This window comes from Hirundo rustica, chromosome 6 (assembly GCF_015227805.2).
Source record: "Hirundo rustica isolate bHirRus1 chromosome 6, bHirRus1.pri.v3, whole genome shotgun sequence".
Classification (NCBI taxonomy): Eukaryota; Metazoa; Chordata; class Aves; order Passeriformes; family Hirundinidae; genus Hirundo; species Hirundo rustica.
Window position 1 is genome coordinate 6,053,388 of NC_053455.1, and position 142,275 is coordinate 6,195,662.

The 142,275-nt window shown below is 45.1% G+C and overlaps 2 protein-coding genes and 1 long non-coding RNA gene across 11 annotated transcripts; all 3 read left to right on the plus strand.

Moving 5' to 3' along the window:
• The first annotated feature begins 3,228 nt into the window (after positions 1-3,228).
• Positions 3,229-11,782, plus strand: SNAPC1 (small nuclear RNA activating complex polypeptide 1). The gene is made up of 10 exons (XM_040068753.2): positions 3,229-3,390; positions 4,104-4,263; positions 5,287-5,427; positions 5,881-5,985; positions 6,725-6,883; positions 7,298-7,372; positions 8,013-8,075; positions 9,050-9,191; positions 9,842-9,922; positions 11,395-11,782. Exons 1-10 carry the CDS (start codon positions 3,263-3,265, stop codon positions 11,424-11,426), a joined length of 1,086 nt encoding a protein of 361 aa, XP_039924687.1. The 5' UTR covers positions 3,229-3,262; the 3' UTR covers positions 11,427-11,782.
• Positions 11,783-15,927: 4,145 nt separating this feature from the next.
• Positions 15,928-114,904, plus strand: SYT16 (synaptotagmin 16). Of its 9 annotated transcripts, none has more exons than XM_040068567.2 (9): positions 15,928-16,051; positions 45,861-45,927; positions 63,853-63,904; positions 64,816-64,995; positions 75,768-76,382; positions 95,590-95,846; positions 99,592-100,035; positions 101,077-101,266; positions 111,700-114,904. In XM_040068567.2, exons 5-9 carry the CDS (start codon positions 75,839-75,841, stop codon positions 112,011-112,013), a joined length of 1,749 nt encoding a protein of 582 aa, XP_039924501.1. In that variant the 5' UTR covers positions 15,928-16,051; positions 45,861-45,927; positions 63,853-63,904; positions 64,816-64,995; positions 75,768-75,838; the 3' UTR covers positions 112,014-114,904. The 9 variants fall into 9 exon arrangements, with proteins under 9 accessions (XP_039924501.1, XP_039924499.1, XP_039924498.1 ...); XM_040068568.2 differs by lacking the exon at positions 15,928-16,051 and adding an exon at positions 39,106-39,149 and having other exon boundaries at positions 45,857-45,927; XM_040068565.2 differs by lacking the exon at positions 63,853-63,904.
• Positions 114,905-127,858: 12,954 nt separating this feature from the next.
• Positions 127,859-140,316, plus strand: LOC120754778 (uncharacterized). Its single transcript, XR_005701548.2, has 4 exons — positions 127,859-128,006; positions 129,189-129,311; positions 134,898-135,014; positions 135,096-140,316. It is a non-coding gene; the product is annotated as an uncharacterized LOC120754778 (long non-coding RNA).
• Positions 140,317-142,275: the final 1,959 nt, after the last annotated feature.

Genomic DNA, 142,275 nt, shown 5'->3' on the forward strand with positions numbered 1-142,275 from the left:
AACACACAATTTCACAAGTCACATAGGGGGACGGCGTAGGTTTTCCTGGAGGAAGCCAAAGAGAGCAACAGCTACAGAGCCAGAGGGACAGAGGACATTTATGAAGCCTCTTTGATTAATCACACCAGAAATGCCCTTAGTAAAAAACACAAACTCGTTTGAATCCATGGTTATGTCTCCAGGTGATTTCAGTTGTTGTCAGTACACACAAGTGACTCGAAAAGAATTTGAGACTAGTGCTGTCCTGTTAAATCAATGCCATTTCCTACTGCACAGATTAAAAAGCTTTTGCAATGTTTGTGCTTGTTGGGGAGTCTGAAAGCAGGAGGCATGTGCCAGTAGAGTATGATCCTGAAGGTAGAATAGGCTATTTAATAAAATATATTTCTGATTTACTTTCATGCAAATTGATTAAAACATGATTTATTTTCATGTTTTCAACTTGAAAATGTGTTCTAATGCAATCATGTAAGGTATTAAAAAAATACTTGTTTTGTGCCACATGCACCTGGAAAATCACATTATTTATATCAGTGCAGGATAAATGAATTTTAAATTGCAACTCATAAACTAGGAATTAATAGAGCAAATAGGATTCCACCCTTTTGTTTAGCATTTGAATGTGAAGAAGATACACTAACCAGCACACTCTTCTTTACATTATCTAATTATTTTTTAATTTGAAGGCATTAATTGTATTAAAATGTAATAATCTGAAGGAGCACTGAAAACATAGTTGATGAAGAAGAGCAGAGTATTAATTAGTCTAAAAATTGATACTGTATTTAATTTTATGTATCACACCAGGGGAATTGTACAAAGACACTCTGTTACTTGGTTTTATTCTTCTGCATTTTCATTCTTTATATTGTACCCAAATTTCCTGCAAGGGAAGACTTAGGGCACATTCACATGGCCACAACAGCCTCATCCTCACTACATCTTGCATCATGCAGCCCCATCTGCCCTAGGGGGAAAAAAAAAATCATCCATCTAGTGTTCCTTGAAACATCATCTCTGAGAATCACCCCGCTCACTGCACACTTAAAATATAAAAATCAGAAAACATGCTCTGAGCTTTACAAATTCAGCATCACTCCAGAGCCAGGCTCCTCTGCTCCTATTAAATTAAGGGATGACTCCTATAACTAAACAGAGCTTGGCTTGAGCTGTATGTAATGGTGAACTCCATGATGTGTCAGTTTTAACTTACTTGTGCTTTGAATCCTTAAATCCATTGGGGGTGGGGGAGTACATTATATCTGCTTTCCTGACAGTGTTGGCATTCTGTTCCAAAATCAGTACAATCTGTTGAAGTCAGGGTCACGTACTGGATGAATGGGGTCACTGCCCTACATGTCTGAACAGGAAGCCAAGTGATAGATGAAAGTGTTTTTTCAGAAAAAGGTAAAAAAAATGCAAACCAAACCCTGGCAGGTGCAGCTCTCCTGCTAAACCCTGTACAGTCCATATGCAACAGCTCTGCAAATATCTGTTTCTATAGTCAATGACATTGGCAGCCAATGGTGCCCACAGATAACTGCTGCTCACCCGATGTCAAATCACCTCCTAATAAAGGCTGCTATAGGTTGCATTCCAGAAACCTTTTGGGAGATACAATAAATATGGAAAGATGCTTGCATGCCTGGAGCACTGTGGGAGCCCCTGACATTGTAGGAGCTGACAGCTGGATGCGCCTCGCTGTAAGTAGCGACCTTTGGATCAACTAGTTGATGCTAATGGTGAACTGGAGAACATCACGGTACCGTAGCCAGCAGAATTCAACACTCATGCAGCAGCGCATGATTATTTGAGAAAGAAAAATGTCAATATTTTCCCGGTGGCTGGGAAAACCCCTGCAGATTTAAACGTCCCAAAGGCACCACACAAGGCTCCATCCCAAGCCCATACTTTCCTTACACGCTGTCTGTCACCCGCTAAGGGGGATCTCGCACCTGCCGAGCTCGCACCCCGTGGGAGCGCAGGCACCCGGCCGCTCTCCTGCCAGCCCGGGACCGCTCCCGGCGCAGGTGCCGCTGTCCAGCGGCGCTCCCACAATCCGCAGCCAAGCCCCGACCGCAGCGGCGATCACCGCAACACCGCCTTGAAACCCGAACTCCGTCCCTAAACCCTCTGGGGACGCGCCCGAGGGACCGCAGAACCTCCCGGGCACCAGAACCGGCTCCCCAGGACAGCGCCCGCCCCCGCCCCGAGCGGTGCCCGCCGCCGGTGCCGCGGGTCCGTACTCACCGCGGCGCGGGGCTCTCCGACGCCGGCGCTGGTGCCGGCAGCCGCCTCGGTGGCCGCTCGCCCCTCTCCGTACGTGCGCTGGGGAGCGCGGGCAGGGGAGCCCCTGCCGCCCGCTCCGCGCCGCCGGCGAGGCCGCACCCACCCACCCTACGTGCGGCTCGGCAGCCGCGGCCCCCTCCCCGCCCGCCCCGCTGTCCCGGCCGCCTACGTGTGGCCGTGCATGCGGGGAGCGGGCGGCACGGCACGATAGGACACGGCAGGGCAGGGAAGGGCAGCGCACGGCATCCCGCCGCTCGGGGGCGGGGGTGGCGGGGGGCGGCCGCAGGTTTATCCCTGACTGTCGCGCTCGCCCAGGCGGAAACGGGGCTCCCGCAGCCGCCGGGGGTTTGGGACGAGCCGGGGGAAGCAGCGGGGCTCGGCTTCACCGGAGCGTGGCGGCGCGTCACGTCCCCACTGCCGCGCGGTGCGAGCGCTCCGAGGGGCCGCCGGGCGCTCTTCCCTCGGGGGAACCGCCGCTCCCGAGCCCGTCGGGTCACGGCCCCCGAGCTGGCTGCCGGGGGCGCCTACGGGGACTGGGGCGGGGAGTGTGAAGCTCCGCGCCTCGAGAGCGTTCCCGCGGTCTCTGGGGCTCTGGTACAGCGGCGCCAGCCCGAGGGGACCCGCCGCTGCTCATCCCACCCGCACCCGCTCATCCCTGAGGGCTGAGCCCCGGGACCACCCAGGGGCGCACTGCTCGGAGAGGCATTTTGACCGTGGATCGGGCTCGCCCTCCACGGCGAGGGCGAGCGGGACAGGGCCCGGGGCGGGCAGGGCGAGCACCCGTCCCTGACAGGGTCTGGCCACACGCAAAGGTAGCGGGTCCAGGCAGCGGCAGGAGCGCAGGGAGCGGGGCCAGCCCCGCTCCCTCACGGGCAGTGCGCAGGCGCGGGGGGGACGCGCAGGCGCCGCGGGGCTGTTGTGGTGCCGGAGCGCATGCGCGGAGCGGCCGCGGGGAGAGCGCGGAGCCGGCGGGATGAGCGCCGTGCCGGGGCTGAAGGAGGACTGCGAGGAGCTGCTCGGCGCCTTCCTGCAGGCAGACACCGTCCGCTTCGAGCGCTTCGCCGAGCTGTGGCGGGAGCGCCGCTTCCACACAGTCTTCTAGTGAGTGAGGGAGGGAGGGAGGCAGGCAGGGAATGGCTCCCGGCCGCCCCTCGGGCCAAGCCGCGCCTGCCCCTCGCCTTCCCTTCTCCTGCCCCTCGCCAGCCCCGCAGCCCCCTCTGCTCAGCTTCTCCCCGGGGTTCTGCCAGCCTTGAAGGGGGTGCGGGTGAGCCGTGTGCCCCGCTCAGGCCTGCCTCAGGGAGAGGGTTGCCTGGCTGGGCTCTGAAAAAAGTGGAGCATCGGTCCCTCTGCAATAGTTTTGAATTCGGTGTATTTCGTGCATTAGGAATGTGTGATTTGGGCGCTGACTCCGCAGGGAGCTTGGTGCAGTCCCTTTGAGATTTAGAAATGCGATCGCAGGACATTTCATGTTTCATCGAATCATGAAATATCCTGAGTTGGAAGGAACCCACAGGGATCGTGGAGTCCAACTCCTGGCCCTGCACAGGATGCTCCAAGGGTCATACCCTGTGCTTGAGGACCTTGTCCAAACTCTTCTTGAGCTCTGTCAGGTTGTGATTCTTGGGGTTGTCCTCTGCAGGGCCAGGAGTTGGACTCAGTGATCTGCGTGGGTCCCTTCTACCTGAGGACATTCAATAATGCTATATTTTTAAAGCATCTAAAGCTTGTTTCTGCATTATGGATTTTTCCAAAGCCTGGAGTTTGATAGTTACCTGCTTTAACGTGCTGCTTTTTTGTTTATTTGTTTGTTTTAGTGGTAGAATGAGAGCTTTGCAGAGGAATAAGGTCACAAAGAAGACTCTAGATCTGGCCCAGCAATACTTCTTGCCCCCCTACTCCTTCCAGATCCGAGTTGGTGGTCTGTACCTTCTGTATGGGCTCTATAATGCACAGCTTTGTCAGCCAAAACAAAAGGTAATTGTTCCTGAGGGTTTATTCTCAGGATATACTAGGCATAAGATATGTGGTACACTCTGTGTGTGGTACAGCACATGTCTGCTTTGTCATTGTAAATGGTTAGGGCATTTCCTCTTGCTTTCTTAAAATAAACATACTTAAAGCCAGAGTGGAAGCTATTGGAAAAGGCAGGGACAGAGAATGTGTTCATCAGCCGTAGAGTGAGCCCCATTACAGCCTGAGTTACTCTTTAGAATTACAACAGAATGGAGACTGAATTATTTCCACTTCGTCTTAAGCAGAAAAGGAATTTAATAAATAGGTTGAGAGCATGAGTGCCTGAATGACACCCTCCTTGCTGCTTTTAGGATAGGAGACCAATATCTAGAGGAATTACAAATTCAGTGCAAGGAAAAGAGGTTTGCTTAGGAAGTTTGTGATATATGTTGTGTGCACATGCAAAATTGAGTCCAAATTCTTTAAATAATAACCCAAATTTGGAGCAGTCTACAATGATGCCATGATGTCTCACATTTTAACCTCAGAGAAATCAGTAACTTTTTATGAAGATGAATTTAGGCAATTTTAAAGTCACTGCTGGATAGCAGCTGTAAGAGGGTACATGAGTTATCAAGAAAGTTAAGCAGAGAGAAAATTAAGTGGGCAGAGTGGATATGACAGGAGAGAAAGGAAGAAATAAGGGAAGGAGAACATTTATGAGGATTTCAGCGGCATACACAGTGGTATGAGTATTTTTTCCTAGTCATTAGTGAAGGAGAATGTCCTAGGTGCAGACTATTTTTCACACACTTTAGAATGTCATGAATGTTTTCAAATGTCAGAAAGGACTTGTGTTCCACATTACTGCCAAAGAAAGTATGATAATCTTGTGTGCATAAAATGGTGATGGTAGTAACAAATGGGTTCCTTTCTGCAGCTCTGGACATCCAGGTATTGTCTATAGTCAGATCACAGTAATCAGCTCAGTTAATTTTTGTGGTTGAAATACTGGTTTAATAGTATGTAACTCATTTGTTGCAGATTAGAATTGCACTCAAGGATTGGCCTGAAATCCAGAAATTTCAGCAGGATCTGCTTGACTCCCAGCATTATGATGCAGCCTATATCCTTAGGAGACTGCGACTTGCCAGAGCCTTCCATTTCACTGCAATGCCAAAGCTAGTGAGTTATTACATTACTGACTTACACTTTTAGATAAAATGCTCTCATCTTTCAATGCCTGACAGTTCAACAGCACTCGTGGTTAGCTCAGCCTTGAGTCTGTGTTAAAATACAATATGTGTGGCTTTGCACAGATGGGTGATGAGGAGCTTAGAGAATGTTTGAATACTTCTCACCTGAAAATACTTTTTCAGTATCTAATATTCCTAATAGATTTGAGATGTCATAGCAGTTGGGGAAATTAGTGTGGGGTGATGGATTAAATTCTTAGCTAGAGAATAATTTGTGAAAAGTCCTGGCTCTGAGATGTGACAGCAAAGCTATGTTGGTGAGATGGTTTTATGCCTTTCAGTATTTTCCATCTCCTGATTGATGGATATGCAGTAGGAATTCTCAAGAAGAGGTGCCATTTGAAGCTTTCTTTTAGGTTACAAACATTGCCTCTTGTTTTAGCTGACCTACAGAACTAAGAAGAAGATTGGGGAAAAATATTTTAAAGAAGAATTTAAAGACCCGTGTAATAGAGTGAGCAACCTCATCACTAATGATGTATTGGAGGTACAGTAACCTTTAAACTACAGATTAATCAATGGGGTTTGTTTTGTTTTAATTTTTCTGTTGTCCAAGAGCTGTAACTTTTCTAATCAGCGAGTCTTGTCCTTTGTCAGTCTCTTGTGGAATGCAGACTTATGAAATTTTACCACCAGAAATGTGGCATTTACTTTGGAAGAACTGTGGTACCTTTTTCAATACTGAAATATGCTCTAACATTTTGTGGTTTTGCCTCAGTAAGATGTGAAAGGGTGTAAATGATTAATTGTCACTTAGAGAAAAATGGAAAATGGGGGGAAGCATGTTTGTTTTGATATGTCTGCAGGGTGCAGCTGGAGGATTGATACTTGTGGTAATATGAATTTAGTTATCTGCAAGTTTATAGCCATCTCACATTTATTTCTCCTTTCAAACCTGTTTTTTTTTTGTTTTTTTTTTTTTTAAGTTATCTGATGCATTTTATAAAAATCTGAGTAATTGAAGCCGGGTAAAGACTCTTGTATCACTCAGTGATAGAACTTTCTTTGCAGGTTTTTTCATTTATTGCCGGCAAATATATATCAGGAAGGATTTCTTGGCTCTAAAACTCAAATAATCTAACCAGAATCAGTTTCTAACATTCCTCCTGGTCCAATGGTCTCCTTAGAATGGTTTCTGTAACCCTGGGTTTGTACATTGAGGACTAATATTGCTTTACTGCTGGAATCTGGTTTTTTTTCCTTTAAGACACTTCTGATAATTTCAGGAACTGATGAATATTCACGACCACTATCAGAAAATGAAGTGTGTCATTTCAGCTGACAAATCCCAGCCAGACAAGGCCCTGAGCTTGATAAAAGATGACTTTGTGTTTAATCTCAAAGACATAGCCTTGCAACATCAGGAGTGGCAGCAGAACAGAGGGGTAGGTACTGCCAAACACTATGCTTTGATGACTCAGGAGGCTGGGTGGACATGTAAGAACGGGATTTCTTAGTGTGATTACCTCTGAGCTGATAAATCTCAGACTGAAGGAGAAGGAACTGTGACACTGAAGGCATGGAATGTGAGAAACCTGAGGCAGGGATCCAGAAGAAAGGACTTGTGGGTGGTCTTGCCCCTGGGATAACACAACTGACTGCTGAGAGGGAAGCCCTGAAGGTCTGACCTCATGAAATAGCTCTGTAACACATTCCTGGATCAAAGAAAGGCCACGGTGCAAGGTGGATGTAGAAAATGGGCACGTGTGTAAATACTTGTCTTGTTTTTTACAGTTCTTGGATTTCAGCTCTCGTGTATATGGCAGATGTTTAAAGAAAAGCGCTTTTCTTCCCCACAGAAATTACTCCGAAGTGTTAAAGGAACTGATGAAACAGAAAACAAAAAGACAGAAGAGGCTTTGCTAAAATCAGAGGTAAGGAAACTGAACTGTTTTGCTGTGTTGCAGAGGTCAGATCTGTTAATTTTTTGGCTTCAGATCTCAGGCTAAGCAGTGTAGGTCAAAGTTTGATAGTGTCAAAATAAATTCCAGGGGCAACTGGTAGGTTTGGTTGCTCGATTTTGCTTTTAACTCACATTGTTTTCTATCGAGCTGTGAGCATTTACTACTGTGACAGCTCTTAGGTGATCACAATAAAAAGCCTCTCTCTCAGGTGAGGAGGGAAAAGAGCTGTATTTTCTCAGCCAAACTCCTATACACTTCCTCCTGGAGTGTCAACTTTAAGGCAATATTAATTTTTTGTGCTACGAAATTGTCTCATGTTGTACTTGTCTGCTTATTTCAACTTTGAATTCGTGCAAGATGTGAAGTTTCAAATTGATATTTCTCCTCCTGGGCTTTGTAACAGTGAAGGCAACCAAAATTATGCTCTGTCTTTTTAATGAAATTTGAACTTCTTTTTTCCTTGGAGTACCATTTTAGTGGCATTGAAATTATGTAGAACTAATTACAGAATTACAGCTGTAGTGAGATATTGCTCAAGTTTAATATCTCATTTCAATACTGCTATAATAAAATAAGAATCTTTTCTGACTGGACTCTTGTTTCTTTACAGGGTTCTGAAAGAGCAAGTGCCCTGGCCAGAATCAAGTACAGGTCTTATTCTGCAGCTGTTGAGGTGAGTATGAAAATTGATCACGGGGATGTGTTTAGTTTTCAAGTTTTTAAGTACCAGTTTAATGTAAATGTTGGGTCAAAAACGAATGAGTTAAAACTGCACTCTGTAATTCAGCTTTTAAATGTTCTGGTTTTCATAACACAGCAGGGAAACCCAAAGCTTTTATTTTTGTTAGATGTAAGGAACAATGCAGATAAGGCCTGTGTTTGGGGGATTTTCGTTTACAGGGCATCTTTTAATGTCTATGCTTTGTTTAAGAAGATTTTAGGAAGAATGTATAAATTAAGAGGAAATTTAAGAAGATGTATAAAAATACCTGAGAGTTTAATTGCTCAGATTCCTTGGATCTTAGATACTGGAATCTTGGAAGTTGTCTGTGAAAATGGGACTTGGAAATTTAAAGTCAGTTGCGAGTTCTTGGAAACTTTGTTTCAGTAGCTTCTCCCTTGAAAGAATATTGTTGGTTTGTCTTTTTCTTAGCAGACCTAGGAGAAACATCTCAACTTTCTCCATTTATTAAAATCTCACGTTGAAAAACATGTCATTAAATGGACCAGAGCTCTGGATTTTATAACAGTCCAGACTTGTGAATGTGCAGTGATGTTTTGTAGGCACTTAAGCGAAATATGATGGTAAGGAGGCTTTACAGAGCAGCAGTTCTTGGAAGTGTTTCTTTTGTGTAGGAGGATGCAATGTGGTGTGGGTTGGTAGTAAGAGAGATTGGATTGAGAATTAATGAATGTTTCATTATCTGCATTTTAAGTCATACACCCATTAAATCACAGAAGGGCATTGTCCTGTTTTGGACAATGGAAAACTGAAGAACAGCAACTAGTGGGAGTCCTCCCTCCCTCTTTCCCCTTCTTTCCCTTTTCCACCCTGACATCAAGCTGATGCTTTGGTCCCTGCTGATTTGTCAAGTGACCCACAACAAGATGTGGCTGTAGAAGTTCAGCTTTTTTTGTGTCGTTCAGGTTTCCAAGTCCAGGAGACATCGTCCAGTGCAGTTAGAGTCCTCTGAATCGGGATCCAGTTGTGGGAAGTCTCCAAGCCGACGTAAAAAAACCAGCAGTCGACCACAGCCAGTAAGGAGAAGTGGTTCTTCAGAAGTCAGAGGTACTTCTCCATTGCATCCATGAACCTGGGGAGATTGCAAAGCTTTATCCATTGCTTTGCTAGCTGGGTTAAAGTTTGCTGTTGATCAGTGGGAACTTACTTTTCCTAAGGAAATTCTCTTTCTGATATCCAACTTTTCTACTTGATAGAAGCTGCTCCGCTGTCTAAATTTTTTGTTTATTCCTTATTTGTTATAGGTTAAATGAAACTAAAAATCAAAATGGTTTTGAATTGTCTTTATTTTTTGAATTATCTTTATTTTGAAGGTGGGGATTTAATTTCAAAGTTCCAAACTCTGTTTTCAGACTTACTTAGCCTCTGCTAGGAAAAAAATGTTACTGAGGAAATTAATCCCTCTTCAGAGCATTAGACAGTGTTGCCTTTGCTTGACTTTAAAAGAGTAGATGAAGTCTTTTGGAGTATTTTGAATTACTGAACTGAGTGGATGATAAATTTGGTTTAAATTGGTTGTGTTAATTACTTGTTATTGAAGGTTTCTTAGTGAGCCGTATCGAAGGTACTGTGAAAAGTAGGTTTGCAGCATTTGACAGCATCTCAGGAGAGCAGCAGTGAACAATGTTTTAACTGCTGGATGAGGGATATAGAAACAAAAAGAAAGCTGACAGTTTTTCCTCAAAATCTGTGTGCAGGTGAAATGCAAGTGGCAATGGAAACAGTAACTCGGCGTATCGGGATGCCAATAATCATAGAAGAGGACTCAGGTGAAGGAGGTACAATGATTGGAATTCCATCAAACCAGCTACTTGTTTTTAAATATTCCTCTGCTGTGTTTTTCTGAAACTGAAGATGATATTTTGGATCATGTCTTGCTGCCTTGCAGAAGCTAGATTTGGGTTTAGCCTGAAAATTGAAAACTTTGAAAAGCCATGGCAAAATCTCAAGAGTAATTTTTTTCTACATGGATTTCATCATAGTGCGTTCAGAGTTAAATAAATTTGGTCCAGTTTAAAGGAGTTTCCTCCTGTAATACAAGTTTGTCTTGAAGAGTTTGATTGTGCAGGGAAAAGTGATTTTTTTTGGTCAGTCACCCACTCCCAGAAGATGCCTGTTCTGGTAACTCTGGGAACTTAGGAAAGAATAGCCCTTGCTGCCCTCACCTTTGCTGAGGGGAGAGAAGGTTCCTCTCTAGTTTTACTTTCAGCTGGGCAGTGTTTCATGGATTGAGCTCCAGTACAGCAATAGCATCCTCTGCTGTGCTGGAAGGTATCTGACATTGTTGGGAGAGGACTCTGGGAGCTGCAGCAGGGGGGTGAATGGCTTTGCTGCCACTCAGGTTACTGGAAATAATGTTATTTTAATTGGGAAGCGATGGTAAAGCAGATTGCTCAAAGCTTACAGTGGAGTTGCTCTGCAGAAGCATCAGTGTTGGATGATGCTGAGCTGTTCTGCAACTCAGAAGCTTCAGGATCTGCTTGAGAAGAACATGGCACAGTATGAAGAGTTTTTTGCAGTTAATTTACTGTCCAAAATTGTATGTAATGGAAGGATATTTAATACAAAGGGTATGTAATACAATTTAATACATTTAAATGTATTAAAATACAGTTTTAGTGACATATATTTATATTTGCTCTTTTTAGAAGTGAAGGAGCATCTCGTAGTACTGAAATGAGATTACATTCTCTGGTCACTTTTGTTTGTAGACAGTGGGAATTCATTCAATTTTAAATGGTCAGCTTGAAGGTGCCATGGAACATTTAATAGTGTACTTTGTTTACTTTCCTTTCACTTGCCCATTTGTTGTGGACAAAAAAGTTTCTTTCTAAATCAGGAACATTCTCCATTTCTCAGAATTTTCCAGTAAATCTGAAGCCTTAAACACACCCACCCATAAGCAGTCTCTTCAGATATTTTGTCAGTATTCCATTTGTCAAATTCACAGCAAAATCTGGAAGATGTTGGTGAGGAGCAGAAAGCTTTCAAGATGGAATAAGTTTTTAAGTACGATATTCATCAGTGGAATTTCAGTTGATACTTTGAATGATAGTGTGCTGTAGGATCTAGAAAGATTTTATTTTTTTCATATTTAAAAAACATGGGGAGAGGGACTGGAAGGGGATCTCCAGAGCTCATCTAGTTCATTTCCTGTGCTGGATAGAATTAATTCTACTTGAACAATTGCCATGGGGGAAGATGGATTTAAAAGCTTGTAAAAAAACCCCTTCTCTTTATTTTCTTTCAGAAATATCTCTCCCCAAGAGAAGACTATGTTAGAGGATCCACTTGGAGAAGCACTAATGTTAATTTTAATGACAAAATGAAAATGTCAGAGGTAACACCAAGTGCTTGTTTTGGATACCTTTGAACATGAAAGAAGTGTGTGGGACCAGAAGCACAGGTGATGCTGGAATACTGGTAGTGACTGGGACACTTCAGCTGTCCCGTGGTGCCTTTATTCACCTGGTGAATTCTTCCTGTGGGAGACCAAAGTTGCTGTGTCCTGGCTGAGATGGAACGAGAAGGCTCAGAAAATATTTGCCTATGTAAGGACATGTCTGTAATCCTTCATGTCCGAACATCAGGTTATTGACTGTTGAAAATTAGTACAATAAATTCTTTTTTATGGTTGACTTGCTCCATTTTATGGTGTGTAAACTTCACGTTTTATCATGGTTTATCATTGTTTATCGTGGTTCATTTCATGTGGAAATGAACTTGCTGATAAGCTTTTTGTTGTGCCCTGTCTCCAGCAGATCTGCAGTTACTGTGTATTCAAAGGAGGGATGGAAAGGGTGCAGTTTATTAATTCTGCAGATAACCCTAAGCTGTACCAGGGCAGGACTGGAATTCAAAATGATCTTTACAAATTGGAGGGCAGTGAAAAAAGTGGGTGCAGAAATAAACATGGATCTCGGTACTGAGAACAGGCACAGCAAGGGGAAATGTTTGCTTTGCAACAGTGCGGCAGAAAAAGCAAATGGACTGAAAATTATCAGCTGGAGTGTTTTCTGTAAACACCAAAACCAGTAGAATTTGTGTCACTCAGCCTTGCAAGGCTGTGGCCTTAAATACCCCCATCTGACCACAACAGTTTAAGAAGAATGTAGAGTTACTCTCCTTGGAATTTCTCCATTTGATCACAACAGTTCTTTCAAGAAAGGCCAAAGGGGTTGTGTCCTTTTCTACAAGAGGAAATTTAAATTAGAAATTTAAAAGATTTTGAATACAAAAGGAACCTAAATGGAATGAATCTGTTTGGTAGTATGACTCCCAAAGGCCAGAGGAATTGAAGTGCTCTTACCTAGAGGAAAAACATTTAAATGGAGATACAAATGGTTCTACTATAAAAGGTTTCCATATTAAATGTGTAGGTTGGCAAGGAGGAATGGACCAAAATGACAAAGAGGTCGACACTGGAAAAGCTGATGATGAAGTGCCAGTGTTGCACTTGACCTTGTTAATGAGAAAAGAGGAAACACTTTGTAATAAAGCCAAAACTTACTGCACTGTAAACTGAACAGTCAGATACTCAGCTGAGTAACCAAAGTCTTGATAGTCTATTCCAAGTCATTATTAGCCCAGATCTAATTCTTACAAAGAACGCTTCTACACAGATTAAAAATCCCTGTAGCGGCAACAACACAGTTAATGTCATCATACATGCATTTAGTTTCCACTCTCTTTTTCTGGTTCATTGCTCACTCTTTGTCCTGAGGTTTGACTTAGGCTGTGGATGGAACATTCCTCAGATGTGGTGTTCCTAAAAGGACTCATCTATGGCTATAAACATTTTTGGGGTACCATTTCTGTAGAGTTTGAGCAATTTGGTTTTATTTGGGTTTTCTGGCAGTCATGGTGCCTGTGCTTTTCTGTTACCTGCACAAACCCTGCCTCTGTGCATTTCTTCTACTCTTTGGTCTGCAGGTACAAAAAAAACCCGAAGAGACCTCAAAGGGAAATTTAATCAGATAATTTTTGCTCAGTAACATGTTTAATAGTATTCCCTGCAGTGGCACTTCTTCAGAACATGAGCATCTAATTTGCTTCTCCTCATACCTTTGAGCAATCCCAAGAGCTGAGTAAGGGGTGGAATTTGTCACAATTTTTGATGCTCAGTGACATCAGTCCTCCCTGCACTGCTCTGCAAGTGATTTGTGAAGCGTGCAGCAGCTTGGCTGGGCACAAGGATGGGTGCATTCAACTAGCAGTTATTTTCATATTGTAATCATGAAAACAAATGTTCTGTAGCTTATCAAATGGCATAGATGTAAAATGGAAGTCATGATTAAGAATAAATTCAGAACTGCTGACTATATGCATGGTGATGTTTCGAAACAGTAATTGTGAGAATTTAGAGGCAGCTGTAAGCAGAGTTTCACAATGCTGGTGTAATCTTTAAAAGACAAAAAAATCCCTTGCTGCAGTCTGATGGGCAATTACAGGCTTTGAAAAACAGGAGAGGGACTTCCTAAAATACTTCATTGAAGCAAGCAGCTGTCATTAAAAAAACCCCATCAACAATAATTCTGGACTTTCAAATAGTAATAGTAGTAGTAGACTTTCAGGGATCTAAATTCTCTCCTGGTTGTAGCTTCAGCTACTGCAGTAGTTAAAGTCTGCAAGGAAATTTAATCTCTATAATGCCAGCCTAACTTCCAGCTGTGCTGGTGGATAGGAGTGAGGCCGTGTGACAGTGTGTATCTGGATGTTGTTACAGTTTTCAGAGATAAATTAAATACATAGGTTTTGGCTGAAGCTTCTCTGAGGTAGATGCACAACTGTCTGCTCATCCAAAAGTAATCACCATTTCTTTGGCAAAGCTGAAAGATCCTCGTAGTGGAGGCTTGAGCCAGTGCTCAGTGTTTGCGAAGATAACGTGGGTGATGAAAAGCAAAATAAACCTAGAACACCTAGAGGTGACATCAGTTTACAGAATCACAGAATCAATTATCTTGGAAAAGACCTCTGGCATCATCAAGTCCAACTTTTGAATGACTACCACCTTGTCAGGAATCACCTTGGAATCTGTTTAAGTGAAAGTATACAATATATTTTTTATTCTCATTATTAAAGCAACCAACAAGGTCTAATTAAGTCAAAGTAAGTGCAAAAGACTGGACAAATTAAGCTCAAATACCAGCTCGGGAATGCTCCTCTGAGCAGCTGTGCTCAGTCTGGAGGTTTCAGCCTCCAAACTGAAACAGCAATATGGGAGTGATGTGAAAAAAATTCCAAATGCCGTGGGTGACAGTGGAGATCCGTGTGTGTATAGCTGAGTGTCAATGTGGGTATCACCTCTAGAATAACTGGAGAATCCTACAGTAAAAGGGATTTTGCTGTTTGTTATAAGGCCAAATTGTTAACTGTGAATTTCTCCTATTAAGTGAATTCGTGTTGCAATTGCGCATCTCTACTGTAGTGAACACTTAATTAATCACCATCTGCATAAAGACACACTACAAAGCTGGAGAGACACTTCCATTCATTCTAAAACCTTTCTTTTTCAGACTAAAATTAAAGGCGGTGTGGTTGCTTTTTTTTTTTTTTTTTTTTTTTTTTCTTTTTTTTTTTTTTTTTCTTTTTTTTTCTTTTTTTAAAAGATTCTCTGGTAGACCGGATCCCCAAAGGACTAAGAGATACTTTGAGGTTTATTCTAGTGTTGTATTTAGGAGTCTTATGTAACAGGACCCTATGCAGAGTGTTTGTATTCTCTCATCACATGAGACATGCGTAGCAGGTTTCTTAAATGACGCTGATATTTTATCCCTTCTTTTCTGGAATGTTTCATTTTGCAGTTCATTCCACATCTGGAGTTGCCTATTTAGATTTTACCAAGCTTGCTATGTGGCATCCTCAGCCCACTTTCGTCTTGGTCCTCAAATCTGGGCACCCAGTTAAGCCAGATAATGGAATATTTCCCTCCTCCATGTGCAGCCCAACATTTGGAAATGGGACTCCAGGAACTTCATCAGCTACAAGAAATTGAAAAATGTGCTAAGCTCTGTCTTGCTCCTAGCACTTAGGACTTAGAATCATAGAAGATCCTGAGATGGATGGGACCTAGAGCAATCACTGAAGTCCAACTCCTGGCCCAGCACAGGACCCCTCAAGAGTCACATCCTGTGCCTGAAAGCCTTGTCCAGATACTTACTGAGCTCTGCCAGGTTTGGTGCTGTGCCCACTGCCCTGGGGAGCCTGTTCAGTGCCCAACCACCCTCTGGGTGAAGAACCTTTTCCTGTTATCCAACCTAAACCTCCCCTGACAAAACTTCAGGCTGTTCCCTTCTGGTTACCAGAGAAGAAATCAGTGCCTGCCCCTCTCCTCCCCTCAAGAGGAAGTTGTAGACTGTGATAAGGTCTCCCCACAGTCTTCTCCAAGCTGAACAGACCAAGTGACCTCAGCTGCTCTTGTAAGGCTTCTCCTCTGAGCCCTTCACCATCTTCATAGCCCTTGGGTCAATCTCTGCGCTGTGACATGGTTTGGCTGTAATAGAATCCACCAAAGCAACATTATCTTTCTGTAGCAGACACCAAACTTCTTCCACTTTAGTCACAGCAATGTAAACCCTGGTATGGGGAATTAGGCGGGACATTAGAGCCAGCCAGCCCCCAGCTGCTAAGGGTTATTGGAGACGGGGAGTAACTTGGTTTATTTCCTATAAGAGAGTTTTGTGTGCGTTTTGAAAAGTGAGGTGGCAATTAAATCCGAGAGACGGGCTCGCTGCACGCTGCTGAGCAGGTGATCCTGACCCAGCTGCGAGTTGTCCCCGTCCGTCCCGGCGGGGGTGGGGGCTGCCTATTGTATTTCACAGGTGCTACCAACTGAGCACTACCAGGTGCTCAGCCCGGCCCTGAGCACCCGAGAAAAGACGCGGGCGCAACATTTTGGAAGACGCAGCGTAAGCCCTCACCCTCCCCAAGCCGCGTTTTGGGGTAAAATGCGGCAGAGCCCCGGCTGCCCGGTGCCGCCCCGGCAGCGCCGCTCCCTCCCGCGGGACCCCGCGGCCGCGCCCGGCTCCCCCCGCTGCCCGCGCCGGGCGGGGACCAACCGAGCGGGGCCAGCGCGCACCCTCCGCGCTGCCGGCCGCGTCCCCGCGGGGCTCCGCTCCGCTCCCCGCCGGCAGCGAGCGCGGCGGGCCGGGCCGAGGCCATGGCCACGGACGGTGAGTGCGGGGAGGGGGCGGCGGCCGCGCCCCGCCGTGGCCCGGGCTGCGGGGAGAGGGATGCTGCGGGATGCTGATGGGAGCGGGGCACTCAGGGATGCTGGTGGCCCCGGGGATGGGCATGGAAGAGGAAACCGGGCCCAGCTCCAGTGGCCCTGCCCCTGGGGCGGTGGGCGATCTCCGCCGCGGGGCTCGGCGGGGGGGGAGCAGGAGGCTCGGGGGTCGCTGCGCCCCTCCCCGGGCCGGCTGCGGGAGGTGCCCGTCGGCCACTGCCCCCGGGTCTCACGGGGTGTGCTCCTCACGGAAAGGGTTCGTGTGCACAGAGACGAATTTTAGGGAGAAAAAAGGAATAGGAAAGCCGGTTTTCGAGATACTGACGAAGAACAGGTGGTGTTGTAATCATGGGGGACTTCTCTGTGTCTGGGAGCTGTTGGGTTTTCTTACCACAGTATAATAGAAATTATTTGAGGGATGATTGCCTCCAGATTTTTGATTGATGAAGGTGTTGTTTTGATTGATGGTGTTGCTGACCCACCCTGGCTCAGCTCGTGGTCGTGGCAGCGGTGCTGCTGCCAGGTATCTCCCTTAATGTTTCAGCTCACAGCACCGGCGAGCTGCTGGAGCTGAACTGCTGCTGTTAGACACAGTCCTGGCAGTCTCCTCCTGATCTACTATAAAAATGACAACATTAATGCTTCTTGAAGATTGCTGGGTTGATTTTGCTGCATCTTTTGCCAGTTTTGGGGAAAATAATCACGAGAGCCTTTAAGAGATGCCAGGATGGCATAGAGCAGTGTATTAGACCTCAGGAAAAAAAATCCTAGGCTTGAGCTTTTTATTAAAAAGGTTTGACTTAATCAGGAGTCTAATTTCTCTCCCCCTTTTGTCATTTGGTGATGTTCCTTTGTGTTTGCTGTTCCTCATTTTCTTTCAAGGCTGTGTCCCTAAGGAAGGGTCATCTCAGGCAAGGCCCAGGCTGCTGGGTGGAGTTGTGGATTTTCCACAACATGGAGTCTTTTGGCGCTTCAGCGAGGCCTTAGCAGAATTAGGAACTAACCTGGTTTGTTTAGAGTAATAATAGTACACTTTTACCTGGCAGAATCTGTCCTTCCAGGAGTTAGATTTTAAAACAGGGATCCGCATCTGACAGTCGATTCCTCATCTGTTTTAAAATTGCTAAATGTCTTGGTTGAGAAATAATAACCTGAAATGAAAAAGATTGGAGGGAAGCCTGAAGTTAAAATAAATAAATTGACATTCCTTGGACTTGGTGTAGTTGTATTAAATTCCATTTAGATATAAACAATGAATTTTGTTGAAATGGGGAAATCTGGATGGTTCTGTTTGGCTTTATAGCCAACCTCAGCAGAGGCCAGCCTTTCCTGTACTTGTGTGGAGCAGTGGCACCATCAGCAGGACTGGGGGTTTGTCTTGTCTGGGGAGCTTTGGGAGGAGCAGGGGCATCCTGAGAGTTCTGGTAGTATCTACTTCTGTCCTTGTGTCAGAGCTGTTCCTCTGACAAAGGCAGAAGAGCCACAAAGTCTCTCTTCTTCTGTGATTCTGGGCTGCCAGGAGAGGTGGCAGTGATGACTTGAGGTAATCAGGGACACATTTTACAGCTGTCTGCTCTGGTTTAATTGCTGAATAATTCATTGTTCCTGCTGGCTGAAGGATCGGAAGTGAGGCAAGTTTGGTTTCCAGTAACTATGGCTTCAGCTCAATTGGAAATGGGTTTAGCTTGGACACAGTTCAGGCCAGTGCCAAACAGAACTGTGGATCATTTGACTACATTTCTAATGGTTTTAATTACAGGTGCAGGAGCCTGTGCTGTTTAGCCCTTTATTAATGATCTGGAAGAGGAGATTGAGTGTGTTGGTGACAGCTGCAAGCTGGGTGGGAGTGTTGATCTGCTGGAGGGATGCAGAAAGCTGGCTTGATGGTCCAAGCCCAATTTTATGAGGCCACGGGGTGAAGTGCCAGGTCCTACACCTGGATCACAACAACCCATGTGCCACCAGAGCTGGAAAGCTGCCTGGAGGAGAAGGACCTGGGGGTGCTGATAGCAGTGAACATGAGCCAGGTGAGCAAGTAGGACAAAGACAGCCTGGTCTGTCTCTGCAATAGTGTGGCCAGCCAGACTAGAGCAGTGATTGTCCCTCTGTGCTCTCACTGGTGAGGCTGCACCTCAAATCCTGAGCTCAGTTTTGGGCCTCTCATGTCGAGAAAGACACTGAGAGGGTGGAGAGTGTGCAGAGAAAGGAAAGGAGCTGGGAAAGGGTCTGGAGAACAAGTCTGATCAGGAGCAGCTGAGAGAACTGGAGGGGCTCAGCCTGCAGAAGAGGAGGCTCAGGAGGGAACTTCTCAGTCTCTACAACTCCCTGACAGGAGGGGGCAGCCAGGTGAGGGTCAGGCTCTGTGGGGGACAAGCAATAGGACAAGAGGAAATGGCCTCAAACAGTGCTAGAAGAAGTTTAGATTGGATATTAGAAAAAAAAAATAAAATGGAAAAAAGTTGTAAAGCATCAGAACAGGCTGCTCAGGGCGGTGGTGGAGTCATCATCCCTGGAAGGATTTAAAGGAGGTGTAGATGTGACACTTGGGGACATGGTTTAGTGGTGGGCTTGGCAGTGCTGGTTGGGCTTGGTGATCTTAGAGGTGTTTTCCAGCCTGAATGATTTCATGATTTGTTGGTATCCTCATAATACTAAGATCATTGTGTGTATTTTAAAATCAAAGACCTCTCAAGAGAATATATTTAAAAGAGGAAACATACATGTGACTCTTCAGAGTAGCTTTTAAATACTGGAAGAATATTGACTTCCATTTGAAAGTTCATGCAGTTGCATCTTGGTTTTGGTTTTCCTTTCTTGTTTCCTTTTGATGCAACATTGCCTAAATTCTTGCTAATAATAGAACTGCATCACATCTGTCTGTGTTGAAAGCAAATTTCAAAAATTGTCTGCTTTGTGGAAAATATTGATCACACTTGTGTATTCTTTTTAAATATGTGAAACACAGATACTTGCACAAAGAGCCTGCATTTGTGCATATGCACCTGGCCCTGTGAGAAAATGTTTAGGAACATAGTTGGACTTCAGAGTAAATTGGAGAATATTTAAAATCTGTTTCCTTCCTGTTTTGATTCAAGGGATGGGAGGGATATTCTCCAGGGTTGCTGCCTCTGAGGAGAGTTTGTTTTTCACAAAGATAGGCACCTTTTCATGTCTTGGAGGAGAGGATGGAGAGGGTTTCACTGGAGGACTGGGCTGCAGTTACAAAGGTGTAGAGAGCATTCAAAAGCTAAAGGGCTGCTGGGCTTGTGAATCCTACAGCCAGGCTTATAATAGCATTTTTAGAGGTTTGAAGACAAAAGTGAACTACCGAACCAAATATTTTTGAGGCTGCAGGGCACCTTAAACTGAATGTATCCCTGTAGCCTTGCTGCTGGTGGCTGTAGCACTGATTTAATATGCTTGGGTCACCATGAAATGGGTTCTGTTCAGTGCAGAGGGGTAATTTTGGGAAGTGTTGTGGGTGTGGTGTGGCTGAGGATGCACTGGAAGCACTGAATGTGTCAGCTTTTGGGAAGTGCAGCACTGTGCCTTGCCTTTGCTCCAAGTGATGATGCCAACGCTTCCTGAGGGACCCATCTGCAGGACTCTGGGGTGTTTATTTGCCTTTTTGAAGCATTCTTTTTCTTCCTGTGTGTGTGGGAAACAAGTGAGTTCCACCTGGGCACATCCTTCCGTGGTGCTGCCCAGCTGTAGAGACATCTCTTAAGTAGACAGGAGCAGTCATAATTGTCAGGGGACGTTTCCAAAAACATCAGGCAGCTTTGTTTTGAGCAGCACCCTCTGTTGTGCCTTAGGTAGGTTGATGCCATGACTGGTGGGGTTGAGTAATCATCAAGGGGACTTTGTGTTCATGCCCCATTGGTGTGATCCGCTGTTGGTGGCTCTGGTTCTGCACAGAGAAAGTTTGATCAATTATTCAGCAAGAGCTTGAGTCTAAGCTGTCTCAGAGCTGGCAAGCCGCTGCCTCTGCAGATTGGTGTGGTTGGTTGTTATTTAGGCACTCTGACTTTGCACACACTGTTCTTTGTGTAGTTTTGGGAGATGAATTCCCAATCAGAGGAGAACATGCTTATCAACCAGATACATACACACCCAGCCTATGACAGTGGCTGTAATCAAATCCAATTAGGCATGTTTTAATCAATCAGGGATGCTAAGTTATCTGTGCTGTTTGGAATGATCTTCCTGGATACCTTGCTTTTTATGTTCCAGATGGATTGGCTTTGTTTTGCAGGGTTAAAAGGGTGGGCAAACAGTCAGTTAAAATTGTCGATATTATCCATCAGCAGCTGCAGGATTTGGTTAAAACAATGAAAAGTGACCCTGTGGCAGCCTTCTCAGTGGGTATGACCGAGACAAGATGCAATTTGTGGGGTTCTGAGAAGAGCAGCACCAAGAGGAGGTACGATCTGAAAAACAAAGTCTCTGATTGCATCAGGAGCAGCTGAGAGCTTGAGGAGGACAGAGACAGTGTCAGCCAAAGAAGGGGTTCTGGGAGGGTATCAAAGAGCCCACCCTGCATACAAACCCTCAAAATTACCCTTGTTCCTCCCTCTGCTTGTGGGATCACAGCTGCACTGCATGTCTGTGTGGAGCAGCTGGGTGGCATCTCTGCATCAGCGCAGTCCCCAGTTCTTGGAATCCCCGGTGTGGAGCTCCCTGGTGAGAGGAGCGCAGGGTCCCTGGGGAAGGGCAGGCATGGAGTGGGGCTGGTTGATTTTCACTCTTAGGGTACCTCAGATCATTCTGACCCCTCTGTTCCACAAGTGCCTTTTGAGTCTCTCTGCCCCTTGCAGGAGGCACAGCTGGGATTTGTGCTTTGGGTTGGAAGAGGCCTCGAAGATCATTTAATTGCAGCCCCTCTGCCATGGGCAGGGAAACCTTCCACTAGACCAGACCTTGTTCTGATGCTGACTTTGAGACTGGAGGGGTTTTGTTTCCCCTCCCTGTTTGCCTGTGCTCTTTCTATAGTGCTCTGTAATTAATAATCATCATTGTTATTATTAGTAGTAGTATCATTATTGTTTAGGGACTCAAATGCACAAGACACCGGGTGCCTCTAAGGAGTGGGGACTCAGTCCTAATCAGCCTTCATTGGCTTTGATAGGGTTTGGAAGCATCTGGAAACCTGCAGATAGTGCTTACTCCTACAGCTGGCAGGCATGTTTTTAAGATTGCTGTTAATCTGAAAAAAAAAAAAAAAAAGAAAAAATACAGGTTTGCAGATGCCAGAACTACTTATTTTGGGTCAAAACCAGAGTTTTCAAACACTTAAGCACTTATAAAAATGTGGAAAATCAAAATGCGGTCTACATCTCAGAAGGGTTTAGGGAGCATATTCAGATAATGCACATAAATTAAAAAAAAAAAAAAAAATCCCCTAATGTTTCCCATCACATTATCCTGACAACTGTGTGCTTGCGCAGTTGGAACAAAAGTGTTTAGCATCTGAACAAAACCCCAATAATTTTAACAAAGATGTACTCAGGCCCTTTTGGCGTCTCACTGCAATTGAGGGAAGAGAGCTTTCTAAAATAATTTATTGCTCTTTGGTGTTGTACTTTCTCTTTTCTTAAGCATTATTTCTTCCAGTGTCTAGAGAGGGATTCCACAAATAGAAGGCACCTACACAATGCTGATTCTTGCTGGTGATGTGAATTTGCTCTCAAGATAAGAATTTGGGCCACTGCTTAAAGGCAATAATTGGGATCTTGAGGTTGCTGTCTGCAGAAAATCATTTGTTATGTATTTATCAGACAATGGCAGGGGGGCCTGAAGCACTGTTCTAGACTGGGTATTTCTTCTCTCATGTTTCCTAGTTGCTCTTTGGAACCAACATTTTCCATCAATAGCTTTTGTTGAAAATACTTAAGAAGGTTTGTTTTCTGAAACCCATTTTGCATAACATGCCTTGGTTATGCTTAAAAACTTTGAGTCAACCCTGAAGAACCACACAATCACCATAGAAATTACACAAAATACTTCATGTGTGGGTGGGTTTTGTCCTCTTTCTTGTTTTGCAGAAGGTTTTTTTCATTGCCACAAGGACTAGAATGTTATTTGTTATAGCAGTCGTTATTTTTTGCCTCATGATTTACTTCAGATCTACACATTTAGGTAAAATACCCATTATTATTTGAAGGCGTAGATTTTAGTTGGTGAAGTTGTGATACCTGTCTTTAAAGCCTTTAAAAATGTGCATGCTCCGTGAAACATGCATAGAGTTACAAATTATTTTATTTTCTGGGTGCAAAAATGACTTTAGAATTTCTATAACATCAACTCTGCAATTATATTCATTGGTCATTGTAATAAATACGATAGACCAAATTCAGTAAATCAAAATTTAGAATTAAATTTTGAGACAAAATAACAGTCTCCGATAGCCACAATTAAAAGGACAGCGTCGAACCCTGGGGTTTTGGCGCTGGGTGAACACGGTAACACACTCTGTCAGTCTGTCACCCCCCAAGTTCACATTTTGGTCTGGGGCTGCCAATTTTTATACACTGATTCGCTGAGAGAAAATCGGAACCCCAAGACTCCCCCTTCTGAGGCAGCTTCATTAGATATTCATGTTCGGGTTCTGGTTGAATGGATTTGCACTGGAGAACAATGTCATGATTGCTGTGTCTGGGTACGGTGTAGAGATGTTAATGTCGGGCGGGGACGGATAAGATATCGATCTGATGTAATCACTCGGTCCTCCGGGTTCTCCATTTTGGCTTCATCCTTCCCAACACTCCATCTCCCTTTTCCATCCTTTTGTGTTCTCCTCTAACGATTCCCGGCAGAAGTTTTCTCGTGTCCCTTTTTGTGTAATTCCTGGCATATCTTCCTTGTGTCCCTCCGTGTAATCTTCAACAGAGAATTCCCTGTGTCCCCCACCCCGTGCTGTTTTAGTCACAGTTAACCCGTTGTATACTCGATTAGAAATAAAACTTGCTCCTTATGGTTATCATTACACTTACAGAGAATGAATTACATATTACAACATTTAACACGAATTAACTTTAGGACATATATCACAGTCATCATGTGGGGGATACAACTGTGCTGGGAGCCCTGTTGAAAAATTAGTCCAGGAGTTTCTGTTGCTGTACTTCAGAGTAAATGCTTGTTGAGTTTTCACTGAAGCTGTCAGAGATGAGATGTACAACTGCTCACAGCAGTAGTGCTTTGGGTTTTGTTCTGCAGTTTGAATGACTTGATTTGCTCCCTGCACTTCAGTAGAACATTAATAATTTTTTCCCTGACTTAACTTGGATTTTATATGATCGTTGTATCACAGACTTTTCAGTGGAAGCAGAATGCATTTCATGCTGAAGTCAGAAGACAGCCTGTAAACAAATGAGGGTGTATTTCTGCTGCCGTAATTTGCATTGGGAAGTTCTGCTGTGTTTTTTGAGGCAGCTCACGGTGAGGGATCTGACAATCTGCAGGTTTTTCTGTCTGTGCTATTCATGCTGTGTCTCAGAGTGGTCATCCTGCCTGGCTCCAGGAGCCACATACTGATGTTGTCATGGACTGAACCACATGATGGGCGCCTCATTGTGCATTAATTGCATATTTATGCACACTCATTACATAAGACCCATGTGTAAGGGGCACTCCATGGGTGGAAAATAGTGATCCCACCATCCAGTTAGAGTCTTGACTGCATTTGATGATATTTTAGCTCAAATACTGGCAACCTGACCTTTGCATTACTCAGGAGCCCAGGCACATGATCTGATCTGTCCAAAATGACAAAATGACCCGGGAGCTGTAATTTAGTAAAGACAAATGGGAAGCTGTACCTGAAGGAGGAGCCCTCAAACTGCACAGACTGTGCTGGTACAGCTCAATGTGTCCTGGTTTGGTGCTGCTCGTGGATTTCCTCTTTACCACTGGGGCGTGTGCTGTGAAGGTCAAGTGGGGCAGGGGATGTGCTGTTCCCTGCCACTCAGAAAATTGGTTTAGATATGTCTGAGTCACAGAAGGGTTTGGCTTGGAAGGGATCTTAAAAATCATCTTGTTCCAACTCCCCTGCCATCCCCTTCCACCAGATCAGGTTGTTTGAGGCACCATCCAACCTGGCCTGGAGCATTTCCATGGGTAGGGCAACCACAGCTTCTGTGGACAGCCTGTGCCAGGGCCTCAGCATCCTCAGAGCCAAGAATTTCTTCTTAGTATCTAATCTAAACCGACTCTCTTTCAGTTTGAAGCCATTACTCCTTGTCCTGTTAAGACTCAGGTCTTTCAGGCTCCGTGAAGATGTTGAGCTGACAGTGGTGTCACTTGCTCCTGGGCCCAGACCTCCCAACCATGTAAGATAATGCTGGAAATTCAGTAGTTTTAAGTCTCAAAAAGCACACACACCGTGGCTGACTCTGACTTTTACTCTGCTTACCCCTGGTTTCCAAATACTTCTGCAAACACATGAGCTAGAAACAGAAGTATAAAACCAAGCTGGCCTTCTCATTTGGGCTGACTTGGGTCCAAGTGTTCCAGAGTCAAGAAAAACACAAAATAAGTTACACGTGCTAGCAACTCTGGGAACAGAACTGCAGTTCCCCCCTTTTAGAGGAAAAGGAATGGATTAAAGATTTCCCAACAGGCAAGGAGGGGAAGGAATGATTCTAGTGGGCACATTTGTTTTCAGCACCTCCACAGCAATGACTATGCAGAGTATGTAGTCATTTATTTGCCCTCCTGAAGGTACAAGAACAGATCCCCTGAGCCGCTCTTCTCCCCATTTGCCTTCCCATTGCTTCCTTGCTTTTTTTGGTCCAGTTCATTACTCTCTTCACTTCCCCTATCTCCCTCCAGGGCAGTGGAAAACTGGGAGTTGGTCTTGGCTTTTCTCACTCAGGAGTTGGAGACCTTTTTCCTTCCCAGACACTGCAGCGAGATCCACGAGGAGCTTTTGTCAGGCCTTAAACAGAACAGTCCCACGGATCCAGGAACCTGCCAGGTGCCTCCATGGGAAGCCCTGCAGCCTGTGTGGATTGCTCTAAGTCAGTCAATGTCAGATGCAGAGCAGCATGAAGGGAGAACGTGTCCCTTTCTTGGGCTGGAAAGAGGAGCCTGCAGATTCTGAGCAGATTCTCTGTGCTTGGCAGCAGCAATTGCTGAAACATGAGCAAAAAGTCAAGATTGCCTTGGGTCAGGAAACTTTCTCACAATGGAGTTCACAGTAGGCTTGTGCTCCTCTGGCCTTTCTCTGAGGTCCACTGAACATTTAAAAGGAGCAGCTTCAGGAGGGTGTGCTGAGAGATGATTCTTCAGCAGGTCCCCACAGACCAGGGCAGTGAGGATGGTGGGGTTCAGATCCTTCTGGGCAAAGCCAGGACTTCCACTCCAGGCTGGCCCACCTTGTAACCGTGCTGGAAAGGAAAAGTGCTGCCCACATGATCTCACATGCTGCTTCATCTCTTTAGTAACAGATGATCTCACCAGGAAACGTAGGCACAAGTTTCTGTGCCATGGGTTATGGGGAGGATTAGGTATGAAAGAGTTCTGCTGTTTTGGTTCATGCTGTCATGTTTCTGTGAGCAGGTGGGTGCCCAGGGAATTTTAATGCAAAAAAATGTCAGATCCCCTAGGATTAGGTGTCAGCTGACTGATGATTTTGAGGAATGAAGCCTTGAATTTGGCGCATAAAAATAGCAGTTGCGTGGGACCGTGTCACCGATTTCCTTTGAGAATCAACCCTTTTCTGAGAATTTTAACTTCGGGATTCTGCTGGTGTTCTGTTCTAGTATGTAAATATTCATTCACCAAATCTCACTCTTCTGCACTCTGCCCCCAGTGCCTCCCTGTGACATGTGCTGTGCTAATGGGATGACAATGGGTTACGTGTTGTGTAACAGGGTGAGGAGCGTAAGGCCTGGACTTCACATGGCTGAAAGTGTGTTAGTACCATGATAATCACAAGGTAGCAGCTGTCTTACCCTCTCTTTTTATTTTTCTTTTTGAAACCCACTCCACTTGTTTTATAATTACTTGGGCTCATTATGAACGCAAAAATAGCTCCTCTATTTAAGGAGAACAGATGGTTTTTCTAATTATTTTTCCCTTAAGATTGAATGAATTGTGGTTGAGTCAGAAACTGCCAGCCCAGAAACGTATGTTTTGATTAGAGAAATACTTGATTAGGTTAATTGAGCGTGACTCAGTGTGATGTACATTTGGCCAACTCTAAAAGTTTCCAACTTTTTCATGGACAGAGATTGCAGTACATCTCTGATGAGAGCGTAGCAGGGAAGGGAGTGCAGGTGAGGATGGATCAGCCAAAGGAACATAACACTTTCAGGAGGACTATTTAAAACACAAGGATGCATTTGTCTGTATGCATCTTGTGTGTAGGCATCTTGGCCAAAGAGTGAGGTCTTGAGCAAACTCCTTCCAGTTTCCACCTGAGAGGCCTCCGAAGGAGCCAAGCTCTTACCCAACCTAAGAGGCAGCTGAGGGGGGTCCTGGGACCCAGTCTGGAGGAGAGAGGCAGAGAGAGTAAGCTGTAGAGTAAGTTTGCCCTTGGGAAGTCTCTGTGTCCTGAGATTTGGTTGCACTGAGCCTTGCTAAGCTAATGACTTCAGAGCTGCGTTTGTGACATCCAGGAGAGTGTGGCTTTTGAGATACAGGTAATCTTTTCTGACTTTAATAGAAAAGGAGATAGAAGATCTCCTGAGCAGGCTCAGTGCCACTCAAGGTGCTTTAGGTAGGCCGTGGAGTGAGTTTAATGTGCTGTAATTTCTGTGCAAGCTCAAGCTTTGTGGGACAGGGTACAGCAGGGATGATGTGCAGCTCAGCAAAACAGGTAAACTTCAGAGAATAACCGTGAAACTCCAACTTCTTGACTATTTTATGATGTTTGCTAAAGACCAACGGCTTGTGATGCCTCTCTGAGACTCAGTCCTCTTCCAGATGCTGGCATGTAGCCAGAAAAGCTCTTAAGAGTCATGTGCTATGCTCCTTTCCTCTGTGACTAGAAATGGCACGCACAAATTGCAGTCTTTGATGTTCCCACTGTAATCCAGCAGTGTCCAGGATCACCATATAGAGACACTTCATCTCCTGTGGCTGTGGAAATCTGGATGTGAACTCAAACCTCCTTGAAGAGGGTCCCAGCAGTCCTGGTTTTGCAATTCCCAGCTTGCCTTTTAGCAACTGGGCAGCCATTCTTTTCTCTGTTTTGCTTTTTTCCCCAGCACTCCTTGTTCTTGCTCCTTTTTCCCTAGGTGGCTCAGGAAGCAGAGATCTCCTTTTTCCAGACCTGATCTCAGTGCTGCTGCTGTGGTGCTGCCAAGGTCAGCAGGCAGCTGCTGATGGGCAGCAGGAGGGAGGCTCAGCCACGTCTCTGTGCCCTCTGAAGGGTGCTTGGTGTGTCTGTGTCCCCTCAGGCACACGTCCTGGTACATGCTTGAAATGAATCATCTCCCACAGCGTTTGAGCAGTTTGATGTGGGCAGTGACAAACCAAACCAAACAGGTCCTGTCCTCGTTTCCTCCCCTTTTTGTGGGCAAAGTTGTGTGTTTGGGGACATCAAGGCAGAGGCACCTGTTGGGACAGTATGTGGGGGTGGAGCAGGAGGTCTGGAATGATGTGTAGGACACTCTGCCAATCCCAGAGGAGAAGGATGAGATGTACCAGCCCACCCCTGTTACAGAGAGGATGCAAATGTGTCCATGTGGCTGTTAGGATGTGATATTGGTGGAGATATTTGCTGTAGTTTGATATGTCAGGGTTAAAGTGTGTTTTATCCTTTCTTTTCTGGATTATGAATGGGAAAAATTATTACAGTTAGCTGCTTGAAGGTGGGTATGGTAGTGAGCTGTGCTGGAGGATCTTTCATTATGAACCTGAGAGAAAGCTGAAACTAACTTAAAATCAAAGCAGAGCACTCACAGGAGCAACATCCATCTTTCTCTAGGACTGCACAGAATTTGGATGCAGCAGGTCTGAGTGCAGCAATTTTCCATCCCGAAAGGACCAGGTAGATTCTTTGTCCTGTGATCCAAGTTACAGGAATAGTTGTGCCTTTGGTGAAAGGAGCAAGTTATTAAAAATATAATGTTTATTTCTTTCTTTGTTAGCATCTTAATCTCTGTTTGAGATAGAGATGCTTGGAAGTCCTTCCTAAAAGGCAATACGTTATTTTATAAATGTGCCTTCCTAAATAGAGGCAGGGACACGTGAACTATTGTCCAAAACACACTGACAACCACCTGAAGAGTTTGAATGTGAATTATTGTCTTAATTATTGGCCGTGCCTCATAGCTGGTAGACAACGCTCCCCTCTGTGGTGACTTTAGAGTCAATTTTGTAAGAATTTTTGCCTAGGTGCTAGAAAGAGAAAGTGAGGGAGGCTCTAGAGGGCAGTGCAGCATCCCTGTGATGAGAGCGCCTCCAGGATTTGTTCATAGGAATCTTACTCTGCAGGATGACTGCTTAAAATAGATAAAATTAAGCAATAGTTTTTGTTATTTCAAAGGGAGCTTTGATTGATGAGAATTTTTGGTACCAAGAAGACTTAGCCCTCTTTTTAGGGGAGCTTTGAACATTAGACTGGCTGTACTAATTTTCAAAGGTTTTAATTTCTTAGAAACAAAAGAGTACGATATTTGTGTACAATTTAGGGAAACAAACAAACCAAAGCTCATCCCTCCTACTCACCTAGTAGAGTCCACATAAGAACTATTTGTTTTCACACTGTTTTCCCCCTTCTCCAGCACAGCATTATAATGCAACACATCCTTTGACTGGATGTGCTCCTGTTTCTCTTGCGGAGAGATAAATCAATAAATCATTGTGTCAGCAGAGCACAGCTTGAAGCAGAATTTCCACGTGCTGGAAGGTTTTGAATTCACTTCAGGTGGGAGCTCAGAGGTGCCACACACACCTGCCTGCTGATGATATTCCCGGGATGCATCCAGGATGTCAGGGAGGTGATTGAGGGTTCAGCCTGCTCTTCAGGATGTCGAGCCACAGCCTGGAGCCTGCTCCTGCAGTCAGAAGGGGTCAGTAGCTCCTTGCTACCCTATAAAGAGCTTATATATGGCTGGTTGATTGTTTAATGAGATTTGGTGTAGATTTTTTGCTCTGTGAGAGAGTTCAGGTCCCCAGACTGTGTGGACTGTGCTGCTCATATTGACACCTTAAGTTTTAGCGTTCATGTGTTTCAGGTTCGGAAAAACATAAACACTGAAACAGGGGTGCAGTTCTGAGCCCCACATTCACTGTCAGTCAGCTCTCTGCACAGAGTAGGGAGACAAAACAAATCCTTTTCCTGCTGCGCACCAAGGACAACTTTCAAGCCCAAAAGCACAAGCAGTAACTGAAGGGAGGAACAAGAAGGATGGGACCTCACAACCTGAAGCTATAATTGGACAATTAAACCCCAATATGCAAATGGGCCAAAACTTATCAAAGTGTGAGACCTCGTGACTGTTTGTCCATTTTGGGTCCACCTTGGGTGTAGCCCTGGTCAGGCTCTTGTCCTGCCCAAGGTGGATCCTAAATACCTTTCAATAAATATCTGCTTTATTTGCCAGCTCGGTCCAGTCTCTGTTCCAGGTCAGCCTTCCCACGGCATCAGTGTGGACAGGGTTCAGTGCTGGGCATGGAGGAGCCAGTGCTGAAATCCAGCAGGGAGTGTCTGAGCCAGGACTGTGCCCCTCTGTAAGGCAGCACATCAGGGATTTCTATCAACTTTCAAGGTAGCAATACTTCTTCCAAATTAAAATTGACTGTTTTTCACAGCAGGAGAGAGAAGGTTATCCCCAGAAGTTGATCTGGGTGAATGCAAAGGATCTGTATGTGGGCTCGGTATTAGATAACTGATACTTTTGAAATACGTATTTGTTTGTTTTCTAAGTAGAGTGCATCTTGTTCAGCTGTGCAAATTAGAGACGATGAAAGGAAAGGAGGGGCTGTGGATAACAGAGAGGACTTTACATAACTGAGGTGAAAAATAAGATGCTCCCATTTCAGCCAGAGGGAAGGAAAATTGCTTATACATACTGCCAGAAGAATACTTTTTTTTTTTTTTTTAAAAAAGCAATGTTTCCTCTGCCCATTCTATCTACTTTCTTTGTCTTCTTCAGTCCTGCCTTTAAAGAGAAGATACATGAGACCTACAAATGTCACAGTTCCAGGGTGACTCATTTCTCTTTCTGCAGCAGTACCCATCCACCTTTTCTATGGTTTCTGGAAGAGCTGCTGCTGGTGGTATTTATCCAGGTGAATTGAACAAGCTGCCTGCCAGACTAGCACGGTTTCCAGACACCAAAGCGTAGAATTTTTGAGTAGGAGACCTGTTGGTACCAGACTTTGTGAATCAGACTGTCTGCTGCCTAATGAATGCTGCACAGGTATTACTGTAGTACAGATTACTGCTAATTTATGTTTGTAGCAATTAATTTCCCTATGTGTTTCCTAATTAAATAAGGTATGACTGTAAAGCAGATTAACAGAATGATGCCAAATTCCTGTCTACACAATCTTCTTCTGAATGAAGCTTGTTATTTCCTCTATGGTTTAAAACTGAGCCGTGCGTGCCGTCTTCTTTTAGATTAAAGAGCATGAAATCAGCTTAATTTCATACTGTTATTATTTAAGACTGCTTTGATTTTTGGAGAAGGGAGATAGCCAAGGGGCTTAATGCCATTGAATTAATGTGCTGCAAGTTCTTGTTATTAATTTTTCTTTTGTGTGCACACTCCTTTAAGATAAGGGACATCTTTTCTGCTTGGTGTTCTCACACCATTCCTTTGCCTGCCTGATGCTCCAGGTGTTCAGAAGTGTATGGATAGTAGGGAGGAGGGGTTTTATGTTTCCTAAATTTGAGAGTCAAAATATGGTTGGTGGCTTTTAAATAGAGTGGTGCTTTTTATTGCCCTTTTTCCCCTGAGTGATTTGGCCTCCTGTTAATGGGGGTGATCTGCAGTGAACTTGGCTCAATTCTGCCTGTTTTAACAATGAGAGATAAAGCCCTCAACACCTTCTAAGGAAAAGTTCAGAAACTTAAAATAGATTCAGTGTAAGCAGTGTCTGGGCACAGAGAAAGTTAATTGTTCTACTAATGAGAGATAGTTCTGTCTCACTTAGCTGGGTCACTTGGGAACTTAGACAAGCAAACATGATGACTCTGGGCCCTAAAGCTTCTGCTGGTGTCACTGCATTTGTAATTCTTGCCCTTGCAAGGAGAGAGAACGATCTGGAGTTTAATATTCCCTCTCTTCATATACTCTCATTAAAGCTGTGCTCATGGCTTTCAGGCTGGATCTGATGTAACCATCACAGCTCCCCGACTTCACTGGCATTGCTTTCTACACTGGAAGATCTTACCAAGGTTTTAAAAATCAAAATTCAGTTCATTTGAGCAAGTTGTGAGGGCTGTTCCTCACCTGCTACAGGGCTACAGGCGTGTGCCAACTTCAGAGAAAAACCTGAGCAAGCACCTGAAAAGGAAAGGCAAAGTTGGCAGCAGTGCTGGGGAGAGTACAGCACTCTCCTGCATGATCTTGTTCAACACACTCATCCCTCAGATAATGCTGGCTGCTTTAGCACTGAGAGAAACACTTTTTTTGTCCAACTTGTGAGAAGGCAGGCGCCAAGTTGTGTGGCAGCAGGGCACATCCACCGTCAGTCAGAGCGTGGCAGGAAAGCTCCTTTGCACTGCTGAGCAGGTGATGTGAGACAGAGAGAATCTCATGCTGGGGAGGGGAAGGCAGCACCTCCTGGGAGGCCCTTTGGTGCTGGGTCCTTTTCCATGGAGCACAGGCTCGGCAGTGCTCTGCTGGGATGGTGTGAAGCACTGCTGCTGCTTTGGAAAGTGCAAGACAGGAACTGGTGGGCGTCACGAACACGAACCGCTCTGAGGCTCGACAAGTTTGTTGCAGTTTTGCCAAGATGAAAGGGCTGGCTCCAGGCTCATCTCCTGAACCTTTCTGCCAGTGCTGAGGAGTATGGGAGCCACAAGGGATCTTGGGGTGGTCGAGACAATTTGCAGGTGCTGTAGTGTGTGCTTGCCCCGGAGTTTGATGCAGTCATTGCTAGCCCAAGGTGTGGGAGTGGGAAGAGACAGAAGGAGCTGCCTAGCCTAGCCTCCATCTGGCAGAAGGTGGATGTAGGAGCCATCCTGGAAGCACTGGCAAACACAGAGAGATAATGAAGTTTTCCAGTCTGTCCCTGGGGCTGTGGAGGGAAGGGTGACTGCAGCCAGGAGTAAATCCGGTGAGCATCTCATCTCTGACAGCAAGCAGTGCCTGGTAGGAGCACAGGAGCAGGGCTGACATGAGAGCCGCTCCTCCTTTCACCATGTCACCCAGCTTTCAGTCTGATTTCAGAGACTCCCCCAGCCAGGGATGGGCACCTCTGCTTCCAGCTCCTGCCACGCTGCTCTGCCAGGATGCAGGGATGCAAACTGCAGGCAGGCAAGGTCACACTGCTTTCCTGTAAATGGCAGGCGTGTGCAAAGTGTAATGGACAATTCCGTGATGTCAACGACCAGAAGCAAATGTCTGGCAGGGTGTAATTGGTTTCTCTACAGTGTCAAGTGCTTTTATGTGTTCAGCATAAATATCTTTGCATTGATTGGGAGAAGAAGATAAAAAATCGATGATTTACAACACTGAAGTGCTTAAAACATGACATTAAAATTACTTGGGGAGACTTAGCTCATAGGGGACATAGTAAATACTCAAGAGGTACAGGAAATGAAGGGACTCTTCCCAAGTCCTGAAACCAAGCAATAAATTTGATAGATGCCGTGTTTCTCTGCTGAATGGATTTTAATACTGACTTTCTTTTTGTAGAATTACTCTCTTTTTTGTTGTTTAGTTGTGGTTATTTTTTACTCTTATTTGCTTGGATGTTTAGGACCCCAGGCCAAACTGAGATGTTATTATTTTCATGAGGAAACTCTACAGCTTGAGCAAAATGGGAAACAAGTCCTTTTTTTGGCTGGCTTTGTACACTGAGCACCAGGAGCGTGTCATGAATTATGAGCGTTGAGGAGCACAGATAATCACAGAAAACAAAGCTGGACAGGACCCCAGATCAATCCCTTTGCCCCACATCCAGATGAATTGTATCTAACTCACTCCTGACAGATTTTCTTGCTGCAATTTATCACTGGATCTAATAGATACAGAGATCAGATAATCTCTCTTCTATCCAGAGCAATTTTTTCTTTCCCCTTTCTTTGTATCTCCTTGTGTCTCATGTTTTCTACAAACTTTTTTTTTTTTATTTTTGTATTTTTTACTGGACATTTAAATTGTCACTTTTTTACCCTCAGTAAGCCACCAGACCTGAGATGCAGTCACAGTACTTTGATTCCTCGTCATCTAGAAAATGAGACACAGTGGTTTTTGATGGGAGTATTTGTATGCTACTTTTGTATTAGTCGGGAGAATCCTAACTGCCTTTCATTGCTGGCAGCAGCTCGTGTGATGAGCTGTTCCCTGGAGAGGATAAATGCTCTGAGCTTCCTAAGGACTTGCAGCCTCTTGTCTGGGCATCTCAACTTGACTCTGGGCTTTAAAGTAGAAGGAAAATAAGGGGCAAATTAAGGCTGAAGGATTCCAGATCTGCCTGGTGGCCATGTGATGGAAGTGTGCAAATGGATTGCTGGTGTGTTTAGCTGAAAGTCAGACTCTGTGTGCTTGCACTTATGTGAGGGGTACAAAGCAGGGTGTCCCTGGGGTGCTCTGCTGGCACTGTGCATCAATATCAACACAAGTCAGCACAGAGCTTCACTCTGTTCTTGAAATATCTGTATGCAACAAGGGCAGGAAGCCACGTGAAGGGAATTGACAATGATATTTTCAAGAATTTTCACTAAGATTGCATGCAGCTACCTGCAGACACAAGGTAAAGCATCAGCTAGATCCAGTGTCACTTTCTTCCTCAAACCTAAAATGAGGAAGGAAAAACTGTTTGCTCAGGACTCTCTGCCTCTTCAGTGCACAGGTCTGACTTGACTTTGGCTGCCTGCTCTAATTGCTGTTTAATGAAATAGCTGTAAAACCCTGTGGAACAGCCAATAGATTGGAAATGTGAAAAGCGTGTGCATTCCCAAAGTGACGTGAGAGCAACAGGAGATGTGATAACCTGAGATCTTCTGACCTTTTTACCCCCAAATCTCAGTGGGGACTCATGTTTTTTCCACCTGGCTGTTGGCAGAATTGATGATTTCTGTCTCACCATCTCCTCAGCCGTGCACCGCCTTTGAATCCGGTCCAGCCCAGCTCTGCTCCTCTGCCAGGCAGGCTGCTGTGGGTAGTGCTGACTGTACACTCTATCCAGCACTGCCAGGAAATCGCTGCCCTAGGGTGAGGCCAGGAATACTATTATTGTTAGGTTTTTAAGGAACAAGTCAGGGCTGTTGCTGAACTGAGGGTAGAAACATGCTGTGAGCCGAAATAATTAACACTGCTTTGATCGAAGAAGTAGGGATGGCTTTGTCCATGGCTTTATGCAAAGTTAATGGAAAAAGTGAAAGGTGTTAATGGTACCTCTTCATTAACCTAATCCTTCAGACTGGCAAATTACCTCCTGTTTTCTGTTGGTGTGTAACTTCTTCCTGTGCCTTTCCCACTGCTCTTTCTACCTTTTACTTTGGTAAAGAGTGACGTTGGATCACCGGGTGGAACAAATTCATGGCAGGTCAAAGCACAGCTCAAGGTGGTCCAACCACGTGGTTGCCACTGGTAAGGAAAAATCCAGCAGCAGTGACCTTGTGCTGGGTGAGCATCCGGCATGGCGCGTGTCGCCCCGGCCTTCTTTGTCCAGCCACGGCTCGTTTTACTCCTGCACTGCCAAACACCAGCCCAGATGGTGAATATCTGCTGAGAACACGTGTTAATTAGCATGCCAAGGGATGATCCTACAGGACGTGGCAGTGGTGGGCTGCGGGTGTCACCTGAAGGCAGCCAGACCCCGCGTTGCGCCTGCTGCCATCCCAGCCTGGGAAGGTGATGGCTGTGCGTGCAGCTGGAGGGTCACGCTGCATCTCAGGGGTTTGTGGGTGTGTGCTGCTGCTGAGGGATGAACAGAGACCTTCTGCCACTGCCCAGGCACAGACCCTGGCCAGCAGCAGTGGCGTGGGCTCTGCAGGGCTCCAGGCTGCAGCAGGCTGCCCAGGGAAGGTGCAGGGCCTGCTGATGTTCTCGGGGTTGCTGTAGGTGCCGCCGATCCCCTTGGCAAACCTCCCCCCTCCTCGAGTTGTGCCCCCCTGGCCTGCAGAGCAATTCCTGCCTGATGTGACCAGTCATCTGGCCCGTCACTGCGGCAGCAGCTCCCGGGGAATTGTGCTTTTGGCTCTCTGGAGGGCAGCAAGAGGGGTCATACTGCTTCTGCCCTGTCAAGGGAGCTGCAAGACCCATTCCTGGTGGGTGTCTTGGCCATTTTAAAGAGCCAGGTGTGCAATGGGTCGGCTTAAGTGTATTTGATTTAATGATAAGAGTGGAAGAAATTCTTCTTTATTTGATACTGCTTTTATTCTCACCTGTCTGTCATCATCTGCTGCTCATTCCCTGTGTCTTTCACAAGCTGTGGGTGGCCAGGCTGGGACCACAAGCCCCACAGTGCTTTCCTTTCTCCCTCTCCTGTGTGCCCTTGTAAGAGCCCTAGAGAGGGAGAATCACTGTGCAAGCACACAGCCCTGACTGGGGACATCTGCCCAAGCAGGAGAGTAAGGTGAAGTAGTAGTAATTTTTGTGAAGATGCTGGGGGTTCAGGAGAATGGGAGCGGCAGATGAGGATTTTGCCCTCCTTGTCCCATCAGTGGCTGTGTGAGGTGCTCTGGGGTGTCACAGCCCCAGGCAGAATAGCAGGCAGGGCAGGCAGTGTTCCCTGTGGGCACAGCTCTCCTGGCTGTCCCTGCAGACCTGTCAGGAAAGCAGAGGAGAAAAGCAGAACCAGCCTCTGTCCGGGTTTCCTGCCAGCACCTGCCAAGGGCAGAGGCAGCACAGATGCTGTTGGTGGAGGGCATCTGCTTTGGAAGGGCACAGAGATCCTGTGCAGGGAGTCAGCATCCTCTGAGCCTGTCTGGAAGGCTTGGCTGGAGGAAATGAGGTTAGCAGAAGCTTCTACAGCTTGCCTACTAAGCGTCGGCCCAAGTTGGCCCAGGATGCTGGAAACCACTTTTTTAGCCTGGGCACTCCTCCATCTCCATCCAATCTGTGCAGCAGCATGCCACGCTAAAGAGCAGGAATGTGACTTTCCCTGGACCTGTCTTGTAGAAGGTAAAGCACCATATGGGAGCTGAAGGCTCAACCTGCCTGCAAAAGGTATCTGAAGAGAGAGAGGAAACACAAGGCCCACATCTCTAAAGAAGAGTGTGTGGGTGCCATTTCCTCAGCAACTGAAGCTGTGTCTGTAGTGTCTGATCTGTCTGAGGTTTCAGTCTCTCCAACAGCATTTCTGCTAAGGGAACAACTTTCGTTCTGTAATAAATTTTCAAGGGAGATCAGATATGAGATCAGATCTGAACGAAACAAGAAACAAATACATTTTCTTGTTTAGTTCGTATTTTGTCACCACTTGCTGATTTTTTTCAGATTAGGTGCTTTTGGTTTTGTCCATGAGATTTCTGCTTTGAACTCTGGAAACACATTCCTGATACAGCCTTAGGGTTTTTTGCTGTTGGTTTGTTGTTGTTGTTTTGGTTTTTTTTTTTTTTTAAATTTTCATCACTCTCTCTCTTTTCCTGATTAATGTTTTATTGTAATCCCCTCTCCTGTTTTGCAGTACCTTAATTTGAGGCTCTTTAAACTCAGCTATCTAAGGCAGAAAGCTTTCTGTAGGCAGAAATCCATGGGAAGTGTGGGCAGTTAGAACTTAAGAAACTTTGAGTCTCGAGGTGGGCAGACAGAAATTAAAGTACTTTTAAGTCTGGAGAACTTCTGGAAAATGTTATCTCCCTCCCTAGCTGTCTCTCTGTGATTTGCAAGATTGTGGAAATTCAATTACGGGAGCTAGCTGTGAACACAGCGACTATAGGTGGTCACTTTTTGTTCCCTTGCAATTCAGGAGGACAATCCACACCATTAAAACTCAGTGCATGTGCACTTGATATTAAACAAATTAGATAGCTTTGAGATTGCTTGTTTCTTCCAGGGATACAAGGATGAATTGAGCCAAAGCAGTTTGCAGCCTGGCGTGTCTCAGCTCAAGGCTGCTAATGACGCATCCTAGGAACACAGAGCATCAGCAAGTCCTTTGTACTTTGCTAATATTTTTCCTGCAGTAACATGAGCACAATTACAGCCTGGAAGGATGGGAGTTGGAAGGCTGGAGGAGATGGAAAAAATTCAAAGGGAAAAAACCCCAGGATTTCATGAAGTGGAGGCAGGGAGTGTGTGTGGGTGGGCGAGGGAGCAAGCATCTGTAAATAGTTGACAGCTGCCTTTAAAAAATCTGTGGGAATCTGGAAAGAGAGAAGTGGAACAGCTGCAAGTGTGTGTATGGTTTATGGAAAGAGGAGAGCAATGTGCAGCCTGACAGGGAAGGAGCAAAAGAGCAGAGCTAAGCAGGAATCCGTGGAAGGGGTGAGAGAAAGTGGGGCAAAACCAGAGTGAAGTTGGGGAAGAAGGAGATTAATGCCAAGAGATTTTCAGGAATGGGTATAAAGTGTAGTGCAGCTGATGTAAGAGTCACTGTCGTGCCTGTGACTCCCGAGGGGGAGTGGGGTGGAAATTGCCACTGTCGCCTGCCTGTGGTCCCAGCCTGTCCTCCCTCCCCCAGCTTTATGCTTAGATTTATCGTAATAAGAGATCAGCCTTCCAAAGAGCGGGTCATGGGGCTGGGCTGAGGGATTAGAGCCAGCTCTCCGACCTCTGCACATATTGTAATGCTTGTGAGCCATTGACTCATCCTCTTTATTGGCAGGTTGATGGATTCCTAACTAGGTTGTTAGTGACATCTCAGCGTTGCTGCCTGAGATGTGCCTTTTGTGTTTAAACTCTGACTTAGAGAAACAAGTTCATTTCAGGCTCTTTGTGTTTCTCTCCTCCTCCTTTTCACAGCTTTTACTTCTTTAAATGTAGACTTCTTTTGACAGATCATCTCCATGGTAACTAACAGGACCGGGCTGCCTACAGAGATTGTAGTAATAAAGTGGTTGGTTTTTACACATGATGAAAAGATGATGAAGCACAATGATAGGTGATAAAGACACAGGTAATTGCTCTAGAATAATATTGCTGCCAAGAAGATGACTGAACTCCCACACAGAAGATGAACAGATGGTGTATTTATTGAAATTCATAGGCTGAGGGGAGAAGATGTAATTGATGGCTGTGTAGGGTTTTTTTTGGTTTACTATGTTCTGAGCAGAGCCGGGAGAGCGGCGTGCCGGCAGATGGAGCCCGTATGCAGAGCCACCGTGTTTTCTCACTGGAGACCAGAATTCCAATCAGAGCCATTAAGGCAGCAGAACCACTAGTTGCTCCAATGCATTTTGCTGGTTTAGATCTGTCACATAGCCCCGGTTTATGTTAGAAAGGGTGTAAATCTTTTGTAAGAGCAGTGATGGTAAATTGCATTAGAATACCGGGAATGTGGAAGTAGAGCCTGGAAAAATGAGCGTTTGCAAAACGTGCTCAGTAAAAGTTCTCCGAGATCAGGTGTGTGTCTGTTTTAGTGAGGGGCAGCTGTTGCACGTTTGCTATCCTGATTGCTGGTCTCCTGGTGTGGCAGGTCTGTTGTGCAGAATCCATGGGAAGGAAAAGCCAGGGAGTTTTCTTCTGCTGCTCGCTGTGTGTTTTCAGGTATGACTTAAAACTTAAAGGTAATGCTGAGGCTTCAGTGAAAATGTTGTCTGCCTGTGCATCCCAACACAAGAAAGATGTTGACCTGTTGGAAGAAGGCCAGAGGAAGCCACAGAGTTGATCACAGGGCTGAAGGACACCTATCAAGACAGGCTGTTCAGTTTGGAGTAGAGAAGGCTCAAGGGAGATCTTTGAGACTCTTTCAGTACCTAAAGGGACTCCAAGAGAGCTGGAGAGGGAATTTTCATAAAGGCATGGGTGACAAGACAAGGGGAAATGGATTTTAAGAGAAGGAGGGTAGGTTTAGAATAGATGCAATTATGAAATTTTTACTCTATATATGGTGAGGCACTGACACAGGTTTCCCAGAGCAGTGGTGGGCTCTCCATCCCTGGAAATGTTCAAGACCAGGCTGGGTGGGGCTCTGAGTAACCTGATCTAGTGAAAGATTCCTTGCCCATGGCAGGGGGGTTTGAACAAGATGATCTCTAAGTTCCCTTTCAATTTAACCTAATCTCTGATGGTTTGACCACATTGCTGCTTTGCGGTGTGGTGCAGCAGTACCAAATGTGGAGTGCTGTGGTATCCCTTGCCACAGGGCTTGGTGCCTTCAAGTTCTCCAACAGATTACTTCAGTGCTGCAGAAGATTATAAACGTCCATGGGATCAGGCTCTGGAAAGTCTTCTCTCTGAAAAGTACAAATAACCACACTTAGAGCAAGGAGTGGCAGCTCTGGAGCGTAAAGATTTTTCTGTATGGGTAACAAACTCTACCCGTTGGGGGAGAAACTCCCTTGGGAGGAGCTGGTCCAGCTGAAGCGCTTGTGGCTATCTTTTCTGCAGCTCCTCTGTCTTCAGCATCTTCGGCACCCCTGTTGTGCTCCTGCTAACCCCCACGGTTTTGTGATTTATTGCTGAAAATTCCTGGATGCTGTTCAGTACAGCGTATGATTCTCTCTTCCTCTGCAGTCTGGTGCTCCTTTATTGATTGTATAACTCATTTTCTCATCAAGTTCTGCAATGAAACCACTTCCCACTTGGGTTTACCTCCAGTTGCACCTACTCTCATGTTGACTATGTTTGTAGCTCATGCATGCAAGGAGCTTTGAGGGGGTGCATAAACACAAGAAACAGGTTTTTCTTCTTACAGTGGTAGTGCCAATGAGAATGAAAACAAATATATAGGCAGTATGGAAGAAACTCTCTCTCCAGAACACTTTGCCCCAGTGAGGAAGCTTAGTTTCAGGTTCATCACTTGACAGTGTGACAGAATTTGTGTCAAATTCTCCCTTCCTTTTATTCCTTCCCTTCAGCTTGTCAGGGCACCCACATCTTTTGTGGCACCTGAAAAAACTGATTTGCATGCAAATTGCTCCCGTTTAGGTTGAAACATTTCTGTCATTCTTCTTTCCAACTTCATCCCTTTTTCCTGCAGAAAATGAGGGGTGGAAAAAAGTTACTTAAGCGATACACCTTCTTCATACAAGATTAAACAGAATTGCTCTGGAAGTGGAAAGATGTGCTTTTTTGAGACCTGTCAGGCAGCCAACAAATGGAGTATTGAGTTAGAGATGCCTGAAAGATGCACTGTGTAATAAAAGAGAATTAGAAAAAGGAAGAGGGTGAATCTGAGGACTGAAAAGAGACTGACCTACTGCTATATCTGAGCTGTTACTTGAGTGTGTGGAGCGTGGTTGGAGCCATATTAAGCCAGCCTGGTGACTGTCATTGTGATGACTGGTTCCTAAGGAGCCTCCTGATTTATTTTCAGCGCTGTCCATCCCTGTTGCTAAATCCAGGTCCTGCAGACCTCACCGGGACACCCAGCAGGGTCTGAGAGACCTTGGCACATTGGGGGAGTTCCCTGGAGAAGATGGTACAGGATATCCTTCAAAGCATAAACCTTGCTTGGGATGAAGAGCTGGATTTTTTAGCTTGAACACAGATTTGTCAGGTGCCTGGTTGGCCGGCGTGCTGCCAGCTTCTCTGCCAGCTTGGCTTTGTTTGCAGCTGGCCTCTTTTCTTTCCCCCCCAATTCCTGCTCTGCCCTTCACCACTAATTGAATGTTTCAGGCAAAGCTGGTCAAAACATTTTTATTCAAAACTTATTTTGCTGGCAGCTAAGCTTGGCAGCATCAAAGAAAAAGAAAAATAAAAAATACTGTCATTTCTCTGGGAGAAATTCTCATTTAAAAGCTGCAAGCTGAACTGTTGTCACCCAGTTGAGGGGGAATATATTGCCAATTGCTTTTTCCTTTTCTGGTTTACCTTCTCACCCTTTTTCCTTCCATCCCCATTCCTCCTCCTCAACTCTTTTTTCCTACTAGGCTGTGTTTCCCTACTTGTGCCAGAAAGGTGAAGGGAATCCAGGCTGACATGAGGACTTTCTCTCCAAGCTGAGTGTTTTTCATTCAAAAAGTAATCAGATGTTTTCCAGCTTCCCTTGCCCCCAAGTGTAATGGTTATTCTTGGGCTGGTTTCTGCCTCAGATAGAGCCACAGAATGACACGAGAAGGAAGAGACCCACAAGGATCAGCGAAGATGGACTGAGGGTTCTGTGGTTTCCATGCCCATCAGGGCAAGTAACAGCCAGTGGGGCAGGGCTGGGCTGGTGCTGAGTGCACTGGTTCCCAGAGCTCTCCATCAGGCAGCAAAGCCCATCCATGGAACTCTCCGTGTCACCTGAGTGTCCCACTGCTTACATGCACGTGGTGGGGGCTGAAAGAAGGAAGTTGTTTTGCCAATGCTGGAGTGACATTACCTGGCCAGGAGAACAACACCTTTAAGTGTTTGTCCTTGGAATGGAGGAGACTCCAGGCTGGAGGAGAGGATTCAGGATTGTATCCAGATGGGTCTGGAATATCTCCAGTGAGGGAGACCTCACAGCCTCCCTGGGCAACCTGTTCCAGTGCCCAGTGCCTGTGTAGGAGAGAAGTTCTTACTCATGTCCAGTGCATCAGTTTCTGCCTGTTGCCTCTGTCCTGTTGCTCGACACTGTGGAGAGCCTGGCCCATGCTCTTGACACGTGCCCTAAAGATATTTGAATACAATGATGAGGTCCCCTCTCAGTCATTTCTTCTTGAGGCTGAACAAGCCCAGCTCCCTCAGCCTTTCCTCACAAGAGAGAAGCTCCAGACCCCTGATCATCCTTGCAGCCCCTGCCTGAACCACCCCAGGAGCTCCTTGTCTCCCTTGTTCTGAGGAGCCTGGAACTGGCTCTGCCCTCCTGGACCCATTGCCAGAGTGGTGACCTGTCCCTGTGCTGCCTTCCATAAGCTGGGAGCACCTCAGGAAAACCAGCATGAATAAAGATAATGTTCCAGATTAATGCCTCACCCTAGTTCAGGGGTGATCTGGCACTATGGAATATCTGTGATAATCTCACAAAGGTGAGCTGCAGGACCAGGGCACTGCCTGCTGTGTGTACATAGCACACCAGTTGGGTGCTGTGGTCCTTTGGTAGTTGCTGGGTGATTAGCAGTGGAAATTAGCTTTCAGATACCATTCCTGCTGGGACTGCTGCCTCTGAACTTAAAGCAAAGGATCAGAAAGGTTTATTGGTCAGGTAAAGCTACTGAAGAAAGTTATTTTCTTTGATTTACTGAGTGAAAGCTGCAAACCAAGCAGTTAATTTTTTACAGTTTGCTAACAGCTTACAATCCTATGGGTTCAGATTATTTTTAAATTTAAAAATAATTTTAAAAGTTGAGCAGGAGAGCATTCTGTGGTGCAGTGCCAGGAGAGTGGTTGTGCCGTGTCAAAGCAAAGTCCCCTGATGCTGGCTGGTAGCAAGTACCTGGGGAGAATATTTAGGAGCAGAGTCTGGCTTTGTGTTCCCAGTTTCTGCCAATCAGCAGCTTGGGACTTTCCAACGCAGAGGTTATGTTTGATGGCCTGTGATGAACCCATTTATCTGCTTGGTTTTTGAATTACTTACGCTTCCAGGCCCTGCAACGTCTGCAGCAGTGAGTTCCATAGCCTCGTGTAGCGTGAAACATTGTGATTTGTACCTAACACCTGCTCATTTTGTATCGTGCCCTCTCATTGTTTCCTAGAAAGGTGTAGTTACAATTAATTCCTTATTTGCACCTCCATTAACACTTATTACCCCCATTTTATTACCTCTCCATCTCCTCTGATCCCATAATTACCTCTTTATTTTATAAAGTTTTAAGTTTTTTCCTTGAGCAGAAGCTCTTGCAGACCCCTCATTACCCAAGTTGCCTGTATCAGTGTGGTGCTATTATGTGGTGTGTCTACTAAATCTTTTAAGAAGTCTTTTAAGAAATCTTTTAAGACTTCTACACTCTAGTGAAGAAAGGGGAGCAGTATGAATTCATAATGGCAATGCTTTTTGTGGTCTTGCTAGCTCTCATAATGTTTCCTTATTTGCCTTTTTTCCTGAGCACTGAGCTATTTTAAAGGAACTCTATTTGTGCAGTCACCAAGATCCCTTTTCTGGGTGAAAATAGTCCTGAATTACATCCTTCAGCTTCTCTGCAGGTAACACTGGTGCAAGATTTGTCTTTCGTACTCTAGGCCTCTTGTCATGAGTGTTCCTTGTACACCATCACTGGTGACCCCACCAGCCTTCAGAAAGGCGTCCTATTTCTGCAACATTTGAAAAGGAGCTGCAATTAAATTTTTATGCCTTTAGAAAGTTGCTGACCACAGTTGTTTTTTGGTCTGCAGTCCTGTGATTCCACATTGAACTTGTCAGAAATTCACCATCTGTTTTTCTTTTCCTCCTCTGAATATGATGTTCACATTCTGAAGGACAGGTTTTTTCCTGGTTTTGGCTTTACTACGAGTAACTGACTTAAATTACCATTCAACCCCAATTAAGAAACTGATTTTTTTTGGTCCTTTTAAAATATTTTGAATTAATAAGTGTCTTTATGCTTTCCTATAGTACATGTACGTGGTCTCCTGGAGTATTTCTGCCTTTCCACCTATTTCTTCGTAATGCTACACTGATTTTTATGTAGTTCTCGTTTTTCAGATCCAGGTTAATTACTTAGATTTCTGTGGGCTTCTTTTTTCTTCCTATAGGGTGTTGAAGAATAGCCATTCTCATGTGTTTCTGGGGACAAGTTGCTCTTCTATTACAGGTTTTCAACTAGTTATTTATAATGTCTAAAAATACAGAGTTTTCAGCACCCTGTCAAGACAGTTTCCCAGTCTCTGTGGTATAACTGTAGTTTCAAATCATTCCTTATTTCTTTCTCCATACCCAGTCACCCTGTGGACAGTGTCACAATCTGGTGGGTTTTAAACTAATCTTAATCTGTGTTTTTTTTAACACATTGCACCGTTTCCCCTGACGTTCTCCTGCTTCTCATATTCAGGGATTTACAGCTTCCCACTGGGTTTTGTCTTCCTCTGAGACTCTTCTTGCTGTGTCTTCCCTTTGTGTCTCCTACCCCACAGCAGCTCCAGCCTCTCCTGTCTGGAGGTGGCACCGCAGCGGGTGCAGCCTTGGATGTAGTGACAGGACAGGGGGGAATGGCTTCAAACTGATGGAGAGCAGGCTTAGGTTAGAGGTTAGGAAGAAGTTCTTGACTGTGAGGGTGGTGAGGCCCTGGGACAGGTTGCTGAGAGGAGATGTGGGTGCCCCCATCCCTGGAAGTGTTAAAGGCTGGATAGATCTTTGAGCAGCCTGGTCTAGTGGAAGGTGTCCCTGCCCATGGAAGGGGTTGGAATGGGATGACCTTTAATGTCCCTTCCAACCCTAGCCAGTCTGGGATTCCACGATCCACAGCTGTGGTTGGAGAGCCAGCTGCCTGGGGGACACAGGTCCTTGCAGGAAAGAAAAGCTGCTGGAATGTTCTCCTCTTGTGATGAAGCCTTTGCTGCAGGTTTTGATTTACATCTCTGATCTCCAGCAGACATTCACCTAATTGAGTAGATTGACCCTGGCTCTAATGTAGCAGGCAATTAATCAAAGGCTGACTAATCAGCTCTCTCCATGGCTGGCACCTTGCAGAGTCTGGGAATCGCTTACATGCTACTCTGCAAACCAGTTTTATGCTCTGAGATTTACAGCCAGTTAATTCTATCGAACTCTGTGGATTTATTGTAAACTTCAATTACTATAATCTCTGAAACATATAAAAATTCCTTTACTTAGCTACCTTAAGTGGTAATTTAAAAACTAAGTTTTGTTACTGCTTTAACTAATTACACTCAGGAGTTTGACCATAATATGAAAATTTAGCTGAAATCTGTCATTTTCCCTTGACTTAAATACTTTGAAAACTGATTGGCTAAGCAATAGAGTTCAAACTTATTTTTCAGAGCTTAAAAGTATTTTCTTTTTGAAGTTCTTAATTTTGATCCAGATAACTTCTGAAGTTTGACACTGCTGAAACGCAGAACCTGATTTTTGAATTGAGGGTCTCATTTGCCAAGCTGCAGCAGTTAACAGCCATTCAGTGATGTTGACTGACATCTATAAAGAGCTTTAAATTGAAGATGCACTGTGAAATAAGACAAAATTAAAGCGGAATAAACATCTGCAAACACTTACTGCTCCTGCATAGCCAAACTCATTTGAGTAAGTGTGTTTTGTGCTGAGGTGTTTTGAAGCAAAGGGCAGTGCAGGGATGCGGCTGGAGGCTGTGGTACTGTCCCAAGGGCAATTCTGCCACTGCTGACATCCTCATCAAGATGGACATGAGGCTGATTTTTGTTTTCTTTTTCTCCAGCCAGGTCTATTTATGAGCTCCCTGCTGGTCCTCTGAGCCCCATTCTGACTTCATTTTTCTGCAGGAAGGGGGTAAGCAAATTGCACTTTCCTTGTTTGCTTGATGCTGAGTTTTTCTGATGCTCCAAAAAATCACATCTGTTCCATTTCTTGTAACAAATGTTAAAGTCTCTTACTTACCAGTGTTAACACAATTAAATAAACTAAATTGCCGTGGGCAATGCTGACTGTCTCTTAAAGAACTTTCTTTTACTTCCCTTCTCACTACCCTGGATATCATCTGCTGATTTTTTCCATTGCTTCCCTATTGGTTGGTGTATGAAGCCCAGACCCATTCACCTCTGCTGTGTTTGTTGTTTATGATCCTTTGTGTCTGTATTGTTGAAGCTGCCTGTTTTGCTTGGCTTTCTCTTGAAGTCTTTTTTGTCTCCTGTCACTTCAATGACCTAAAGCATGTTGCTAACACTGCAAACACCACCTTTCTTTGCCCTCCAGTCAAATCCTGAACTGAACTACCTGTACAACTGGTGGTGAATCCCCTCTGTACTGTTTTCTCCACTGTTAGTCTTGTGGCTGTCTTTTCACTGTTTTATTTTCTGCTGTTAGATAATTATGTTGCACCAGCTCAATCTAAGAGGATTTGCTCCAGCTCTGGAAGCGTAATTGGTCTCTTTAAAGAGAGACTTTTCTGGGGCATGAGCATTCCCCAATGCATCTGAGTTTCTCTTCAGCATTCCTGAAAGTTTTCTAGGATCATTCTTCTAAAATCCATTGTTAAGGTATTTATTTCCCTGCCCTCCTCCTGTCTCGTTTCAGAGCAGGCTGGAGCTGGGCTGGGTTGGCATCCTCCTTCCCCCAGCACCCGAGGTTGTGCTCCAGGCAGGTCCCTGGCTGCCACACGAGTGCTGAGCAGGGACAGATGACAGTGCTTGTGCCATGGCAAGGTTTTGCAGTAACAGTCCTGGTGCTTGGAGCTCCTTCTTGGCCACCTGTGCTTGCCCATGCACCTCCAAATGATTTCACTGTGTCTGGTGAGCTGCTGCTCCTTTTCCTCCAGTCTGTTACAGCTGCTTATCAGAGTGGCTGGGATTAGGCTGTAGTGTTTGTACATGGCAAGGGTTCTAATTAGCTAAAGTCACTCTGGAGGCATTTTCCTCTTATTTGGTAGTGTTCCCAATCGGTGCATGTGCTGCTGTTTGCTTTTCAAATTGTTTTTCGGTTCCTGGGGTATGTGGTTCTGTCTCCCTCATCTCTGTCAGGAGAGCTGTCAGGTGCGTATTTCCCTCTCTGCCTCTCATGTCACTTTCCACGGTGGAGTGGTGGCTTTTGCCTGTATTCCAGGTCTCTTTGTCGCATCTATCGAGCTACATTGCTTTAACCCATGTGCTGTCTCAGTTTTTGTTGGGTTCCTTCCTTAAACACAGCCATTGCCTCTGACTTTGCTTGTATTTTTTGAGATTTAGATCTGCTCTTGTCCATACTCTTGCTTGCAACCTGGTCCTGTGTAACCACAATGTTTCTATTTAGCTTGATGTTGACAAAGCAGTTTGTGGACTCATTTGCAAGGTGAAGAACACTGATCATTTCTTTCTTGATTTCTGACCAAAACCTACCATTTTCTTGGTGAATTCCAGCTCTCCTTCATCTCCCTTGCAAAGTTATGGTTTTGGTTGCATTTCTGTCAACAATCTCTTTCAATGCTGGATTTTTCTTTTATATATATAAAAAATAATCAGCACTGATTTTCAAGTCCCTAAGTAGACTTGGACCACCCTTGTGTACATAGACATTTTTGGAGATCCACCTCATGTGGAGTCTGAATTGGCCTGTCTGCTTGCTTTGTTTTTAGGGGTTGATTTGCCTGCTCAGTTGTTATTCCTGGGCATCCCACTAAACTGAGTGCTGCTCCAGGCTTTCCTTCTTCCAACCAGCAGAATAAATTGAGGTTGAAAGAAACATCTGGGGGTTCTCCTGAAACTTCTGCAAATTCCTGTGAGCTGGACCTCTCAGATCCACTTCAGAGGTTGTTAAATTAGTGGGAAATTGTTTGACTGGAATAAGTGAGTTGTGAGGTCCAAGCCTGGCGTGAAAGTCAGGATTGGATCCAAAACCCCATTTGTGAAGTGCACAGGAACACTGGACTGTGACTGCCTGGCCATCAGGCAGCACCTACTGGAACAGCCACAGGGGAATGATTTGATCAAATTACTGCTTGATAATTTACAACTTCTTTATTTGAGTACTTCAGCAAGCCAGGTCAGATTTCTCTACTACAGGCTTAGTGGCCACATGGATTTTATTGATATTTTGGACTCTAGGTGAAGCTAACCTTTTTGTTTGTGGCTAGTGGCTCACAGCCTCATTTCAGCTGGCTTTCAAGTGTGGTTTCAGGCACTTGATCTGTGCTGCTTCACGGAAATTTTAGTGAGGAAATGCCATGGTGTCCATACATGTGTTTAATTGAAACACTACTTCTGTTAAGACAGTTTCCTCCTCCTCTGGAGCTCAGGACCTTGTCATCTGTACCTGTCAGAAGACAGCAGGTGAATATGGCTTGGGCAGGAATGTGTTGTGCAAATATTTCTGCCTTCACGCCTATCCAGCACAGGCACATTCCTTCCAGTTGGCACAGAGCAGTGCAGTACTGGGAGACACTGTCTGACCTCAGCAAGCTGTGCCAGAGATGTTTTACTCAGATATTCATGCCTTGGCAAGAGGAGTACACTGCCCTGAGCTCTGTTTCATGAACTTTCCTAGTTTTGGGGCTCCTGACTCAGAGACCTGACTCTGTCGCACAGAGTTTGCTCTTTAGTCTTATATTTCTTTTGAATAAGACCTGGGGCAGAGAAGGGACAATAACTGGACTTTAAGTTCAAGCACTGGGAGATGTATTTTTTTTTTTTTTTTTGCAAGCCTAGAGAATGTTGAGGAAGGCTTATTGTGTTGAACAAAGTGCAAGTGTGAGTTGTTGCTGCTTGTGTGCAGTTTTATTGTCATCCTGCCTTCCCTGCACGTTCATGCTTTGTTCAGCCAAGTTTACCTCCAGCAAATGCTGCAGCAATAATTGTTTTGCAAAGAACTACAATGAGAGTGGTGCCTGCTAAATATCAGATAGATGGCAGGTATCCCATGGCTGCTACTCTGTGAGGGAATTTTTTAAATTAAATCAGCCACAGCAGCACGAAGCCTCTTTTTCTTGGCAGAACTGGGGGTTGATCTCTCATTCAGGCCCAGGGCAGGAGATGCCTGAAGGGGATCACAGTGCTTGGCCAAGCTGGAAGCACATCCTGTTGCTGGTGGAGCAGCCATTCCAGTGGCTCCCAGGTGAAAGGATGCTTGATCTTTGGAATAATGGTGTAAAGGTTTATGTGAAACACATTGTCTGGGTTTTAAAAATACCAGCTTGACATTTAGTGGGACATAAAGGGAAAATATCTGCAGTTTAGCTGGTAGTTGACAAATAATAATAAAAACTGACTACATCTGAAAATGCATTTGAATTCCTGCCAGTTATGCTCTAGCTCTTTTAGCACAATAGTTCTGGTAAAAACAGCTACAGAAAGAAAGGGCAGTTTTGAGTTGACAAGGATGAGAGTTTATTCTTTTAACATCATTGCGCTTATATTTCTGGATTACTTTTTTCCCCCCATTGCAACTTTGCAAATGAAGGTTTCAGGAATAAAGTAGAGTAAGAACTTCATGTGGGAGATAACGAAAGGTAGCTGAGCGCATGGGAATCAGAGTGGGAGACTTGTATGGTCTCCCATTTCCTTCCATAGGCGTGACAGTCCTGATGAATTCTGGAGAAATGTCAATGGAAGTGGATAAGCATCCTGTTTCCACAGAAAACCTGTTAGGAGATACAGAGAAAGTTGCAAAGGGAAGAGTCCAAAAGTAAGGGAATACCAGAATAATCATTGGGAAGAAGTTTGGAGTAAGAAACTTCTCTGGTGCAGCAAGCCTGGGTAAACCTTATTGAACCTGAGACATTTTCTCTTTGAAAACTCGTTTCACAGCCTCCCTCCTGGAGCTGCCACTTGGACATTTATTTTCAATCATGTAGTACTGGAAACACAGGGAACGTTCAGGGAATGAGGCACCCACAGACCTGCGTGCCCAACCACGCAGGCAGCCTGGCTCTGCAAATCTTCATTCTAAATTAGCAGGGGAATTTCCCCTTGACTTATCAGACAGCAGAACAGCCTCCTGGGTGATGGAAGTGGCTCACTCAGCTGGCTCCAGTGACCAGTCTGACATAACCAGACCTGGTGTTTCCCTCGTGGCTCCGCTGCGCTCCAGAGTATTTTCCACCACAACTCCATGGCTGCCGCCTCCTGCTCTGGCTCACCAGCACAGCCACTCAGCCGTGCCTGATGTGGGCACCACGGGGACAGGCTGGAAGGCACATGGCTCTTCAGCAGGGCTCTGCCCAGGGAGCCAGCCAGCCTCTCCAGCTGGGATCCATTGGGATTCTGCCGTGGCCAGACTCATCTAAGTCCAGGGGATGGAGGTCTGCCCAATAAGGACATTTCTTCTTCTTGAGCTCTTTCTGAGTAGCTTTTATTTTGAAGATGCCACTCTGAACTGTTCTTGGGGGATCTGCCAGGCAGTAGCTTTTAGGGTCAAGATCATCAGGACTTTTTTTTTGGGGGGGGGGGGGGGGGGAGTGGGAAAGAGACTTGCATTAGGAACACCTGCAGAAAATTGCCTCCAGGAGCAGTTTGCCTTGGCAAGATACTGCTGAGAGCAGATTAGAGCCAGTTTACAAATTGCTGCAGGCAGTGGGGCCTGAAGCCCTTTTGGTTGTGAGCAGCCACATCTGTGTACTCCCTTCCTTCCCCTCATTTTCTGTCCACCTTCCCCATCCCCTCTCATGTTTGTGAGTAGCTGGATTCAGATGTGTGGCTTTATTTTACAGCTTTTCTGTGCTGGTTTTTGGAGGATGATCAGGTATTCCAGAAGCTGGAAGCAATTATTTTACATCAATAAATGAACTGCTGGGAAGAACTTCAGTTTTACTACAGAGAGACCTTTTGCAGGCAGAGACTGAGGAAGGATTTGCCCTGAATGTTGGGGGAAAATGACCTTTCTCATACTGGGATTCAAAACTACATCCAAAATGCGCATTCAAAGTAGCAGTTGCCTGGAGAGTGAAGAGAGAATGTGCCCTCACAGTACATGAAGCTTACATAGAGCCTTCCTTAAAATTGAGATTAATATGGGATGCTGTTGGATTTGGTTTCCAAATAACAGGACGGGAGTGCTGGGCAATGTTCCTCAAGCTTTATTGCAATATCAGACTTATTACAGGGTGAGACATGAAAGATGGCAACAGCTCACATCTTGCCAACAACAGCCAGAATTCTCAACAAGGCCTTTTAAAAGTTTTCTAACCGAGGGCAAATTGTTAAGAGCTTACAGACTTCTGCAAAAACCAGTAATTAAAAATACACGTACATCTTATATCTAACAGTAGGTGCTTGTTTCATATTTCTTATTACTCAGGAACTTTTTATACTCTTCTATAAACAAAGCACAGAGCCTCATTATTAAACTTTTCTATTATCTTGCTTAACATATTTTTCTGTTTGCTAAGCCCTAACTCTACACAGCACGAAAACACAATCTTATTGTTCCATGTCCTCGTTCTTGTATCTTTTTTAACTTTAGGCCTACAGCCGCCCTGATATGAGGGTATTCTGCTTTTTCTATTTCCCACAGGATGCACTGGGATCAGTGCTGTGCTTACACCTTTTGCTCTAAAACCAGCTCTTAGGCCTGTGTAAAAACTCATTGGGAAGCACAGAGCTGCTGGCAGAGCTTTGCCCTTCCAGCCTGGGATCCCCCAGAGACAGAGCAGAGCCTGGCCCCAGGGTGGGTGAGTTCAGGGGAGCAATGACTGCCTGAGCATGGCAAGTGCAAGGGGCAGACTGCTCCCTTTGTTTTAGACTGAATTATCCTTACTTTACCCTTTTACTGCAAATCTGTGGGAATCCAGGATGGGAAAGGTACATTTCCAAAGTGGATCCAAAATACTGATTACCAGACTATGAATTTAAGCCAAGTAATAAGTGATATCTTCGTACAGGAGGGAAAATCACTCACAATTTCCAATTTCCTCATGATACATGAATTACATTTTTTTTTTTTTCAGGCAAATTTGTCAGCAAGATAATTGTTTGAATAAAGAGCTAGCACTCATAAGGTGAGAGCAGTAGGAAAGGTGAGGCAGTAGTATTTAAAATAACCTCTTTAGGAAGTGTCATAGGCTGCTTTATCTCGTTTCCTTGGCTCGCATTCCTTTGGTGGCTGTCACATGTTTACCAACCAGCAGCGTTCCTTCTTCCTTGGGATGTTAAATCAACAAGCAGATGCAGAGAAAAGGGCAAGAACACCAGCACCACTCCTGTTTCTCAAACTCAGGACTGTGCCTCTCTTCAGCTTTGCCCATCTCATGTGAGTATTACAGATTCTAAGGATTTAGCAGATTTCTCCCAGGAAGAAAAATTTTCTCATAGACAACACATTTCAAAGCTTCCTTGGGAAATTCCATTTCTGGTTTGACTCATCTTGCTGCTTTATGTAAGTGTGTTTAGGTAAGTCTCATGTTTGGAATGCTTTGGGGCTATTTCTTGGTGAGAAGATAGCTTTCCTAGTTTGTTGCTTTGGAGACAATTAGCTTGAAAAGAAAATCCCATGTTACCCTCACATCTAACTTTGGATTTTCATGCTGCTTTGGTTTTCTCAAAATACAAAGATCTTGGAAACTGCAAGGAGTGAAATAGGAGTAAGCCTTTTCTTCTGTTTTCTGCTTTGACATTGTTCTGTTTCCTGCTGTCATTCCAGATTTTAAGGCAGTAGTAGACTGTAATTCTAGATCCATAGTGAGTAAGAAATGTGCAAAGCATTTTCATTCCTGTGGAGCAGAGGGCACATCTGGTTACTGTACAAGGGAAGCCATGGGTGCTTGCAGGTGTTTGTTACTGAGACAGGTTCAAAGAAAAAAAGGAACTAAATGTAGCACAAGGGCTGTGGGAGAAAACAGCTGAAGGGATCCCAATAGAATAGTAATTAAATTCCATAGCTTGGGTCAGTATGTCTGAAAATATCCCAGGAACAGGCTGCACTTTATTCTTGTGGTCGTTTATGTCAAGGGTTTTGCAGGGGGTGTGTGTGGATGTTTGCTCACATGGGCTGGGCTGGAGCATTGGTTCTGCAGAAGCCCTTGAAGTGCACGGATTCTATTTCAGTCCATCTCCACTGCATCTGTTCTGGCTAACAGACCCCTCTGTCTGCCTCCCCCCTTCCCTTCTCCTGGCGCTGAAGTGGCACAGCTCTCCATTTATCCCTGAGAACAGTTGGACATCACAGCTTTTGCTTGGAAGAAACTCTGGGTAGATGCTTTGAAATGTGTTAATGCAAATGAATCCTCTGAAAAAACTTTTTGGCTGCCTGCATCTGGAGAAGGCCCTTCCATCTGGAGAAGGCACTTCTCCCAGGTTTTGAAGTGCTGGGGTCCTGCCCTGAGTGTTGTTTTTACAAGGGAATTATGGAGGGTGACTTACAACAGCTGTTTTGTCTGACATCATTCCTGCTCCCCATTAAATCAGTGACCACTCTTCTTTTGATTTTCCATGGCCTGTAGAGACAGATATTTCAGGCATATGTACCAGGGTTCATCTTTCATTCAGTTTGGCTGGGCTTTTCAGTTTTTTGCTGAACTCGGGTTCAGTAAAACTGAGGAGTGCCTGGACTAGAAGACGCGATATAGGAAGGAATAAACTGGGAAGTCACACACGGAAAATGAGCCCTTCTCCTGGCCATTTAAAATGAGCTCAGCTTCCCTCTTCCTCGTGCCTGCAGGATTTCATTGCCCCGCCTTTGTCACAGAACCCTGGTTAGCTGAGCAATGACTTCAGCTCCTCCCTTTCTCCACACAGCCCTAGTTAACAGGTTAACTGGTTTATACCTGCATGGAGAGAGAAATGTTCCCAGGGCCATGGTAGAAGGTGGCAGTAATTGCTCAGCTCCTCACTCAGTTAAATATGTGACTCTAGAAACTGCTGGCATTTTTTTTCCCCCCACAAACATTTGTTTAAATGGCTTTTATTATTGTTAGAACATATTTTCTCAGGGCGTAGGTCACTCGGTCAATACCAGAGGCCTAGAAGTCTTCCACAATACTCTCTCTCTTTGAAACCACACCCTGCTTTCTGAGCAGCAGCCTCCTGCTTCAGGCCTCCCTGCTGAGTGCCGACAATTCCTCCATCCTGTTCCTCAAGAGCGGGAGCCTGAGGCTGGTGGCTCGCCCATGTCCCAGGAAGCTGTGGTGGGGCAGCTTCTCCTGTGCAGACACCCTCTGCACCAGGTCAAACCCCACCTGAGGATCCCTCGTGCCGACTGTAGCAGTGCCAGAAGTTCATCTGGCAGCAGACAACCAGTGTGGAAGGAAACTCCATGCTTTTGGAGTTTCTGTGAGAGAGTTTTGGAGAATCTGTGGCTTTTGGGTTTGGAGAGTTGTGGATTAGTGTCCTCTGAGATGCTGTAATGAATGATCCAGGAAGGAAAGGAGAACCTGAATGCCAAAGCTAAGTCTGCTGCTCAAACACCCTGATTTCTTTTGACAATTGCATGGAAAGGTCACAGGCAGGGCCCCCTTTGGTGATGTAGCTCTGGTGGTTGTTAGATGGAAACTGGTGGTTGCTCACAGGTGTGGATCTCATCACCACCACACAGAATTTCTTGTCTCAGCAGCAGCAGGACTGTAGAACACTCCTCTCTCCCTCCTGCTGCCCATGCGTCTTTTTGTGTCCCCTTGGCTTGCTAAATGCCAGACTGATCGTCTGGATTTGTGGCTGGGCTTAAATGCAGGGGCCAGAAGCCTTTAGTGGAACTTTATAAAGGTTGGTCTGGCTCCTCCTTAAAAAGAAAAAAAAAAAAGAAAAAAAAAATCAATGACTGGTCATGCTTTCAAGACAAAATTAGCCACCAAAGCTGCCCCTTTAGTACTGCCAATTAGAAATTTTAGAAAAAAGTAGGTGTTCTGTGCTGCAGCTTGATGGCAGCCCCTGATCAAGGAAGGTCGAGAGGCACATGCTTGTCTCACTTTTTCTTTTTGGTCAGCAGTTTGCCACTGCTGGTGCCTGGATGTATTTAATGGGAGCCGAAAAAGGGACCAAGCAGCTTCAGAAGGCTCAAAGCAAGCAGCACCAAGGGGATGTGCGATGCCAGTATTGGAAACTTTATTTTAAAACCAAAGGTCAGGGGTTAAGGCGTGGATATTGTGAAGGTCCTGCATCCTGCCAGGATGTGCTGAGTGCAGATGTGAGGTTGTGGTCCCTTGCCACCATTCTTCTCCCTTGGTACCCGCCAGGAGACGTGTGTGGCCTACAAGGATCCAACAAAGAACAGGTCAAGGAGGAGCCAGGGCTGTGCTCAGAGGGTGCCCTGCTTTCATTGGCACGGGGCCTGCTCTCCACAGATGGGAGATCGTCTAAATATTAAGAGATTTGGTTTGATTAGCTAAAATCTCCTGTTGGCAGCACATTCCCAGCCCCTGGAGCAATGGAGATCAGACAGGTTGCCAAGGCAACGCACAGCCTTCAGTGAGAGGTTTACTGTGGCGTCGTCCTTGGTCAATTGATGGAGTAGGGTTTATTTAGGTCTTTGAAAAAAACCCAAAGCTGCAGCCCAGCCTTTTGCTGTGATGAGTCATTGTGCCTTGGGTCAAATTGGCGAAACTAAGAGCAAGGTTCTGTGGTGGAGAAAAAATAAGTACATGAGAGCATAAAGGTCCCAATTGGATTCCTCTTTGAAGAGGTGAGAGCACTTCAGTTCTGAGTGGGGACAACTTATTCTTTTTTATTCCCCCAAATAAGTGAAACAGCAAGTGAAATCCTCCTTTCTCCCCCCTCTTATACCATTTCCTCTCTCTCGAATGTAAAATACTTATTTTTATTCTCTAGAGGACTCTGTGCTCACTGTTTAATTCTTGACTCATATCATATCCTTCCAGTTTGACCTTTTGTCACTGCTTTGCTTGTTGCTCTCTGTTCCCTTCTCTGTTACAGAAGCCTTGGTAAATTCAGCTTAGAAAAGTTTCCATTTCGTTACATTATCCCTCCTTTTGTATCACCCGGGAGATGAAAATCTCATCGTGTCACCACTGTGGCTGTGGCATGGACGGAAAATCACCGCGTCTCTCGTTGCCTGTCAATTGATCTGGATCCCAAATCAGGGAGTGTGTGGGGACAGGAGCATCTCTCACTGTGCCCGTTCCCTGGATTTACTGACACAGCAGAATTGTGCCAGTGGTGGGCACAGCCACCTCTGAAATTTTGGAAGGGATTTGATTCAATGTTCTCACAAGCCAAGGAGGGAAATGCCTCTGTGTTGAGTGTCAGGCCTTAATTTGCTAAGTTAGTAAAGGTTTCTGTTTTAAAATAATTCTGGCAGCGATAGGAAAGGCTACAAGGATAACAGGATCGCAGTGGGCTGAAGGTGGCTATTATGTAGGAGACACCATCAGAGTGCCCCTTTTGTTTCTCTTGCTGTTGAGATGAATGTGAGCTGTTCTCAGCAGTGGATACCCTGTTAGTTCAGGGAGAAATCACTGTACAAGCAAGACTTGCAAAGAGTCACTGCATGATTTAACCTGGGGAGCCAGGCTGGCATTTTCTGAACATGCAGGTGCGGCTCTCTTTTGAGAGTGGACCTCAGCTGGTGTCATGCACCACAGGGAGAAGAGAAGAAATTGAAAAATAACTCTAGACACTGCTCACTGTGAGAGAAACTCTGACCTCCTCTATAATAAAACTGAGGCGTGAACTTTATAGATTGTGACTTGCATGTGAGAAGGAAAAATTTTAAAGGGTGGAGGAGCCTTTCGGAGTCTGCTTTGGCATCCTTATTTATTTATCCTTTTTGAGAGCATGGCAGCTGATAGATGTGTCACTATGATGCTGCACAGTTATCTTCTTTCCCTGTCTCAAAATACTGCATTAGTGATACCATGGCAACAAAGAAGTCGTCTTTAAGTAAAAGGCAAAAAAAAATAAAGCGTGACTTCAGTGTTCAAGGAAGGTGGCAGACTGACAGCCCTAGTCTTCCCTTTCTACCAATAAGGCAGTGTTGGTGTCAGCTGTGACAAAAGGTATCAGATTATGATCTCTGTGTTGTGCCATGACTGAAAACAAACATGGGACATGATCAAAGACAAACCTACTACAGGGAGAGCAGGCTGAGAACCTTCTGAGAAAAGGTGCTCTTGTTGGACAATTAAATTTTGTTTAAATTATACATTTTTCTAAGAAGTGCATCATCTTGAAAAAACTTTCCTAGACCCAAGTTGTGTTCTCTTTCAAGACAGAATTCTTCTCTGAGCAGTCTGTGAGAAAAAACAGCTGTTTCTTGCTACTGTGATAGTTTTTCCAGAGGCTGGAAAGTTAAAGGATATCTGGAAGGGGCAAGTTGAGATCTCTGTCCTGTTTGATTTGCTAGTATTTGAGTACAGTTCTCATTTCTAACTTGAGAGTCCTAAGCGGTAGGAGATTGGCTTTTAGGGACTAGATTCTTTAATTTTCTCTAAATCAGGTTGTATTTGTCATTAATGCTGCAGCAATTTTCTTGCTTTTTTATTTCTTAGGTGAAAGGTTAGACCTCAAAGGTTTCTCACTGCTTTGTGTGATAGCTGGTTTTACAATGGAAAACAGTTCCAGAGTGGAAACCTGAGAATTATGACATAGCTCAGAGATTAGAGCAAATATTGAGATGGAGGAGAAGTGGCAGAGCAAACTCTTGAGTGCGAGGGTACCTCATAGATTGTGGGCTGGGAAAGTAGTTTTCTACCTGGTACTAATTTTTCTTCACTGGTCTGGAGAAGAACTGAGATGAGCAGTTTTGAGGCTGCAGGATTCACTTTGATTACCTCAGCTGTGGACCCAGCCCTGGGAACAATCCTGGCAGGGACCAAGGCCAGGATGGGTGTGAGGCTCCTCGTGCTGTCCCCATGGAATCTGTCCAGCCCTGACATGGAAGGGAGCAGCTTTCAGCTCATGAATGACAATTCAGGTTCTGTGCTGCTCAAATTCTCAGTCTCCCTGGCCCTGTTAACTTCGAAGAATTTTGAATACTGTGCTGAACTGGAGCCATTTTTATGGTTATTACCCAAAACTGATGATGAACCTCTGGATCACCCTTGTGAGTGACCTCCACCAGACAGTGTGAATTCTCCTTGTCCATCAGGACACATTTCTGTTCCCTGCTTCCACCTGCGTTTTTGGTGTGTTTGCTTACAGATGGAGGGATGAGGAGAGAGCCAGGACTCTTCTGGATGCAGAATTTTAGGTGTCATTGTTTGCAGAGGCTGTGTACTCGCTGTGGACTTGAACTAGTGCTCCACACTCGTTGGAAACACATCCAGCAAAACTAATTCTTCATTGTTTCTAGCTGAAAAGTGCCTTTTGTTGAAGGCAGAATATTTCACAGAGCGGTGTGTGCTCAGACACAAATGTCATCAAGAGCACTGCTCAAGGCCAGGATGGGTTTTTTGCTGCTGGGAAAAGAGTGCTGCCACAGAGTCATGCATAGCAAAATACAGAGCAGCCTTTGTAAGGTGGAAAATCTGGCCTCAGGGAAAGCCTTTTTGAAACTGGGCCTGTGGCTCTCCCAGGTTGGCTGCTGAGTGCTTTGAGGTTTGCCCTCCCAGTGTCTATGCCTTAGTCATTTATCTATAGCAGGTTCTAAGTGAAATCCAGACTGCATCCTGAGAATTCATGCCTGAGTCTGACTTTTATGAGCAGGCTGAGAAAAATCAAATCTGCTGCTACTTCTGGCCCCAATACAGGCTGCACAGTGAGCCAAGCTGAGGCCAAAGGGTAGAGACCTCCCTCCTCTAGTCCTGCACCCTAGACACGGTACTGGGAAAAGGAAAATGTGGGTTTAAGTGAGAATTTATCTCAGGCCTCCCTTTTCTAAGGGAGAGCACTTGTTAAATACCACTGCCTCTGTGTCTCCTGTTATGCCTGATGTGGCTTCAATTGTGGCCTGAAGGTTTTGAGCACCTCTACTGGATTGCATCCCCTAGAGAATCAGAGGATGCAGCTCCCCACTTTTTGGGGGAAAAAAGCGCCAATTCTGCGGCTTTTGTGTGTCCCAATGTGACTGAGGAGAGATGCCTGAAGTCCTGTGACTGTCCCCATGATGTCATCCCTAGACAAGCCCTGAGCTTTTGGGTGAAATGTGAAGTAATTCTAAGCACTGAAATGCCTTTGTAGATGGATGTAACTTTTCCTGATTGTTTTTTGGGTCTAACTTCCACCCTTTTGGAATTGTGCCAGTGCCATGGCTCCCATTCTGTGGGGCAGTTGTGTTAGTGTTTCCCTGCTTCAGGGACCTGCTGGGGGGGATAAATGCATTGAAACCTGCAAGGTGTTTGGGCGGCTCTGTGGTTGGTAGAAGAGAGGGAAATGAAGTTGATTTACCGTCTTTGAGAACTCTGAAATTTCGTGCCTATGTCAGAGGCCATAAGGGCAGCTTAAATCTTTGAAGATGCCCTGCAAATACATCAGCAGCAGCTACAAGTGGGCCAATTCCTCCACTCATTGATCAGAAAAAAATGGCAGCCAAAGTAAATAGAGGTATAGTCAGGTCATAAATGCATTTCAGTTCCTCATATTCCTTATATAAAAGGACTGGAGGACCTCCTCATTCTTGCTATCTGTAAATCAGCACATAAAAATAAAGTGTGTGAAACCCAGCCTCTATGCAGGGCAAGTCCTCCTGCCTTGGATGGGAATTTCACTCCTGCTACAGCACCGAATGTGGTCTGATTGCATTTCTGATAATGTATTTGTGGATCACCTTGAGGAGAAGAGGGGGAGTTATGCAACTGTTCCCTCACAGTGCTGTTGGAAAGGGTCTCCTTTGAAATAGATATCAGGCGAGAGCTGCAATCCTGTGAAAACACACATTTATTTCTGAAGTGTTTTTGTATTATGTGTGTGGTGCACATGAATAGAATTGCCACCTGTCCAAGGCTGATAAGGATGAGCAGTGGTCATGTTCTTGCAGTTTGCTGCGTGAAGAATTGGCACCTACATTTTCCCTCAGTCTGAGTTTACGAAATGCTGCATGCAAGGAGTTGCTTCACCATTTGTGGCACTTTCTGAGTTTACATAGACGAGGATTTGTTGGAGATGTTTCTGTAATGGATACAGTGTTAGCCGTGGCTTCTGAAAACCCTTTGCCTTTTTCCTCTGTCCTGCTGTCTCAGAAGGATCCCATTAGTTATCCTATTCCTTTGGGAATCCGCATATGGCACTGCTTTCCTTGGTAACCTTGGCCTCAGCTTGTGAGTGGGCAAAGTGACAGGATTCTGATACCCACGTGCTTTGGGCACCGAGTAGAGGAAGTGACTGAGAAAGCTGCTTGGTATTTCCACTGCACCCAGCGGGGAGTTTGTCCTTGCTGCCACCATCCCATCCCACACAACTTCCCTTCGGCATTCACTGAGCCTTACCAAGCACAAGGGTGGACCCCACGGCTTTGCTGCGCTGTGACACTGCTGATGGGGATGAGGATATGTAGATATGCAAGTAGGTGGAAACCCTCTAATACATCACAATAGTAATAATAATGTACACTTGTACTGCCTTGCAGCTTTCGCTGGGACTTCTGCCCACGCGCCAGCCTACTTGGTTCACAATGCAGTGTGCATGCTAGACAATTAGTGGCTGATAATGAAAAATGTCATGGGAACCAGCAGGAAAATCATAGCTTACTCCAAATATATAATGAAATGTAATTAGCACAGACAGCAAAACAGACAATTTATGGTTTCTTTGCCTTTTTTTTTTTTTTTTTCCCCCCATAATTAAGAAGTACCAGTAAACACTCCTTTTTCAGGAAGTTTGGTATCAAATGAAATTAAAGAACTATTGTCTGGAATAGTATTTTATGCAGAATTTAACCCTTGCATAGCAGAATGGATTAAGATCTTGCTAGCTGCCGACTCTCCAAGTGAATCTACTGTGGAGCTTCTTGTGTTCATTCCCCTGGTCCTGGTCTACCAGGAGAGGCCACAGGTCTGGTAGCAGGATTGCTGTGAAACCAGCTACAAGCCCCAAATCCAGCTGGTTTCAATGCACATAACACTGTGGCCAACACTTTTCCCTTCTTCTTCTGGACAGACTCTCCCTGAAGTCATCTTGTAGTGCGGATGAGGCTTTGAGGAGAGGTTGGAGCAGGAGTAGCATTATAACCCCTTGTGCTCCCTACGTCCTCCCTCAGGTTTCTTCTGTTGACCTCACCTCCATTTCTGATCTTTTTTCATGCTACACCTCTGGTTTGTTCTTGAGCAGAGGCCAAGTAGTGTGTGCAGCCGTGTGGCCTCAACCTGCCAGGAGCAGGAGCACAAACACCATTTCTTGCCTTGTGCTCTCAACCAGAGCAGCAGAATGAGCTGTGGCACAAAGGGGTCTATGGCATTAATTTCTTGGCTTAAAAATGGGTAAATGGGGGAGGATCCTGGCTGAATGTTCATGTCCCAAAGCATGTGGTGGTCAGCACCTCCCAGGGTTTGGACCAAGAGCTGAATGCCTTACTATGGGACATTTTCTCTCTCCAGGCACAGTCTGTCCTGTCCTCTATTGGTGTGAGGATGGACATTTCACCTGTGTAAAAACTGACAGATTCCAGCAGTGCTGCAGCACAAGGGATGTGTGTGCATTTCTGCTACTTCTCCTCCTCAGCACCTCTCAGGCCCTGACAGCCACCACAAGCCAGAAGAGAGCTGTGCTCCAAATCAATTTCACAGCCATTTCCCTGGCACAGCCTTAGTTTGGAGTTTCAAACCTGCAGAGAAAGCCCTTCAGCTGAGGGTTGGGAGGAGAGCTGGAGGTGTGATCAGGACTGTATGCAGGCGCAGCATGTTTTCCTCTTGATGATGGAGAAGCAAATTGCCAGGATGCCCCCCTTCCAGAGGGATTCGAGCACCCATCTGGAGCCAGGTGCAGTGTGTGAGGCAGTGCTCAGGTGCAAACTCAGCCCCACCTCAGAGACATTGTGGCACAAACTTCTGGTATCTGGCACAAATATTGTGGTTCGGAAAAGAAGAAACTTGTGCATAAAGCTGTGGGACAGGATCCATGAGCTGTGTTGCCTTGTGCTGCAGATGCCCCAGTCACCTGCTTGCATTTGGACAGATTATCTTTGGGAGAAATAGGAGAGCTGCTCGGTGCCCGCAGTGAAGGGGGGTGAGGGATCTGAGGCCTTGTTGGCAGCTGGCTGATGGTCTTTTCCATACAGGAAGAGTCTGTGCAGCCCCTTCTTGCCTGTGCTCCCAAAAACTCTGCCTCTGTGTGGACAGTTTTTAGTACTTGACTTTGAAAACTTCCTCCTGGAAGGTGGTGCTGGACCTCTAGTGAGCTCTGATAGGTGGTGCCTCTTATATTTTTGCCCCAAGGAGCAGGGGAAGCTGGAAGAGTTGTTCCAAGTCCTATGTCTCTGAGCTACTACTTTCTTATTCCATCTGACCAGGAAACAAGAATTTTATGGGCAATAACGTTATTATGCTAGTCTGAGTCACTTTAGAGCTAATATATAGCAGGTGATCATTTATCTCCAAGCTTTCCTTCAGGATGCCTGTCCAGTCAAAGATCTGCTTTTTTTTTCCTGGGATTTTGCAAGGTACTTGAAGGTCTACTGGGGGAAAGGGGCACTTTGAGGATTTTCTCTAGCTGGGGATTGCATAGCTTTTCAGAGGATGTCTTGAATAATTTATATTTGAAATTACTGGTGTCTTGTCTGTGCCCTGTCTGAGAAGGGGAAACCCTGGTGTCTCCTTGGGCTCACTGAGATTTTAATGAAATAAAACAAATGGTAACAGTGGTGTCCTTGCTGCACACATCCTCTTGTGTGCTGAGATGTGGTAATCCCATGTGTTTTATATATAAGGTAGAGCATTATACTATCTCCTGCTTATCCTATGCTCAAGAACAGGGCAGGTCAGTTATGGTATGCAGCCAGGCTTTCATGTATATTCTGGGCTTATGGCTACTTTGATTTATACTCACCTCCTTTGATTTATCCTTGGCTCCAGCAGCCGTTCAATGGTGAGTTCAGCAGCTGAAAATAGCCAGAGTCGATGTCTCACACAGCCGCCCTCACGTCCCCAGCCCTGCTCCCTGGGATGAGGTATGAGGGGAAAATGGGTCAGATGTGCCGGCCAAGTTATCTTGGGAAGTTACGGCACCAAATTACAGTGCTGGAAGGTTGGATGGGGCTCTGAGCATCCTAGGGGAAGATGTCCCTGATCATATCAGCAGCATTGGAACTAGATGGTCTTTAAAGTTCCTTGCAACCCAAACAATTCTGTGATTCTGTGAACTGTCTGTGCCCATGTAGAATGGAGCAATGTAAGTGTAGCCTTCACCTTGTTGTCATTTAAGCTGCTATGATTCAGTGCATATTTCTGTTCCTTCCTCAGGATGTGATGAGGAAGGTCAGAGCCACCTCCAGAGTTTGTGTAACACGTGTCCCTTGGGGTTAAATCCCAACCACTAGTTTGTTTTGCATGTGGGCTGCTGCCATGTATTGGTGATTTTTTTTTTTTTTTTTTTTTTTTTTTCCCAGCTGAGACATGTTGGCTTGTATTAATTTAAGTTTTTTAAATCCCCTTGGGAGCAGTCATATGGTGCCACTATCAAGGCTGTAACAGGGGACAGTGTAGCTCTTCTAGCCCAAGTCTTTTGCTGAGTCAAGTCTTATAATTCCCTGTTGGATGTTCCACAGGCAAGGCTGGCCCTGTTTACTTCCCTCCATCCTGCTCATCTCATCTGTGAGCTGCAGCTTTGTAATCACAGGCATCCCTGGTGTGCCACTGATGCTGCTGATGTTTCATTTTTATGGGGTCTTTGACTTGAGCTGAGCAGCTGAACTTCACCCCTTCCTGGTGAAGTAATTACAAGAATAACAAGCCAATTTTTTTTTTTTTTGTAGATGACACTGAAAGTTTTTGACGCGTGTGCCCTTGCCACCCACATCAAGTGATGTATGTAGTGTTTGTCCCTTGTTTTGGCATTTTGATATGTGTGAGAGAGGTGAAATGGCTTTAAAAGCTTTCTGCTGGCGCCTGTGGTTTGTTGCAGACCCAGTGGTACAGGCAGAACATGATAAATTGAAATCAGACTGTTTCTTTACAGTTTGACATATGGATGTTGATGTACAGGGCTGGGACATCAGCTGGTGCAAAACCACTGTGCTCATTACCTGTGGCCAAACCTGACACTCAAGGAGCTAAACTGAATTGCCTGAGCTGGAGGCTGGTTGATTTGGTTTTGGTTGTGGTGGTTTTTTTTTTTTTTTTTTTTTTTTCCCAGAAAATCATGGTAATTATGTAGTATGGTAATATACTTCTTACTTGAGGGTAAAGTAGCCGTTGAATGAGGATGGTTTGCTGCACATTAACTGGTTCTTAGTAAGTGTAATGAAGTTAGTGAGTACCATTATGTGTAATCTGATTGTTTTAAAGAAAATACATAAATTGCAAAGGAGGCGTTGGGGCCTTAAAGACCAACTATCCTTTCTTGGCTGGGTCCTTGTTGCAGTACAGACGGAGAGTGGCTCTCCTGGAGCTGGTGGAATTCGGCAAAAAGAACATACAAAATACAAACGTTTATTAAAATCAGTTGGTGTCCTTCCTGTGTTGGAATTCATCCTGTGACAGAAATGAAGACTTTAATTGGAACCAAGTGTGTGTGATGTACATCCTTAGCAGACCAGATCAATGTGTTAAATGGATGTTGTATCCAAGCCCAAATTCTGCTGGATTTCAGTTCTATTTCTTCTGCAAAGAGGATGGGGAAGAAGATCCATGGATACAGCTGTGCTTAAACCACATCTTTCCCTAGGCAGTTTTTCCTGGTCGTGCTGATGATTTCTTTTTTGACTTTCTGTTCTTAGTTACTTCTGACACCACTGGATTTTTGTCTGCAGTTGGAGCCTTCTTTATCCTCCCTACAGTCCTCTTTCTCTTCATCAACAAGAAGCTCTGCTGTGAACAGAGAGGTGGGCTCCCATGCCTGGAACAACAAGGGAGAAGAAATAACTGCAAAGAGAAGCCCAGAGCTCGTGAAGGCCTTGGTGAGTGTCACAGTATTACACTGTCTTTGATGTACAGAGTCTTCTGCGGGCTTTGATTTCTGTGAGGACAGACACAGCCCCATTTGCCATTTCTCAGGTTGTTTGTGTGGAAAACAGTAGGGTTTTGGGTAATAACCTCCCAAATTTGATCATAAGGACATACAATTGCTACCCTGTTCCCATTATCTTTGTTTTCTGGAGTAATGTCTTGAAAAATGAAAGTCAACCCTGGGGAAAGCAGCACAGTTCCTGCTCTGTCTGTTGTGGGAGTGTTTTGTTTATCCAGTGAGGAGCAAAATGTGAGTGTTTCTGAGTAACAACTGTGCCTTCCTGCTCATGCCTGTCCTGGTTTCCTTGTAGTAGCTATTACACGCTCCTTTGTGTGTTTGTTGTGTTCTGGAAACGTTATGTCTTGGGTAAACCCATAAGTCCTGGAGTCAAAACAACTGAGAATTTTACTATGTTAGAAAAACCACTTTTTAATTTTTCTTGGCCATCAAAAAATACATCCATTCTGGTAATGTTAGAGACTGTGAATTTGGTAATTTCTTCCTGTATTTGTAAATTTGCATGTCATAAGTGTATAACCACAGAGACAATCTGCTGAGAAGAGGCCTCCCAATTGAAAGGTCTGCTTCTCAATGGTTCAGTCTTAAATCTAATGGCAGGAGAACACAAACCCAAAACACAGAACTCATATGAGGTTGTTTTGTTGCTCATTTTGCCTTGTGCCTCAGCATAGCTGTTGTAAAGGACATGATCTGGTCGTCCTTTGAGACTCCAGGACTCACGGACAGTTGATGACTTGGATGTCATCTGTTGTAGGAACTCAGTGGGACTAATTCTTGCTAAATTCATTAGTGAGCCAGGGACAGGCACCAAAAAGGTACAAGTACAAATGGTACTTGGAATGACTCCTACCCACGCCCCTCTCTACTGAAAGTCCTAACTTCAGTGTTTCTAAACAAAGACTATGGGGTTTTTTTAATAAGTTTCCTTCATCGATATTATTTTTAAGTCTTCTCCCCCCCCCTTCTCTTCGCCTCCCATCAAGTGGTGTAAAAGTGTGGCTTTTATTTCAGTTTTTAAGATGACACATCTCCCAGGAGCGTGTGGGTGTTGACATTCTATGGAGCTGTCACAGGCTATCATGTAAACATGTATTTGCAATGCTTTTTAAAATGTGAATTATTAATAAACATAGTGGCTTGCTTTTTTGTGTGTGCTTGTTGCTCCCAGATTTTGAAGGACAAGAAATTGCTTCCCAGCTGACACTCTCAGTGGCAATTTTCATTTCAGACTGAATCTCATGTGTCTGAGTGATAAACCTTTGAAAACATGGGCTTATAATGGAAACACTAAGTCAACTTTAACTACAGCTGTGCCATGCAAGAAAAATACCACATACATTAATGAGGTGCTAAATCTGATACAGCAGAGGAATGTGTTGTAATCATTAATTACAATGGAAGCTTAAAGCTGGAGTCTGCTTTTTTCCGTTCAAATAAAATCGGCTTGGCAAGTTAGTGCTGAGAGTTATTTAAAAATATCACCTCTATATTTAGTTTAAATTTCACCGTGGTGTCTTGGTACTTGTAAAGTCAATATGGAATCTGTGTGTAGGAAATGCCAATGCTTTTAAAGGACAGCAGCATGAGGGAATATATTAAACCCTGGGCTACCTCAGTGTGTCATATGGCGAATGTAGAAACCTGGAGGCTGAGCTTGGGCAGGGAAGCCAGGGAAGGCTGTTTCCAGCATGGTGAGGGAGCTCTCCCAAAAGGAGTGTTGACAAGCAAGAGTTTGCTTCAAATTGGGAATCTGGTTTTGCTGGCTAGGAAGGAGCAGGATGGGGAGTGATTGCAACATGCAGTTTGTTGGTTAGCATTCACTTTTCCTCTTTTCAGCTTTTTTCTTCTGAGCTGTGTATGTTGCAAGGAGATCTTGATTCCAAGGACTCTGGTGCTCTTTAACATGCAGCCCACTCATGGTTGCTCTTCCCAGCTCTCAAACTGGGGAAGGATTTTTGATTCTCCACACCTGGAATTCAGAGTGCTTAGAGCATATCTATCTAAACAGGAGAGAGGACATTTTGCATGACTTTGACATTTGCTGTAGGATGAACCCCCACAGGCAATAGCATAGGTGAATGAAAGCTGTAGCCTGGAGTGTATGGGTTCAGTGTACGAGCTGCTCCTCTTGCCCTTGGATGCAGCTTTGAGTTTTGAGTTACCTACCAATGAAGAAGAGAATTGGTAGGGAAACATGAGCCAGTCTGTCTACTTTGCAGGTGTGCAGGGTGACATTTAGAAAATGTACTGTAAAATGTCAGAGCCTCTTTTTTGTTGTTGTTGTTGTTTTTGCTTTCTTGTATAGAGCCTGACCTCAGAACAAGGCAAGTGACAGAATGAAATAGGTGTTCCCATCAACATGGCTCTAGGATACATCTGGCTGGTTTGCTCCTGATTTAATTTTAATTGCACAGTTTGTGTCTCTGGGGAGGGATGGAGATAAGGAAAAGATCATTGTGAAAATGAAGATTTCATTGAAAATGTTTTGGGAGAATTTAGGACAAAGAATCTTAATTACTGGGACAAAATGGATGGCAGATTTCTGGTACTTTAGACCTCTATGGATCTTGTTCTTGACTGGTTCTTTGATACTAATGATGAGTCCATCTCTTGAGCAGGGATGTGCTGCCCTGGTTTCTTCTCACTCAGCTGCAGGAATCCCTTCACTGGGAGGGCTGGGGGTCATCTTGACACAGCCAGCCTGTATTTAGGATGCACTTGGCACTGCAGGGGAGAGCTCGGAGCAGGCTGCAAAGGCAGGGAAGCTGGTAAGCACATAGTTGCTAGGAAGGTAGCACAGAGCATATTAAGCTTGCTGGCTATGCCCAAGAAAGTGCAGAAGGAAGAGGTGGTAGCATGAAGCATTCCTGGTCTTTCTAGAGTGATGTAGAGCCTTTATGTAGGTCATGTGCAGATTTCCTTATTGAGGGAAATATTAACTGCCATGCAATAGACTCAGCTGGAGTAATTCTTCACAGCCTTGGTGGTCTTTCAGGCACTGGGAGAATGTGTATGGGAAATTGCTGCTTGAATCATCTCTCCACACAAGGAAGGAGGGCCTTCCCTTGAGCAGATGTTTGAGAGAAGTCAATGAGGTCTCATGTGAGATCTTTTGATGCTGCGAAATTTTGGTGTCCCTATCTGTAGTGTGAATTTTGGGACCAATAGGAGGGTGGTGATGTTCCTACGCATGGTGTTTAGCGTAGGGGAGATTTTTATTTCAAAAGTTCATGGGTGAAGTGAATTTCACAGGGGTATGTGTGACAATGCTGGGCAACCTTTAGGTAAAGAGTTGTAGCCACCCATATGCTTCTGTGCTGTGGCTCGAGAAAGTGAAGAGTTCTCTGTGTTCTACACTATAATATTTTCATAATGTTGAGACTGGGAAAGAAATTGTAGCTTAGTACCCTGTGCTTTATATGAAAATATTCCAGTTGTGCCTTGCCTTGAACATTTGTTAAAGATGTACCTTTGATGTGTGAAAGCAGCATAAATATGACAAGGTTTGAAGGAAGATTTTTTTTTTTTTTTTTCTATTTTTCCTTCTATTTTATCAGCCTCAAGAGCACTTTCAGTTTATGTTCTCAAGCTGTTCTGCACAGCCACTGTTCCAGCCTCTGGGGCTAGCTGCACACTTAAAATAAACAGAGATGCAGTTCTTATATAAAACACTCATCTCCCACAGCTTTAAGGAAAGCATCAACACCTCTAGCACTCACCAAGGGCTGGAGTGTCAGCAGTGCTGCCTGGGTGCTGCCTTTCCTTGTCAGTGCTGCCCTGGGCCCAGGCGCGCCCTGGGGACCCGTCACATGCGCTGAGTGGGATTGTCACATGCAGCAGACGCAGAGAGTCATGTTTAGAAATAAGAAACGTGGGTGAGTGTGACAGCACCAGTCTGGCTTCCTCCAAAAGTCGTGGAAAACCCAAGGGTGTACTTCTCCAAAGAAATACTGTTGTGGTTGGTCCTTTTAACTCTGGTGCTGAGTAGCCAGTAGCTCCCTTGTCCTTGGCAAAGGCAGATTGAGAGCAAGCCTGAGGTTGTTTTCGTCGCCCAACTGAGGTTTGTAGTTCAGATTCCTTCACCAACCAGTGGCAGGAAGGAGAGAAGCTTGTGAAAGGGAAGTTTCTCAGTGCCCAGATGAAGCTGTTCTTCTTAATTGCTTTTTCTTTCAACTGCTTCAGTAGAGGCACATTGGAAGAGTGGCTGGCCATGGGACAGTGTGATTGCTGCTACTGATGCCTGCCCTAGATGCAGGAGACCCTGGTTTGCAACAAGCTGAATTAAATGAAGGATTAGGGTAGCTGAGGGACCAGTCCCTAAATTGGTAGGGACATCAGCCTGCTTACATCTGTGGCCTCAAATTCCTTTAAATCCCTCAAGTCTAGGTCTGGTTTTCCCAGGGACCCCTCAGCCTCCCAGCATCTCTGGCTGGACTTGTGGTTAGATTTAGTCTAACTTCTTAATCTAACCTCTAAGTCCAAGTGAGACTTAGTCCAAGTCTTACTTGGGCTTGGAGGTGAGAGGAGATGGGTGCTACAGGCTCAGCCATGTGCGCACACGAAGATGGGAATCATCCACTGTGTTTTTGTCTCCCAAAAAACGCTGTCTGCAGCACTCTTGGTGGTCCACACAGAGCAATTCCCACAGGCTCTCTAAGGATGGAGTGTGTGCGTGGGGGAAGGAGTAACAGGAACTGGGTGACTCCTCTGAATGTTTCTAAAATAACTTCATTTTGTTAAACAGCTAGACATGCTCTCCCACTGCTGATTTCCATGCAAGTAATTGCTCTGATTGACCCCGGTTTGTTCACTTGCTGCAGACTGGGTAGCACAATTGCAAGCGGGGTAGAGTCTATGGGATCTGCTCTAGGGAACAGCTTGACAGCACAGGTGGGTGGGTTGGAGTGGTGGTGTAAATTGGTGTTTCTTCAGCCTCTTGAACTTGTGATTTTCTTTTGGCTATTCTGTCTTCGTGTGAGCCAGCGAATGGCAGCAGCTCAATTAGAGAACTTGCTGTAATTTCTGACTGTAGGTTTCTTCTTTCGTTCCCCTAATCCAGTAATTACAGATGTTTCTCAGTCTTTCAGCCTGAAAGAGCACAGTTGCCACTATATTAACACCACTTTTCTAATACTCCAATGATTTGTGAATTTCTTTATGCCCTTTATGTAACCTTCGGCTGGAGAAGTATAAATGAAGTTATTCATTGCTGCGTTTTTGTACAACCATTTGGCATGGAACAGTTAAGGGCTTTTTTGCGCCTCCGGCAACAAGTAGTTCTTTAAATGCACAGGGCTTTATTTTGATTTGAAGGATGTGACTGCTTTCAGTGGAGTGACTCTGGATTTAACACCAGTGCCAAGTCAGAATCTGAATATCCACCTGAATATCCAAACCAAATATTATGGCCAGGGAGGTGTTGCCATTTTCTCTCTCCTGAAAATCCCCCTGGGTTTTGTATTAATGTTTTGATGGCAATAGTATCTATCTTGCATTCACAGATCCTCTGCTTTCTAGTTGCCCTGGACTTGTGATCATGACATGAACACATCTCTGATTTCAGTAATTCTTATAAGGCAAAACCAGACTTATGAAGAGGTCAGCATAGGAAATCACCATCAGTTCCTCAGCCCCATTGTTGTTGGAGCTTCTGAGCACAATGTCTGAGTCCTGGTCCTTCAGGACACCTTTTTTTTTTTTTTTTTCCACTTGAATTTGTCATCACATACCCTGTTACTGAGAGACCTAGGTTTTCTTTGAAAAAAGCTCCACAATTTTGAACCATAAATGTCATATTTGCATAATTTCTTTTTTTTCCTTCTACCTCTTTCCTCTTCTCCCCATCCCACTGAAGCAGTGAAGATCAGTAATTTTTGCCATTGTTATTGACAAAAGGAGAGCACGAACAAAGGAATGAAAAGAAAGTAGGAGACAACATGGGGCTAAATATCCTGATCAAAACCACTTTTGCCATTGGGTATCAATTTTTACAACTAATTTGGCACAGCATCACTAGTGAGCTGCCTGCAAAGACGTGAGATGATTTGGGAGTGAGAAATAAGTCTGCAGGCTTCCTGTGCGTGGGCTGAGCCCCGTGCAGCCGGGTACATTGCTGTCTGCCTGAGCTCATCTTTGTTTTCTCTTCACCATTCTGGGGCGTGCAGGACCAGTGCTCTGCAGCAGTGGGTTTATTGTTGTGCTGATTTGTAGACTGTGAATGTTTCCAACGAGATGTGTCTAATTTATTGGAATAAACCATTAGATTTTTCCTTCAGTGCCCCAGAGTTTCTGATTCACCAGCTGAAACTATTATCACTGAGCACATAATCACTTAGAAAGTGCCTCTGTCTTCCTTTTTTTTGTGTGTGTTAAACTCAACCACATAAATAGCATTTTTTTAGCACAAAATGGGCCAAAAAAGGTACCAGATGTTCTGTATTTCTGTTTTGTTTTTGCCTTAAGGCAGTTTGGTCAGTAGTGATGTTCACAGCTGATGTGAACCTTGGGTACTCTCTGTGAACTTACCTCATAACACTTCTGCACGAGGCTCCAACCCTCCAAACAGTTTCAAGTGCACAGGCTGGGCTTGGCACTGTGGCAGTTTCAGCTGGAAATACATTTTCATCATAGTAATGTTTGGTGAGAGTGCAAGGGCTTTGCAAGCATCTCGTTAGATATAATTCTGGCAACAGCAAGAGGAGCAAAGAGTCCAGATTGTTCCCAGAACCAGGATAGAGGATTTCTTGGCCCAGTGCTGCTGCTGCCTGCCTTCATCTGAGTACATTTCTAATCTACTCTCTGCTGTTTTAAATATGTATTTTAACTGGGTTCTAGTCTGAAAGGAGGATCAGGATCATTACAGTTTTCAGAAGCTCAAAAAATCTTACCTCTCTAACCCTTCCTTATTTTCCCTATCCGTGGACAGCAGAATGACCTTACCTTTTGCACAGACCCTTGATGTTCTGGGCATCAGCTTAGATTCACACCCTGTTTTATCTTTTCCCCCTGAACTTGGAGTAGAACTTCATGCTGGGTCAGTCACACTGCTCTCCTTCAACATCCACACAAATAAAGCTCCTGCTTTATGGATATGATATGATATGGAGATGATCCATTTTCAGCCTGTGTTCTGCCTGTAAGGGAGGATTTTGGTAGAAAACTTTTCCAAGGGCCACACAAAAAGTGACTGAAGAAAAGGAAGTTTGTGCCTACACTCTGCAACATCTTGAATAATAGAAACATTAAGGAATGCACCACTGATGACAGTTTTTTTAGGAATCTACCTATCAAGAAGATTGAAAGACACTTTGGTAATATTACAAAGCTCTGCATTGTGGCTACGTTTGAAATTCTGGTAATAGTCTACTTTTTTTAGAAATACAGTAATTGCACCTCTCAATGGGAATGCTACTTGGGAATAATGATCCTATCAAGACAAGGGAATATAGATTGTAGTAAAGGTTATGATGGTTTCTGTGAGAGGCTTAACATTGATCCTTTTAGCTATCTGATTTTCCAGGAGAGGAAGCAAAACCCAAAAACTCTAACTATTTTGAGTTTAGCATGTGATTTGATGTGAAAATTCTTATGGGTGGTTTTAGAAGATGAAACTTGATGTAAATTTGCTAAACTGCTTTTTTCCTCTCTCTTGTTTGATGAATAATTTTAAAGAGAAATGGATTTTTTTTTCTTATTTCCCACACATTTTATACTTTCCTCAGTTCTTTTAGGTGGTGTTTTTTTTTGGTTTTTTTTTTTTTTTTCATTCTAATGCAAGTCAAAACTGCTAGAGAAATCAAAAGTAAAAATCCGTTATGTTGAAAAGGCCACGTTGTGAAATATATCATAAACACGCTGTTAGAGCAGTGTCTCCTAATTAATGGAGAGAGCTCCTGGGAAACAGCAAGCCTGTAACACAGCTCAGCCCCCTTTGATCCTCTGGTGAGTTTGTAAAATCGTTGCCCGCCTAAACTTGTCTGCAGCTTGTTACACATTTTATCCATCTGCTGCAAGAACAAAAATAAACCATTTATAATTCAGCTGAGCTCCAGTTGTTCAGCATATCTCCATATCACTGTCTGTGGGGTCTTTGGTAAGAGCATGGTAGGAAAAGCAAAGCAGAGGTGAAACAGAGTCAGGCACCCTGGAAAAGACATGGCTTTTGCCTCTAGAGATTATGCAGGCACTAGGTTGCAGGTTGCACATGTGAGTTGCAGGTGTTACTGCAAAGAGGTTTAGATTTTTTTTTTTTGGTGAAATACACATCATTACCTGTCCATTGTCTACAAACTGAAGTCAAACCACTTGTTGGGGTTCCTAGGATTCAATCCAGACAGATGTCCCAGTCTAGGGTAGAGTTGTACATGTGTATACATGTGTGTGTCATGTTCTCCCCCAGCCTACAGGCAACTGCTTGGTATATGAAAGTTTGTTTTATCAGCTGCTTCAGATGACTGAGTGGCCATGTCCAAGCTCTGCAGGTGGCTGTAGATCACTGCTTTATTTCTCTTACTGAAGCAAAATCCTGCCTTGGAAACTCCCTCCATCTTTATGCTTGTGGCACCAACCTCCCTGTGTCAGAGTCTGATGTTTGCCTGAGCCTGGTGCAGCCAGCCACAGCACCCAGAAGTGGGATAGCTCTGTTGGACCCATCAGGTGTTAGCTCCAAAACCTAATAAAGAGAGGAGCTAATTATTCCCCGTGCAAATATCACGAGGCTATGTTCTGTTGATTTTTAGAAGAGATCAGCACTTCATTTCAGCACACCCATATGTTTTGTCTCCATTGGTTAGCTATCACTTCTGGATGCCTGCATCCCTCTGAGGGCTGCTGCTGCTGTGGATCTTGCTGCTGAGACAGAGGGAGAGCATTGTGAAGTCCTCCTTTCATCATAAACCAGAGATTAATTTGCTCTTGCCTGTAAATAAATGTCAGGTTCAAAATGTATCCAGTATCTAGCACTTACCCACCAGAGTTTTATCTCCTTCCATGCCTGGGAGAATCTCACTGTTAAAAGTACCATCTTCTCTCAGTGACTTCTCTGGTGTTGTGATTTACCAGCAGCCAATCCACATCCACATCGTGCTGAACATGAGCTCTTTGGAGCCTGTAATCTCTTTTGGTCCACGAGAAAATCAGTTGCACAAAGCAGAGAGGCTTTGCCAAGGGCAAGGTTGGAAAGAGGAGAGTCAGTGAAGGAAACAGCTCGCCTGGGAGCCGAGGCTATGGCACTTGTCTGTTCCTTGCCAAAGATCTAATGCGTGGCAGGGAGCTTTACCTGGGTCCCAGGGGATCATCTGAGGGTTGGAGGCTGCCAGATGGATGCTGGAACAGAGTGTGCCCTGAGCCCAGGGAATTTGTGACTGCCACAGCTTTTAAAATGCCTTTAGTAACCCACATTCATTTTACTGCCCTTATCAGGGCTGCAGTTCCTAGCACATGCTGAAGCTGACAGTAAACCTGTTGGAAGTGTCTTCCGCGTAAATCAACACCACTGAGAAAAATTATTTGACACAGGTGTTTTAAATATAAAGTCCTCTTAAGTCACTGATCTTGTGTCTAAAAGAGCTGCTCACCAAGCAAGTGGGATCTCCTTAGTCCATGCTCCATTTAAAGATCCACAGCACTGAGATTTCCACTACATTTCTCTGGAGATCATTCCACAAGGTAATACACATTGCTGCTGAGCTTATTTCCTTGCTGTTACACTGCATTTACCCTTTTATGCTTTGATTGCTTTTAGATCGCTCAGTTCAGCAGGACATTTATATTAATTTTGAAGCTTCTTTTTAGTTGTCTTTTAATCTAAAATCTGTGCCTATTTAATTCTTTCTTCCTAAACCCATCATCCTATTTGTAGGTTTCTCCTTCTCAGAGTTCCTTAAAGAATATCTGTCTTGTGATAATGTGGGAAGATGTATATCAAGCAAAAAGGCATGCTAACTTTCTGCAAGTTATGTTTTTATTTAGAGTTTAGATGATTTTTGAGAAAGCATCATCTCAGGATGACACCAGTGCTTTTGTTAACTTGCTTCTGTTCCCAGTAATTTTGTGCCTATAATATTACACCTCCTCTGTTCGGCCTTTCCTTTCTTTATTTTCATTTCTGTGACTGGCAAAACAACTCTGGGCTATGGGGAGAAAAAGTTTCTTCATAGCTTTTCTGGAGCAAAGCATTTGAGATGTTTGTCTGCCATGGGCTGCTTCTACAAGATTTAAGCATGTCGTTTTCATCATTCAAAACATAATTCTCCCCAAATTCTCCTCCCTTCAGTTTTCTCACCTATTCATGCTAACACTTAGGAAATCTGGGCCAGGAGATTGTTTGAGATTTTTGGTTGCAGGTTGTTTTGTACTTTTTTTCCCCCCAGGTCTGTTGACAGCTGTAACCCAAGTGTGTGCACTTCAAAAAGTTACTTGTGTTCCAAGGTTCTCTGGTCTTATTTTTACCTAAGGTTTAGCAATTTGTGTTCCAAGGTTCTGTGTTCTTATTTTTACCTAAGGTTTAGCAATTGAATAAAAGCTTTCCAGATCTCTGCAGGAATATATGCAATTTGTCCATCATTTTTCTGGGTGTATTCTCAATGGGTAGAAGTTCTTTTTCCATTTCCCCCTCTCAGTTGTAGACGTCTTACATAGTGTGTCGACAGGTGTTGATGGACAAGCAATTTACAGTAATTTCTTGTGGTGCTTATTCTGTAGCTCCCTGACTTGTAAGTGACATGCTGGCAAAGCTGAACAAGTGATCTCCAGACACTGGCATAGTGTTAAACATGGCTTCTGAGGCTGCTCAGAATTTCCTCCAGCCACTGTCTTCTTGGATGTCTCAAATATACGAAGCGATCCAGCAAGCAGGAGACTCCATATCTGCCTCACTGCTGAATCTGAGTGGAGTGGGTCGTAAGCCAGAAGAAGAGAGGACCCAGGACTTGGAGAATAATGGAGGCATTTATGAGGATTATTCTGAGGACTCAGACCTGGACCTTTGGGACGAGGACTATTTCTATCCAAGAGAAGACTGTTACATTGGAGGCCCCGGTCTTGCTTCACAAAACCTCCCTCATGGCTCTGACACGGGTCCACAGAAGCAAAAACGGGTTAAAAATAGCAGCACCTTGCCAGAGCAGTGCATTGAAAGCAACAGGTCCTTGACAACTAATGGATCCTACTGGATGGGTGAAGATCTCCAGCTTCTTGATCGGCTTCCGCCCATCGCTGAGGAAGAAGGTGAGCCCTCTTTGAGGATGGGAGGTGATGAGCACAGCCTCAGCTTGGGTGGCTCCTTTAACAGTGCTAATGGCACGGCTCGCTGTGCAGGTAAGCAGCTGGCATGCACCCTGACTGCTTTATCCAGGCCTTGCTTTTCTGCTGTTGATTTGATTGAGTTGCTAATCTGCTCATTATGTCCTGCATTGTCTCTGTTTCCCACAGCTAGAATAAAACTCCCTAAATCCCAAATAAAAATCTAACCTTTCCAATTCTTCCCTCGTTTGTGAGACTAATCCCATTGAAAGAAGTGGAGATCTTCAGGGTGAAATGTTGTGTATTAGAAGGCAATCAGGCCCTGTTGCTGTAGCAAGGAGTGTTTTGCTTCCCCTTCATTTAGTTTCTGGTAGCAGGACCCTTCAAAGGGAATGTTTAGCCTTAAGCCTTTGCTTTGAGAACCATCTGCCTTTGCGTCATTGCTATTAAAGATATATATATATATGTGTATGTATGTATGTAATCTCAAACCTTGTCTCTTTGTGCCAGGAATCTCAAGATGTTACTGTGCCATGTGCTGTGAAATGCTGTACTAAAAAGCCAGCCGTATCTCATGATTTTATGGATGAAAGGCTCCCAAATCGCTTTCCTCCCCTCCCACCGCCCCCACAGGCTTTTCAAACAAGACTGAAGAGACAGCAGGCAGGAGATTATGGGAAGGAGAACAGAGTTTGATTTTTTTTTTTTTTCAGTTTTAAATAGGCCTAACTATGACTTCTGATCTTTAAATGACAGCAGGAGTGTTTTCAGGCGATTGTGCCCAGAACTGAGTTTCAGCCACATGACTTGTGCTCGCTCAATGTCACCACAAGTGTGGCTGGAGGTTTCCTGGATCACAGAGGTCTGATGGACGCATAGGTCCTGGCAGGAAGGCTGCAGTCTGGCTGACACCATCCTTGGGTCTTGCTGGCATAAAGCTGCTCTTTATAAACATGCTAGGAATGGGGATAAGGGTGGAAAGAGGATGGGGGACACTGGGTTCTGCAATATGGAGCTGGTAAAGAACTTGAGACTCACTGAGGATCTGCAGAATTTGGCTTCAAATATCTTTTTTTTTTTTTTTTTTTTTTTTTTTTTTTTTTTTTTTTTTTAAGCGGGTGGTAGATGCTCTTGAAAATGTCTATTTTATTATGACCAGGAGCTTTTCTTCACTCTTGGCTTATAGGGAAGTCTTACATATTTAGCTTTTTCTGTGCAGACTGTGGAAGATCAACTTGTTTGTTTTCATATTTAACAGGAATATCAGACTGAGAGGGTATAAACCTTGACGGTGCTCTTTAATGACTGTAAAATTAGCTCTTTTCTTTATTGCTATTTCTCACTCTGTTATGGCCAGGGAGTAAATAATTAAAAAGCACTTTTGGTCTAGCTGTTCTGCCTCCTGAACTGGGGCTGCTGGTTTTGTATTCCAAATGAAAGATTGCCAGTTCTCAGATCAGAGATCTCAGAGTTGTACCTCCTGGAGCCCAACCCTTATCTTCTGGTACCCCTATACATTACCTGTGCAGTATCCTGCCCCCAGGGTTTGTCCACAGGCACTGAGCCAGGGCTGCAGGGCTGAGTTTGCTCTGTGTGTTTGCATTGTGTGACCAGTGTGTGCACAGAAGTCATGGAGCAGGGCACCAGGTGTCCATTCAGGGAGTGCTGAGGCCGTGGATCCTCTTGGACAGGTGCTGTCCTAGAGCATGAGCTTGTCTCCTGCACCCCTGTGGCTCAGGAGAAGTTGTTGGAGCAATTCACAGCAAATCCTGAGACTCAGCCAGGTGCCAGATGCACCATTCCTAGGGCATTCCTTGCTCACAGTGGATGGGAGGAAAGGTGGTGAGCTCTCAGAGAAATGGGGGCCAGGAGTGAGCTGCTCTCCCTGTCAGAGCTGTTTGTCAGCTGTAGGGACATCTGAGAAAGAGGGTTCTTAGGATGGAGTTTCCTGGTGAGAGACTTAGACAGATGCCAGAGTGACCCATCCCTGCAGCTCAAGGGAGGGTCCCTCTCAACATCATCCCAGACGAGAGCAGATACTTGTCAAGTTGCTGTTTGACTCTCCTCCAATTTTTTGGCTTTCCTTCTCCCTAACCTTCCTGGAGCCATTGTGGGCTAGAAGACTGGTCCCACAGAGCTCCCAAGCACCCATAGTGCTGCTTCCTAGAGCTCTCTGCTTCCACACAAAGCACTTCAGGGAGCATTGCACAGCTTTTTGCACCCTAGGGAATGTCGTTCCAAGGAGTCTCAGATAGACTTTAATCTTTTTATCTCTGCAATGGGCTGCACGAAGGGCCAGCCAATGGTCTCAAGACTTCATAGTCACAAAAGTTGGCTCTTTAAGGGTTAGAGGGCTGGGAACTGGTACCTTTTTCTCTCAGAACTAAGTTGTATAAGGGGAGAGAAAGTGCTGAACTGTGATTTGAAAACGTCTTCCACAGACCCTTTGATGTCGAAGAACTCGTTTCGTTCTTCTAAGTGAACTTTCACTTCCAAAACACACATGCTCTTTGTATTTTATTTTTCAACCCTTTATTTCCTCTTTTTCCTTTAGATTCATTCTCTAACATCAAGAGTGTGAACTCCTCTGATGGTAACCTAGACATGCAGAGAGACTATAATACCCTGGCAACTTAAAATTTCAGTCATGGATTAAAATGATCAAGAGAAGATGTTCGAGGTATCTTTATTTCTGTTAGCTTTTTACCCAACCCTAAGTGACAATGTAAGTGACACATGGACTTGCTGACATTCAGCAAAGCTGTTCAGTAGCACCAAAATGAGCTTTGAACATTTTTCCTTCCATTTGGCAGTGCCCCCCCACCCCCATTTCTGCAAAATACCTGTTTCCTGTTTATCCTTGTATTCTTTTCAGAACATTGCATCTTGACTTTATTTCACTTAATGTACCATATTTCTCTCCACAATAGAATATTTTAAAGCTAAATTGGCACAAAACAGTAGCAATGCTGAATGCTTTTTGTTGCCATGGAAATATTTCTGGGCACTTACTGGAGACCTGGTTGCCAATAGTAATATAACAGAGAAAATAGATATGCTTCGTTTAGCAGCCACTGGTGATTAAAGAGCCAGAGAAACCTGTCACAAGGTCATTCCAATATATAGTTTATTTGGTTTAGGGGGGAAAAGCCCTGCAGCCCTAGGTGAGAATAATTTTGTTTTAAAAGTGGTACCAAAAAAAAAAAAAAAATCCAGTGGATGTTCCCTTCTCTTAAACTGACAGCATGATTCTGAGATGAAACAAAATAACACTGTAGTTAAAAAATGTCATTACTCCATCTCCTTTTTATCAGATATGTTTTTGATCCCATTTTTGCCTCTTTGAAATGTTTCCTGTCTCTCTGAGCAGATTTTCTTAGGTTCTAAAACAGCACACATGTTACTGAAAACCTATTTTAGGCTTAGGGAACTAATAAATTGTTTAAGCAATGAAATTCTTGGGTTTTTAAGTCAAATGTCCATCAGACACCATGAGGCATGTCAATCACAGGGTGCAGGTTTGGCTGATGCTCAGTGCTGGTCTGTAATTAAATGAGGGTGGTAAAGTTGTAGCAAGTTTTCAAACAAATGCAAGGAAAATTCTGGTGGTGTTTGTTTGTTTGTTTGTTTGTGTGGTGTTTTTTTTGGTTTTTTTTTTTTTTTTTTTTTATACTTCGGATGTTTTTGATTCACAGTTTAATACTGAGAAGGTAGCTCAGCAGGAAATATTGCAGTGCCAGGTGTTTGGCTCAAGAAGTTAATGATGGCAAGGCAGAGTCTTGTGTGTGTGCAGACTGCTGCCACCAGAGGCAAATCATGTAGCTGTGAATTTTGCAGAAACAGATGAAGTTGCTCTCTCAGACCCTTGTCCACTGTTTAACCTCAGTGTTTGTGACAGAGAAACTGTCTCACAGTGCAGAGCAGGGAGAGAGCAGCCTTTGCATCCCCCCATGGCTGAGAGGCTGCTGCTCAGCTGACTGGGGGTGGCTGGCAAGAGCCTGGCTGCCAGATCCATCACTGCACATTTGGCTTAAGAACTGAGGAAAAATCCAAACCAACAAGCAGTGGAGCAAGAAACCACATCTGAAAGTAGTGCACTGCAATTAGAAGGGTAGAGGTGGCCAGTCCTCCTGCTTCCCAGCATGAATCTAAAGGGGAAAAAGCCAGCAATAATGAAAAAAAAAAAAAAAAATTAAGAACAGCAATGACTGTGCAAGGGAAAGCAGGAGAGGTTTAGCCCTCTTCTCCCTCAGGGCTGTTGTCCTTTGCAAACAAAAAAGCCAAAGTTGGCCATTAAGTTCTCAGCCTCACCAGACTGTGCCCTGAAAAGGCACAGCAAGGGGACAGACACAGCAGCAGAGCTGAGCCTTCTGAGTGAGAGCTGAAGTGTTTTTGCCCAGTGAGTGCTGTGGTGGAAGTCTCCCAGGCTGTCTGACACTGCTCACAGCACTGGTGTAATGGATAAGTGAGCACAGCACTTCCACTGCAAGAATCCTTTAGAGATTTTTTTCCCCCCCATCAAGTGGACAACCTCAGTGTCAGCTAAAGGTTGCATTTTAGTTGCACTAAAACATTTTTTGGCCTTGGAATGCTAGGAAGTGTGACATCCCTGTCTAGATGGCTGGCTAGTTTCCCTCAGCATGTGTGCGAGGGGAAGCACACCTCCGAGGCTCTGGGAATTTTTAAATCTAGAGAGCGCTATTGTATTTACTTACCTTGGCCTCCAGCTTAACAGGGGTCATTGATTTTTGCCAGTAATTGCTGTAGTAAAGGAAATTATTCTTTCTGCTCTGTATGAACACTCCTGACCTCAGTAAATGACCCTTCATACAGGCAGGAAATCCTAGGCAAGAAGTGAGGCTTTCATTAGGTCCTATAAAAACATAGAGCAAAAAATACCCACTAGGAAAAGATGTTGATTATGGATAAATTAAACTTCTGCTTGAACTTGAGACTAAAATAGATAGATGGCCAGTCTCCACATTGAGAAGTGAAGTGTTTATGAATTTTATCACCTGTCTGGGTATGGAGCCAGCCAGTGTTCTAGCCAGAATGTAACCCTATAAAAATCAGTGCCTGTACTGCACGAAGGACTTTTAAAGCGGCTACACTGAATCAATACCACCACGAGGGCTAAGGGAATGAAAGCAAAGGGAGACAGTGGACAAAAACACTTCAGAGAAAATACCCCTGGCAGCTCGAGTGGGACAAAGCACAAACGTGACTGGGGACATGCATCTGGTCTCTGAAGAATGTGATACCAGCCCGTGGCTTTCTGAAGTGAAGTGCTGACGTGAGTTTGCACTGAATGCTTTCTCTCTGGGAAATTCAGAACCACTCAAAGTGTTTGTGCACAGACTTTTGTCCTTGAGAAGGTGGTACAATGTTCCTACTTGTATTTAAAGTACTCCTTTGTAGTTCTGTTGCTTCAAATTTTCAAGATGTAAGGAATCTTCAAGCAGGTTGTCACACGTGAATGGGAATGAGTGAACACAACAGCCCCAAAAGGAGCGTGGATTGTGACATGTCAGCTTTACAGCTGGGGAAGTGAAACCAAACCACAATTTCTCAAAGGTGGTACCTTTACCAGCTCTGTCTTGGGCCTGTCAGCATTGCTGTTCATCCTCAGTCGGTGATTTTAGACACAGCATCTTTGTCAGCCCACAGTTGATCAGGGGTTTGGGTTTTCACCAAGTTCCTTGTCTGGTGGGCAGAGGTTCCTCGTGCCAATCTCCCTGGGGGCATGGGGAAGGATGCTCTGTCCAGGAGTACTTGTCATCTGCTCTTGTCATCTAGAAGGTTGCATAAGCTGTATAGTGAAGGATTTATTTGAGAGGATGAAGTGGATTTTGCCATTCAGTGCAGTTACAGAACAAATTGTGTGTGAGCGTGTGTGTTTGTGCATGTATTTTCTGATCCACTTTTGCTAAGTGACATCCTCTTCCCACTCTCCATATGGCAGTTGCGACTCTATCTTCCTCTGGGAAGATTGTTTAGGACTCAAGAGACTTCATTTACCAATAAACAGCATCTTGGCAGCATCTGGGAAATGCTGCCTTTCTCCTAGAAACCCTGCCTCCTCACCTTCCCTCTCCTACTACAGGCGAGGCAGGTGCGAATGATCTCATTGTGTTGTGGTGGAGGTTACGTGCAGGCAATACTAGCAGCTCTCTGTAGAGCTGGAACATAGTATTTCTGTGTGCTGACACAAACACTAGTACTCTTTGTCTTTTTAATTTTTTTTTCTTTTTTTCTTTTGTGTGCGTATGTTTTTTTCTTTTCTGTTGCAGTTGTTCCTAGCTTGGCCTGCAGGGGCTTGGTGGAAGCATGGATAATCCATCCCTGTTCCCTCCTAGTCTCTTTGTAATGCTCAACAGCACAAAACCCACTAATGTAAGCTTATATAAGATGGGATCACTCTGCCAAAATGTGAGGTGGTGTTGATCTTCACCCTTTGCCAGACAGGGCTGTGGGTATGACTTCCTTGTGCCCAGGTAATTTTTGGCTGTTGTCATGACCTGGTGGCAGCAGCCAACATTTTGAGTGGCCTCATAGACTCCTGAAGTAGTTTTAGTAACCAAGGGGAAAATACATTTTCTGCAATGAAAGCAAATAGTGTGGTTACAGTCACAGAGGTAAAACTGTGTAGTTTTAGAGACAGGGAATGTCACTGTTGGGCTTTGGGGATGTTGCAGGTAATGAGGGAGGTGTGGTTGGGCTGGAGGTTTGGTACCTCCAAAGATGCTGTTTGTGGGATTCTCGCACAGCTTCCACAGATGGGTGTAGGGACGCTTCATCAGTACCTATTTGTAGACCAATAGGAATGATGTGGGTTGAATCTTAAATCAGTCCACAGCAAAATCTGCAGAAAGTCCCTTCCCGTGACTGTGAAAATAGCTGATGCTCTCATGGCATCATTGCACCACCGAAAAAGTTCCCTCATGTCCAGGCAGGTGCCTCTCTGACTCAAGAACTCAGTACCCTTGTGAGATGAAGCATCCCTGGAGGCACTCATGAGGACTTGCCCCCACAAGCAGGGTGTTTGGAGGAATTTACCTCCTCAGGCTGAGAGGGATTCAAACCTGTACAGTCTATACAGCATAATTGTTGTGGGAGTATTTCCTAGCAAATAATGAGACTGGTGGTGCTGGAGAGAAAGCCCTGAATTTGGATTAATGAGAGCCCTGTGGTTTGCTGGAGCTCTGTGTCTCAAGGTCAGTTTGGGGGGTTAGACTTATTGCCATAAATAATGTAGCTACAAAACCCTTGGGGCCTGAGTTTTGCGATTGCCGCTTATTGATGTAAAACTGCAGCTGAGATACAACAACATCCTTCTCCTCTCACACAGCTGAGCTCCTTCCCAGGCCTGGCCTCACCAGCAAGGCACTGTGTGGTGACAGCCCAGCCTCAAACAAGAGCCAGCAGCCCCTTCCCTGTTATTTTGAACCAGGTGAGTTGGCCATGTGATTGCTAAAGCCAAAACAAAGGGAAGAGGGGCAGGGCAGGAGGACAGGGTTGTCCCTTTTTGGGGGATAGCTTCAAGTCCCAAAAGGTGTGTGAGCTGCGCTGCACCACATCCCCAGCACCCGCTGCTGCTCCCAAAGCTGGTGATTTTCCCAGGACTGCTGCGGTGTTACGGTAAATGGGGGGCTGTGGTGAATCAACCCTCTGGCAGCAAACAAAGCTTCAATTAGAAAAATCAGTGGGAAAATAAATATCTGCCTCGTTGCAGTGCAGTTGTTTTCCCTATCAAATCCAAACAAATATCTTTTCGAGGGAGTTCATTTCCCCACTGTTAATCAGCAAACAAAGGCCTGTGGGTGTGAGGCTGATGGCTGGGTGCTGTGAATGGTGTGTGCATACACTGGGTCTCATGTGGAGTGGTGAAACCTCTTTAAAGAGGAGCAGAGTCAGTGACCTGAGTTTTCTTCTGGATCTTTCCTTGGCCAGTTTGGTTTCTGGTGGCTGAAAGCAGTGAGTGCCAACCCAGGGAAACTTCCTTAAACATGCTGGAGGAAGTTCAGGACCTGACTCCCTTCCATTAGAGGAAGTTCATATCCAAGCCAAAAAAACAAATGGAAGAAATGATGGATGTGTCACCTGAAGGAATTCAGCCCACTGTGGTATGAAAACTACCAGGAAAACTGTAGTTTAAAATAATACTGGTGAGGGGAAAGTTCTTTTTATGTTGGAAGGAAAGGACGGTGCTTTCTACTTCACCAGCCACTGGCATCCAGCAGTTTGTTCAGTTTCTGAGCCCATGGGCATTCCCAGACCCACACCCCAGAGCACACTCAGCTCCACCTGTGCCCTGCAGTGTCCCCCAGGGTAACACATTTGCTGGCAGAAGGTGCTTTTCTGCCTCTGCAGCTGCATGTTTCCTGCGCACAGCCCAACCTGAGTGGTCAGGGAGGTGCAGGCTGACTCATGGATGTAACTGCATCCACACCAGGGGTTCTCCTGGCTTAGCAGGGTCTCCTACGGTGTGTAATCTCTTTTTTTTCTTTCGCTCCTGCACAAATCCTGGGCCTGTGGTAATAGGAGCCAGCAGAATAAATGAAGCCTGACTTGTATTTGCTCCATATCTAAGATGTAAAGTAGGTGATAGGGAAAATCAGGGATGATTGCACTTCAGCCTCCTGGCTGCCATTTCTTACAGCTATGGAAGAACTTTAGGCAGCACAGTGAGAGCCGGTTTGACGTGGAGTCCCATGTTCCTATTTTTAAAATCCAATTTTGTGAGTAGGAAAGAAACAACAGGAAAATATGCTGGTTTTCATGCTGTTTTCTGTGGGCAGTCCTCTATTTCTTTGCACAGAACTGGGGTGTATTGCTCTGACTACTGTATTGTTTCACTGTAGAGGTGGTTAGAGCCAAAAAACATTTTTTTTCTTTTTTCTGATTACTCTATTTTTTGCTGTTTTGCTCTCTTTTCCTAAAAAATATTTTTGTTGTAAATATCCCCTGGTGCAAGGCTTCCAAGTTGTGATTCTCTCCACCTGTATCATGTGCAAACACCCAAATAAACTCAAACTGGGGAGCTTCCTAGATGGTTTAGTCATGGATTGAGGACAGATGGAGTGGCAAAAGCAGGGCACTGTCTGTTGACACTCAGCAGAGAGGGGCAAACCTCACCTTTAGCACTGGACACCAAATATTCCTAGGTTGTTAGACCTAGCAGGAAGGGGTGAAAACACATCGGGATGGTGCAAGGAGAAATCCCCCTCAGCAGTAAATGACCCATGGGTGTTAGTCAGGGATGTCCTGTCAGTGTGTAGAAGCTGGTTTCTGGTGAAGAAGGGTTTTTTAACACATGTGGGATCTAAGGGAATGTCTTGGATTGAGTGCCCTCCTCCTTAGTCAAGCCTAAATCAGGCAGGTCTGTTACTTTGTGCCTCAGCTTGAATTCCCAGTTCAAGTGGCTGGCAGCAAGAGCAGGAAGAAAGCTCCAGACTGAAAACTACTACAGAGCTGCAGCCCCCTAGGAACTGATAGGAGCAACCCCATGTGTGTTGCTGCGTGTTCCCGGTACAAAATGTTCCTCCTTTTTCTGAGAAGCTTTAACAAGTCACTGGTTTGCCACAGACCTTTCCAGTTTCCCAAAGAAAATCTTCTATTTCTGTGTGCAGTTCTGGGTTTTGCTGGGGTAGGAGCTGTTGCAGACCACTGTTCCTCTCTGTCACCCTGATCACGAATATTTTAAGGCCAGGCCTGTGTGGCTGCTTCTGTAAAAGCAAAGAACACGGCAGTGAGTGCTCCTGGAATGCTCTGAGTGTATGCATTATGCATAGATGTACTGATATTGTCTTGGTTATGTGATCAAATGCATTTTTTTTGTGTACTGCTCCTGCTTCCTTCAGGGCTTGGTGATGTTCCTGTTGAAACTCTCACTGATTTCCGTGGAGCAGAATCACAATCTCTGAGACAAAAGTGGACGTACAAAGGCAGCATTAAATGTATAGGAAAACCAGAAATCTGGCATTTGGATAGTTCCCATTGTTCAGACAAAATGACTGTTGCTTGTTTGTTTGTTGTTGTTTTTTAACACCCAGGCAGACAGGATGTATGCAGTACCCCTGTATTTCACACCTACATGATGAATTTCATCCAGTAATTTTTTTTCTTGGGAAAGCTTGGAGAAAATGATAAGTTATTCTTTCTACTTGGTAACACTGCAGAGAATTCTTGAATTATTTATTTCATGAGTTTTAGCTTTAGTGTATTTGGATGCCTGTAAGCTAACTTTGTAACTGACTGGGTGTTTGAAGTTTCTAAATAAATAGTGGTAGCTTGAAATACCTTGCCAGAAAAAAGAGGTCACCCTTCTTCTTCCCCCACTGTCTCCTCTGGGAAAAGAAAAAATAAATTAAAAATCCCACATGCCTCGTTATGAGCAGTGGGAAGTTGATTTGTAAAACAGATGCTGCATAGAAGTAATTGAGTTGAAGTCGCTAGAAATATGTATATGCTACACAACATCTGCAGATCTCAAGATGCATTCATTATCCTTCCAGAATTTAGATTGTAATTATGGGCCCTTTATTTAAGTTTCCATGGTGATGTAGAGAATGCTTCCCCCTTGTCCTTTGCTAATCAGGCCACTTGTGTGTTTGAATGGTGATCGTTTTCCTCTCCCCTGGGTTAAGTTACTGTTATTAATACAGAGATATTAAGTTGACAGGGAGCCGTCGGCTGCTCAGGCAGCGATTCAGCAGCAGGCGCACCAGGCTTCTGCTGCAGATTCCCCAGTGCCGCCGTTTAATTAGCCCGTGTGCCTCCAAATGTTTGCGAGGGATAGCAGCCACTGTCATAACAAGTGATGCAGCCGTGCCTTGGGGACTGGGGAAGTTGAAATCAAAGTCATGCAGCCAATAATATATCACACCATGCCGAGCTTCTCTCCTCCGTCCCCGCACCCTTCCCCTGCTCTCTTGGCAAAGGGGCTCTGCTGTGTTTTGTCGGGGGTTGTAGGTGGGTCAGTGCCCTGACAGGAGCTGTCCAGGAGTCCTGCATCCACATGGCCTTTGCAAAATGTCTCGTAATAATCAGAATTTCACATTATGTTGAGGCACGTTTATCTAAGTTTACAGCCTCAAGCCCGTGGACCCAGGATTTTAACGTTGCAGTTGTTTGAGAAAATGGTGAAAGGTGTGGTTTAATGACTAAAGATGTTATTTTACACAGGATTTTTAGAAAGATGTTCAAGTGAATTGTGGACTTTTGGTAAAACTGGGATAATTTTTTATTTTTACCTTAATCACCCAAAAGATATATACATGTTAATAGAACTTTATAGCATTTGCTGAGCAATTAGATAAATTTTGTAGAGCTTACATGAGCTGCATTATGCAGAAAAGGGCATTATGCTGAAAAAGAATGTTTATTTTTATGTGTTTTGATTATTTGACTATACCACATTTAGGCCACGGGGTTGTTACAACTTGAAATAATGTTTATCGAAGAAAATTTCAAAGAAGGTTATTTTTAATAGCCTACATAAAAGTAATCAATTTTTACGACAGCTAGTCACCCACCATTTACTAACTAATGTTTAAAAATTTTTCACTTTTATCAGAGTAGGAACACAGCTTTTTTCCTCCAACTGAGAGCAGTTTTCCAGCAGGAAGAGCAGGCTTGTTGTCAAACCGTGGCACACCAGACCAGAGGGTCAAACCTACCAGTGTGGTGGCATGACAGGTGTTGGCTTCTGCTGGGATCAACTGGACTTGGTGCTCTGTCCTGGGAGAGGGGTGCTGGCTCCTGTGCAGCAGCAGGCTGATTTCATGGAGCTGTGACAGCAATTGCCATTAAGTTTGTACTGCAGATTTAATAGACCTAGCAGGGTATGCTAAAGCAGGTCCCGGTTTCCCCACCTGAGGCTGATGTTAGGTTTGAGGTGGAGGAAGGTGCTTTCCTTCCCAAAACAGGAGAGCCTCTGTCTCCACCCATTTGCTCAGCTGCTGGGGTTTCCCTTGGAGATTATCAAAGTGAGTCCGGGCAACCAAATTGTGCCCTTGGTGCTGCAGGACGAGCAGTGGCCTGACCATGTTCCACAGCTGGGTTGTTCACACACAAACCCCTGCGTGCACAGCGATTGCTGCCGTCCCACCGCTCCCAACATCCTGCCCTGTGCTCCCCTAGTGCTGCTGGCAGGGACATCAGCAAAATGGCTCTGTGTTTTCACCCTGACCAAGCCAGGCCAAGGATATTTAGCATGTCCTGAGCCCTCCTTGCCCCATCTGGAGGGTGCCCAGCAGTGATGAGGGTACAGCCATCGCCCATGCACTGCACGTGCTGGCAGCAGGAGGGTAAGGGCAGCACAGGGATGTGCTCAAATGCCTTCTCTTCACTTTTAAAGGTTATAATTTACACTGGTCTCCAAAGCTCATCTGCTGCTGGCAGATGGAGCCAGCAGTGCCTGTTAGCCACGTGCCATATTTACATGTTCATGGCACTACCCTGGGTGGGTTACATCTCAGTTGCTTTTTTTGCTCAAGGGAAGATCTCTCCCAAACTTAGCAGGGGCTGCAGGGGAATGGAAGCATGAAAAAGTTTTCAATTCTTTTGTTTACTACTTAGTCTTTGCACATGCAAATGATTTTACAAGTGCTTCTTCTGTGTGTTGTGACTTCGTGTTTTTGCTCTGTTAAATATCTTCATTATCTTCATTAAAAAAAAAAAAAAATAGGTTAACATGAAGAGTTGAGCAGGGTCTAACAATATGGAAATGATACTGATACAATATGACATCACCAGGGTGATGGTTTGGAGAAGCAGGTGATTCTCAAGGTTATGCTCCAGTCCTCTCAAAATCCTTTGTCACTTTTCCTCCCCAGAGGATGCTCCTGAGGGTCAGAAGAGTGCTGTGCCCTCTGGCTTCTCGGCCAGGAGCGGCAGACTGCCTAAAGCCTGGGCTGTGTTTTTCTCCCAGCGAACAGATACAGGGAGAAGGATGAACAGGCAGCATCTTCAGGAAATAACCATTATGTGATTAAGCAGTTTGAGACCTCTCTGTCATGGTCCCACAGTTTTTGATCAGAAGTATCCAAATAAAAAGTAGGTGTGGGGTGCAGACCCAAATTCAGCCACTTGCCCTCCAAGGAGCACAGGACAGAGGTGTCTGGATGCAGAGGTACTGCTTGCATGGAAAAAGATTTAAAAAGTTGGAGTCTGAGATCTGTAGCCCCAACACAGAGAGGTTCTTTTCCTGTGGACAACAAATCCTATTTCTTCCATTCTCTCTTACTAAACTTGATTTCTTGATTTTACCTGCAGCTGAAATACTTAGAGGGAAATATCTAGATCCAAGACTTGCTGAAGTCCATTAAGATCTTTCCATTAATTGCATATTGTTATTGAATTCTGTTTCCTTAACCCACAAGGATTCTCATGGATTTTTATTGGAAATTTCTCCTCAGTAAAGACTGAAGGACTTGGTTGTAATTATTTTTTATCTATGCCACATAAGTCATCTCTTTAGCAAGCCCTTTAGCAGAAGCTGAGTGTCTCCTTTTGTAACAACTTCACAAGCACAAGGTGAATATTGAATGAATTATGCTGTATCATTTACCAGCGCATTTGCCAAATGTCAGGTAATGACAGAGACTAAAAATTTATGGCACAGAAGGGAAGAGTTTTATGATCTTCCATGGACTAATGTAATGACTCTTTTATACAAACAGAGATGAAATGCATTTAAAAACATAGCTATTTAGAAAATTGGCCTGAACACATTCTAAAATGTGGAGAAGTTCATTAGAGGGAAGAGCCATAAAAGTGGCCTTTGTTTTTAGTTCAACAGAAAGTTTTAATTTTGAAATATAATTGTTTGAATTTAATTTGCCCTCCAACTAGATAATTTGAAGAGTCTCTCTATCTGGCTCTTCTGGTACAACATAGTGGAGAGTTGCTCTTACTTTTATTTTCAGGGGTATCTAGCTGGTGCCACCATCACAAAACATAAAGATTTGTGGATGTAAAGCCACCACTGTGCCCCAAGGGTGTATCACACACTGTTCCAGCTGAGCAGATCCTCTGGGTGGGAAGGATGAGGGACCTTTTGGAAGTGTTGAGTCCAGACTGGGATCATGGCATGTTCAGACTTTTCCTGAGACTTCTCTTCTCCTTGTGTACTCTTCAGAAACCTTTCACATGTATTGCTGGTAGTTTTAATTTCTTACATAATCCGAAATCTATAGCAAACTCAGGCACGGAGTGAAGCTGAGCATCTTGGAGAGCCCTGAATAACTTCTCTCCCACTCAGACTTGGCATATGGCAGAGTCTTCTCACATTGTGTTCTTACAGGAGAGCTTCCTTGACCCTCTGTTTCTGTTTTCACTGTCATGACAGTCTGGACTTTGGACTCATTTAGCTTTAGCTTTTCACCTGCTGGAAAATCTTTGTAGTAACCTGAATAGATCTTGGAGTGCACACAGCATGAAGGAAGTGTTTGGAGGATGCTCTGGGGTGTTGAACGGGCTCAGATGCCAGCTCTGCCCACAGCCTCTCTGCAAATCACCCTGTTAATAAAGAGCCTCTTTTAGTTCTGGAAACATAGAGCCTTCTCAGACTATTACCCAGCATGTGGTAAATTAAACAATCTTGGCCTGATTGCATAATGTCACTTGAAATTTAAGATCCTTTTTCTCTTTAACCCCTAAAATTTACGAGCCATTTTTGTTTCAATTTATTGTAATTAGATAATGATTCTGCTCATTTGAGGCTCTCCTAGGAAGTTTTCTAGCTCTCTTTTGGTGGCTGATCTCAAATAACCAGGGGCAGGAGCACTGCTTGGTCTCCCTGCGGGTTTGTCTCAGTGAAATGGGTGCAGGGGTGCTGCAGAATCGTTTGGAACTGGGGCTGGAGCAGGGGCCAGGCAAGAGGATTGCTGCTGTGTGAGGGCAAATACAGCTCAGGCCCACTAATCTACAGCTCTGCTGTCTGGTAGGAAGAGGGGTTTGAAAAATCACTGCTTGTAGCTAGGAGGATTTTGAGTCCAGAGGTACCCAGGTCCATACTGAAATGCTTTCTTAAACAGATTCTTAACTTTCATCATGAGTTTAAATACAGTTTAAAGGAGGGATTTAATTTCTTTCAAATAAGATGCATGCTTTTATTTTTTTAATGTTAGTTTTGTGGGGTTTTTTGCATGGAAGTGCATTGATTCCCTAGAGCTCACATAGCAAACACAGCTTTGGTCTGCACAGGTAACAGGCACATGGAAATTCTTTATCCGTGTTTCTTGCTGGTTAATGAACTATGTGGTGTTAATTTGGCAAGATCTACCAGTCCCCATCTTTTAACTCTGGCAGTGGGTTTTAGGAAGTGATGAGACCTCTGAGGACATTTTTTTGGCACAATATAATGATTCATAGAACTGAGAGATTATGTGTCATTGAAAAAAAAAAAAAGGAAGATACTGTAAATTAGCCAGAACATTTGCCTGCCGGTGTGAGGAGGGACTGCACAATATTTTCCAACCTGGTTATCAGTTTGATGTGCCAAGCATTCCTTGTATCTTTAGAGAGATCCTTCTACATCCCAGTTTCTGTTATGAGGTCATGCTCATCCTTTCATGCAACAGCTTTTTCACAGCCAGTTCTCCAACCCTGAACACAGGCTTTCCTGATTTATTGGTGATTTTTGCTACCCAGTATCCCCCTCGCCTCCTTCCGGGATAGTGAACGCGTGACCAGAAAGGGAAAGTTTGGGAGACAAGATTCTTAAGAAAAATCACATTTTTTAATTGTACAGTACTATCTGCCTCAATCTGAGAATTGTCTGCTATTGCTCTGCAGGGACTCTTGGCTAATTAAAGTTCAGATAATGCTGTCTCAACCTCTGTCCCTGATGCTGTGCTGTTTATTCACGTCAGGTATTCATAAGACGGTTGACATTTTCTTCCTTAAAGATCTCTCTCAGGTAAATTACAGGCAGTTTACTGCTCTGACCTTTTCCTTTACAGGAGAAACTTTTGTTTTCAACATTTATTTTGTGAATATAATGTTGGAACGGATGTAATTGGAGAAGTGTAGTTGTTCTAGTCTGTATAGTTGGTCTATTACCTGTAATGATCATCTAATACTGGTATTTATACGTGATTATCTCTTACCAAACTGCTTTACATTTAAAGAAAAAGCCAGACTGTTTCACTGATTGGTTTGGGTGAATCACCTTTTTCTTTACTTCCCCTGAATACTACATTTGCTTTCCTAACACATTCATTTTGTGCCTGAGTCTCAGGAAGATGGCTTGCTCTATTAATATATTTCTGGAGTTCTCCTGTTATGGGTAGACTTTTATGGCTTTAATGTAGTTTTTGAAAATTCCTCTATTATTGATCTAGATATTATCCCAGCAGGAGTCAAACCCACAAGACAATTGTGTGAGGATAATTTCTTACTACAGAAGCATTTTATTCTGAAAGCCTGCTGTGTGATGTGTGCTTTGATGGATGACCCACTGTTTAAATGTGTATTAGACTCTGGCTTGCTAATTAAATGCCTTAAGGAGTGCCTGTATCCATTCAGTCTCAGTAAATGTGTGGAATTTCTGTTATTTTATTTCTTGCTTATGCTTTTGTGTTGAGTTCTTTCTGTTTTCTGACTGTAGAGAAGAAGGGGAGTAATGGGAAAACAAAAAAACAAAACAAAACAAAACAAAAAAAGATTACTTTCTACCCTCACTCAAGACTTTCAGCTCAGGGCAGAGGCGAAAAAATGAGGGCTCTCAGTTCAGAACTAGGTCTACCAGGTATGAGGAGGGGAGAAGAGATGAGTTTTGTATTTCAGAAGGGAATGAGAAGAGCACTCACCTGGAATTTGAGAGATGTGAATTTGGATCCCTCTTTGCTCCTGAAGGACCATCTCCCATGAGGAAGAGGGCCAAAATTACGAAGCTGTGAGATGCTCTCAGACTTCTTGGTTGAAGTGCCTGTTCTTGAAGCATTTTACAGGGAGGGAGAGTGGAGATCGTTCATAGTTGAAGAAAGGGATAAAGTTTATTCTCCTTATTTCTGAGTTCTTAAATTGGAAGAGCAGCCAAGGATAGAAACCAGAACTTCTGTTCACTTGCAGGAAATGTTTCCTGAGTATAGTCCTCACTCCTCTCATTGGAATTTTGTGTGTGTGTGGAGCAGGTAAGCATCAGAAATATATTTGCTGCTAAGGCCAAACATAGCATTTCTTCTGCTCAGAAAGATTTGCGCTTTTTGTTCTAAGACAGAAGGATATGTAGAGGATCATAGAATGGCCCAAATTGGAAGGGATTTTTGAAATGTATCAAGTCCAATCCCCCTGCCTTGATCAAGCTATTCAGAGCTGCCTGCAGCCTGGCCTTGAACATATCCAAGGCTGGGGTACCCACACCTTCTCTGATCAGCTCGTGCCAGTGGTCTCACCACGTCATGGAAAAGAATTTCTTTCTTATATCCAATCTAAATTCACCTGTTTTAATTTAAAACATTTCCCTTGTCCTGTCTCTACAGGCCTTGGTAAAAAGTGTCTCTCCATCTTTCTTGTAACCCCTCTTCAAGTATTGAAAAGCACCAGTAAGGTTTTCCTGATACCTTCTGTTCTCCGGGATGAACAGCCCCAAAATATCTCAACTTGTCCTCATGCAAAAGGTGTTTCAGCCTCAGACAATTTTCATGGCCCTGCTTTGGACCGGCTCTAACAGATCCATGTCTTTCCTGCACGAGTCAGTTCCCTCATCAGGTGCCATGGATTTGTGATTGCTCAAGTCCCTCAGAGGCTCTCATACCTGGTCTTCTCCTAAGATGGGTGGGACTTCATTCCTCTAGTCCCTGCCTGGAGATTCACCGACTTGGGAGATGTGGGACAAGTAGCTGACAGTGAAAACTGAGACAGGAAATGTTGCTGAGCACCTCAGCAGCCTCCATGTCAGTTGCCACCAGATTCTCGATCTCGTTTATCAGACAGGGAATAAAAACATTGATTCATTTAACAAAAGCAAGCTAATACTTTTCCATTAACCACAGTAATTGATACTAATTTTTAAAAATTAAATCTGAGACCAAATTTGTAAAAAATTATTGCTCTTTAGTAGCAACCTCTGTAGGAACAAAGATGTGGCCCTTCTTGAGCAGGGGAGTGGACAAGATGACCTCCAGAAACCCCTTCTGATATCACCCCCTCCTGTGAAGCTTTTAAACCCCAAATACCTCTGTTTGCAAGGGAGATTATGTTTTCATTGCTGTCATCAGCTATCTGGAAGCACAACTCATTCTTTCACTGTGACTGCTTTTTACTTATTTGAAAGAGATGGAGGCGGAATCTGTCTTTCTGTGTTCCTGAAGCAAGGCTCGTCATGAGATGCATTAGGAGGAGGAATGTCCCTGGTTTTCTTTGGAAGTTCTTGTAGAACACATACAAGGCCAAATCATGACTTTTTTTTCATCTGTGTCCCTGGATATGTAATTATCTGTGCTGCTCCATCCAGAGCACTCTCTCGGGTGCTTTCAAGAAGAGAACAGGCGCCCTGTGTTCATAATAGAGATTTCAGTGGTGTACAAAAGGAACCTGTGCTGTGAAGCAGAGAGGATTATTTTATTCTCATTAATGGAGCTTACGCTAGCCCATGGAGTACATGTATGTAGGACAAGATGAATTAAAACTACTAAAAGCAGTTAGGAAATTAAGTAACACATCTCCCCTCAGCTGTCCTTGGGACAGCAACTCAGCCCAAGCACAGGATTTAGAGATTCCTGGTTGGTTTTTGGAGCTGGTCATGTTCACCTAAGATCTCAGGGATGGGTGAGAGGGTAATGCTAGCCCTCTGTTTTGTCTGTGAAGCTGCTTTCCTCCCCAGCACCACGATCTTGAGGGCAATGCTAACTCCTCCTCCTGTACAAGAGGAAATTGTGATATCTGTTCATCAGGCCTCTGCTGTGCTTTTCTGTAGTGTAGTTGGATTTGTGTTTTCACAGAAGAGATTGCTTTGGGGCCGCACTTGAATATCCCAGGCACTCCACTGATACTTGCATTTTGTGGATGACTTCTTCAAGTAAAGGCAATGGTTTTCTCAGTTCAGGATGGGGTGAGAAACAGCCATGTCCCCTCCATCAAATGCTGATTTAAACAGGATTGGCTATTTTATAGGTTCAGTGCTGCAGGAAACAGAAACTGTCTATTGTAAGCACTGGGGTTTAAGGAAAAGTTTAAAAAAAAAAAAAAAAAAATAAAGGAGAGAAAGGCACATTTTGCAAGGGGGAGGAATTTGTTCTAATCCCTCTGAAATTATTTTCTTGATGAAAATTGTTAGATCTGGATGGACTAAGCCAACTGAGTTACCAAGACAACCTCTCCTGTCGTGAAGATGACCACGTATCTGTTGATTCAAGAACAACAACCAAGACTAAGGGCACTGGGCAGCACAAAGGGCCCGGGATGGAGCCCAGAATTGGGGATGGTGTCAGCCAGTCTCACAGGGAAGGACATCTGGAAATGGAGACAGCATTTGCCAACCAGGGATTGGAAGTAAATGATGCTACTGACAGCTCATCGGCTTGGAGCCCTGAGGTACAGTGGATTGTCATTTATTACACACAGTGATATCTTTTGAGGGATATTGGGGGCCAAAAGAGGTTAGAGGGGAAATGAAGAGAAAAATTGATCAGCGCAGGGCAAGATGATGGTACTCCTGCGTGCTTGTGTGCATGACCATACACCTCCTCCTTTGTGCTTCCCCTTTTTTCTGGTATTTTACCTCTTGCTACTAACAATAATTCACAGAAATGCTTTCATTGTTTGATTTCTGACTGCAGTCTCTGAACTGAAATTGGAACTTTAGCTACGCAGCAGCATTTACTGCCATTTACCAAAGAGTTCTCTGTGGTGGCCCAGAGCTTGGTCACTGGCTGTATATGCAGGGCGTGTGTCCCAGGACAAGATATGTGGTCACTGGGTTAGATCTGGGTCTTCTTCCAGGTAATTTCTATTGCACTTTTATTTTGAATCCTCAAGGGAACATTTCAGATTTTAAGGCCTTATAAACACCTCACGACTTTGCATCCCCCTATTCTCTCTTAATCTCTCTGAGTGTTGTGTTGATTTTCATTATCTTACCACAGGATTAAATTTCTGGAAAAATATCAGCCTGCATCAGACTTATTAAAAGAACAGCACAAAGGTCATATCTTCTGCCTGAGTTAAAAGAGAGCTGTGGAAATCTGTGCCTCCGTCAGACTCTGAGCAACAAGGCTTTGAGGGAAGGTCCCTATCCTTGGAGCAAGCAGCTGCAGCCAGTTCAGAGCTGGAAGGCAGCTCCTTGGTGCAGGTGCTCCAGCCCTACGGGGCATTTGGAGCAGCATTTTTGTTTTCTGCACAACGCAGTCCCACAAAACATTGCACACCCCATGGGAGCTGTGTGTGGCAGCAGCCCTGCCCTCTCTTTGCTGTGTTTCTGACACACACAGTTTGTCCGCCCATCTGAGGCTCATTTCTCCTTTTCAGTGTCTGATGTGCTTTGCCATGGTTCACGTGTGCCGCAGTGTCTCCAGTGTCCTCTTGTATTTCTTTGAAATTGTTGGCTCATTTTACTCCCGGTGTCTCCATTTTAAAAATGCAGAGAAAGGTTCCAGCATACTGGAGCAGAAATGCCCAAGACACAGTTTATCTCTTACAAGCAGCTTCTCATTCAAAGGTATTGTGTGGATTAATGAAAGACTTTTTATTGCAGGAACTAAATGTTCTGACATGCCAGAAATGTCCAAGTGTTATTATGCTCCACTCAAAGGATCTCTCTTTAGAGACAGAAATGGTAATTTTATGCCCCTGCAGTGGAACCACAAGTACCATTTAAAGCCTTGTCCATAATTAGCTGCTCTTTCAGGTTTCTCTGGCAGAAATGGACTTATTTTACTTAGTGAAGTGGATGTTGGCTGTCCTGAATGACTGGGTTAGGCATACAGTATCAATCAGGATACTTGGCTTGGCCTCTCAACAACTGTGCTGGGAAGAGGGAAAGAAAGAAGTTCAGATGAAGCATCTGAACCCAAATCTTTCTTCCTTGGATTCCAACTCAAGTGTCTGTATAACCAACACATTCACAAACCACTTGCAGCTCAGCTGGGCTCCAGAAGCAGAGGGGAATTCTGTCAATGACTTCCACAGAAGGAGGGTTTGTAGGTGTGTAGCAAATCTGCATGGGGGTGAATGCTGCATAGCACAAGGCTCTCAGAAAGGGACAGTCTGCGAGGTCTCCAAAGCCTGGATTCCCAAGGAAAGCTTGCTGCCAAGGAGTTCGGCATTTCTCTTTCTCTCTTTGCCTCCAGTTCATGCAGTCTTCTCTGCAGTGGATCTGGCCACAGCTCTAGTAGCATAACTTGGGATTTCCTGAAATCGGAATCTTTTCTAGCTGTTTGGTCAAAATGCAGCTGTCTGACCTTCAGTCTACCTTGCACACTGCCAGAAGGTGAGATATGAAGCCTTGCTGGGGCAGAAAAGTGTCTCTTGGATTTTCATTCCTGTGGGTTTGTGCTGATGCGCTGGAGTTCACATTTTCCAGCTCAGACATGTAGATGAAAGAAAAGTTATGCCTCGAGCATGGTTGTCTCCACACTTTAGCAGCAGTCCTTAAATGTGCCTTGATTCCATCTCCTCAACAGCATATGCACAGATAAATGTGTGGAGGGATGAAAATGTGGAGGGAAATATGAGTCAAGCACAATTCCATCCCGTATTGTATATTATTTCATCAACCAGGCAGAAATAACTTGACTGCTACACAGGAGCACTTAACATTTTCATAACACCACGTTCTCTCCAGGCAACCTGGCCTGCCTTGCATTTTTGTTTTTAGCAGCCTGCTGTTCATACAGAAAGATGTTTCTGTAGCTAAGCAAGTAATTTTGTGTGTTGTTCTCCCTTTGACATAACTTCTGCAAGACGTACAACAGGTCTCTAATCTGCACACTTGGACTCTTGTGTTCGTGTGCACAAGTCTTAAACACCTCTGAAAATGTGAAAATCTGGAGCTTTGCATGTCATGGTAGATGAATCTGAGCACTTCAAAAGTAGATTGACAGGAAGTAAACAAAAATTTTCATGTTTATCCGAGGCCTTGCCTGAGACACAGCACCCCAGACACTTCTGAAAGGACTTAACAGCAGACGTCCCGTGGCCCATCATCTGTTCTCTGAACAAAAAGATTCCTGTGTTGGAAAGAAGTGTTACTTGAAATGTGAAAAGAAGATAAATGTTTGAGGAGGAGGGTGACTCAGATGCTGGTGACAGGCCTTAATTCACCTTCTGGCTATTAACTGAAAATCTTTCCCTAGTACAGTGTATACTCATGTTTAAATACAAATCATTGATCACTATAGCAACCCCTTTATCATATGAAGCACATTCTAGCTCTAAGATAAAAAAACACTGTTGAACAGAAACCCACACACCCCCTCAGAAAAAGGTAAGGTGAGCAATCCATGGGTTTATCTTGTTTTATCAAGATGGTTTTTGTTTTAAAAGTAGGTAAAAGATGGTGTGTGAATTGGTTAGCACGTGTTGTGATTGTTTATTCTGAATTTTTATTCTGAATGTATTAGTACCCAAACTGAACAGAAGGAACAGATGCTTCTCTTGGGAGATTTTAGAAGGGTATAAAGAATCAATATGTGTTTAACCAGACTGCTTTTCCCCATTATCATTGCTTTAGGTGTAGGAAAAGTATTGCATTATGGGTTAGCATCTAGAAATGAAATTTCCATTCTACAAGAAATTCTGACATGGTGATTTCCTCTTCAAACACAGTGCCTATTTTTTTTTTTAAATTTCTAGCAGAACAAAATATCAAAAAAGTTAGCAGATTTGGCTGAATTTGCGTAATTTAATAGCGTAAAAAACCCCACCTTGAAAAACAATTCCAGGGTGTGTTCAAAGTAACAGGTTAAGTAGGTCAAATTGTTGTGCTACTGCCTCAATATTGACAGGAATGAAATGTAAAAATCCCTTTGTTTAGTTTTTCTCTACATAGAATGTTTGCCAAATTAACCATCTCCTGCAAAACACTTAAATATTGATGAAACTTTTTGTTGGAAATGTTTCAACAAGTGCTGTTGCTTACTAGAGCGTATGGGGACTATTACACAAAATCAGGCAATTAACTATCATTGGCCTTTCCAGAAGCAGTGGGATCCATATTTCACACAGCAACTGCCTGTACTTGCAGGCACAAGTGAGGAGAACAATCTCTTTTTAAATGGAGTTGGAATCATAGAGGCAGCTGGACTCCAGTGGGGGTTTTACTTCTTCCTCCTCTTTCCAGGAGCACAACGAAGTGAAGAGTTTACAAGCCCATCATGGTGCCCATGAGCCCATCTGCAAATGTGGTGACCTGGATGTCCTCTTCACCTACAAACCCTCAAGTCAAAAGCTAATAGCCACTGTCCTGGGGGCCAGGGACATCCCAGACAAGGACCGCAGTGGTGTGAACACCTGGCAGGTGCATGCTGTCCTGATGCCGGGCAAGAAGCAGAGGGGCAAGACAAGTGTGCAGAGAGGACCCATCCCCATCTTCCAGGACAAAATCACCTTCAGCAAGCTGGAACCACAGGAGCTGAGCAGCCACGCTGTTCGCTTCCGCCTCTACGCCGTGCACAGGATGGTTGGGGAGAAGATGATGGGGGAGAAGTTGTTCCACCTGAGCGGCATCAGCCAGGAAGGGGAAGTGAAGGTGACACTGCTCTTGGAGCCAAGGAGTAACCTCAGTGTAAGTTTGATGGAGCCCATAAAATTGTTTTGTTTTTTGGTGAATATGGTGCTCCTGAAGTCTTTCATTTGGTGCTGTCAGTGTGTGACTGGCAGTTCTGACGCGCTGTCAGTTAAAATGTTATTGGTGAGGGCATTTTCTCCTTGTGCAAAGCTGTGTTTTATTAACAGCTCAGCTAGCAAGCTTACACAATATCATGTGGATCTACCACATCTGCACAAGTCACCACGTGCCATGTTGTTCAGGTACAGTAGGTTGGTCTGGGAACCACCAAGGCATAATTAGTCTCAATTTCAATAAGGACAGTGGTTCTTGTGGAACGCTGTGTTGGTACTGCCCGTGCAAAAGCTGCCTCATTTAGCCCTAGATACCAGCTTGTGGATCTCCACTGTGCAGTTTCCATCTTGCCAGAAATGCTTAGTAATGTTCCTCCACCTGACAGATGGAAGTGGAGAGGTGGGTCATGTGAAGAGGAACTGGCTGTGCTGCTTCTTAATTTTCCATGCACATCACAGTTGTACCCAGCTCTGGCTATGCCAATCAATTTGTGTAGATGAGCTCTGTCATGACTCATTGTCTACAAAAAGCTCGGAGAGCGGTTGTGCACGTGAAATGAATAAAACATCCTGCTCCAGGTGAAGGGGAGAATAGTGAAAACATTGTGGTGGCAAGGAGAGAAAGTAAGAAAATGCGCAGTACATGGCCAAAACCTGCCAAACTGAAAAGTGTATTCCATCCAAAAGCCATTACCAAGGAGATGTACAGAGTATTAGTGTAGTAGGATGTTTGCTTATCTCAGAGGCTTTGATTTATACTCGTGATAACACTTCACTCAGAGTTCCTCATCTTTAAAGAAAAAGTTCAGAGATGTGTTTTTGTAAAAGTGACGCTCTGATCCTTCTGGTGCCCCAGCATAATTAATTCTCAGTTATTGTAATTTCTTGGGAGAGCTCTTACTAAACAAGGCCACGAGATATAAATTAAGTGGGGGGAGGAGTGGTGAATGTCCTGATGATTCTCTCAAGTGCTCTTTCCCTGCAGAGTTCAGATTCTCAGCTGAGTCTGTCAGCAATCTCTCACAGTGATAGCGCTTCCTCAACACAGTCCCTGTCGCATGGAGGGGTGCCAGAGCTGCTTGTGGGACTGTCATACAATGCCACTACAGGGAGGCTGTCAGTGGAGATGATCAAAGGCAGCCACTTCCGAAACCTTGCAATTAATAGGCCACCTGGTAAGTACTTTCACTGCTATTAAATAGCGCCATTGAGCCAAAATTTGCTTTTTTATTTTCTTCCCTGAAATACTCAACCACAGCGTTTCTGAGCTGGCTTTCCTTGCAGATTACCTGATTGAAAATTAAGTATTATTTCAGATCCATGTGCTGATAAATGTTACAGGGCAATTGAAAGGAATCATATGAAGGCTCAGCTGATGGGACAGTAAAACCTGAATGTCTGCTTTATTGCTCATACCTTTACAATATCTGATTATGGCAAAAGTGCTGTTGTACCCAAAGCACAACATAATTCTCAGCAGATCCATTAAAAAAAACCAAAAAGCACTTTCCAAGTGTTTAAATGTTACCATGTGACCCACAGAGCCCCTGCCTGGTGCCATTAAGGGTTTCCCAGGGCTACACTTGGTTTGGTCCCCTTGCTGTGCTGTTGGGTGACCTGGTGCCCTGGACCCTTTGGAGACCCTCCTGCTGTGGATTCACCACTGCTCTACAAGGAAAGCTTCTGCAGAAAGATTTGGAAGTTGTTGCAACAGCTGTGTTCCCTTCATTCAGTCCTAAGGGAAAAAATAGGAATTGCGTTAAAGTAGGTTTAGTTGGTGCCTGAGCTGCAGTAAGTCCTTGAGGAGGATGGTGCTGGTAATGTCCGTGATAGAGATGGAGTCACAGCCACAGTCACCTGTTTGCTGCCTCATTCAGGGGTTGAACAGCAGTGTTTCATTCATCTCCTGCTGTCCTTTTGCCTCCTGTCTGAAACCAGCAGCTGATGGCAACGTGAAACAACACCTTTTAGTTTGTTGGTGTGTTTGCTTTCTGTGATGTGTGCCTGCTTGTCAAAGTAGGTACACCTTTGGCAGTTCCTTGCCTCCTTTGGATTTGACAGAAAATCTTGAGCTGCAAAACACTGAAATTGCTTTTGCAAGATGTTCTTCTCTTTGGTTCAGATCTAGCAAAATATTTATGAAATATTTCAGTACATGGATGTGAAAACTCAGGTTTTTCACTAAAATATACTTAGGTAGATTACAGAAATAGTCTGTGTCATCAGTCAGTCCCTCCAGAATTAAGGGAAAGACTGTGCAACAGTAAAACACCTGACCCCAGCCTGTGCGGCCCTCCCTGTCCTTTATTAGCTGTGACAACAAAGCTCTCCATGTGAGTTACTTAAAGGCATGTTCTCGTTTGTATTTACATCTTTTATTGAAAGGTTTTAAGTTGGGATATTTTTTAGTAATTTAAAACAAAGGTGGACTAAGGTAACTATGCTCCAGCAGGCAAGCTCTCCTGTTTATATATGCTGCAGAGTAGATACATTCTAAAGTTTTACTTCAGAATTTACTTTCAGAAATGAAATTAAAGTAGTCCCAATACAGGCAAATTAGTTTTCAGGCATCTGTAATGCCCTCTTCTTTTCCCCATAAATGAAATTTCATCCTTTCTGTATCCAGATGATACAGACCAGTGTCAGACCAATGTCCCTCAGTGCTAGATCAACTTTTAGATGAAACACAGAAATCCATAAATTTTTACAGGCAAACTCTGAACCTATCAAAATCAGCTTCTTTTATTCCAAGTCACATTGCTGCTTCTGCCTTCTGAATTGTTCTTCTGTGCCTGTAAATCCCCCAGTAGTGTGGCGAGAAAAAGAAAACCCACTGAAGCAGAAACTGATAGAAATTAAAAAGAAGGAAGGAAACCAGCCCTTGTCTTGGTGCTGGAGCAGCATTTCACTAATAACCCCTCAGTCACTGCAGAGCAGCACTGTGAGGGCCGCTCTTGCCCCTGATACATGCTGCTGGCTGAATGAGATGCTCAATAAGTCCTTCACAAGGTGAAAGCTGAAACTGCTGAGCCCCTTTCTGGAGGGCGAGCAAAGAGCCCTTGTGTTTTCTTCAATAGATCCTATTTGAGGTTCTGTTGTTCCAGGCTCAGGGGGAGTGATTTCTTTAAAGTGTCATGGAAATTTTGGATATAATAGCGCTGTGGAACACTTTAATACCCAGCCTAAACTGCTATTCAGGGCAGCCATTTATAGCAAGACTGAGAGAAGCCAAGGGGCAGAATCCCTGTCCATTCCCAGCCCTGGATACACAGACCCTGTACAGGGCCTGTCCTGTCAGCTTTTAGGAATGGCAAAGGAATTTTGCACAACAGCAAAGTTTCCAGCGGTGTTTTTTGCCCACCTTGACCCTATTCTCTGCCACCTGTACACCCACACCATGTCTGCTGCCTTCTTGGCATCTCCTTTCACAGGGATTTCATTGTATGCAAAAGAAGGAACTGAACTGGGACACTGGTGATTTTAGGTGTTAAAGACTACAGAGGCTAGAACAGGTGATTTTCTAGAGAAGAAAAGGGAGATGGTGCATGTCTCAGTGTTTCCTGGGTGCATCTTCTCCCTCACTTAAACCTTTAAACTGAGTCAGGTAAATCTCAAAGTCATGGGCACTTACGTGGGTAATAAATGGGTTAGAAAACAGCTGGGCAGCTTATGGAAACTTAAATCATGCAGACAATGTCTTCTCTTTGGGTGACATATGTGGGATTTAAGAATAGTTTGGTCAAGGATAAGTGTCCAGGTATTGCTCTGGGGAACATGCTGAGTTAAAGGCCTAAGCTTAAAATCCCTGATCACACAAATAGATCCATTATCACTCAGAGCACTTAAGAGCACTCAAGAGTATGGCTCCAGCATCGGACCATAAATTATCTGGGTGTGCCAAAAAGCCTCGTGCAGAAAAGCATCTACAGTTTTGTCAGATGTGGACACTGTTGGTATTTTAGTGCTAATGGCTTGTGTGCTGTGCCCCTCATTCTCCTTGCTTCTTGTAAAAATCATTAGCCTGTGCTAACATTTTGTAGGAGTTCGTATTTTTGTCTGTGGTCTTGTATCTTCTTAGAACAAAATGCAGTGCCTTGGTTTAAAGGGTCTTTATTACTAAAAAAGAAAGTAACAAGAGAAGCCTGCACCACTGGCAGAAATGTATTTAAAAATTTATAACCAGTTACATACTATGTGCATGGAAGTAATACCTTGGGATCACAGTGATGGACCAGGAATCATTTGAGCTAGTCAGTGCATAAACACAAAGCACAACCTTCCTCAGCTGCTCTGCTGGGTGCAGCTCTGTCTCCTCTAATCCAGCCTTCCTTCTGTTCCCTTCTGCATTTCTTTTGGGGTTTATGTCTGTGTGTAATGCAATATGAGAAGAACCATTGTGAAGTTATTCCCTCGCCCAAGAAAAGTCCTCCAAGCTTTTCGGCAGCTGCAGAATTAATCACACATAATAATTGCATCCGTGCATGATCATTATTATAGCAGCAGCATATTAACCCCATTAAACAAATACAATAGCACTGATGCTGGAAAAGACAGGAGCGGTGAGAACAAGCTATCAGGATTTCTATGGGGAACAGGAGAAATTCTTGAAGTAAAAACTTGTCTGAAAACAAAGGTCTACCTGAGCCACTGGTAACAATGCCAACAAGTACAGAAAATGCTCCCACAGGAAAATTAGGATCTTTAAATTAGGATCCTATCTGCTCTGGGATCAGAGTTATTGAAAGCCATTAGTGGATTTTATTTTATCAGCTTATTTTTGAAAGAAGAATAGTTATAAACCCTGTTAGGTTCCTGGAGAACAAAGGCACAGTTAATTCCTTTAATTACTTCAAAGCGTGCCAGGAAGATGAATAAAAGAAATTAACTTTTCACGTGCATATCTTGCTCTGAACAGGGAACTTGCTTGAGCTCCTAAAGCTTCGTGATTCATGTTCCCATGTCATCAGTAATAGAAGAGGGATCTGTGCCAGGGCAAGCTGGGATGGATTCAGTCCTCCAGACATTGGATAACATAGCAGTAGATGTGCTGGGAAGCTTCTTGCTGCTGAGTGCTTGCCAGTCAGTGACAGTAAGATTGGAGAAAACCACCTCTCTTTCTGCACTTTCTTGTTGCCCACTCATGAATATAGCTGAAATAAGCTTACAGTAAGCTGAGGAAGATTTGTTCTGCGTGGAAAAGATGAGGCCAGAAGCAAGGAGCCCCTGGAGGATGTCCCAGTAATGAACAGCTGGGCAGTGAGGTGGAAAAGGGAATGTGGATGAGTGTAAGGTCTCCTGTATGGGGATGCAGGTGGAATTCAAATGTGACCTGGATGGACTCAGAGCCACTTGAGAGTGAAATATTAGACTTATGGCAAATAGCTGCAGGAAAATGTTGACTCAAGGGTCACCAATTTTGGTGAAAGTCCCCCAGATTTAAGGTGGAGAAACCAGAAAACTGATATTTGATTGTAAATATGCATTCACTTGTGTAATGAACACCGTGTACAGTTCTCTGTTCAAACAGAATATAGCAGGACTGAAAAGATGTGGTGTGGAACATTGGGGACCATCAGGGGAATGGGAAGAGCTTCCAGTGAGCTGTAGCTGAATAGACTGTGCCTCCTATGATGCTACAACAAAGGGAGATGGGGGAGGATTCACGGAGGTCTCTGAGTGTCATTGAGAAAGTGAATTGACAATAGTCATCCGCTGTCTTCTGATACAAAACCAAAGGACGGCAAAAGGAAGCGAGGAGGGAGCAGGTTCTGAAGAGGAGACAGCTCTTCACCTACGCTGTCACATCCCTCACTAGAGAATGTCATGGATGCTGGCAGCCCGCTTCACTTCTGTGCAGCACAGGAGAAACTCACAGAGAAGGTTCCACAGAGGGTTGTTAAACACAAAGCCTCCAAATGAGGAAGTTCTTGAGTCACAAACAGCTGGAGATTCAAGAGTGTTTGTGAGAGAACCAGCCTACGCCGTATTTTCGTGGATTTACTGCTGTGTGTGGTACTGGGCACTGTCAGGTGGATGGGCTGGCTGGGTACAGCTCTCCCCACCACATGTGGGACCTGGGACTGAGTAGGCTTAGGGGAACAAGTGTCACAGTCAAAACAAATGAAAAATGGACTTCCAAGGAGCGACTGTGAGATTTTTTGCAGGGGATATTCCATAATAATTAGACATCCAGGGATAGTGTGTGGCTATCCAGTAATGTTTTCAATAGCTTTAGGTTTCTAAAAGGTCTGTGAAAGGAATAGTTGATGATATAGTTGCTAGGCATAGAAATGAAGATCTTTCTGAATCAAAGGACTGCATTTGAAGTGGATGGATGCTGATGCTCTCCCAATCCCATAGTTGTGAATAAGAAAATTTTTCCCCTCCTAAAACAAGCAGAAGAAAAAAAAGCCATTTCTACCAGAGTGGAACAATCCTAAGTCCATATTTCAGCTGGGGCTGAATATTTAGTGTGAATCTGCACTGGCAGTAGCGTTTGAAGGAGATCTGATACAGGCTGTGTAACCAAGCCATGCCTGTGGACACTGCTGCTGGAGGTGACAAAAGCCGGGCTTAAGCATCCTTAGACCCTGCTGCTCCCATTGCTTCCTGATCTGCTCGGCTGTGCAACCCTACTTTCTCTGGTGAAGTTCCAACCCCCTCTCTGAAGCAGTAGCAAAGCACTGATGTGGAAAAGAGTAGAAATGCCCTCATTAGAGGAGAGTTACGCCATGCATCTGGAGGAGGTGTCTGTGTTCTGCTTTCGCTCTGTCAGCCCGGGCTGAAGCTGCACCTCCTCTGGGCTGGGGAGTGCAGGCAGGTGGTGAACAGGCTCTGCAGCCTGACTCGTGTCCCAGGAGAGGTGCTGTGGAATGGACATGGGGTGTTGAGGCAGCAGTGGAGGATCACTGAGGAACTGAGCTCCAAGATTTCTCTGGAGCTAGCTTTCCTTCCTGAGAGACCTGTGCAGTTGCTTCCAGTCTTGCATGTCACTGATGCCAGCAATTCCCTCCCCTCAGGCCAAACAGTGTTTTGAGAGAGCAGTGCATTCTTTTCTGCTGCATTTTAAATTAGAGGCACTGCTGGTCTCTTCTCTGGTGACTCATGTTGTGAAGGTTGCCAAATCCCAGCCTCTCCCCTGTGAGAGGTGCCAGCCCTGGGAGAGGGAGCCTGAGAAGAAGAGGCTTGGTGGAACAGGGAAAGGAAACTTGGCCTCTCAGCAGTGTAGTAGGCAGCTCCCAGCTCTTGTATGATTTATACAGTAGGCCTTAAACTGCGTTAATCCACACTTTCATGGTGTGAGGTTGGGATCAAAAGCTTGGGCCTAATTCTCCTTCCTGCTATTTTACTGATCCAGCTGCAGTGAGCCCAGTTCAGAGTGTGGATGCTCAGTGTTCTGCCCCACTGCTGGTTGGAAGGGGAGGCAAAGCCAGGACTAATGGTCTTCAGGGCCTCAAACCGGGACCTCACGTTGAGCTGCCTGTACCCAGCAGCACAGAGCTGAGCTTTGGGGCTGCTTTGCCACGTGGTGCTGCCGTTTATTGTGTAGGCTGGGAGCGTGGGCTTGCCAGCTGGGGGAAATTAAGCTCCAGGCCCAAGGCTTTCTTCTACTGCAGCTGTTATTAGTCTGGATTGCAGCATGCTGACATGGTTATTCTGCTTTTGGAAATGAGCAAGCTTGCCCGGAGCGCGGGTGGGAAAGTCCGCACGGCGCTGTGCGGTACCCTGCAGTCCACGGACGTGAGGGGTCAGGAGTCTTTGGTTGTTTACTTCCTTTCTAAATATAAATTCAAGCAGGGGGTTGGGACTCTTTTGTATTTGCGGTGCTCTCGCTCATGGGTCAGCTTTACTAATAATGGTGGGGCTTAGTGCAAGTGAAAGAGGAACACACACTATGGTCCCTGCTCTAAAACCGGGAACACATAAATTACAGTTGATTATTCCCCTGAGTTGTCATTATCTGTTAGTTCCTCCGAAGAATCATGACAGAAATGGGTCATTAGAAGAACCCTGGAAAAACTGATTGCCTTTGCAGATGAGGTCTCAAGAGGTGTTTGATAGTTGATGGAGACAGAGCAGTCTGCATGAGGAGAGGTTTGCCCAACCCTCTGGAGTAAGAATATGCAACACTAGCCCAAAACATGTCCGGCTTCTTACAACATTCTTTGCTTTAGTCTTTTCACTCTGGTATTCAATGCTGAGATGTTGATATTTTGTGTACACGTGAACATTGTCCAGTCCACTTGTACCAGAGAGGCAAGAGGAGATCAGTGTAAAAATGCTCTGCAGCAAGACCTCCTGTTCCAAAACCTGTATGCAAAGGAGAGCCTGGTAGATGCGGTGCTCAAATTGGTCTTGGCAGAAGTAGACTTTGTTCTTGAATTTCCACAGACTTTTGTGTAACCGTGGGCAAGAGGCAGCCTCAGACACTCCCAGATATTAAGAGGTCTCACTCTTCCTCATGTCAGTGAGATGGGTGCCTAAACAGAGGGTGAGCACTTAGGCATTTTAAAGAATGTCAGCCCTAATCTCTTTTCCTTTTGTGCTTGATGGAGGTGGCACAAAAGTAAACACTCTGAAGAGCATAGAGTGCTGAGACACCACAGTAATGAGGCCATTACTGAACCTGAGCATGTAATTAGATGGAAAATGTTTGCCTTCATAATGAATAGATGCTCTTACACATACATTCCTCAGTAAACCGTCAAGTTCATCCTTGCTGTAGCTGCACTAATTTCACTGTGTAACTGGGGGTGGATTTTCTTTGGCAAAGTCAACAGGAGGGGAAAGCTTTCCATCCCAGATGACCAGACTGGACCACAAGAAAAGCTGTGTTTTCTGATGAGATACCTAAAAAGATGCTGCAAAGAGCACAGCACAGGAAGGGCAAACTACAATCTTAAAATTTAGTTAGTGAAGCAGAATAACAGCTCAGCCTCGTATGTACCATCTCTGCAAAGCAAATTTCAGATGCTAAATATATGATCCACACCTACTCTTTTATTTCTGTTCAGGCAAGCTTGATTCTTTTGGCTGGTAAAATACACCGAGTGGAATAAACTTGAGGAGAATTAGCAGCCTGATTTAGTTGTCACTTGCAGTGGTTTTGTGCCTGTGTTTTTTGGGGGGTGAATAGGGTTCCTGGTATCAGCTCTGCCTTGACAACAGTCTCTTTCCAGCCTGATCCAGATGATACATACAGAATTCCCATACACCTTGGTATGGAACAGACAGGGTCTTGGTGCAGAATTATGTAGAAATCTGAGGTATATTAAGGAAAAAGCCAACTTTTCTGACTTTAACACATTGGTAGTGTGCTGCTCATTTTTCCTCAAAGCCAGGTGTGTTAATCCCTCACTTTCAAATGCTGAGGCCTCAGTCAGGGATGTGACATCCCAGAGTTTATGGCTGTAAGACACTCATCCACTCATTGCCTGCAAAATTAACAGGGACGTGCTGAAACGGCATCCTGTGGGGTGTTTCAGCTGTGGCACTTGCTTTAGTGTTAACACCTAAATCATCTGTAATGGTATCACTGTCTGCTAGAGCACCGCTGAGTTATGGCATCTGCTTTTTTGATTACGAATTCGTTGACTCCTTTGGGCACCCTTCAGATGGATGTGCCTGCAGTTAGGTCTGATGAATCCCACCTGAGCTGCCAGTACTGCTGAAAGTCAGAAGGAAGGATGACAGCAAGGTATGCTAAGGTTAAAAGCTAAACCTCACCCCTCTCCCTGTCTTCTTAGAAAAAGAGATGCAGGCATTTATGGGGGACCTTTCCCTAAAATAGCATAGGGAGGAAATGTTAGGTTGGTTGTGAAAAGGAAGAAGAATTTTGAAGTTCAAACAGAGAGATGTACTAATTACCAGCTCGTTTGTATTTAAAAATCAGCCCAGCAGAATTCTTCCAATATTTTGAAACCCTCTTCTCAGAAAATTAAAAAAAAAAAAAAAGAAAAAAAAAAGACAAATACATTTTAAAAAATCCATGAAACCCCTACTTATTTTTATTTCCAGGGAGTTCCCAGCAGTCTAGACCAGCATCCAGGACTTACACATGAGAAATGCTTCAGTGCACACTGTGGTTTGTCAGTGCCAAGCACAGTGACATCCCTACAAATACTGTAGGAGTTCTGTCTGGTTTCACATTGAGTCAAGCTGGAACAGAAGGTCCTCTCTTGGGCTTTGTGTTCCTGATGGGGCTGAAGCTGTTACAGATTTCAGTCCCTCAACACTGAGTATGAAGGTGGAAATTAGTCCACCTTTCAATAAAATGTGGGGTTCTTTCCCTTCCCAGATACAACCAGGAAATTGAATCAAATCTTTTTGTGTGACAAGTAGGTCTTTGCTGGCAGGATCCTCTCCATCCCCAGTGTTATGTTGGGAGCCAAGCTGGCACCCCCAGCTAATGACTGGGCTGAACTTTCCCCGCAGTAACTCGATAGCTGTACAGCTGTGCAGGCTGACAATTTGCTCCTTGATTGTCAGCCTCCTGACAGCTTTTTCAGTGGAACAGTTTGAGAGGAGCGGGAAGCCCTGCTTTGGAGACATGGAAGTGTTTTCACACCTGAAGTGTAATTTCACACCTTGTGTTGCTCAGTAGATAAGTGAGTAAAATAGCACATCAAACAGGAACAGAAGAGGATAGAAATGCTGCAGACAAGAGGTGGGGGCTTGTTATTTATTTCTTATCTTCAACACACTCTGAAATAATACTCACTCGCAGGAACCCAGGCACAGATTACGAAGGGGTTAGCAGAGGACTTGTCTAGCCAAGCAATCTGTCACTGTCACGTGCAGAGCAAGGTGAAAACTTATACTGAGTTGGGTCTGTGGAGCACTGGGAGCTCTGACACCACGTATTAGCAACCACGTAACAGAGGAGAACTGATTAACGCAAGAGGCAGAGGAATTTAAGGAGTAGATTTACAGGAGCACTAAGTTGGACCATCCCCTTTCCTTGTATTTGCTAAGCATGTTTACTCCTTGTATGGGATTAAATTGTAAATAAAATTGACCTTGAGTCCAGCAAAAAAAATAATATGAGAATGTGGAAAAAATGTAAAACTATCATGGGAGATCAAATAATTTCACTGTTTATGCAGGGTTTTTTTCCCTCCTTTTCAAGACCATTATGTTTTTTTTGGTATCTCAAACAATAGACCATAGAGAGTGGTGGAGAGGCAAGGGCATCCAAGGGAGGCCTGGGTTAGCCCCAGTGAACCTTGGTCATGAGGGAGAGGAAGGGAAAGTGGAGACACCATTTGAAGAGGAGAATCTGTAGAGACGCTCATAGTTTTGGTTAATCTTACACAGGTTTGCTAGGACTGGATATCTCATACCCTGCTCTTTCCAAGAGAGTGGGGCTGAAACATGCACCGGTTTTCTGTTCTCTCTAGCTGAATATGAGAAAATCCAAGAGGTGCTTTCATCTTCTGCTTCTAATCCCGTGGATTTTACCAAGGAGCACCATCCAGCCCCAGTCTGTTATTCACTGCAGACTAAACTGCTCTACCTGGACAGTTTTGGGGGGCATTTTTTGACTGCCTGGGATTTTTCATTTAACCTGTCACCTGCACCAAACACGTTTCCCTCTTTTTTTGCCTAGATACCTACGGGAAGCTCTGCCTGCGCAACTCCGTGGGTCAGGAGATGTCTCGCTGCAAGACCTCCATCCGCCGGGGACAGCCCAACCCTGTCTACAAGGAGACTTTCATCTTCCAGGTCGCCCTCTTCCAGCTCTCTGATGTCACCCTGCTGATCTCCATCTACAACCGGCGCAGCATGAAGCGCAAGGAGATGGTGGGCTGGATCTCCATGGGCCAGAGCAGCAGTGGGGAGGAGGAGCAGAGCCACTGGCAAGAGATGAAGGAGTCACAGGGGACACAGGTCTGCAGGTGGCACACGCTGCTGGAGTCCTAGTGTGGGCAGGGCAGCCTGCAGGTCCTGGCACAAGGTGCTCTCTCCCTGTGTTCTCTGCCATGGGAAATGGATTTGTAGCGAATTCTCGAAGTTTCATATGGGGGGGGGAGCGATTTTGTTGGATTATTCCTTTTTCTGACCCAGAGATGGGGCAACTGAGAGGTGTTTTAAAAACTTTTATTCCATTTTCAGTCTCATGTGAAGGGTGAGACAGTGCAGATGTTATAATTGACGCCATCTCGATCAGAAGGCAACTGTTTCCTAATTACAATACATTATAAACTTTTCTTGGCCTATCAGCTTTTGCCACACAATGCTGTTAATGCCTTAAAGCCAATCATCTAAAATTACCCCTCGTAGTGGGTCCTACTACAATGCATCTTTCATAGTTCCATTTCTCCAAAGTATCTAGTCTATTTGGAGGCCATCTTTTGAAACTTGTTGCTAGTCCCATTTCTCTCTCAACGGTGTCTGTCCTATTCCACGGCATTTCTAAGTCAGCATTTTTTACCTCAAGGTTTGCATACAGATGCATACTATGTGAGCATTCTGTCAGGCTTGGAGAATTCTCTACAAATCCATTTCCCACACTCTGCCAGCAGAAAACAACTCTGGCAGAGCATGCAGCTTTGACCTGCTTGCTCGGTGTCAGCAGCCATGGGTATCAAAGGTGGCAAGGCCTGGGAAGAGAGTTTAATTCTTGCCTTTCCAGCTTGCCCTGCGTTTTCCACATCCAGATAATTAACCCTAGTGAGAAACAGTGGGAATACCTGCAAAATCCTTTCCTTGGTCATTGTCTTGCTCATTTTTTCATAGGTTTAATCACCACAGACTGATTCTGATGTGATACTGTTTTCTTCTGGTGTAACCTCTCTCTTCCCTCTCTCCCCTTATTTATATTAATGAAGTCTGCAAATATTCTTGCCACGCAGATAGCTCACAGAAAAGCTAACCTGCATGCAGATCACATCCTCTCCCTTTTATTATCGTGTTTCTAAGTCCTAGAAATAAGCATTTGATACCACTGTAGACTGGATGATATATTTTTCAGGCAGCATGAGAAAGCACTCTTGAATCCTCTGTCAACTTTTAAGTGCCTAGACATTACTACAGATCTCCTGTACTAACAGTTGATATAAGGACTAAATATTACTGGTATTTTTAATTAGACACCCTGTGCACTTGTTAGACTGCATTGACATAGGTTTGCACAAGAGATAACAAGCATCAGTTTTATATTGCATTATACAATGCATGTTTAGATGTTTACTTGAAGTTATGGCTTCTGTCACCACAAATACCAAAAAAAGACCAGAACAAACTGCACAGACACCTTTGTGCCTGAATCACTCCTTTCTGCATCATTTTGCCCGTGTGTTAATGTGATTTTTAGAAGTGAGGTTCATTCAGAAAAGCATTTCTGTGAGCATTACAGGAGAGGGCTTCAGATCCATGTTTTTTCTGTGATTCAGCAAAGCACTACTCAGTTTGCTGAGGGCTCTCCCTCAAATCTCCTGTGCTGTCCTGAAATACCTCCTTGGCATGTGGAAGGGGACAGGTTTTGGCATGCTGAGCAGTAGAGCATGCCAGACCATGTCACCTAACCTTGGGAAGGAGCACCCTTGCGGGCCAGGAATAAGATCCAGAGGGGCTGCTGGCTCTGCTGAACTGGCACTGGAGAAAAGAATCGTGCTTCCTGCCTCCAACTGAAAGCAATGCAAGGAGCAGCCTTGCTGGATGGGGTGATGACACTGTCACGTGGTTACTTTTCAGACTGCATTGTCCTTTTCCATTTTAATCTCTTTTCCTGTCTCTGTAAGCTGAAGTCATGGAGATGATGGATAGAGGATGTGTCTCAGTCTGCTGCTTGGCTAAGTGGTTGTTGTTGCAGTGCTGTGTATGACACAAAGGAGGATGTTCATCCTCAGTGGAATGCAGGCAGTGAGGTGCTGAGATCTCAAATGCTATCAGCTGCCCAATCTCCCATTCCCCACACTCTCTAGGAGAGGGCTGTCTTTTCTCCATTCCTGATGATGACAGCAAGACACAGGAAATATTTTGCTGAAGAGGTTTGTGTGTACTGAATCACTTCATGGTTTGGTTTTGCCATTTACGGAGACCTGGCACCAAATTCTGCCCCCTCCTGCACCACAGCCACTTCCTTTGCTTCAACGGTGCTGTGCAAATCGAACTAATGCAAACTTTGGCACTGGCTGTTTGACCAAAATTGGTCCTTGGTGCTGGTTTTTGTCACATCCAGGCTGGACAGGCCCTGAGGGCACTGCTGTGACACTCACAGGTTATCACTGGGTGTCACAGAGAGGCTCTGTTGGTGCTCAGGAGGCAGACAGAATAATCTGCTCAGAGAAGCACTTCTGGTACAGGTGATACAAGTTATTCTACAGACCACGCTCTTATATCTTCTTATCACCTGTCTGAGCATCATTTTTCCAGGGAGACTGGTGGTTATCCTATGCAGGAGGGTTCTCCTCCACTGTCTAGATAAGCTGACACATCTGCTTTGCACTACTGGGGCTTTGTAACACAAAACAGGTTGCAAACCAAATGCAGCTCATCCAACAAATACATTCTTGACTGCACTGCTAAAGCTGCTGTATCACCAATGCAAGAAAAAGTGAACATCTGAGTGGTAACCAGCAGCAGAGAATTTTATTCATAGTAGACTTTTCTCCTGAGGAAAAATAAAAAAGTAGTGGAAACAGCCCAATTCAAAAGGCACATTTGCTGATTCCGGTTGTTTTCCAGTCTCTCCATCTTTTTTTTTTTTTTTTTTTTTTTTTGTCCTGAGCTGCATAAAACGTATATGCAAATGTTTATAACAAATTTTATTACCTGGAATGTGTGTGTGTAATAAAACTTACTGAGATTCTCTTCAGAACTTCTTGAACCTGCAAAATCTTGCCTATGCTTCATGATTAGCTAAGGAAAAAGTGTAAGTTCATAATACATTCCAGCAGTGAACTGGAGATAACCCAGATTTACAACAGCATGATTAAAAAAAAAAAAACTAATGAAAAAGATAATTTTAAAAAACAATGAAGTGCACTGGGTTTGGACTTCCATGCTGTTTTTACATTAAGATCTTTTCTGAAGATATGGCACTAAGGGAATTGAATTTTAATATATAATTTCATTGTAGAGTTTTTGGAGTCAGAGGAAAGCAAGTGAAAACAGCTTACTTAGAGTAAGTTAATACCTGAGCACATGTCAAAACTTTGCTGTCTAAAGGAAGTAGGCTGTTGCATGCTTGCTGCCACATTTTACCCTTGTATTTTATCAGAACATTTTGGAAGGCAGGAGCAAGGGCTGTGGCAGGGGTACCACTGGGTTTTTGGAGGTACTGCTAAAACTCTTGTCACATCCACGCCTTGAGAAGTGCATTTGTGGGGTTCTTGATGTTCCTACTAAAGCAATGGAGAAATTCAGCAAGGTACTGGGGGTATTCATGCTTGCTAGCTGTATTTTGGGATTTTTCTTGCTTTTGTGGTTTATTTTTCCTTCCATTATTTATTGTCTGTGAAGTGGAGGCTCTGCAGCAGCTCTGGCATATTCCAAAGCTCCTGTAATTCTTCCCCATTGACAGACTGAATTAGTCATTGCTAATATTGATACAGGCTGGGCTTATGCTCATGGTCTTTCTTATGTAAACACCACTGCCCTTTTAGTCACTGCTTTAACCCCTCGTTTCCTTTGGAAGTGGCTGATGAGGAAGTTTTCCATTCCTTGGGAATCCTGACTCTCCACTGACTCGCAGGTGGCCACTAGACCCTGTGCTCCACTGACCTTCTCCATGTGGGTGCTGATGCCCTCTGCTTCTGTGGGGTTCCAGGTGAGGAGAAGAGCTGTGAGAGGGCCATGGGGGTTTCAGGGAGCAGGATAGGAATGGATAACATGGTTCTGGGGTGCTTGGGCCCTTGCAGGTCTAGATTATGGGAGTTTCCTGGTGCACTCATGTTTTCTAAGACAATTCGTTCCTTTTTGACACCACTGTTTGTAATCCCTTTTATAGTTTATGTGAATTTTCTTAAAAAAAAAAGAGGCCTGAAAATGTGGAAAGGAATTAACTGTATTGGCCCAGAGTGTTACGGGCAAATGCCCTAGATACATCTCTGTGTCTTGAACAACATCTTTCATCTGGTTGCAGTCTGTTTGTTCCTTGTTCTCTCCCCAGCCAGCATGCCCCTGTCCTGCCAGGCTCTCTGCTGCTATATTATTTTTCCTTTTTTAATGTTTATTGACAACAGAACAGAGTGATCTCACCGTGTTTATATTCCCCACAACAATGGAGATCTTCAACCGATGCCCACAGGAATGAGTTCCTCTTTTAGCCCACTGAGCTGCAGCAATCTCTCACTGAAGTGCCCATTTGCAAAGGCTTTATCTGGATGATCTTCTACATCCTTTGATTCGTCTGGGTTTCCTTTTTACCGGCGTCTTTAATTAGCTGGACCCTGCTGTGGCCTGCTTGTTCCTGTTGCTCTGCCTTGTCTGCCTTTCCCTTCAGGGGCGATGAGGGTTGTGCAGCTCCCGGGGTATGTGGACAAAGCTCGGGTGTATTTTTAGCAGCAGCAGATCCCGAGGAGTTATTTGGTGCTTTACACAGCCGACTGATCCTCAGTCATGGATGTCGTTAGAAGTTCCTGGATGCACAGATCCAAAGGCTGCCAGCTGCTATTGATCATTTTCCCAGCCTAAAGCTGAAGGTGGCAGCTTGGCAGAGGAGCAGGCTTTTCCTCTGGTGGCAGTTCATTTTCCCCTTCAGCTGGAGCTGGCAGTGACCTTGGAGCTGGCGTGCCTGCAGAGCTTGCTTTCCGCTCCCATGTTTATCATCATTTTTAATCTGTGTGATCCCAGCACTTCATCTCTCTGCCTCTCAGCTGCCTTCTGCCCTTCATCATGAAAAGTTGACTGAAAGGCTGGGCAAAGAATATGGCCTTCTCCATCATATTATCCTCTGCCACAGGGGTCGTCTCAAAGTTGTGATGCTCCTGACCAAGACCTTGCTTCCCTGCTCTCTTGTCGACTTGTGGAGTTTGAAGTTTGCTGGTTGGGCTGTGACACTTAAATATTTACAGAGTAGTGACACCCATTCATCTCAATGTGGACCAAGTTAATGACAGAAGAAACAACCTGTTCTGTATTTGCTTTCTTCCTTCTCTCATGGGCATTGTGTTCTTCGAAACGACAACAGAGCCTGCAGGAATTAGTATGCAGGAACATCCTCTTCCCATTTAAAATGTGCTAAGTGTGATGTTTGCAGCTATGGTTTGAGGGGAAGAAACAAAGCAGCCAGGCTTTGTAGAGAAGCTCACACTTTGAATCAGGCAGGTTTTTCCCTCCAGCATGTGATACCCCAACAAATACATTCTCATATCCCAGGAAGCGATGCTGGCTCTGAGCTCATCTGCTTCTGTGATACAAGCAGCCAGAAGCTGACAGATCCTAAAGCTTGGAAAGGCATCCAAGATAATTCCACAGAGCTGGTCTGGGTGTTTATTTGGGATCTGGGGAGGATTTAACAAGCTGTCAGGCAAGAAATGAAAACCCTAATCGGTGGTGGGAAGGTGGTGGCGGGGGAGAGAGGCAGGAGGGGAAGGCTCTTGGTGTGCTCGTGCTGCTGTAGAGATGGGAATTTGCTCACTCCCTACTCCGGAAAGCAGCACAGCCGGGCTGCAGTGGCATCAAGCCTGAGCTGAAACCCAGTTTCTCTGCATGACTCCTGAGCTCCAGATCTGCTGAAGGCACACAGCTTTTCTATTCAGTGCCGAGTGAGCTTGCGTCTTCCTGCAGCCTACACTGTGGGCCCTAAGAAATGAATGTGTAAATATTTTGTCTCTCACAGCAGCCCAAGGTCATCTTTCTGGAACAGCAAACAGGCACAGAATCCAAAGAAGATCAGTCTGTCATATGAGTAAGGTTAGCATCTGCACTTACAAATGACAAAGGCTATTAATCCTCATGCTGTAATCCCCAAGCTGTTTGCCAGCTGGCAGCGGGAAGATGCTCCTGCTCTACCCACACAGCTATCCATGTTTTTTCACCTTTACAAAGCAGATATAGGTCAATACTGTAGCCTGAATAAAAAACTTGGTAGATGCCATTCATCTCTTTTGGCATTACAATCACTCTCCTCTCCACACAGACCCTCTATACAAATTAGGGGTAAGAGGAGAGCCCTGGGCTGGGCTCTCCCTGTGCTGTTCCTCCAAAACAAAAGGCTGAAGGTTAGATTTTTTTTTTCCTCCTATCCTCTGCTCCTGAGTTTGTCCTGGGTGGATGAATTTTGAGATCTCTCTGCAAAGCTGAACAACCTTAGCAAAACCCTGTCACTAGACAGGTCTTTACACCCAGAGCAGGGAAAACCTAATTCTTGCAGAAGGCAAACAAAATTTCAGTAATGGGACTTTTTGGGGGCTTAGTCTGGGAACCTGCATAAGGTTTGGGTATTGCCTATCACAGGAGCATAAACCCTTGAATCCTCTGAGGTATCACTGGTGGAGCAGAAGGAAGACTGCAGGTGGTGATGCAGGTAGGCTGTGGTAGTCTGTCATCTCACACACAAAAACTGTACAGTTACTGGGCTGCCCCCAGTGAGTATTAGGCAGCTGGGGTTGGAAATAGTTGTGGAAGAAACACAAAAGCCAGATGGGAGCTGTGAAACTCCACTCAGACCTGTTACTTGCTCATCTCTCAAGGAAGTTGGAAAGTAACTTTTTTTTTTCTTTAACAGAAATCACAGCTGCTTTGGCAGCTGCAGGTGTGAGGAGCTAAGGATGTTTCCTCTTCATTTTTGTATTTCTTCTGGCTGTAGTGGGGGACATCAAATAGAGACACCAAATACTCTGGAGAAGTTTGTCCCCTGTAGTGTCATTCCCAGTGTGGGCTGATCTTACTGAGAAACAAGAGACCAAATGCTGATGTTGGCCGTGGGTGAAGAACAAGGATTCAGGGTTCACACAAAAGCAGGATTCTTCCTGAGCCCCACAACCATTAATTAGCTGTGACCTCCAGGGAAGGCACTTCATCGTGCCAAATACTTCCCTCTCCCTTCATTTCTCTTAGGGTTATATTGCAAATTTCTCTCTTCATTAGCAACTAGGAAAAAAATCATATCGTTTTGCCAGCTTTCCTCATCCCTGTTGTGTCTTGTTAACACTTTCCAGGTGCTTTTCTTTCGTGCTGTCTCCATCACTGCATCTCCCATCCTCTCATTAACATCTTCAGAGATCTAGTACAAGGCAGGTCAGTGCCTGGTAGCAATATTTTATGTTCATGGTGCTCAGGATAAAACCTGTCCTCTGATCCCTTGTCACTACGTGGCACCTCAAGCACAAGCTTTCCAATTAAACCGGTACCACATCTCCCCTGTATTCCTCCGCTGGCATTGCCATGGTTTGTGTCTTGCTGGGCTGTATTCTCAGCTGTAACTTCATTAACTTCCTCCCAGCAGAGAGTTTTGTTTGTCAAGAAGAGTAAATGAAGTAATCATTTGGTAGACTTAGCATTTAAATACTGCGTGACATTTATATGTGCGTGTATATATAAAAATGGTTTTTTATGGCAGAGTGCCGCAGGGCATTTGCATGAAGCACATCTCAATGTATATTTGACTGTTGATTTAAATATAAGGTATGTAATAAGTTATTTTTAGAGTGTATCGACTTCAATCTATATTGGAACAATATACCATCTCTGGCAGGGTTTTGTTGTCTCTCTGTTGCTGGCACAGCTGGACACTGCCGACACTGAGGTGTGTCCTTGTCCTGGTTCCTCCTTGTGCTCCATGAGGTGGGATTTTTTCCTCCTCAGGAGCTTTGTGGGTGGACAGACGTCGCTCCTGGGGTTTGCTGCCACGGGACACTGTTGTGAGCCTCCTACTGCACCTCCCTCCTGGTGTTGAGTAGAATATTTAGTGTTTCTCCTCACTCTGCTGTCATCTCCTCAGCACAGGGAGCTGGTTGGTGCTGGGAGTGATTCAGCCCTGTGGCTGAGGGAGCACCAGGAGCAGTGGAGATCTCAGCTCCCCTTTCCCTGCCTGAGATCACAGAAACACAGAATGGTTTAGGCTGGAAGGGACCTTAAAGATCATCCCATTCCAACCCCCTGCCATGGGCCACCTCCCACTAGACCAGGTTGCTCAGAGCCCCATCCAACCTGGCCTTGAACAATTCCAGGGATTAACATCCACAGCTTCTCCGAGCAAGCACAAAATTTATCTATAAATTGTTTTCTTAAAAAAAAAATAGTACAGACAAATTAATGAAAATGCCACATCCCTAACTTCTGTTGGTGCAAAAAGCAAGGCTTTTAGGACATGCATTTATTGCCAAATTATTTTTATGGTAAATAAATTTATAAAGGGAGAAATTTTCTTACTGTGAAGGTTAAAAGAAACAAATTCATACGTCCATTTCACTTTTGTAAAGTTCAAAGATTTGCGCTGAAAATTGTACCTTGAATCTAGTTACTGGATGGTTGGTATTGACTGGATAGAGGCCAGTGGGATGGTGTGAGCATTGTTTCACTTGCTGGGTATGTGATTGAAAGAGATATCTGGAGTGCAAAACTGTGATAAAAAGATGAAAAATACAAGGAAAAGATGCTTGGATATTCAACTGGAAAAAATGGTATGGGTTTATTCTTAGCTTTTCATGTAGTTGACAATGAAACAGTCTTTTATTCTACTTAAGTGCTAACGTGCATGACCATACAATATATTGCCTCTTGCTAATTATATGCTGCATTAGGAATACGATTGTCTAGATGATATCTGACTGGAAAAAAAAAAAATCAGCACTAAACCCAGCTTCTGCAAAATTCTGGGCTGAAACAACCCCTGCACACATACACACAGCTGTCCACACCTTAGAAACACTCTTATTTTGTTATGGAGAATGCTGCTGTTAGAGGTTTTATCAATAAGATAGAAGCAGATGGCTCATGTAGACATGCAAACCCAAACGTATCTTCCTTTTTGTTCTCACTGTGGCAGAACGGAGTGAATATGCATCCAGGAGAGGGGGACGTGTTTTGTTCAGAACAGGGATGCAGGAGCCTGGTGCATAATGCAGGACTGGGGAGGGATGGGAAGTACCTGCCCTGCCCTTGGTCCCCCTGCCCATCCACATGGACACAGGGGCCCTGTGGCAGCAGGCTGGGGCATTTTGGGGGCGGAAGAGATTCCCACATCCCACTGACACCTTGGACTGGCTACCTGAAACAGAGGTCTGATAAAATTAAGAGAATAAAAGCGGGAATTTATTGAAGGCCCTCACTAGGTACACCTTGGGCAGTCAAAATCCTCCAAGGGGCTACACCCGAGCTGGACAACAGTCACCAGTTTTTCATATGGTTACAAGCTTGGTCCATTTACATACCAGGGGTTAATCCTGCAATTACAGTTTCAGGTAATGAAGTAATTTGCTCCAAGTTTGCTCCCCCCAATTCACTGCTGTTTGCATCTCTCCGGGCCTGAGACAATAAGGTGTCCTTGAGTTTCAGGCCTAAAGAGGAATTGTTTTGTCTGGGTAAAATGAGAGAAGAGCAGCTCACAGGCTGTGGAGTTTTAGAGTTATACACTAAAGCAATACATGGTCTGAAAAATATAGAAGTTAAATCCTAAGTCATCACCATCATGTCTCTGCTTCCCTCTGCATACAGACATTCACCCAACTCTGTTTGGGGAAGGAAGAGGCTGGCTGTGCCTTTGACATCTGCTCTTCCCTGCTCTCTCATCCAGCCCTGGCAGGAGCTGGGGGAGAAGCCCCTCCGGCCCGCTCTGTGGTGGCACACTGGCCTCAGCTTTTCACCTACACACCAGTGATATGTTGGCGCCTGTGCCAGGGCACATGGAATTAGTGTGTCACCAGTGTCCCTGCTGTGTGTAGACACCAGCCCTGCTGACACCCTGGCCGTGTGCATGGGCCACAGAGGGATGCAACCATCAAAGCTGGCCCCTTGGTGGAAACAATGGTAAGAGCTCAAATGATGAGCTGGAGAGGTGTAATTGGGCCAACAAAGCGTGTGTCTGTATCTGGTGGCTACTTTTCTTTGCATCTGCCTTTGGTCATGATGTATTTCTGAGTGTTTTACTTCTGGTAGGTTGCAGTTGTAATCCCTGCCCACATTAGGATGGGGAATGATACAAGCTTAAAAAAAGAGTTCCCAGATTGGTGACTTTGAGCTGGGGTTAGTTTGTTGCTCTCAGAATAGCAGTGCCATATTTGAGGGAGACATGAGAAACCACGATTTCTACAGCCCTGCTGGCACCCACAGGGTTGGCTTTCCAGGACCAGCCCTGAAAATAGAGTTTCTTTTTCTGGCAACAGTTGGTAGCTTCAGTGCTTGGAAACTTCAGCAAAGGCAGCTGATAGAAGACACTTCTGAGGACACAGAAAACCCAGCCCAGGGCCCTTCATCTTAAAGACAGTGGAGAAATGGGATATGCTGAGAGGCTTAAAGAGGAACTAGGGAGTTTGGAAAAACTCACCCTCCTTGGTGTAAAATGGGAGCGAAATACATGTTTTGCTGAGGACTGATGTTCATGGGTGACCAGGCTCATCTGGGAGGGCTGGCAGGGGCTGCAGGGTGGGCTGGGGTTTGCTCTGGGCTGCAGCAGTCCCCCAGCAGCTCCTCCAGGCACAGAGGGGGATCTGCAGAGCCAGACACCGGCTGCAGGTTGCTCAGGGGTTTGGGAGCTCAGGTGGGCGCTGCTGTTATGGTCTGAGTGGGTACCAGGGCAGCGTTTTCCTGGCTTGGTTATCCAAATACTGCTTCACCCCCATGCATTTTCTGAAAACCACTTAAAATTCTCCCTGCCCGATCGACTCATCTTTCTCCCATCAACTCACCTTTCTCCTCCCCATAACCCCAGTGCTTAGGGATGCTGGTGGCAGCTCTGTAGGACTTGGGCACTGCAGGGAACTGTTCCTACAGCCTCACCCTGTCCTTGTGAGAGTGTCCTCAGCCTCAGGAGGGTTTTCCCAGGCTGATTCCCAGCCCAGGGTTTGTTTCAGACTTGCCTGTGACCCCATGTGAGCTCAGCACACACCAGGATGAAGCTGCAGGCCCTGAGCTCGGGGAGAGGTCGCTGGGCCGTAGGCCTTGGTGCCAGCACTTGGTCAGCTCGGCCTAAATTAGGTTACCCGTAAATTTGGTGGTGAAAACTTAGGTTTTCTGTGTGCTTGGTGTATAACATCTCCCTTGCAAATGCAAGGGTTTAGCACTCCACTTGCTGCTCCTGCTGGGACACCATTGCTCAGCACGAGCACGTGTGGGCCCCGCCGGGCTCCCGGCTGTGTTATGTTTTATCGTTCTGATTATCCTGTCCTTCCTCCAGCTGCATTTTAATTCTTTAGAATGACTTCATGCTTGGCAAAGCACCAAGTGCTGTTTTGTCAAGATATCCTTTTTTTTTTTTTTTTTTTTTTTTTTCCATCCTAATTTTGACCACTTGGTAAAGTCACATTTTTAATGTCAGGAAACTAAGTTTTGAATTTCAGCAAGAGAGTGATATCATTTTGCACGAGAGGGTGAAAGCATTCCCACTTCTCAATCAGCTCAGTGGAGGCTAAAGCTGAGCTGTCTGCCATCTGTCTCCTCGCCAGCCTCTCTTCCACCACCATCACTTTTTAACAGGTTGGCCAATTTCAATCACATTTGAGAGCAGGGTAACTTGTCTCAGTTACGCTTCTACAGATTTTTTCAGCTGGCAGAGGATCATTTCCAGAGAAGCAGAAAGGATTGGGTTTGATGGCCAAGAGTCACTGAGCTGGTCCATTGTGACAGCTCCTGCATGTGCTGCCTCTGGTTGAGCTGGGGGTGTCCAAGGGGACGTGGTGGAATTTATTTGGGGATGTGGGGAGAGTGTAGGGAGTAAAGAGCACAGGTATGTAGGGAAATGAGCTTCATTTTTTCTGCTCTTGCCCAGCTTGTTTCTGGAGGTTTTAAAAAGTTTTTCTCAAATATAAAAAAATTAAAAGAAAAAATTAAAACAATTAAAATAGAAAATTTTCTTGTACAATGAATTGGAAGATAGAGGAGAAAAATAGTGTTCCGGTACTGAAAGAACAGAAAGAGCTGCTCTGCGTTTTAGATGGAGGCAGGATTAGCCTCCCAAGGCCCTGGTCCCTCTGAGGCTGGCCAGCGACTGGGAGGCATGAACAGGGTCCAGAAGCTGCAGCTACTCATCTTCATTTGCTGTGACAAGCCAGTGACTGGGAAAGCTTTTGAGGGTCTGTGTCTGCTGGAGGCAACTGAGTGGGCCAGGCCAAGGATGAAACCTAGCCCAGGATGCAGCTCCTCACATCTGAAACTTCTCAGGTACAAATGGAGAACATTTTGGGTGCATTTTATCTTTTGAAAGTACCTTCTGCATGCTATGCTTAGAAATACAGCACCTGTGTAGGTATATGTGGCATGGGAGTGTTGGCGTTTTTATACACACACCTTTTGAATGTTTGGTGCTTGAATTCAAAAGGGCACATGAGTTGAATTCATTTTTCTTTAACACTTGACTTGAGGAGACATAACTGCTTTGAAATGAAGGAACTGATTTTGTTTTTCGTGATTCTGTGAGACAGTTAAAGTAAACACTGATGTTCTGGGGTTTTATATTTCCAATTGCTCTAAACCATTTAAAAACTCGTATTTGTTATAGCACTGAATATGTCAGGCAATCCTGCTTTCGAATGACTAAAATAAAAGAAAAAAGCTGCTCTTCTATTGTCTGCCTGTCCAGGTTTTATCTTGTGCAGCGCACATTTAAAATCTTATCTTCTCAAATAATATCCCTGTCAATAGACACTTTGGTCCCAGTTCATGGGTCTGTTTAATTTCCTCTGCACTAAAACACTGCGAGTCAGCTGGGCAGTGATTCCTGACCAGGCATCCCTGGTGGAGGGGAAAGCTCCTCTCCAGAACAGGAGGGGGATGATTCCTCATGCTCCCAATGCAGGAGGAAAGAGATGGGATGGGGTGAGATGGAACACCTTCTGTTCTTCCTGATGGAGGTCCCCCTGAGCCAGCAGAACAGTGCTGGTTTACACTGGCAGGGGATCTGCTTCCCTGCACTCTCTGCCCCCTAGGAAAGTGGGCAAAGAAAAGCAGCTGCATTTGGATTGTGGAAGCATTTCCTCTGGGCTGACCAGGGGATGGAAACACTTCTTGGATCCAGCTGAGGAAACACAGCTGACCTTTTGGCTGTAAATTATTGCCTGCTAGTAAGCCCTGCTTGTGTGCTGACAGGAGAGGGGAAGATGTGTCTTTGCAGTATGAACTGTGTTGAATGTTAAAAAAAATACAGTAAATCTCACTACATAAAAAAATACAGTAAATCTTTGAAGACTGGATGAGTGATGCTGTCGTTCATTCAACTTTTAGGCATGGAGTAGGTGTTTCTGTGTCTTCCTTTTCTACCTCTGCTTACAGAAGTGATATTACTGAATTAATTACGACATCTTTGTGAAGAACTGAAGAATCGCTCAAGTCCTTGATTCTGCGGTAGAAAAATGTCAGATTCGTCTCACAATAAATTTAAAATTACACCAGCCTGAACTACTGCTACTGGCAGCATAATAATACGGCAGGTAATCAAAATCAGTTAAATTCTAATGCCTTCCTATTGTCCTAGAAAATTCAAATTTGAAATTGGAGTTTCATGACTTCTCAATAAAAGAAGCAGAGCTTCAGAGATAATTTGAAGGAAATATGTGGCTGTGAGTGATCTTTCCTCAAGCTGCAAAGACCAGGGGAGCCATGTGTGCACATTTGTGCACACTGAGTACCAAATGCAGCCAGGTTATCCAAGTCAAGAGAATAACTGATCTGAGACTGCAGCATTGACATGTACCAGCTGAACCTCAGGCTTGCCAAGATCCAGTTTGTTAAAATTTGGGTGAGATATTGATCCAGGTGAATGTCAAATGCAGTGTGCTTCCATTCCTACTGTCTAAGAGGGAGGAGGACAAAGTCTGGTGCAAAATCCTCTGCAGAATCTTCATGGAGCAACCGGAGGGAGGGGAACTCCTTTTGTCCTTCCAGCAGTGACATGACCAGATAGAATATGCACTGGACATCTCACAGATGACAGGGGAACAGGGAATTGCCCAGGATCCTCAAATGATGTCAGAATGAATATGTTCCCATTGCACCTTGCCTTGTTTTTGGCACTGTCTGAGCCTTTGAGTAGCAGGATGGGAGGTGGCAGCAGTTTTGGAAGTGTTCAAGGTAAGGCTGGATGGGACTTTGAGCAATGTGTTGTAGTGGAAAGTGTCTCTGCCCATGGTGAGGGGTGGAACAAGGTGATCTTTAGGGTCCCTTCCAACCCAAACCTTTCTGAGGTTCTATGGGCTGGGCTGAGTGACTGCTTGGAGTGGGAGGCTGTGGCATGAATGGGAGTCTGTCAGGAGCAGCAGTGTCATCCATGGTAGTTGTGAGGAAATGGAGGCAGCTGGCAGGTGCAGAGGAAAATTTATTGTCTAGAGAGGTTTCTTCTCAGAGAAAAGTCCTGATCAAAGCTCAGGCTTGGTGCTGGGGCTGATCTAATCCAGTGTTGTACCAGTAACTCCAGTGCAGCCATTGGCACCAATCTGACTGTCCAGAAAAGTTCATCTTGTGCAATTCCTTTTCACCCTGGGAGTGACACACTTCTCTAAGGGAAGGTCCCTACACATAGCTGATGTGGGGTTTTTGTTTGTTTTTTTTTTTAATACATTTCTTTTTTTTTTAACCTTCCTATCTTCTAGTATTTATATACAGAGTTAGGATTTCAGGGAAAGGGATTTCCCCTCTTTCTGCACACTGTCTTATACAGGTGAGATTTTACTGACGCCTTTTAATCTTTTTCTGGGCCTTTCTGCATGGACCCTTGGTTGTGAGGGTAGGCTCATCTTGGTATACCACCAGCTTAGTATCCACCCACACCTCCAAGAAGGTGCTCAGGAGTAAAATCTTGCTGTCTGGCTGAGAGGCGGGAGTTGTCCTACCCCACAGTGACCTGCTCTTTTATTTTGGAGGGGGCCTGGGTTGTTTTGCAGCGCAGCACTTTTTTTCTTACAACAATCCAATTTGTGGCAAAGGGATCATGGTAAGTGCCAGAGTGGGACCCAGGGCACCGTGATGGAACATCCCAAAATCTCAAGGGAAAAAGTGGGCCAGGATCTGATTGTGAGCATGGAGGGAAAAGGGAGAATCCCAAAACAGGAGGGAAGAGGAACAGGACCCAGTGAGAGAGCAGAAGAGCTGGGCTCTCTGCCAGCAGGACTGAATTGGACTCCTCTCCCTCCAGCTCTTCCAGGCACTGGGTTGTGCCTCTCTCAGTCTTTCGCTGAAGTGAACAAAGCTCTCGCCCTCTCTCAGTGCCGCACCGAGCACTGGGCACCTCCGCGGCTGCCAGCCCGCTCCAAGCATCCTTCAGCCCGCCCTGACGGGAGGTTTTATGGTCCCCCTTGCCCGCCCCCTCCCCGGGCTGGTCCCCCCTCCCGGCTCTGGCGTTTCACGTCCCCATCCTCTGCCGCGAGCCCAGGCAGCTCCTCACCGCCTGTTCAGCTCTGAGCGGCGGCACCTGCTCCATCCTCCGGCTCACCCCGCAGCCCTGCACGGCCCGGCGTGGAGCATCCCGCTGGCGGGGCCTGCTCCTCCCTCCTCCCCTCTTCCTCCTCCCTCCCTCTCTCCCTCCCCGCGGCCTCGAGTCGCGCCAGTGATGGAGAGAGCGTCACCGTCTCCTAGCAGCGCTCCTAGCAACGCTCCTAGCAACCGGGCAACATCTGCTCCCGCTGGACCAATCCGCGCGGGGAACATCTGGGCACCCACCTCCGCGGGCTGCGGCCGGGAGGTGATGCGCTCCTCAGTGGCTGCAGGGACCCGCAGGAGCTGCCACCACCGCCGCCACCGCCAGCAGCAGCACCGCCACCTCCTCCTGGAGCAGCGAGGGAAGGACGGAGCAGCCCTCCCGCTGGAGCCGGGGCTCGCTGGGTGAGTGGCCGGGGACAGCGGTGGCCGGGGACAGCGAGCTGTGGGGTCGCCTGTGTCAGCGAGGTGGTGTGGGGATTTGCTCCAGAGGGTTTAGCATGTGGCTGCTGGCCCGGAGTTAGTTTAGCGTTTGTTTGGCTTTGCTGCAGCGTGGGAGAGGGAAGAGCTGAGAGCTCCGCTCGTCCCGCAGTGCCACGGGCAGAGGTGCCGCTGCTCTGCCGGACTCTAGGAAAGGTCATCTCCATCAGAGTCCTCTTTTTACGGTCAGAGCTGAACTCTGAGAAGTAACCACAGCTCCTCTTCCCATCGCCTGCTAATGCTGTCATCCTCTGGGGTGACACAACTGTCTAAATATAGTTGTCTTATAGCTGCGAGACGCGAGTACGCGTGCACACAAGCTCTCCTTTGCTTTCTCTCTTGCAGGATTTAGACATGTCTAATCTCGTTTATGCACTCAAAAAGTCTGAGTGTCTCTGGCACACACATGTGAAAGTGCAGAGTTTAGCTAGACACATGTGTCTGTGGTCGTTTTTTCTCCCTGAGGGTGGGAGATATTCTTACTACAGCGTGCCAAATGCTTTGCCCGGAAGGCAAGGCATCAGCCTGGAGAACGTACTGTATGTCAGGCAAACTCTGGAATGTGCATCCTGTTAGAGAGAAGCGGGAATTTGACTTTCCCCAGACCTGTACTGCTCTGCAGGCAGTGTGAGTGTGTACAATAGAAAATGAGTGCTGCTGCTCATATTAATGGCATGGTTTTAATCGTAGCCCTTTAGCTTTCCTCTGAGGTTGACAAGAATTAATGGAGAAAATAATGTGCCATTTTAAGAGGTGGTTGGGGCAGAATTAATGTTCTAGCTCCAGAAACATCCAGATATTTAGAGGACCAAGCTGTATTTTTGCAGCATTTGCTCTGAGAGGATTGTAGCTACACCACTGAGGGACTGAAATGTTTCTTTTTTCTTAATGTTTCATCTACTTTTCTGATGTGTGAAAGGGACTCCAGGAAGCAAGGTCGAAGTTAGAGAATTGGGTGTAACATCAGAACTCTTATTTTTCTCTGTTACTAAGCCCTCTGGGGATGCTGAAATAGCACTCTCTCCTCTTGTGGTCCAGCTGCTTGCCGTGTTTGTCCTGGTTTTGCCACCTGAGCCATGTGTGTTTCTCCTTGATCCACCACGGCAGGTGAACGTTCAGCAGTGCTGTGCTGCCAGAAATGCTCGCTGAGCCCGTGCGAGGGGGAAATCTTACCAGAACTGCTGAGGTTGCCCCAGAAAGACCCTTTGCAGGCTGACTCCACATCCTCAGGTAACTAACAAGTTCATAAACTTCATTTGGTTGGGCTGAGTGAGGGAATTTACCGGGGCTGATGTCGAAAGGGGGTGAACCTGGAATTAATATTTTATTCTATTGAGGAAAGCAGTGGGACTGTAAGGAGGGAGACAGGAATAGTCACTCAGCCATTAAGTCTCATGCCTTCATGCCCTCATGAGAGCTATTAGGATGCTTGTGCCTCGTACACATGTGTGCCCAGGGAGAATCTGCAATTAGGGAGGTCTGCAGAGCAATCAGCAAGCTAAAAGGCGGTTTTAAAGTGCAAAGCCAGCAGACGAGAGTGCGGCTGGGGGTCCCCACCTCCCCGTGAGTCAGTGAAAGAGGGCTTGCTCTGCCTGATAAGGCTCGATATGCTAGAAAGGCTGCCATCGATGGGCAGCTATGAGAAATCCTGGGGCTGGCATGTGTTTTCGATCCACATGTTCATCTGCCTGTGGTCTGGTAGCTTTGCATTATCAGCTGGGAATCCCACAGTGGGACCAGCTGCTTATGCAGCCCTAGGAGAGGAGAAAAGCAGAGGCAGGACATGTGAAACCGGGGGCACGTTTCAGCTGAGCACCCCCTAATTGCGAGAGCTCTGAAGGTTAGAGACGGGGGAGTTGATGACCGCAGTTTGACAACAGTCGCAAGGACATTGATGATACGTCCTGCCATGTCCAAGTCACGTCTCCCGCTGATAATAAAGGCCGGTTCCTGCGTGCTCGGAAGCCTCAGGTTTTGTATTCGCGCATGCAAGAGATGCTCAGAGAAGGTCTCCGTCTCAGGCAGCCGCAGCTCGCATATTGATCGCTCTCCTTTCCGCTGCGATGGGAGGGAGCCCTGCAGGGCAGCGGCACATTTGAGTCACCACCTCCGTGCGCAGCGTGGCGGGGCTGGCTCGGCCGGCCGGCTCTCTGCTCACCCCCTGCAGATGTCTGCATCGACAACCAAATAGCATCGACTCGGACGAGCCCTTTCCCCGCGGCACTGAGCAGGCAGGGAGGAATTGTCCTCCCGAGGAAAGGCAGGCGAGGCACGGGAGCAGGCAGGTGTGGGGATGCTCCCAAGGGCTCACGTACAAGTTCTGGGACAGGGCTTTCAGATCCCTCTCTGTTGTCTGGGACGCAAAAGCACAAGCTCGGGTGTTTTTCTCCTGGACGTTCGATCATTTCTTAAACTCCGTCTCAGCTCCTGTCTCGGCTAGGCTGCAGCCCCGTGGCAATCGCCCGGCACTAATTCATGCCGAAGAGAGGCTGCTGTCACTGGGGCGATGCAGGAGCGCGGGTGAAGTGACTTTGCTGCAATTTGCAGTTGAAATGGGAAGTTGCCATGATATAAATCTATTTCCAATCCAATTTAGATAAGACAGCCCTCTGTCCAAACATGCCTAATAACTCTGCGAGTACCACGCCACAGAGCACCGTAATTATTCCTGGAGAAATAAACAGGAAAAGATACATTTCACTCCGTTGAAAGTACAATTAAAGCCCTTGCGAAGCTGAGTCTGGGAGCTCCAAGCCTGAGACAGAGGCGTCTGTTCCCTCACTGCCGCGCGTGGGATTTATATTCCAAACTTCCATTAGCGCTAATGGCAGCTCCAGCCGCCGTGCCCCGATGTGCTGCGCATTCCGAGCAGGCGGGGTGTAAACGCCGGGCAGCGGGAGCGGCAGCGCCCGCCCTGGGGCTGCCGAGCCCCGGCAGCGCCGCAAATTGCGCCGAGCCCTTGGGGAGCGGCAGAGGGCTTGCGGCTGAGCGCTGCCGGGATGCTGAATGCGCTTTCCCGACGCTCATCCAGGCTGGAAGGACGAAGCTCAGGCTCAGGACGCAGCGCTATGCTGGTTGGTCCCCGTGGGGAGATTTGGCCCCGTGCCTTGACTTGTGGTGTAGCGCTGGAAAAAAAAAAAAAAAAAAAAAAAAAAAAAAAAAAAAAAAAAAAAAAAAAAAAAGTAATGTGATTAAGATGTATCTGTCTCTGAGCTTGAGTGAGGCAGAGGCAGTGACTCATACCACCTTGCTGGAGCTGTCAAAACACTTGGCTCGCGAGAATAGCCTTCTACACAAAAAACCACTGATTCAATATGTTTATATTTAAACAAAACACTGAGGGTCTGATTCACTGCGGCATTACTACAGCCTTGGATGGCTGTAACCCCAGCCAAGCAGCTCCCAGAGCCATCGAGTGCTGACTTCCAATAAGTGTTAGAGAAAGGCTTGGTCCTTGGGAGCATCCTGCACAGAGAGGGGTCCCTCGACAGCTTTGGCATCGGTGCTGCTGTTGAGGGCACAGTGCAAGGTCACAGCTCATGCTCCCCTTCGCCTGAACCTGCAGACAGGTGTGTGGGCACCAGCAGCAGCCACAAGAGTTAATGGTGATGAAATGAGTGGTGGTGGGATGGAACTGCACTGATCACAAGAGCAGACCGTGAGTTTCTCTTGAGCAGCCCTGGGATGGGACCTGTGTGCCTTCAGCTCGCTTTCTCACCCTGCAGGTGTGCAGGCAGCACCTCTTCCCTCCCGGGGAGCTGAGACACCTGTGACAGCCTGTGGGAGCTGCTGAGCTGGGGAAGTGGGTGCTCCAAGCTGTGATTTGGAGCTGTTGGGATTTGCTGGCAGATGGTGTGCTGTTGACCAGCTTGGGACCACTTTGCTCTGATGTAGTCCTTCCTTCAAAACTGGGAACACATTCCAGGCCAAACCTTCAGCCTAGAGATGCTCTTGATGTTTGCTTGGTCATTGTTTCCCTTCCTTGCTCCTAAACAGTTAGTTGTGGTTATGTAGAAGTTATGGTTGTTGGGGTGAGGGGGTTGTGACAGCTTTGCTGCTTTAGCTGATGTGAGGTCTTTAGGAATTTAGATTCAGTCAACCAAGGGTGTGTCCCAGGCTGGTGCTGAACACAATCCCAGGACGGGGATGCTGGTTGGGTGCTCAGTGAACCCACTGCCAGGATGGTCATGTGTGTCCCTCAGCAAAATACAATTTTTCCATCTGCTCCTGCCAGCCAGCACCAGCCCCCAACTCGTGGTATGTGCAAAACCACAGCCCTCCTTCCCTCCCAGCCACAGGCTGCCAGTGCTCCATCCCTTGCCCTGGCTCCCTGATATCTCCAGCACCAGCTGTGCTCAGGGGATGCTGAATTTCACAGTCACCCTCCATCTCTGGGGCAGGGAGTGGAATTCCCATGGCCTGGAGCAGCAAGGGAGACTTTGCATGGAGCTGGCAGGGCTGCAGAACTGAGCTGAGATGATCTGCATGCTGTGGTTGTCTGTGCTGCCCCTGATCTCAGCATGATTTTCTGCTTCCAATGCACACAGGCAGTGATAGGGCTGTGCTTCCAGCCTTTTCCCTGAAAAACACTAGGGAGCACATTTTAGCATTTAGAGGTTTGGTTTGAGGGAAAGGATCTACCTGTGTGCTGGGTTTGGCTCCTTTCCCAGCCCTGACAGCCTGGGTGGCTATGGGAATGTCACTTCATCTGTCTGTACCTTTGTCTTCCTCAGAGCAGTGTGAGGAAAACTGTAATGTTCTCCCATCCCACGGCACTGGGAGATAAATGCATTTGTTGTTGTGCTCAGATAACACAGCACAGTGGGGTTTCCACCTAGGAGAACATGATATCGGCGTAATTAAATATCCAGGCTGCCCAGGCTCTGGTGTAACTCAAATACTGGAATAAAACCTGCAAGCAGAGAAGGTTGCTGCGTATAGATTTAATCCAGCGTTTGCAGCTGCTCAGTGCCAGTGGGGTGGTGAAGACCACAGCCCTGTTCCTTGCCCTTGGGAGCTGAGGTGGGTGCTGGGAGCATCTCTTGTGTGTGATGATCCAGGGTGACCAGAACCCTGTAGTAGTCCTTGACAACTTTGGCAGTGTTGTCCCACTGTAAGAGCAATAGTCCCTCTCCTGGAGAAATGCTGCTCTGAAGTGCAATCAGTGTCCTGATGGGTCCCAGAGCAGGGATGAGAGGTCTTGACTCCAAATCCACCAGTCAGTTTTCTGCACAGACCTACAGAATCCTTTATGAGAATCCTCCATCCTCACAGACTTGAAATTCAGTGAGAAAACACAAGAATCCTCTCATTGAAGAGGTTTCCTCTTCAGCCCTTTCTTGTGGGTTTTTGCTGTAGAAAAAAGAAGGGAGAGCACATTGCTCCATCCTGCCAGTGAGGAAGAGATGCTGTCAGCCCCTGGAATGGTTGTGTGGGTATCTCATCACTCCCAGCAGCAGCTCAGACTCAAGGAGCCCCTCATGCCCCATGGAAGGATCCTTCCAGCAACCTGAGCTCTGTGTTCTGGCCGTGCAATGCATTCTGGCTTTTCTATGGTGTCAGGGAAGCTGCCCAGAAGCAAATCCTTTATTTCCTCAGAAAATCTAAGTTTCAAATACTCCCAATAAGGAGATCCCAGTTTGGGGAAGAAAAATTTCCCATAGGACCCACCTGACTGAGTTATTCTGTCAACTGTCTCTGGATACTTTCTTTCCCTGGACTGCCTCTAGACATCAGTATAATAATGTGGGGGGGTGTGGGGGGGAGTTGTTTGTTTGTTTTTGGTTTTATTTGTTTGTTTGGGGTTTTGTAAGTACATTTTAAAGCAAATAACAGAAATTTCTTATAAAAAGGAGGGTTTGGGAGGAGATTGTGACTCCCAGAAATGGCACATGGCTCCTCGTGTTTTCTTGTGAATAGCAAAGCCCAGTCTTGTCTCTCACAGCAACCCAGTGCTCACCAGGCTGAGTACCACTGGTAATATGGACCTCAATTAAGATGCTGAATTAGCACCATGTCACTTTTCCAGGGAGATGAGAAGGCTCAGAGCAGGCAGCCAGGCTTGGCTCTAAGTGCCCAGAGTGCCCTGGTCCTCTGCAGAGCTCAGCTCTGGAAGAACAAACTTCCCCTGGGCTCTTGTCACAGGACGAAAGCCCAATAATTCCTTTTCTTATCCCAAATGTTGAACCTCTATCCCCTATGCCCTGAAAAACCGAAGCCCCCCGGAGAACAAACCAGCTCCATCACCGTCCCACTGAACCGGGGCTCACCTGCTCTTCTGAGACAACACCACCATCTAGTGAATACACCCTGCATTGGTTTTCCGGGGAAGCCGCGGTGCTCCGCGCACGATGTGTGGAAATCGAACCCCGATCCTGGGCTCACCCCACAGCAGGGCACAGGGTCCCCGGTCCTGCACACAGGTGGCCCCATCCTGGTCCTTGCTGCAGTGCATGGTAGCATTCCCTTCTAGGGCATCTCCTGCCGTTCTGTGGGGTTGCGGCTGGCCCCGACACCCCACTAAGCTGTAGGACCAGGAGACCCTGCCTGTGCCCAGTGCTGTGGTGATCACTCCAGAGAGGGGAGAGGGGCTTGCTGTTCTGGCAAGCCTCAGGGTGGCTGTTTCAGAGACAGCTTCACTTCTGCCAGCCTCTCAACTCTTTGTCCAGAGGGTTGAGGGCTGCAGGCTGAGGCTGAGTGGTGTCCTGGCTGCACTCCCCCTCTGGATCCCTCCTTCCCCTGCACACCCCAGACTGATTTTGCAGCCACCCTGGCAGCAAGCATTACTGACTTTGTTTTTTCTCTTCTTTTGTGCAGAGCTGATCTGATCGGGGCCTACCAAAGACATTAACGACGTCGAAAGTAGCTTACTTTAAGAGAAAATATGCAGAAGAAGAACATTTACATCAAGATTACCATGAGTATTGTCCAAAAGTGAGTATCTCTCTCGCTCCAGACTAAACCTCCCCCTAGTTTCATTCCTTGATGCTAAAGACCCATCCATTTACTCCCCAGCACCTGATACTACCAGAGGACCGGACTTGTATCCTAAAATTATCTCTCCAGAAACTCCGCTTCCTGGACGACCCCGAAGCCTATCTCCGTAGGTCTGTATTAATTAACAATCTGTTGAGGAAGATTCACCTAGAGACAGAGAGGGAGAGCTATGAATACTTTAAGGAGGCTCCGTGCTATAGGACTGCCTACTCTGACGCACGAAAACGGCTGAAGTTTATGGTGCAGGAGTGCTGTTCCCAGTCGCTCTATTATGAAGAGCTGCACTCGTATCGCATCGTGCCTTACTCTGCAGAGAACGCCGTTTACGGGATGGGCTACACGGGCAGCCACCTGGAGCAAAATTCTCAGTTGCTTATTTATAAAATGAATTAAAGTAGCTGTTAGACCCACTGATGTCTGTTTCTGGATGCTTGAACTGCTTTGTTGAGGTGTTGAGATGAGGCACTAATTGCAGACGTGTTTGGGATCGGAGGGCGCCGGGAGCTGAGCGGAAGGTGCTTTGGATAATGCTCTGCAGCCCCCGCTGTTGACCCTCGGTGTGAAGCACCTTGCTGTAACACACAGAGAGGTGTAACACGGAGGTTCCAACCTGCAGAGACTGCGTGCAAGGCGGTTTGTAGAAACAAAGCTGCACCTAAAATTACTTGTGTGTAGATACGGATGCTCCAAATCACTTTCGCGGTTAAATTACGCCAGCCCCGGTGCAAGGGGAGCCCCCAAAGCAGTGGAATAGTCTAACAGTGAGGAGTTAAACACAAGTTATCTGCTGTAAAAGTGTAGACAGAAAGTTTCTTTGAGAATTGCTTTGACCATGAAGGAGTCAGTGCCGAAGGAGTCAGTGCCAAAGGAATCAGTCTTTAGCTTAGGATTTTCAGAGACTGAACTTGCTTGCTACTTACAGACACTCTGTACTGAGTTTTGCAAGTGTTTGTGGGTTGGTTTTTTAAAAAAATAATTGCATTCACCTTTTACTTATATTATCTCTTAGCTGGTATCTACTTTGCTGTTTTAATACAAACCAGAATGACTCACAGGAAAGATTGTTTCTTCAGCCCATCATCGGTGTTCCCTTAACTTCATTTGCCTCTTTCCCTAGCTGTTTCCCTGATACTTCTTTGCATGCTAATTTGCTGTTTGGCCCAAGGTTCACACTGGTGCTAGGGAATAGACAGCAATTTCTTTTTATGTGGACTATAAAAGGCAGAAAAACAATGATAACTCTCATAGATAGAAAATGAATGTATCTGACAGATGCTGGTAAGACCTCAGAGGCTCTCCTGATGAAACTGCTCAGCATTAGTAATAGTGTTTCAGGTTAAGTGAAATGTCTAATTTCAATCTGGGAATTAACTTTAAAATATGTAAATATATATATTTCACAAGCTATGGCATGTGGGATGCTCAGCAAACGGAATGACTACAAGCAGAAAGTTTCATAGCTGCCAAAGCTACGTCGCGAAAAATACCAAAGAGTAACATTAGGGGAAAGATGATGCTCCAGCAATGGGGTCAGAAGCAAAGATTGCACTATAATCCGGGGGAATGTGATTAAGGAGCCTGTAAATTAGCCGTTAGCGATACACTCGCAGCTCCCGAGGGGGACCTGCATCCCAGAACTGCTGAACAAACACACGGGATGGTTCAAAGCCTGTCAAAGTCCTACAGGTCTGTTGGCTTGCAGTGAAGAAAACGGCTTTGCCTCGCTGGCTATCACCACTTTAAAGCTTTAAAGCAAAGTAAATAATAGCGCACACTCAGCTGGAGGCCAAGATAGATATATATATATATCTCTAAGAACTTAATTTTTTATTTATTTTGAAAGGCTTTGCTCTTGCAGATGTGGCTGATGCTGTTTCTGAAGCATTATATAGTGTGAACAAATACAGTGGCTTGCCAGGAACGTGCTTTTTTGTGTCAGATTCCTCCTGTCACCCTGCTCAGAGCACCCTGGTCGTGTGTGTCGCACATATCGTCACAGCTCCCAGGCACGTGTTGGTGCTGGAGAAAAGGCAGAAAGGCAGAAGCAAAAAGGTGCAAAGAACAAAGTTAACTCCGGTATCAGTAGCTAGTAGTCAGTAGGAAGGTTTAGGAGATGGGAGCAGTAAAATCCAGATTTTTTTTTTTTTTTTAATATATATATAAAAAAAAAAATGTCAGCAGTGTAATTCCAAACAAGAATAACCTGCAAACTGGAGAATATAAACATCTCAGATACTGTGAGATACTGTGGGAAGACTGAAAAAACAGGCCAGTGCTGTTTGGGAGGTGCTGTTAGTCATGATGAATTTTCAGGTTTCTGTTTTTGCTTTAAGTCACATTTACTTATCTCTTAGAAAAGGAGGTCTTTCAATCCTCAGCCAGTGCAGTTCAGTCTCAGAGCTTCCTGCCTCAGTGTGGTTTGATTCCTGCTGCCCCTGGGCTTGCACCAGCCCAAAATCATGCACCTGATCCAGTTGCATGATTTAAGAAATGGTTCCGATGTGGTTTGAGAAATCTCCAGTTTGAGAAATCTCCAGTGGAAAGGGGCCATGCTCAATTCAACAGAGGGCCGGGAGAGCCCGGGCTGCTGGCCAGGTGTGTAGGGCAGCACCAGTAAGAGCTGGCAGAGAAGTCCATTTGCTGTTGTGAGAGTTGCCATTATCCCCCAGGAGCTCTCTGGCGTCTATGGCACTGGGAACACCTTGTCCTACCCCAGGGTTGGGGGAATGGTAAAGGAAAATTACTCCTGTCTTTTTATTTTTCAAACTATGTAATTTTCCACTCTGAAGTGGTCTGATTTATGCAATTTTTTTCTCTTCATGTCTGTTTTCACCTGATTTCATAACGATCTAGCATGTACAGGAAATGCTTAAATGCTTCTTTTCTCTTGCTGACTCAATTTTACATGCATAGGATGGTTCTGGCTTGAATAAACAAAACTTTTAGCTTAAAATTAGAAATGTTTGAATGAAATGAAAAAAGCTCAGTAGGATCAAAGTTGTTAACCTCACCTGAACAAAAAAACCCAAAACATTGGCCTGATCAGAATCACCTTTGAAGAGGTTCCTTGCCTGCTGAAAGAGGTAGATACTTTCTCACCTATTGAAAGCTTCTCTGTGAAGGCATTGTGATAACTGAACTGATATAAGAGACAAAAATCTGCATCAGGTCACAAAACTCCTTGGGCTACCTAGGAAAGAGGACGATAATTTACTCCTGTTTTTTTCATGTGCTGTTTTCTTGAACAAAACCCATTGTCTCTTTTTTTAATTTTTACTTGCTCCAGGAGCTGTTAAAATGGATTATTTCTTTCTAGAGAACAAATTGGGTTTTTTATGGTTGACTTTTTGTTATGGAATTGAATCAAAGGTTCACTGTTCTATATGCTTTAAGTCTGCTTCAGTTTTTACTGCCTTTTGCTTTGCCCAGTGATTGGTGCTGCTGCAAATGGGTCTGAAAAATTCAACTTGAGTGTTTAAATATAGTTTATGGGGTGATAAACAAGTACAAATGTGCAATAACATTGCAAGTGACTCCCAAAATATTTAATTTGACACCTCTTGAATTATATACTTTTATTCATTTTAACATTTTGTTGCCAAGTTACTGGGTACCAGCATTTTAATACTGTTACATACAGTGATTTTTCTTTTTTGGGTTTGTAGCTACAGTTCAGCTCTTCTGGCTTCTGATGTGAGAATCTGTCTGTAGGTGGTCAACTTTCAGTGGGATAGATTGATATATATATATATATATATATGTTCTATTATGACTTCATTAGGAACTCCTACATATGGGCTATGTTTGCACTGGATGTAAAGAAAGTCCTTGCTTCCCTTTGACTCAGTTGCCTTGGAGATAGAATATTCATCAGAGAGAATATAGATGAGCTGGGTAACAAGGACAGGCTTGGTGAGGAGAGCTGATCACTTTGGAAATGACTGGCTTAGGACAATTAATTTTCACCGGGGAATAGCAGCACTCTTGGCTGTAATTAGTGTTTCTATGAGCTGAGTTTTCTTTGTGCTGCTTTTCTGGCTGGAGATGCTGGTGAAGGGTGTACAGGGGTGGCTTTGTGAGGGCCACAGTGTGGCTGTGGATGGGATCTGGTGCAGAACCCCAGCACTGAGTTTGAGCAGCCTGCCCTAGTGAAGGTGCGCCCACCCACGGCAGGAGGGCTGGAACTAAACGGTCTTTAAGGTCTCTTCCAACTCAAACCATTCCAACATTCCATGATTCTGAGACATTAAGGCCCTGATCCTGTAAATGCTTGGGTTATCACCCCATTTCCTTGCACAGACCCTCTCGCTGGAGCTCGGGAGGCTCCTGGTGTGCTTGATGCTCAGCATGTGCATGAGCTTTTGCAGGGCTGGGGCTGCGCCCGCCGCAGAGATTCCCCTCCATCGCCGCGTTATCGGTGACGGTGACCGCCGAGCCGCCGCTTGAGCTCTTGAAAACATCTCTATTGCACTGTAAATTGAACTTCTGTTTTCCAATGAATGTGTTGAGTATATGGACTATCGTGCCTTAAAGTCCCATCCTCATACGAGCCTTTGTAAATGTTCTGTAAATCCGCAAACCGTCTATCGCTGGTATCTCTGTGCACTCTCTACAGATCTGATTTGCTATTTGGCAGGACCTTGGAAAACCCAACCCTGACCCGTTTGCCATGAACATGGGGGGGATTTGTCAATTCCCTCTTTTCTTTTTTCAGAATGCTTTCCTCTCTGACATTCATGAAATCCTATTTTTCTGCTTTCTGCCATAGCTGGGCTCTGGGCCGCCTGCAGCACCAGGAGCCCCTTGCAGGAACTCAGAAAGTTGTAAAAAAGTTGTCTCCAGATTTTAAACACCACCTGTAGAATGCTCCCAGGAGGGAAATCACAGCTGCATATATCAACTGTGGCAGGTGTTGTCAATGTCATATATCATCATGTATTTGATATGATTGACAAAGCAGAGAAGGGAACACCTATTTCTATTGAAATGCATGAGCCTGCATTATGTTAAATACATGGTGATTATACACTGAGTAATTGGAATAATACCTACTGGTTCTGTAACAAACAATTAAAAAAAAAAAAAAAAGAAGAAGGCTTTTTAATGTTTGAAATTACCTGGGACCTGATTGAAGGTTTTTATGAAATTGTTTTCTAAAGTGAATGGTAGAAAAAATGTATATGTATTTTAAATATATGTATGATGTGCATGTTATTATTAAAGATCTATTTCTATTGAACCAGATGGACTCTCATTGATTTAATGTTGTTTAGTTTACAAGTTAACATGTAATGTTTCTAAAGAAAAGTTTTTAACTCCATCAATCCCCTAAAAAAACTTCTAACCACAGATCCACAGATTCTTTGAGGGACCTGGATCAGAGGGCAAACGTGGGGTAACTCCTCTGTCATTCACTTGTCCTGCTCTGATCCCACTGTTTGCATCCCAACTTTCCTACAGACTTGCAAGACCTTTCTTCTTCTCCTTGTTTGTGTATTTTATTTAAAAATCTGCAAGGAATAATTTTCCTAATGATGTTCTGCAGGGCATGTTCCAGATGCTGCCAAAGTGTCAAAGTTAAAATGGGTAGCTTTTGGAGCTATTCAGAAAAATGGGATTTTTTACCAAAAATCCTGATTATGATGGAATGATCACCATCTTCTTTATCCTCGGGAATTTTCTTTAGGATTCTTTTCTTGAAAAAACTGAAGTGAAACACTGAACATATTTAAGAGATACTGAAAAGGAGAAATATTTACAAAAGGATGGGCTTTCCCCTGTGGGCAGGAGCCTCTTGAGGCAGTCAGAAGGGAACAACTTCCAGGGCCAGGTGCTCCCATCTCCAGCCAGGGCTTGAGTACAACCTGGGCTGCGGGTCCAAGTTTTGTAAAGACTGAACGTCCCAACCAAGTGCCATAGGCACAGCTGCACATCACTCACCTCCCCTGAAGGTGCTGCATCAGGAGATAACAACTGGATGTTTCAATCTGAGAACAGCTCTAAAACCACAGATCCTGAGCCCCCTACATGCCTCATGTGAGTGTGGTGTTGTCAGGATTAGCAGCCACCATTCAAAGTCTGGGGTGTTCCTTATCAGACATAGTTCTTTGCCTGTCTCTGAGCAGCTCTTCTTTTTAACCAAAAAGCAATACCTAGACCTGGCCATGACTTACAGGAATGGGCTTCCTGCATGTCTGCAGTTTTAACCTGTTTTTTTACTCCCGTATTTTGTGTGAATGACCAAGGGTCTCTGGGGTGACATAGCCCTGGCATAGAAAATATATTCAAATGCCCAAAATTCCTCCTGGATCCTTGGTAGGAGCCGCCACTCCTGAGGATTCACCACACTGGTAAGATCTGCTGAGGCTTCCTTGGCCCTGCTGTGGGGAGAACTGTCTTAATGTGGAAACAAAACGCCTTGGAACAGCTTCCCACCTCCCAGAACAGAGGCACGGGGTTGTCCAACACAGGCAAACACTTTCCCACTATGGATCTTTTCAAAGTCATGTGGATCATCCTGCCACAAAGCAAATTCGGCTCCAGACTTAAGGTAGGGTCCTCTATGCCAATTCCTCTGCTGCATAAGGAGGTGGTGAAAATACAATGGCCAGACCATTGGGCTTGCTCTGCACACAGCTCTATTTTCTTTTTAGCTCTTTGCAGCCACTTTGAATTGAAGTAGCTGCTGGGCTGCCCTGCCTTGGCACTGCCAGCCCAGATCCATGGAGCAGCTGGCACAGGACCCAGAGAACCCAGCTGAGAGCTGTAACTCCTCATTACATCCCACCCTCCGTGCATTTCAGGGCTAAATTAAATTCACGCTCCAAAGTAAGCAGCACTGATGGCCAAACCAGGTGATGCTTTGAGCTCCTGGCTGCAGAGTGCTGTGCAGAGCCCCGCAGCCTCCCAGCTCTCCCAGTGCAGTGGGGAGCTCTGCTCTGCCTTGCTGCCCTCAGGCTGATGTGACACTGATGGAAAATTGTCCTCAATTGGGCTGAGTGGTGCCAAATTGTGGCTCTTACCGGTTGACGGAGTCTTTTCTTGTGACATAAACTGCTCAGTGGAAATCAATGCCAATTTGGTGCAAGGAGGTTTGAGTGTAACATCTGCCGTCGGGGGAGGAAGGATGGCTGGGAAGGAGAAGGTCTTTCTCCCTGTAAGGTGCCAGAATCCCCTGTTCATAGTGGGGAAGCCATAA

Bases quoted from the DNA above. Each gene is read 5' to 3' on its own strand.
- SNAPC1 (XM_040068753.2), top strand. From the start codon at position 3,263: ATGAGCGCCGTGCCGGGGCTGAAGGAGGACTGCGAGGAGCTGCTCGGC. The intron at 5,428-5,880 runs GTGAGTTATTAC...CTCTTGTTTTAG, and splicing joins TCACTGCAATGCCAAAGCTA to CTGACCTACAGAACTAAGAA. The intron at 7,373-8,012 runs GTAAGGAAACTG...GTTTCTTTACAG, and splicing joins AGGCTTTGCTAAAATCAGAG to GGTTCTGAAAGAGCAAGTGC.
- SYT16 (XM_040068567.2), top strand. From the start codon at position 75,839: ATGGCTTCTGAGGCTGCTCAGAATTTCCTCCAGCCACTGTCTTCTTGG. The intron at 100,036-101,076 runs GTAAGTTTGATG...CTTTCCCTGCAG, and splicing joins AGCCAAGGAGTAACCTCAGT to AGTTCAGATTCTCAGCTGAG. The intron at 101,267-111,699 runs GTAAGTACTTTC...TTTTTTGCCTAG, and splicing joins TGCAATTAATAGGCCACCTG to ATACCTACGGGAAGCTCTGC.